We start from the raw sequence: 132569 nt of genomic DNA on the forward strand, positions 1-132569 counted from the left end.
TATCTTAGAGATCACTTCATATTAGCACCTTTTTTAAAAAATGGTTGCCTGACATTCCATGGTATGGGGAGACCATAATTCATATACGTAGCCTGTTAGCAGTGGACAGTATTTTGTCACGGTAACTGTGCTGCAATATACCTCCTGACACACGTGTCCTGCCTGCCCGGTGAAAGCAAGACATGATAGATCTTTGCCCCCGAAGTTCCTAACACAGAACTCACAGAACCAGCTGGAGGGAAATGCTCAATGATTACTGCACCTACCAGTGAGCGATGTTCCAGACTCGGCCGCTTCCTGAGGGGAGTTCCTCGCTCCAGAGCTCTTCCCGGGACAGGCTGCCAGGTTGCTGAGTGCCTCGTCCTTGGAATATGCAAATACCAGAAAACCAATAATGTGACCTTTTCTTTGACTCCAGATGTGATGGGACATAGATTTGGATCTCCTGCCAGATCTGAGATACCTTTCCATTCTGTGCCTGAAAAATATCAACTGACTCCGGCTATTTTCTTTACTTATGGGATGGCTGGAGGGAGCTTCACTTGGCTTGCCTTCAATGGCTATCATTAGGGGACTGAAGAAAAGGCCCTGGGATGCCTGCAGGGCACTGAGCCAGGAGATAGAACACAAATGCTCATCTCAGGAGACCAGGCTGAAAATCGGAAATAGTGTGAAAGGTACAGAGACCTGAGGGTTTCCTGGGGCCAGTTCCCTGGGACCTAGGAGGGAGCTGGAGGGGACATGCAGGTATTAGGTTAGCACAAGCTCCATTTCCAGACCCTGTAAGGAGGAAGAATTCCCTACAGGAGGGGAGAAGGTGGTCAGGGTTTATCTGTCTGGTGAGAATTCTTAGTTCGGAGCATGGCTTGCTCTCCTCAGGAGACTAGGAGCTCCCTGTTGGAAGGGGCCGTGCCCTACCTAACTCTTCCTTTATCCCAGTCATAAAGCAGGTGCTCGTCAAATGTTTGTGGGATGAATTTGGCCTTGTCCTGACTATACTCTGCTCAGGCCTCATTTGTGAGGTGCACAGTACAGAAGTCTTGTGGGCAATTTGATTTCTCAAAGTTTCAAATGGACTTAACATAGTAAGCTACCTATCAGGTGCTGTGTATGATCTGAGGGAAGAGATGAAATCAGCACAGTCTCCGGCCTCGATAAAACAGGAAGGGTGATGAGTGCGATGGAAGAGGATTGCTCGGGCAGATACAGGACACAGGAGGGGTCTAGAGCTTTGGAACAGAGTAGGACCTGTGGAGAGGAAACATATGTGGAGCCACGTTGAAGCAGAGGTGAAGCAGCCATTCCGGAGGGACTTCTCGCATGTCTCGCTCCTTGAACCTGTGGAGTGTTTGAACTGGGCAGAGTGACCTTTGGACTGGGCCAAAGCAACATTGTCTTACAAACAACTGTTTGTAAAACTAACAGGAAAGCAGACATTCTGACCACATAGACTATTGATTACGGACACTCTTTCTGAAGATAGATCAGTAATCAGCCATGGGTATCTAAAAAAAAAAAACAACAACTCAGCTTGTTAGCACCAATAGAAATCTCTCTCTTCTGTTGATGTAATAATCTCCCTTTCTTTTCCCATGAAAACCCCTTGCCTCACCCTGTAATTGGGACACAGTTTGGGTTTCTGCCTCAATCTGTGCCCCTGAATTACAATTCTGTGACCTCAGATAAACTCTGGTTGCCTCTCACGTGGGCTTTCTATTTTTAGGTTAATAGATCTGAGACACTTCCTTTAGGCAGTGACATCTAAGCTGAGCCTTGAAGCCTAAGTGGTAGTTGGTTGAGGAATGGGTTTGGGTCAGGTGGCCGCAAGCATCCCAGGCTGCGGTAACAGCGCTCCATGCCACACGTGGGGCACTGGGAGCCGCAGGAGATGGCTTCAGTGAGCGGAACAGAAGGCTGCGGAGAGAAGAGGGGGGGACTGGGCAGGCCACAAAGGGCCTGTGTATGGCCAGAGGAACACTGACCTCAATCTGAGAGCCATGGAGACCTGACGGGGTTGACGCAGAGAGGGACAGCGCTTTGCTGGGCTCCGGGAATGCAGCAATGCAACACAGTCCTTACCTTCACGGGACTCATGTTCTACTGGAGAGTGAGCGAGAAGAGGCTGGCGGAAGTGACTCCAGGTTTTCCAGCTGGGTGACAGGGCAGCTAGTGGTGGCCTTTGTTGTTGGTGGAGTCTGAAAGAGAAAGAGCAGGTTTTGAAATGTATTTTGTAAGTATGGCATTTTACCACAGGGAATGCATCCTAAACTACTCTGCAGGGACCTGCTGAGACTGACTGCTACATTTCTCTCAGTATTCCTTTTCTCTTTCTCTCAAAATAATAGAACCTTTCTTTTCACCAGGGCACATGGCTACCCAGAAAAAAATACCACTCTACATTTCTTAGCTTTCCCCAAAGCTAGATGTGGCTACATGACTAGGTTCCAGCCAAACATGAATAAGTGAAAGCAACGTGAACTTGTGGATTTGGTCCCCACAGCTGGAACGAGGCCATGGAACTGCAGCGGCCACCTGCAACCCGAGAGCACGGCACATATTGGGGGTGCCAGAGCGAGACGGAAGCTGAGTCCCTGCATCTTCACAAAGGACAATTGCCCTCCTAGCCTGGGTTTTTACATAAAAGAGAAATAAACTTCCATTCTGCTTAAGCCATTTTGTTGAATTTGGGTTTCTTTTATATCGGCTCCACCCAGAATCTTAATATCAGATCTGACTTAAGCAAAGTTGTGAAATAGGCGAGTTGTGAGTTGCTTTTCCTCTCTCTCTGCCCTCTTCAGTGTGACCTGCTCCACAGGTGTGCGCAGTCTTCACACTCGCCCCCAGCTCCCCATGGCTTAGCCAGCACCTTCCTGCTTGCCCCTCTTGCGCCTCTTGCCCCTCTTGCCCCGTCTCCCTCACCCACCGCCTGTCCAAACTTACCTGTCATGTGTCTTTCATTTAGTTACAAGGAACTTTCTTCCTCCCAACTTCTTGGGACAGGAATAGCTCTTTAATCTGAAAATACAAAGTGCCAATAGCTGATTATAGCTTCATATATTACCTAAATTGGCGTGGCAGATCACACGGACATGGGTTTGAATTTGAGCTCTGCTACTTCCCAGGTGGATGAGCAAGAGGCCTTGGCGACCTCAGCTTCCTCAATTGTAAAACAGTGGTAATATCAACACCAACTTCATAGAATTGTTGTAAGGATAAAATACAGCATTTGGCATAGTTTCTGGAAGAGAAGGAGGGTCAAATTAGTTGCGATTCTTCCACAATGTGTATTCTCTTTCCAGATTCAAGCCACACAAGTGAGGCGGTCACTGGTCCTGCTTTTAGAGACTTCTGGGGGTAGGACCCCACAGCCCTGCTTAGTGGGCTTGCTTAATCGTCTGGCCTGGCCGCTTGGCAATCTCCCCTCACGCCTGCCAAGCCCTCTCTCAGTGCCTCTTAAGCTTTGTTAACCATGTACGGCGGACATGCTGTCAGCTTCCTCCTGCAGATCTTTGACCTCTTCCTCTCCAGGTTAAAAATGTTTGAGTTCCCACCATTGATTTCCAGGATAATTTAATAATTTTATTATTCTTTTTATTAGAGTGAGATTCTGATGGTATTCATCTAAGGAATACCCAGTTTGTAAATTTAAAAAAAAAGCAAAATACAACTTTCCCCTAAGCTGGGCCTGTATCTGAAACTCCAGGCCAGTGATCCTCACAATGTACCCCCTGGACCAGCCACATAGGCAGCACCTGGGAATGTGGTAGGAATGCAGATTCTTAGGTCTCACCCCAGATCTGCTGAATCAGACCCTCTGGTTAGGGCCCTGAAGCCTGCATTTTAACAAGCCCTTGCAGGGATTCTGATGCTCATTGACATTGGAGAACCACTGCTCTGTGCAAAATGACCGTGAAAAGATTGAGACCTTAGGCAGGAAGGGGAGTCCTCAGTTTGTTTCCTCCTGAGTCCAGATCCAAATCTTGGGGTTTCATCACCCTCTAGTTGGCAGCAGAGGAGAGAAACCCCCCAACATAGCCCCTATAGGAGAGAAAGGGAGAGAGATTGCTAGGCTGCCTCCTCGGCTGGCTAAGACCTCAGCTCTCCGCTGAGAAAGGCAAATGGGCAGGTCTGCCCTCCATCAGTTTAATGCTTCAGTAACACAGAGAAACTCCTACCACCCTCATTCCAGGAGAGCACAGCCCAGGCAGTGTCCCAGAATCGGAATGACCAGGTTAGCAACTCCCAGGGAGTGAAGAAAGACCAGAGGGAGCGGAAAGGAAAGACGAGGAAAAACTTTCGTTCCACCCCAGGGAACCACAGCTCTGCTGGGTTCTCCCCCTCTCTGTTACTGTGGGAAATAAATTCCTTCTGTTGTTTGCAATTAATTTATTTATTTTTGGTACGGTGAACTAAAGTACCCTAAATTGTAGGGGTTTATGATACACATTGGGAATTATTAAGCAATAGATATAAAATTTTCCCATATCAAAAGCTTGGGCATATTTCCAGGAGCAGAACTTTCCATAACAAAACTCCATCTGTTTTCCAATTACTCCAGAGGTCAAAGGAAGGCGGTGTGAAAGGCAGTTCGCAGGCGCCAGCAAAGGCTCCAAATGGATCCCACAGGTCAGGGCTGGGCACTCACCCAGGCTTCCGCCAGATGGTGTTGGCCAGTGTGGGTCTGCGAGCGGTCGGGCAAGCAGCTTTCTAATAAAAGGCACTAGTAATAACACTGTATTATGGGCTTTTTGTTTTATTCTTTATTGCAGTATGAAGCTAGAAATTCGACTTTTTGCCCAGCTCCCTGCTTGCTTGCTTTTTTGCTTGCTTTCTTTCCAAATCAATAAATTTTCAACTATTAATTCTGAATAGTTGGTATCTTAAGTCTCTGTGCCTTGGATTTCAGCAAAGAAAAGTATTTTAAGTATATCAGGAGAAAAGTCACAAATGTTATATTAAAAGGCTTATGAATGTTATTATTGTTCTGCTTTTCTTTGCAAAATTATGCCTTTTGAAATTCAGTTCCCATTAGTCACAGACCATACGTGGCAGGTCACTGGTTCCCACAGGGCTGTCGGCTGGGCGCTCAGTGTATTCATTTCCCCTACTTTGTTGCAGGACATGCTCATTCCGACACACAGCCTCTCAAACTCTGCAGCAGCCTCGGAGTTGCAGAACAGATACATTATGAGGGACCTTTGTGTAAATCTCCCTTCTAAGTGGTACCCCATCCCTGCTTGATTTTATATCTGCTCATTTGTGACGAGTCTGTGAAGGGGACACAGAGAGTGTGAGGGAGGTTAAAACTGATAGGCACTCTGTTTCCGAAAATGATTCAAAAGCACGAATTTCCAAACCCACCTGCTACTGAAGTGAAGCAATCCTTTCCCAGCGACTGAGCCGCCTGGCGGGCTAGACCAGCCCTGGGACAAAGACCAGTGAGCAGGAGGTCACAGCAAACAGAAGCCCTGTGTGTGAAGTCAGGCAGTTTGTGTGCAGAACTTCATGTCAGGCTCTGCAGAACAGGCCCACATAAAGCTGCACCGTCCCTGCCATCGGAAATTGAAACTAGGTCTGCAAGCTGAGCTCATAAAATGCCCTGCCTAGGACGGGCCACAGACTGACGGATGGCTGCACGTCTGACGGGGTCTCACACATTCCGGGAGGGGAGTATTTCCCCCAACATGGAGAGGAGGCCTGACCAGGGTGGGTACATACTCCTAATGCCCTCTTTCTTGATTTTTTCGGAGTTCTGTTGGTGTTTGGGCTGACGGTCTCCTCTCAGGACCCACAACTCAGGTAAGGGTCGCTGCCTCCGCCTCACATTGAACTGAGAGGTCATCAAGTCCACACTCAGCATCTTACAAACGATGAAACAAGCCCAGAGAGGAAGGGGATCTGCCCGCAGAGTGAAGGCCGCTTTATTTTAGACTCCTCCCCTGCCGCCATTCCTCCCGCAGTAGACATCCAGGCGACGTGTGTCCTTCCCAAATGGTTTTCTCTGAAAGTTGCCCCTACTGAGGCACGTGATCAGAGGCAGGACAGAAATTCTGAGCTCGCCGCTCGGTGGCCTGGTGGGAATCCACACATTTTTCAGGCATTTCTGTCAGTAAAGCTATGAGACCCCAACAAGCCAAGAAGGTATTCTGAGGTCATTTTTAATAGTTTCCAGAAACAAGGAATGATCTTTTAAGCAACAGAGTAGGCATTCAAAGTCCTGGTGGTTCAGCCCCACCCTCGTCTAGGATCTAGGGATACTGGATTCAGCAGGCCTTAGCCTCAAGGGCTAAGAGTCCTGTGGGAGGCAGGAGAGAAGAACCGGACAACCTCAGGCTGCAAGAGAGCCTCTGACCACCAGAGATGGGAGGAGCACTGGATGGGAGGGGCGCCTTTCCCATTCCCATGGGGTATCTGATAGGCAGCTTATGAACTTCTCTCAAAGGTGAAAAGCTAGAGGAACCACAGACTTTTCCTAAAGCTTCTGCAGATTGGTGTTTTGATTTCAGAAGTGTTGTTAATACTGAGGGTTCAGTATGGCATTACATACAGGAAAGAACCACTGTGGAGTATTTGTTGAGTAAACAAATCACTTCTCTGGAATTTCATTTTTTGCTAAAATGTTAATTGGGAATGAGCATTTTTAAACTAAAAACTAAATATATATAGGTATATATATGTGTGTGTATATATATGTATATATATATATAAAGTAAAAATTACAATCCTAATATTCAGGCATAACAAATATTAACTATTGGTGTGTTATACTTGAAGTCATACAATTTGACTTTATTTATTCAGCAATACAATGCAAACATTTTCAAGGTAATTAAAAATGCATCATGAACAACATTTTCGTGTCTATGTAACACCCTATAACTTATAGAGCCTTCCTTGGCCCCGTGCGCTTGGTTCCTTCTGAAACTTTGCTCTCATAAACAGCAGGAGCATAAGGCATTGAGGATGACGTGGCAGAATGCGGCAGCTCACTTTCAAATACGGCGAAATGTCATCAGCAGTTGAGTCCAGGTGGTCAGAATATGGGAACACACTATTTTCCTTTCACATTTGCTGTTTGAAATTTTTCATAATAAAACATTGGAAATAATACTGAAGTGAAGAACACTTTCATATATAATATTTTATCCATTTCTCTGACTTAATCATCTAATTTTGTGTTTATGATGAATTCCTAAAGTAGAGCCATTTGATTAAAAGATGTGAATATCTCCTAAGACCTTAATACACAATCTTGAATTGCTCTCTTGGATGGATGCACCAACAATGTATGAAATGCTTTATTCATTCCATCCAAGCCCTTATTGAATGACATGAATTTTTGTTAATATTTGTTATTTTGATAGGAAAAATAGTTTATCACTGAATTTCTTTGGTTATTAATAAGTTTGAACACTTTTTAAAATTTTCATTATCTCTTTGTTTCTTTATTGAATCATAACTTTGAACCATTTTTTCCATTGAAAACTTTGTGTTTATATGCTAAACATAATTTAACATTTAATTATAATGTGAACTAGCAGTCTTTGCCTCACCATCACCAGAGATGACCTTTTAAAAAAGAAGTGTTTAAAGGGACTTATTTAAGAAACAGAAGATGATCAAAACTATGAGCAGTAAAATGACAACAAACTTACAACTATCAACAACTGAACCTGAAAAAAACAAAAACAAACTAAGCAAACAACTAGAAAAGGAACAGAATCACAGATATAGAGATCACATGGAGGGTTATCAGTGGGGGGGGGGAAGAGGAGAAAATGGGGGAAAAGGTACAGGGAATAAGAAGCATGATTAGTAGGTACAAGATAGATAGGGGAAGATTAAGAATAGTATAGGAAATGGAGAAGCCAAAGAACTTATATTTATGACCCATGGACATGAACTAAGGTGGGGAAATGATGGTGGGGGGGTACAGGGTGGAGGGGAATAAAGGGGAGAAAAAAATGGAACAACTCTAATAGCATAATCAATAAAATATATTAAGAATAAAAACATAAAAACTAAAAAGATGTGTTTATTATTTTAGATAATTTTTTATTTTTTAGTTACAGTTGACATACAATATTATATTAGTTTCATGTACACAATCCAGTGATTAGACATTTATATCACCATAACTGATAAAGTGATCACTCTGATAAACCTAGCACCCATCTGATGCCATACAGTTACTGCAATATTATTGACTGTATTCCTTATGCTGTACTTCTCATCTCCATGACTATTCTGTAAATATCCATTTGTACTTCGTAATCCCTTTACCTTTTTCACCCAGCCCCCAACCCCTTCCCATCTAGCAACTGTCAAAATGCTTTTTGTATCTATGAGTCTGTTTCTGTTCTGCTTGTTGATTTATTTTGGTTTTTAAACTCCACGTGTAAATGAAATCACCTGGCATTTGTTTTTCTCAATCTGATTTATTTCACTCAGTATAATACCCTCTAGGTCCATTGATGTTGTTGCAGATGGCAAGACTTCATCCTTTTTTATGACTGAGTCATATTGTATTGTATGTATGTAATCTTTATCTATTCCTCTATTGATGAACACCTAGGTTGCTTCCATATCTTGGCTGTTGTAAGTAATGCTGCCATAAACATATGGATGTATATGTCTTTTCAATTTAGTATTTTGAGTCTCCTCAGATAAATACCCAGAAGTGGAGTTGCTGGGTCCCTCCTTATTTCTTATTATAGTCTTTGTTTTAAAATATTTTCTGTCTGGGGTAGCCAGCAGGTGCCTCTTGCCATGGAGACAGTCACTTCTTCAGACAGGTCCCCAGCTCTGGAAAACGAGCATCCTCAAGAGACCCCAGAATCCAACAGTAATGTGTATACTTCCCTCATGAGGTCCCATCGCTGCTGTGACCTGATCCCACAAGCTCCACATTGGTTGTATTTCATACTTCCCTGCAGGTGAAAAGGGCTTTCTTTGCTTTGGTGACTAATGGTGTATGAGCTATGTGGAATAGTGAGAAGCGAAGTTTTGTAGGCGTGCCTACCATCAACGAGTTCATCAATATTCTGCACCTTTATTATAAATTAGGCTCGGTACAGATCTGTGAGCTGGAAGCACGCAAGACAGAAATTTGGAGCTAGGTGTACCTACACGACTCCCTTAAACCACTTGCCTGCATTTCTCCTCCTGCCTGCTTATTTGATGCTGTCTCTTCATTAATTCGGAAAAAAAAAATCACAGGCTGCCAGTTATTGACCCAGACACACAACACCTTGTACATCTTCACTGTCAAGTTCATCGTCAACTTCCTCAAACTGTTTATCACTGAGTTCCCCAAAGCCAGAGTTCATGTCTAAGTCTCTAGAAGAGCTACAGATTGGCACCTATGCCAACACCGGTCTGCACTACTACCCCTGTCTATGTGACTTTGGGCATCTTTGTGCAGTACCAAGTCTCAGCTGTGCCTGTGGTGTATGAAAAAGGGACATCTGTGGCAGACATCTACTCTGAGCTTGATGTTAACCAATCTGGCAGAAGAAAAAACCTACAACCTAGATGTGTCTGTGACCAAAGCTCTGCAACGCTGATCACATCGCTCTGAGGGTGTCCCCAAGTGCTGCCCACATGAAACTCTGGAGACCATATTCAACAGGCTGGTGGAAGCAGAGGTTCACCGACTTGTCGTGGTGGATGAGAATGAAGTGGTCAAGAGAACTGTATCACTGTCGGACATCCTGCAGGCCCCGGTGCTCCGAGGCAGAGAAAAGCCCTGAGCTAGGGGAAGGGGTCAGGTGGCACCAGGGGTTATGCCTGCTCACTGCCTGCACAAAGCTCTGGGAATCAAAGAAACCTGGAGAGAGCTTGACTCTGTTCCCTGCTCAAGAGCCCCTAACCTTCTACCTAGAAGCTGGGGAAGGTGTGGAGGAAGGAAGAATGGTCCTATTTTAGCTGTCCTATTCTCATACATACACTTGAGGAAAATTTTCAGCCTAGCCCATCCTAGCCTTGGTCCTCTTAGACATACCCCCATTCTGGGTGAACTATGGGCTCTATGCCCTCTGGGCAAATTCTGACCACTAAGCAACCCCAGACCTGACCCAACCTTTGACTCTATTTCTGTCCCTGACTCCCTCCACCCTAAGATAATAAGCACAACTCTTTATAAAAATATTTTTATTCATCCTGTTTCCTGCTTATGGAGGAGGCTGAGTCCATTTACTGACATTTCTTCCTATAAGGGGAGTGGGGAGGACCATGTGGAGGAAGGGCTTTGGGCTCCTGTGCTGTATTCACGTGAAGGGAGGTGGGGTTAGGCGGAGAAGGACCCTGGGGTGGTTAGCTGGGATTATTGCTTTTCGTGGCAAACCTAACTAAAATGGCAGAAACCTCGTCATGGTAAAAAAATAAAATGAAATGAAGCATTTTTTGTCTGATATAAATATTGCTACCCTAGCATTTTTTCATTTCCATTTTCATGAAATATATTTTCCCATCCCTTTATTTTCAGTCTGTGTGTGTGTCTTTAAATCTGAAGTGAGTCTCTTGTAGCAGCAGATGTGGGCAGCAGAGGACAAGATATGTCTGGTTTTGTTATCCAGTCACCTTGTCTTTTGATTGGAGCATTTACTCCATTTGCATTTGAAGTAATTGTTGATAAGGAAATGTATTTATTACCACTTTATTATTCATGTTTTTATCATTTTTTCTTTTTCTTCCTAAATAAGACCCTGTAGTATTTCTTGTAACACTGATTTTGTGGGGATGAACTCCTTTAGCTTTCTCTTATCTAGGAAGATCTTTATCAGTTCTATTCTAAGTGATAGCTTTGCTGGATAGAATAATCTTGGTTGTAGGTTCATGTTTTTCATCACTTTGAATATTTCACGCCAGTCCTTTCTGGCCTGCATATCCCTTTACTGTTGAGAAATCAGCTGGCAGTTTTATGGAAGCTCCCTTCGAGATAACTAACTGCCTTTCTCTTGCTGCTTTTAAGATTCTCTCTTTGTCTTCAACCTTTGGCATTTTGATTATGACTGTTTTGGTGTGGGCCACTTTGGGTTCATTTTGTTTGAGATTCTCTGTGCTTCCTGAATTTGTATGTCCATTTTTTCACCCAGTTAGGGAAGTTTTATGTCATTTTTTAAAAATAGGTTTTCATTTTCTTGCCCTCTCTTCTCCTTCTAGCACCCCCATGATGCAAATGTTGGTACACTTGAAGTTGTCCCAGAGACTCATTATACTATCCTCATTTTTGGATTCTTTTCTCTTTTTGCTGTTCTGATTGGGTATTTCCTGTTTTCTTATCTGCCAGATTGTTGACTTGGTCCTCTGCTTCATCTGCTCTGCTGTTGACTCCCTGTGATATATTCTTCATTTCAGTTACATATTCTTCACTTTTGACTGGTTCTTTAAAAGGCTTTTTTAAATTGTTGTTTCTTCTAATATGTTCTCTAAGTAGTATGCTTTCTTTACCCTTTATAATTATGCATCTAGGTGTACAGTTCAAGAATTTTTAAAATTTGGTTAAAAGACCCCATAAAATGCACCCTTTCAAGCATTTTTAAATGTGCAGTTTGGTGGTGTGAACTGTATTTACATCATTGTGCAACAGATCTCTAGAACTTTTTTATTTTGCAAAACAAAACTGTACACCCCTTGAACCACTCTCCATTTCTCCCCTGCCCCACTGTTCCTGGAAACCACAACTCTACTTTCTGTTTCTTTCTCTCTTTCTAAAAATACCTTTGTCATTGTAAGCCACTGATGTGGTTTTAGTTGTTTGTGACTGCAGCATAACCCAGCTTGCATGAACTCGCTAATACAGGCCTTGACTTAGCTTTTTGTGGGGGTAAGCCAAGAGGTTGTCTATAAACATGTTCAAAAAATGAACCAAATTGTGATCCATGTCATATGGGAAAAATCTCAAGAAGGTATATGTTGTTGTAATTTAATAGAAACAAGCTTAATCAGTTTTGTCAACCAATTATTCTGTATCCTGTCTGGAGAGAGATTCTATGACCTAAAGGGCTTAATTAACCATGATAGCCTAAAACAAGGCAGTCACAGAGGCAAGACCAGCATTGTGCCTTCAAACCCTATCTCAGTCAAACTGACCTGAGCATTAGGGTTTCCATGTCCATGTCATTCCTGTAGTGAGTAAGAATACAATATGTCAGCCTGCCTCAGCTAGGAAGTGCTTTAACGTGCTTTCCTGGTGTGATTCTATGCTCACTCGACAAATATCTTGCCTATAGGGACAGAATATAATGACATTTCACCTAGAGGATCCAGGATTTTTTCCCAAAATGTTTTTTAAAAGCACCTGAGTAAAGAAAACAAAACACAGTAAGTGCTATAACATTCGTTTTCCTGACTAGAACATTAGATCCCAAAAGCCTTACATAGAAAAATAATTCTTTGGTTCAATGCAATTCCAATCAAAATACCAATGGCATTTTTCACAGAACTAGAATAAATAACCCTAAAATTTATATAGAACTGCCAAAGTTAGAAGTATCACTCTACCTGATATCAAACTATACAAGGCTATAGTAATCAAAACAGCATGGCACTGGCATAAAAACAGACACATAGATCAATAGAGCAGAATAGAGAATACAGAAATAAATATAGTCGATTAATATATGACAAAGGAAGCAAGAACATACGAAGGGGTAATGACAGCCTATTCAATAAATGGTGTTAGGATAATTGGACAGATACATGCAAAAAAATGAAGCTAGCCTATCATATATAAGAATAAAATCCAAATAGATTAAAGACTTAAATGTAGAACTTGAAACCATAAAACTCAAATAGGAAACATAGGTGGAAAATCTCTGACATTTCTATTAGCAATATTTTTCTCTGATATATGTCCTCTGGCATGGGAAGCAACAACAACAACCACAAACAAATGGGACTACATTAAACTACAAAGTTTTTGCTCAGGAAAGGAAACCATCAACACAATGAAAAGAAAACCTACTGAATGGGAGAAGATATTCATAGGGTTTGCATTTGAATTTACTTCCTTTTCACAATGCTTCTCAGGTCTTAGACTGAAACATTTCCGTTACTGCATTTTTCAGCTCCACCTGGTTCTTTAGTATACTTCCTTTTTTTGAAGTTCTCCATCAAGTACCTCTATTTCACTCTCACGTTTGGTGAGCATCCTTATGACCATTTCTTTGCATTCTTTATCAGGAAAATTACTTATTTCCATTTCATTAGCTTTTTTTATCCTCTGGGGATTTTTATTGTTCCTTCATTTGAGAGATATTCTTCTCTTTTCATTTTGTTTGAATTTCTATATTTGTTTACCTGCAAAATAGCCATCTTGCTCTGACTGGTGTGGCTCAGTAGGTTGGGCATTGTACTGCAAAACAAAAGGTAGCCAGTTCGATTCCCTGTCAGGGCACATGCCTGGGTTGCAGTTTTGGTCCCCAATTGGGGCATTTGTGGGAGGCAACCAAGAGATGTTTCTCTCTCTCTCTTTCCCCTTCCCTTTCTCTCTCTTTAAATATAAATAAACATAATCCTTAAAAAAATAGCCATCTCTCCCAGTCTTGAAAAACTGGCCTTGTACAGAAGCACTCTCTGTGTAGGCCATGTGTGCCGGGCAGTTTGGCAAGCTAGTTGGAACTGAGCAGGTGCTTACAGTGTCCAGGGTAACAGCCTATCGAGCTGTAGAGACTCCAGGTTGGGAGGCCAGATGAACATAACAATGCCCTGTTGATCCTCCTTGCTCCCTTTGTCCAAATGGGCCCTGCGCTTTCAGGAACATGCGGAGGTGACCTTGCAGGCCGGCTGAAAGCACCTAGATAAAGCTCCCTCCCATCCTATCAAAGTGGAGGGGGACATATACAATGGTGTTCACTGGCACCTCTGTCCCCAGAAAATTTTCACAGTTCTGGGAGAGCTCTAGCCGCCGCCTTCTTCTCCTCCTCCTTCTCCTCCTCCTCCTTCCCTCCCGCCTCCTCCTCCTCCTCCTTCTTCTTATCCCCACCTGAAGACATTTTTTTCATTGCTTTTAGAGAGAGAGAGAAAGAGAGAAAGGAAGGGAGAGAGAGAAACATTGATATGAAAGAGAAGCATTGATTGGTTTTCTTCCTGTATGTGCCTGGACCAGGGATTGAACCCACAGCCTAGGCATATGTCCTGACTGGGAATCAAATCCATGACATTTCAGTTATAGAATTATGCTCCCAGCAACCAAGCCACACCTGGCTCCCCAGCCTTCTTTTATGTGGTCTTTCTCTCATTTGTTGCACAGAAAGTGGTCTTGTGTAGAGGCAACCTGTGTGTGAGCTCTGTGTGCTAGGTAGTTTTGGAGGCTGGTTGGAGCCTGGCGGTGCTTACAGCACCTGGGGCACTGGCTCACCAGGCTGGAGCAACCCTGGGCAGGGAGACCAAGTGCCTGTGGTAACACCTTCTTGATCTGCTTGTTCTCTTTGTTCAAAGCCAAAATGGGCTCCAGGCCATGTTGCTGGGATTGTGCTGTGTCAATCTTACAGGTAGGCCAGAAAATCTGAATAGAGCTCCTGCAAACCCAGCTGAGGTGGAGGAGAACATAAACAATGGCATGCACTGGCACCTACAACCCCGAGTAGTTCCCACAGATCCGGAGAACTTCTGCCGTTTCCCAGCCATCTCTCTTCAGTCTTTATTGTTTGTTGTTCAGAAGTAGTGCAGCCCTCAGTTGTCTCTCAGGAGTAATTGCTTTGTATACAGGTGTCTATTGCACTGTGTTTGTGGGAGAGGCAAGTTCAGTGTCCTTTTACACCATCATAATCTTGGACGCAGCCCTACTTTCTGTTTCTATGAGTTTGACTAGATATTTCATATACACGGAATCATATGGTACTTGTCCATTTACGTTGATGCAAATGGCAGAATTTCCTTTTTAAAGGCTACGTAATATTCCAGTGTGTGTGTGTGTGTGTGTGTGTGTGTGACATTTTCTTTATCCATTCATTTGTTGATGAACATGTGGATTGCTTCCACCTCTTGGCTATTGTGAATCATGTTGCAATAAACTTGGGTATGCAAATATCTCTTAGAGATCTTGCCTGCAATTCTTTGCATTTGAACCCAGAAGTAGGTTCCTGGGTCATATGGTAATTTTATTTTTAATTTTTTCCTTACTGTCTAAGTAATATGCTTTTACAGATCCTTGTGTTTTTTCTTTCAGTTTTATAGACATTATTTATTGGTTTTATGCTCTGGAAGATAAACTTTATTATGCTTCCCTCCCATCTTAATTTTTCCTTAGTACAAATATATTTATTTCCCAAGTTTTGCTTAAATTACTATTGTTATTTATATTTTATGACTATGCAGGCATTGTTTGTTTAATTTGCTTTCTGGTAGAACTTCTTGTTTTTCCTGGATTTAAGGATTGTGCTTTTTTTATTCCTTTATTTTTTATGTACTTATCACTAATTTATATCCAGATTCACATACAATGCTGTAAAGTTCCCTCCACATGGTCAAATGCATCAGGAGGCCTATGGACTACACTTGTTTCTTGGAGACAACCTTTATTCTTTTGCTCCATCTCCTCTGGTTCCTTTCCATGCCTGTGGGAAAGTCTTGGAACTTACTTCCCACCATCATCCTGGTTATTCTCTTTGTGTTTTGGGGTTCCCTATTTCTTGGAATCTATGACAGCTTTTTGCAAGTCTGGTGAGTCTTGGCTGCCTGTTTATATTTAAGTGTGGAAGCTATGTGTCTTTAAAAAACATTGACAATAAAGAGACTGATCGCGTATTCTATTCCAGGCACAACTGAATCCTCGGGGCCTGAAAGAGAACACTCAGGAGGAAATACATATAAACACACATGACTACTATTCATGTAGTCCCATGAATATGGAACTACAAATGTGGCGGCTGCAGATACACCGGGGCTGGTAACGGCACAGAGGAGTAATCAGCTCCCCTAGGCAGACTTCCCTTCTGTGCTAGTAGTGACAACGGTGTCAACGATAATATCTAACATTTGGTAAATGCCTCTTCTGCACGAGAACTATTAAATATGTATTTAAGACCAAAGTTTTCCTTTGATTTTAAAATGGTGAACTCTCTGAATTTTCTGAGCAGAATTTTATTACCCTGGGAGGAATGAGTCACACATCAGGAATGTTTGAAGAATCAGCACAGGTTGGCAAGTGGTACGTTGAATGTCCTTGTTTATCCTTCAGTTACTGTTCATCTTAAAAAAATAAAGTCACAACTTCATTAAAAGAAGTGCCTTTATGAGAACAATATGTGTAACACATCATTTGTGTAGAGAGGAATGTATGATACATATTTTTATACACATTTCACATCTGACACTTTTTTTTGAAGGACACGCAATAGTGTGGGCGCCCTCCAGAAGGGGCTGGGATATGCTGGTACATGTAAGAGGAGAGCTTTGTAACAACTTTTCTATGCTTCTGATCAGCTTGAACTTTTAAACCATGTATTTGTATTGCTTTTATAATTGAAAACTAATTTAAAATAAAGTTAAAATCAAATCACGTAAAGATGTAATCATGATGTGATATGAGAAGAATGATTAGAATGGCAAACGCTCCACCGCCGCAGTTCTCCTCAGTGCTGTCTCAGCGGAGCAGCAACGCTGCTCCGCTGCCCCGCTGCTCGCTGCTCGGGGCAGGGAGTGTGTGGGAGAGCAGGATGAAAGGCCCCAGGGCAGACTTCTGAAGTCTCAGTGTTGATCTGCCTGTCAGCTCCCTGCCCCTCACTGACTTCCAGCCTGTAGGTGGTGCTGTCTTCAGATCGGAGCTGGGCCTGTCCGATTCCCAACCGCCCCGGGCCCCACCCACCACGCTCGCTGTCCCCTATCCCTCCTTTTCCTCTGGAGCAGTGGGCACAATCGGGACTAGAGTGCAGGCTAGTGAAGTTCACATCGGTTTTAAGGTCAGGGAACAAAGAGAAAAATTGTAAACATACCAGGTAAAAATCAAACAGCCTGACAGCAAAGCCAGTTGGTCAAAACAAGAAGGCATCAGTAGTTAGAGCTGAGGTCCTGGCTACACCTGTGAAAGCAGAAATCCAAACAAGCATCAGCTCCATAGGGAAGCAGCAGCATGAGCCCCCCAGAGAGGATTCACTCACTGAATTGTCCCACCAACCCTGTGATACTGACGCCATTGGAAGCCTCACGTTATAGATGCAGAAAATGAGACTTAGAGAGATGTAGTATTGTCTGTGTCACACAGCTGGTGTGGTTGGAGATGGGATTTGTATTCTAGAAGTTCAGCTTCAGAGCCAGGAACTGTGCTAATGATAAAGATAAAATAGTACATTGAGTTAACTGCTAATAAGCAGGTGATTACAAACTGAGGTAAGAGGTTTGGAGAGAAGAAATCCAACTTGTAACTCAGACACTGGACATACATGGCAAGGTTAGGTAAGGCTTTGCTGATGAGGGGAAACGAGCTGACACCAAAATACTGAGTTAACTAGATGGAAGGCTAGAAGGAGGGGAGTCAGAAGAAGAGAGTTCCAATAAACAGAACAGCATGTGCAAAGGTACTGTGGGGGAAAAACGGAGAGAATGCCAAGTTTGAGAAAAGTCAACAGCAAATGCTGCCTGGTCTTGGGGACAGCATAAGGCAGTGTCAGAACCTCTGGGAGGTTTCTGGAGGCTGATTCAAAGATTTGGGGCCTGACTGGTTGGGCATTGTTTTGCAAAGCGAAAGGCTGCCGGTTCAATTCCCTGTCAGGGCATGTGCCTGGGTTGCACTTTCAGTCTCTGGTTGGGGCATGTGTAAGGGGCAATTGATCGATGTTTCTCTCTCACACTGATGTTTCTCTCCCTCTCTTTCTCCCTCCCTTCCCCTCTCACTAAAAATAAATAAATAAAATCTTTAAAAAAAAAGATTTGGTAATTGCCTTCACACTTAGGTTTCCAGAAGGAGTGCTCTGGAATGAAGGCCTCTCGGGCTTTTCATGGGAATTTAACGTGACCATGTGCATCAGCATCTCGTACCATGCTTGCCCACCCACTGATATCTGTTAGTTTTGTTCTTCATCTCCCAGCCCCCATTCTTTCCTTCTGCTACATTCCTGCTTCTGTGGCTCAGACAGGAGTGAGCAACAATGCCCAGTTTGCACAAGGAACCAGGATGGGGCACGTGGTGCTGGTTTCTCGGCACTCTCTGTAAAGAGGCCTCCTTGCCTCATGCCCTCCTCCCCCACGTAGAATGACTCACCACCATGGAGAGGCGCGCAGCTGAAGCACATTTGGGCAAGGCCAATAGCACATTGTGTTGCAGAGTCTGTTGGCTTTCCCCACCCTGGGCTTTCAAAAGCAATTCCAATAAGAGATGGACCAGATGCCAGGGCCCATTGATCTGCATCTGTTAGAATTGAGGTGGACGTCAGCCATGTCCCCATTTGGCACTTCCCTTCCTGACTGTGCCAGGAAGGCACTAGAGAAAGCCTGCTGACGGCCGGATGGAAACCGGCCGCCAGCCTGCACTCGCTTTGTTTATCTGGGTCTCTGCACGGTGGCACGGCCTCCGTCCACCCTGGAATTGCCGTGCTCAGATTGTCCTACTTCGACATTTTAACTTGTTTTTATACTGTTATATAAGTAAGATTATTCACTTAACAGCCAAGGGGCTATTGGTCATTTAAGAACAACCTGTAATTCTTACACTTCAGTCCTTGACCCTCGGACAGAGAGGACACACACGTTCAGAGAGCGGTGAAGATCCAGCTTAGGAACCACAGTGAAAGGAGGCAAACGTTAGCGCATTTTTAGAGGGTTCTTCCAAAACGTCCTCAGAACTGGTCTGGCTTTGTAGAGCTCAGGGCTCTTCCAGAAGAGCTATTTCTTTACCTTTATAGAATTCTAAACACTGAACAACATATAAAACAACACTTACTAATCACCTAACACGAGCCTAGCTGGTTTGGGGCCTTGGGATCCCAGAAGGAGGGCCTCCCAGTGGAAGGAGGACAAACACTGATCATCAGTTCCTCAGGGGGACCCCCAAATGCCCTAACAGAGGTTTAAACAAGACATGCGATCAGAGCAAAGGCCAGCCACGTTTGCATGAGGAGGTCAGAGAAAACCTCAGGAGGCTCTCTGATCCTTACTCCCTTTCCCAAGAGGGCCTTGTATAAGTCCCTTGCTTCAAAAAGAATTTGTTTAAAATACATTATGGTTTAGGGTCCCCCTTCTCTACTTCTATAGCTGTCATCACTGCTATGTGTCCTCACCAGAGAAAGGCTTCTGATTGAGCTCCTGGCCTAATGGTAATAATGCACATTTATTGAGTTCTTACCAGGAGCCAGCTACTGCCCTAAAACCTCTCTCATTCAATCTTAGAACCATCCCATGAGGCAGCTTTTATCCCCAGCCTGACACATAGATAAGAAATCTCAGCATTGGAGGGGTTCAGCTAATTGGCCCAAGTCCCACAGTTCAAGGCTATAAAATGGACAGTCTGATGGCAGGGACTTTGCTCTAAACCAGGAGTTAGCCAGCTATGGCTAGTGGGCTGTGTCTGGCCCACTGCTTGGTTTTGTAAATAAAGTTTTATTGGAACATAGCCATGCCCATTTGTTTACTACTGTCTATGGCTGTCGTCAGGCTGCAAAGGCAAAGCTGAGTAGTTGTGACAGAGACTCTATGGCTCATGAAGCCTAAAATATCTGAATCTTTCCAGAAAAACTTTGCCAACCCCTGCTCTCAAGCACGACACTAAACAACCTCCCTTTCCAATTAAATCAAAGTCTCCCAGAGTGCAGGGACTGCCTCATTCATCCCTGCCAGTCCCTCGGCCTCCATCCTGGGAGATTGCATTATCGATCGTTACACTTCAGTTGACCTCAAAATGCTTGCTCAACTAAATAGATTTAATCTGTTTTTAAGCAATCCTAAACTTCCTTCTAAAACTGTAAAAAAATCTAGACAAAAATTCTCTTTGCTGCGACCTTCATTAGGTGAGACAAATCCCGGAGGTCAAGGCTAATGGCTCTAAGAGCAAACAAGGACCTTAAAAAGCAGGCTCCAGCTGTAGCAATTTCTTTTTAAAATACGTTATTCTGTGAGTAGCTCTGCAGTAAGCTGACCAGAAAAAAACAAGACGATATATCACTCAGCACTTTGGAAACTAGAACAGAGAAGCAAAACCTCAAGGAGACACGAAGAAATAAAAGCCTACACTAAGTCCCTGCCATCTTGCAGCAGCCGGGGAAGGAGAAGCAAAGAATGAGGGATGAAGTCGGGGCCCTTTGCCAGCAGTGGGGAGCGGATGTGGGCAGGGGGCCCTCAGTCAGGCCTGGAAAGGGTGGCCCGTTTTGGGGTGGTGCCTCTGAACCAGGTGAGAGCACACACCCCAACCCCAGTCAGTCTTTCCCACAGGGTTTGCCTAAGTTGGGGTGACCAGAGCTGCAGGGGTGTGGGAGGAAGAACATTGGATTGGTGTGGGACATCTGGGGTCACATCCCAGCTGTTTCACCCCCCCCCCCCCCCGTGAATTCCTCTCTGTGTCACCTGGTAAGGTGTGCTGGGCACAGTGAGATGAGATGAACACAAGTGCTGGAGCCAGAGAGTTCTGTATTTAAAGGCCAGCTCTGCCTGGACTTCCAATGTGTTATGCAAGTGGCTTATCTCTGAAGGCAGGGACTGCGTCTTATTCATCCTTGCATTCCCAGGACCCAGGAAACAATAGGAACTCCATGTTGCATGAATGAATCTCTGTAGACCTCAGAGTTGCTGTGAACATTAAGTGAGTAAATAAATGTCAAGCCTAAGCATTTAGAAAGTGCTCAGGAAGAATTACAAAGATGACAATGGGAATAATGACAATGATGTTAAATCAGCTTTTTTTAATGCCTCAATTTTCTTAACTATAAAATGTAGTAATAATAATAATGGCTTGACAGGATCATGTTTGTGAAAAATTAAGACAAGATGAATGAAACCATTTTTTCCTCCCATGGAAATTTTTACCTCTCTTTCTTACATTACATGACAATTACTTTCTCATCCAGCACAGTAGCTGAAAAATACTAGGTGCTTCATAAATGTATGCTAACTTAATAGCCTTTGTAATACATGAAAGTAGCATAATCATAGAAGATGACACTAGACAAATACAACTGTCAGTTTTGAAGGTACTAAGCATCCCAGCAATGCAATAAAGAATCTTTACAAACAGAAAGCAAGTGGTTTACAAATTAAACATTTTATGCCAATGCATAGGCTTATTAATAGTCTCCTGTAGTTGCCAATTTCTGGGGGTTTTCTCATCCACAGAGTCAGCATTTCAGATCAGTGTGCCTTCCAGATATTGGTCCATATCTTTTTCTGAAGTGGAAAATAATTTTTTATTTTTATACAGACTTCTTCCATCTTCAATATCATTTGGATCATTTTACCCATGTCACTTACACTTTTCAAATTTGGTTAATTTCATAAATTATGTCAGAAAACTGATATTCCAGGTCATAAGTAAAGGTGTTTCCCTCACAGAAGCCCACTAAGCACCTCAAGGCAGGTAAGCCATTGCTATCCATCACCATCACCTTCTCTCCTCGCCAGCTAGGCAAGTCCCAGGATGTATTTTTAGCTGAACCAATTTTTGAGCAAACACATCAAGACTCTACATAGAACTCAAGATACAATTAACTTACTTTACTGCATTTTATATTCTGCTAAAAAGCAACATAGTTAAAGTCTTCCACCTACAGTAGAAGTGGACATTTTGAAAAAATAAGACTGGCACCCAGCCTGGCAGAAAGTAACACACGTGCTCCCGAGCATCGAGGCAAAGCTCCTCTCCTCATTGTTGGCGGGCCAGTCAGTTGACTGGGAGATGGCAGTCAGACCCGACCAAAGTTCTTAACCTTTTTTTTCCACGTGACATGAAACAAACGGTTCCTGTGCAGCAGCATGCAATTTCTGTCGCATTCTCTGCAGCTCTTGACTTCTCACAAACTCCTGAAAGCGCTCCCAGATACAAGTGAGTTAGAATAGCCACTCTGTTGGGAGAACTGGAGACAGCTTTCATTTTTAAGGTAGTCTTTGGCAGTAAAAGCGTATCCTTAGTGATAAACTTATAGTAATCAATTACTATTTGTCCTGCACCTGATGGCAACACACCAAGGTATCCTGACTCTGTAAAGGTCTTCAAAACATGTTGAGATAATTGAATAGTCTAGCTAGGCACCTGGGATGCTCATCTTGCCACCAGTCCATTTCACCTAAAGGGCGGATATTTAGTTCCCCTAGAGAACTTGTTTTTCTCTTGTAACACAGAGCATAGTTTAAAGGAATGATTTCAAGAAACCATTCACCTTGTATTTTATTATGCAATCCAACCACACAAGTGGGTTTCGTCTGCACACTTTCAATTGGATGTGTAAACAGTAATATAAACGGAGTCCCTTTAAAATGGAGCTGGAGCTGTTCTGCCAGAGGAACTGCTTGCACATCTTATGTCTCAAACACTGAATGCTAAAACAGGGCGAGATGACCTAACACCATCGTGTCCCAAAGAACCGTTTGCCAGAATGACAAAAATCAGTTGTTATGACTACTGGACAGATGGCTACTAGACTGAAAATTTAAAACATTGTGTAGAACTAACATTACTATGTTATGTGCACCGATACAGATGCCTCCCTTCTGCTGATGTAACTGCTCCCCTTCCTTTTCTCACAACTACCCTTGTCTTTGTCTCCTCACTGGAGCACCATTTGGGGTTCTGCCTGAATCAGTGCATTCTGAAAAGTCATTCTTACTGATCTCAAACACTTGTTTGCCTCTCACTTTGAAAGATCTTTTTTATTTTAAGTTAACAGATTCTTAGGATCATCATACAGAATATTATAACCAGTGGAATGGAGCCATGAATTTAACTTGCTCTATAACTTGAGTTTGCACACATACAAAAACCCCATAATTTTAAAATAGTATTTATTAGCTCTTGTTATGTAACAGACCACCCCAAGATTTAGTGCATTTGTACAACAAATATTTGTTATTTCCCAAGTACTCATTACTGCTTGAGCAGCTCTTCTCGTCTGAGCTAGCTGCACTGCAGTTAGATGGTCTCAGTGGCTTTACTCACGGGTCTGGGATCTCAGCTGGGAAGGCCAGGATCACTGGGACAGCTTGGGGCCTGTCAAGAAGAACAAAGCCATACATTAGTTAAAAGCAGTAAAAACAGATTTTATTCAATAATTAGTACAGGAGAGGAAAGAGCTGAGCTTTCAAATGTGGTTTGCACAGAGGTTGCTGGCATTTTAAAGGCAGAAAGAGGGAGTCCGGACAGGGAGAAGGTGAACAGAGAGTCAGGGAAGTAAAAAATTACCAAAGTGGGTAAGAAGGTTGGTTCATGTAGATGCAGTGAGACCATCTATGTCTGCTTCCAGGCAGTTATCAAAGTTAGGATTCTACCTTCCTGAAGTCAAGGCAGAGGTCCTGTCCTTCCTGATATTTTTTAAAAGATTTTATTTATTTATTTTTAGAGGGAAGGGAAGGGAGGGAGAAAGAGAGGGAGAGAAACATCAATGTGTGGTTGCATCTTGTGTGCCCCCTACTGGGAACATGGCCTGTAACCCAGACATGTGCCCTGACTGGGAATTGAACCCACAATCCTTTGGTTTGCAGGTCAGCACTCAATCCATTGAGCCACACCAGCCAGGGCCTTTTTTTTTAAAGATTGTATTTATTTATTTCCTGATGATATTTTAAAGCAATGACTCCCAGGGCCTTGAGAAAGATCCTTCAAAATGGAGCGGGTGCTGTCATGCCAGAAGAACTGTCTTGCGTGTCTTATACCTTAACCTTTGAAATGTTAAAAACAAACCTTTGGACGGGACCTATGCAACCTGTGTCCCAAAGAACTGTTTCCAACGACCTTCCATGCAGATGAAATGGACAGAGGAAGGATTCACAATTGTCAGTTATTTAAAACAAATGCTCTGAGAAAGGAAGGTCAGAGACCTATCTTTGGATATTTACCGGAACAAGGAATATATATATATTTGGCAGCCTTTTGTTTTTCTAGACGGGGACTCAGCAGAGACCTGGGGGCTGCTAGAAGCTCTGCCAGAGCTTGGTCCAGAATCCTAGCACCAGGGTTTGGAAGGGGTGGGCCATGCCAAGAGTTTTTGCAGTTCTCAGGCCTCTCTGCACATAGTATCTCACCCTCCAACAGGCTCACCTGGGTTTGTTCTCATGGTTTCCAGATGAACAAAGAGGAAAGGCCCAGTATACAAGCACATTGTAAGCCACTACTTGCTGCGTGTTTGTTATTATCTTATTGGTCAAAGAAAGTCAGATGGCCAATCCCAGAGTCAGTGGGTGCAGAAACAGACTCCATCTTTGTCTGGGAGGAACAGCGAAATCACATTGCAGAGTAGCATGCATAAAGTGGTATGAGAAATCCTTGCAGCCATCTTTGCAAACAATCTACCAAAACTTAATTTATCATCAACTTGGTCTTTCTCCCAAGTCCTTATTCCTTAAACAGAATAAAAATTTTAATCATATGGCTATCTCAACTTAAACTTTAGTGCATTCTGGTCATTTAAATAGTTCATTTACATACACTGAGTCTCTCTGGAATCAAAATGATTGTAGTTAGCTTCTACTCGTACTAATACTAACAAGGTATCGGGGGAGGGACATGACAGAGAAAAGGCTGGGTCCAGCTGCTGCGGTTAGTCTGTCTGTGTCTTGAACAGGGCACCGTAGTGTGGTTGGAGCGTGGCTTTAATCCTAGCCCACGCCTTGCTTGCCAAACTCCAACTTGGCTGGAACTGCATTAGCCTGGGAAGTGGCACCTCTTTTCAACTGATTGCCCTAGAGGGCTGCTTTTTGCCTTCCATCTGCCCATAAATGCACCTTGTCCTCACATTCATGAAGGCACCACATATGCTAACAGAGGCCCAGGGCTAACTTTCTCTACTTCCTCTGGTCCCCTGATTGGTGTTCCTTAACTCGTTAGTTACAACCAGCCCTTCTGGCCCCTGAGGTGGAAACCTGTGGCAGAAGAACTCACCTGGTCATTCCTGGCTTCTCACAACTTGCCAAGATCCAGTAGCACGTGCTGGCAAGGTTGGTCCCCCATCACATCTTGTAGCAATTAAAGACCTCTCCAAAGCCTGGCTATGATCCCCAATTAGAACTTCCGTGGACATTTGCTCAAGGGAGTAATCCTGAGCATTCTTGACCCTGCTATGGTACCAGTTTCTCAGATTCTCCTGGGTCCTGGCTATGCCATGGCAGAACTACAAAATAGTTGACGTGGCTGCTCCCCAAACTATTCTGTGCTCACCCCTGCAGGTAGGCTCGTCCTAGAGTCCCATAAAAGCAAGTATTCCCTGCCTTGAGCACTCTCCTCGCTTTATTCTACACTCCTGGCTAGAGCTCAGAGACGGGAAATGGGGGCATGCATTTCTCTAAATATAAATTGTGAGCTGCATTTTAAAGGAAAGGTGAAAATGGTAGTCAAAGAGAAAGCAAGGACAGACAGGGAAAGTAGTAAAGCAAAAGCAATGAGAGCAGAGAAAAGGGTGAAGGAATCTAGTGTGGGTGAAGAAGAGGACTCTCATCAGGGAGTTATTATGTGATGCTGTTTTCCTTTACCCCCAACTGGGAAAATGAGGAATGTGTCTCCTTAAGAGCAGACATTTGAGCCAGATGGCCTTGTAAAAAAATAACCCAATCTATGCTTTGGAATGTTCTAATGTGGAAACCCACATCCAAGCATGGGCTATGAAAAATGATATCATCGCTATTTTTAGAAGCAACCACCCTGTTTCTCTGAGTAACAAGCCTAATTTTCAGACTTATGACTCAACCACTATAAGCGAATGAAAACTGTATCAGATTAATATTTTCAAAATATTATCCCTATTGTACTTGCAGTCTTGCTCAGGATAACTCTGCCAAAAGGGATTTATTTGCTGGAGAAAGTTACAAATAAAGAGAAGAGAGGGCCTTGGGGGCAGAGATGAAGGCAGAGAGCGCACAGGTTGCTGGGCGGAGCCACTACAGCGATAGAACAGGCCTGGCGGACCTGTGCCAGGCTCTCTGCGCCCCGAACACAGCAGCCACAGCAAGAGGCCCACAGGGCTGTTTCAAGAACACCTGCGGCCAATGTTGTTCCTAAGAAGTATTCTGTTGTGATTTAAAGGATATTTTTTTGTCCCCTGTGCTGAAAAGTCTTATCCTGGTTCTGTTTGATACAAGAAACTAACACCTTCTGGAATGTCTCTATGATCACGCATCTGGGTCTTGAGGCAGCTAGATCCGGGATAAAGAGTTTGATGTGAGCAGGAAAAGAGAGAACAGTAATGCTAATGGACATCATTTACCATGTACTCACTACCTGTGGTACTGTGACATATATAATAGGAAATACATATTTAGACTTTGTCCCATTCTTGGCATATACAGTAGTCCCTCCTTGTCCATAGAAAATATGTTCCAAGGCCCCATCGGATGCCTGAAATCATGGGTAGTACCAAACCCTAAACATACTACACGTACGTACATACCTTTCCACCTCAGGGAAGCTCTTTAGGGCTTCTCTTTGGTGCATCCAAATTGCCAGCATCACAACTTGTGTACTTTGGGGCCATTGTTAAGTACAATAAGGGTCACTGGAACACAACTGGTACCAGTCCAAAGTGTGTGTGCCTAATGCTCTGAAAGACCAAAACTCAAAATGCCAGAGTCTGGAGTAAGGGAATATTTACTGATTGAGACGGTGACAGCTGAAGCCCTAGTGGTGCCTCACACCTGTCTTAGGAAAGTACAGAGTTCAGGCTTCTTTCCCGTCAAGGGAATGGGAAGTGGGAGGAGCAAGAGGTGATTGACGTTGCAGACGTCTGGGAGCCAGCAGGGGTCTAAAGAAGATCACACACACACTAGCTGCTGTGAGTCCAGTCATGGGGTTCCTGCAAATCTTTGATAAACAATGTGTCATATTTCCCTTATCTCTTCAAGCCACAAGCAAAAATTTCTCTAATGATTAGCATGTCTCTATGCAAGACTATGCGAAAGCTGTTAGCCTGAAGGCCGTGGGAACAAAGCGGGCTGGAACGAGATGGAGTCAGAGAGGTAGAGCATTTCACTCTGTTAGACAAGCTCTGTGATGCCACAGAAATCAGTCTGATAATGGAGACAGCTACTAAGTGAGTAACGGGCAGAAGCGTCTGTAGCACGGACACGCTGGACAAAAGGATGATTCAAGTCCCAGGCGGGACAGAGCTGGTTAGCCTGGCATTTCATCACGCTACTCAGAATGGCACACAATTTAAAACTTGTGAATTGTTTATTTCTGGAAATTCCCATTTAATGGTTTTGGAATGAAGTTGACCATGGTTAACTGAAACTGTGGAAAGTGAAAGTGCAGATGTGGGTGAAGAGTGCGACTATTGTAGCTCCCCAACCCTGGTAATTTCCTGAGTAATAAGAATAAAAGCTAAAGGGGCATCTTTTGTTATTCATAGCAAGCTTCTTTCAACTATACCTGAGCTTACTACTGTGAGGTAACTTCTGGAAAGCCCTTAAGAATGGGAGATTGGTTGGTACGCCAATAAACCAGGTGATTGGAGGATGGAAATTTCAGCCCCACCCCCTACTTTCTGATAGGGGAGGGGGCTGGGGATTGAGTGTAATCACTACTGGCCAATGAATTCATCAACCAAGCCTATGCAAATGACCTGCATAAAAATCCCTAAAGTACAAGGTTGCAAGAGTTTCCAGGTTACCTAACACATGGAGGTGCTGGGAGGGTGGTGAGTCCTTAAAGGAAACTGAGGCTCCATGCTCCTTCCCCCATATCTTATCCTTTGCATTTCTTCCACCAGGCTGTTCCTGAGTGGTATCCTTTTACAATAAGCCAGTAATCTAGTTAACCTTTTCTTCTAATTGAATCAGTTTTGTGCTTCCCCAATGCAACCCTAAGAAAACCAAGTGTGTTTCCACTCCAGGGATGGGTCTGGTTCATTGTGGGGTAGTTCCCATCTGTGTAGGATCCAAGCAAGGCGTTCCCCATTTACTCCTGTGAGCTCCCAGAAAGTGCCTCACAAGTGGCCTACAACCAGTTAATGTGCACACTTGCTCTGTCCCTCTTTCTGCTCCCTGTCATCTATCCATGCTGCCTTCAGTGCGGCCAGCCCATCATGAGAAGGCCACCACCCCAGCCAAGACCACGATTTTTCCCACATCCAAGCCCTTCAAGCTTCTGGGTAAAGACAGGTGCAGATGTTCTTCCACTGGTGTCAGCTTTGGGCTCTCCCTCTTCATCACAGGGCACACTCATGTCATAGGGCCAGACTTAGGGGAACAAATACCAAATCATCCTTTCCAACTTCCTCTTCCTCCCATTCTCCCTGTCCCTGCCAAGGCTTCCCTCCTCCACCACCTACCAACCAAAAGCTCACTGGCATATGAATGAAGGGGAATAGACCCTATGGTGCAATGAGTATGTATGTGGGGGAAAACATTGACAGTAGGCAGCCGAAGTTAAACCATGCATATGTACATAGCCAGAGTTGACTGGTGTGTGTGTGTGCATTGCGTTTGGGGTGCTGCGTTAGCAGAAGCACTCATAGAAGGCTTCATGGAGGAAACATCATCCCTAGGTCCAGGCCAGTTACAGGAAGTTCAGAGAGACATTTTCCATTCCCTTCAAGTTCTTAGCAGGTAGCCAGATTACAAAGCTTACAGGAATGCTGTTGGATAAACTGAAGAGTCCATTTTCCCTTAATCCAATTGTTTTGGTTCATTTATCAAGAGTTCACAAAACAAAGGTGCCTGGAGGGACCCCGAAGGAAATGTCAGTGAGTGAAGTGGAAAACTAGGACACGTGTCCTACTCAAGGGGACAGTGGATGTTTTGATTCTGCTGTTGCCATGCAAGAATAGGGACCTAGATTAGATTTGTCAAAGAAAATGATCAACACATCTGAATTTTTTATGTGAAATATCCCACTTTTTAAATGCTGGTTTTTAACTCAAATCTTTTTAAATCACTAAATAGGCCAAATGTAATTCATTTTTTGGCCACACTCAGCCTGCATCCTGACATTTTGAGACCGTGTTTCTATCTGTACTAAAGTGTTTGCAAATACCTGCTCTGAGAAAAGCACTATATTAGCTCCAGGTTGTATATGTGTGAGGAGAGTTATAAAAATAATGTCATTGCCATCAAGGAATTTAAAATCTATGAGGACAGATATAACAAAGGCACATGCCATTGAAAAGAAGAGGGAGTCATATCTTATTTGGGGAAATCAGAGATAGCTGCCTAGAGGAAGCCCCTCTTTCAAGAATTGGAACAAGAATTTCAGGAAGAATGAAGTGGGTCAGCAGCACCATATGCTACCCAGAGATTAAGGAGGACAAAACTGGGGAAAGGTTATTGACTTTGACAACTCAGAGGTCATAGGTGGCCAAGATAAGGGATTTTTAGAGGGTAATAGGACCAAGACAGTGGCAAAGCTGACACTACCAGAGATACCACTTGCTGGAAATAATTGAGCACTGCAGGAAGGATATAGGAAGACAGCCAAAGGTATTAGCAAGAAGAAGAGAGACAGGAAGTCAGTGAGGTTGTGGGAAAGGGGACACAGGAAAGGGAGAGATGGATGATGATGGAAAAAGAGAGGAAGAGCAGACTCAGGGAAAGTAAGGAGAGGATGGAGCCGTGGGTGTGGGTAGGGGGTTAGGTCGGTCAGAGGAGGAAAGCCTCTGTGAAAGGAAGGAATCATTTCTCTGAGGACCTCACAGACCACAAGGCAGTTCCCAAAGGTCCCACTTCTTAAAAACATCAGAGCAGAAAGCCGTGCTGGAGAGTTGCAAAAAGGAAAGAAAAAAAATTGCTTCCATGAGATTTCAGTTAAAGAATAAATCTTTTTGATTTCAAGTAACATATTTGAGGAAATAGAAACCCGGTGAAAAGTTTTAAATATGGTTGGAGGCAATACACGTAAAGATGAATAAAATTCATCTTGGCGAAAGATGAAGTCAGAAGTGGGATTAGCATTAAGTATAACTTGGGGAATGTAAAAAATGTTCTAAGAGTTCATATTAATAGAGTGGGGTTATCTACAGGGCAAAAAGATAGCCAATGACTCTTTGGTTATGCAAGGGAAAAACAGAAGTATTGGACCACTGTAGATTATTTTTAAAAGGAGTGGGAAAGTTCCTATTGCAGGATTCCCCCTTTACATTTTCTTGTAACTTCAAATGCTGTTGTGAGAATTCAGCATTTGTTCCTCTCCTGAGCTTGAGATTAGTTCCCCATTAACACAACCTATGTACCTGGCTGGTGCTGGCTGCCTCTCCTCAATGGCTTCCTCTGGACAACACCTGTAACTGTCTTACTCTTGTAAGTTGCTATCCCAGTAATTTGGTTTTCAACAGAAGGATTTAATGCTCATATGTGTACTGCTTTCCCCACTGCTGATCTCAAATAGATTTCTACAGTAGTTTCTAAAGTGACATCATGGGCAGAAAGTGGAGTAGAAATAGCAAGTAGTATTTAGTATGGCACATACCTACTCTGTGCTAGGCAGGGTTTTACATACATGTATTGTCACATTTAATCTTTATGGTAACCCTCAATGTAATCTCTGATACCAACTGTGTAACCTCAGAAAAGGTTCTTAAACTTTACTCAATTTCTTCATCTTTTTCTTTATCTTAAAATGCAATCATTATTATAATAAAGTCTATGTCACAGAGTTGTGAAGATTGAATAACACATTTAATGTGCTTAAACCAGTGTTTTGTATTCAGTAAACTCTCAATAGTTTTTTTAATTATTATTATTATTATTATTATTATTATTATTAGGCTATTACTATCATTACTTTATAAATGAGGAAATTGAAGTATGGAGAGCTTGTGCAAGTTATTTTCCCAATCTCAACACAGTCGGCTGGTAAGTGGTGGAACTGAGTGATGTCAGAACCATCATTTTGTGCAAGAAAACCCAAAGCAAAACAAAACAAAAAACGAGTTAAAATAATGAGATAACAGAGCTCTAGGTTTGAAGAAAGAAAGGCACCACAGTCGTGGAGACTTCAACCGCACCGCCTTTCCTCTCCAGCTGGAAGTGGTGCGTGACTGTGTCTTGCTCCATTTGCTTACGAGCCTGGATGGCTTGCCTGGTTTTAGCTGGGAATTAGCTCTCTTGTGAAATTCTGTGAGCCCTCCACACAGTCCTGGGATTTGCAAAGTGAATCACAGAGCCAAAAATTCCTTCATGTGAAGTATTGTCACAGGCTTTGGTTGGAGAAACATTAAATGAGTCTAATTTACTTTCCCTGGTCCTCTTAGGAGTTCACCCCTCAGTGTATGTGACTATAAAATATTTCACGACTCTTCATATTGTCAATGGAAGAAACATTCAAATCTGTAGAGAATTTTTGTGAGTTTATTTGAGCCAAACTGACAATTGCCATGGAGTAAAATCTCACTGGATTGAGAAATACTCTGGAAAATGCCAATTTTGCACTTTGTTTTATACATTACAATGAAAAGAGAAGGTCTAAAGGGGTAACATGAAACCCATTGGTGGTAGATTAGGGAGGAAGGAGAAAGCAAAGGGTAGGGGTGAGGGTGGGGGGTAGGAGGAATCTCTGGGATTGGATAAAAAGTAAAATGATAGACACATACTTTTATGCATGTGTGTACAGGATAGTTAACAGTCAGCAATTAACATGATAATAATAACAATGAGGGGATTTGTGGTCTCTGTTCTGGAGTGATGACACTGTGCTTTTGTTATTGCAAAATGTTATCCTAGATGCAAAAGGACAACAGGTTTAGTTAAGGTGAAGATTGACCTTTGTTAGGGAAAAATGCTGTCTTATGACATGACTACCTGAATGGACAACTTTTAGTTTAAAAGTTTTAATTTCAGATCAGCCTGTGTGGTTGCTTTAGGCCTCTGAGTTTGTAAGGCCGCCATGCTGGCCTCCCCTGCCCTTGTCAGGTTAATATGCGGCTTCTTTTCTTCAGCAATATTCATGCTAACCTGATGCTTGATAAAGTTTTATTATGTCACATGCAGAATCATAGCCTAGATTTAACCATCCTGATGTGTAAAAATGCCTGTATTGGAATATTGTCTTCTTTTCAGGAGCCAAAAGGGATTCTGAATTTTATTAGTTCTCTCTCAGTACTATTTTCACTAGATAGATACTGCTGTTAGTGTTATTAACTATTGATGTCAAACAGGTTCATTGGTGCTAAGAAATGGTTCTAAGGTTTTATAGACAGTCGAGGGAAGAGCTGAATCGATGCCTCCCCTTTTGCCTTAGTTGCTTCCTTGGTTATGGGGGTATATAAAGGTGTTTTAGTCTTCTGTTAAGATTATATTTGGTGGCAAGTAAATAAAAACTCAATTTTAAGTGTGTAAATAATTAGGGATGTTTTCACATAACAACAAGAAAGACAGAAGGAGGCCATCACTGCTGTTATTGATTCAATAGCTCAATGATGTTAGAACTGCTCTCCCTGAAATTTTCTTATTTGCAAGATGGCTGTCCTTTTATTAAGGTGCCCCTCACCTCCTATTGCCTTAGAAGACATCTGTTTATAACATTTGTCAGAATGGTGACACACAGACAGACCTACCTGCAAGGAAGGCTTAGAAAATAAGCAAGAAAGAAGATGGTTGGAAATGGATGTTGGGTAAGCCAACCCACAGTGACTTTACATTTGAATCTTGAAGAATATGTTTATGAAACTCCTAAACAATTGACTCAATTTGTTTAGTCAAGTCAATAAAAAAACTGTTTGGAAATTTGTTTGGTGATATAGCCATCAACTGTAATTATATATTTTATTGTCCAATAGGTTGTTTGGCTTTATTTGGACAGTCTAATCCTGCTCATATCTTTTCTGATTTTGATCCACTGATATATTTAGACAAAATCTGGTCCAAATCAATAATTTCCAACAGCATTCAATGGATCAGTACTAGGTTGACTTGGTATGAATCACTTATTTATTCCCAAGTCAGTTTTGATAGTTTGAGTATTTTAAATGTATTAACCCCCCTAATTGTCATAACCACTTAAAGATTAAACTCCTCTGAATCAATGTTTTATTCACATTCTTGGCTGTGAGGGCAGGCACACTGGAGATTTCTTTCGACTCCACCTTCCTGGGATCACATCTGAGTGACCTGCAAGAGCAGGTGGGATAGGAACTGACCATTCACTTTATTGTTTTTCATTTTGCTTTTGGAACATATGATGTAGTTTAAAAAGATGGTACTGCCTGTCCTAAATCTGCACATCTGCAAGTAATTTCAGTGGAGTAATTTAATGATTGGAACATTTCAGAGCTTTTTCCAGGGCGTCAAAACTCTTAACATGGTTTATAAATTCTTCGTCTCTCTCTGGCTGACTCTTCCCAAGTCTCCCTGTAGCTCCGACGATCTGGCCTTACAAAGCTGTTTGCACACCTTTCATTTCCTTAAAATGTTTTCCAGGTATCTTATAATCAGGCTCTGATTGCAGTAAAATATCAGAGACAGGAACAATCCAATGAGGGTAAATATTAATGTAAACAATTACTTAATCATTTGGTGGAAGAGTTTTTGAACCCGGAGTCTGGGAACATCCAAAATTCCTTCTGAAGACTCCACAGGATTCAGTTGAGCAAGGTGAGCAGAAAGAAAACTGCATGAATGAAGGCTGCCGTGGTTGTTACCAGTACTTCCTGCTTGCTTACTAGGAATAAAAAATGGGATTATTAGTAATTTGTGGATTAAGTGCTTAATGCATTTATCCAGAAAAGCTGATCCTTAGCTAAGTTGAGAGCATCCTAACTTGGGGAACAAATACCCTGTCAAACACCGAGGTGACTGTGTGGCTGAGGTTCTCATTCGCGAGCAGGCTTCACTGTGCACCATCAGGGTGAAACGGCTTGCTCGCCCTCAACAGATACTTTCTTCCTCATGTCCTCTCCTTTCCCTTACTCTCAGGATTTTTCCACGCTTCCTTTATATTCTAAACATGATTTCATAAAAGGGCTATGCACATTACAAATGTTCAGCTGTACTAAAGAGCTGGGCATAATGTCAGGAAGAAAACGATTCGGGGCAGAACTCCAGAAAACACAGGCCCAGATGACTTCATCCCTAGCTTCACTGCATGGTGTTGTCCTTGGCCAAAAGATGGCGATTAATGTTCCTTTCAAATTCTGAAATAGCTAGAAGCTTCCTAAAGGGTTGAGATTTGTGGCAAAGAATTTTGCTTAGATTTTTAAAATAATTGTTGTTCCATTACAACAGAAAGTTATTTTTAGTTCACTCTTCAGTCTTTTAGTTAAATCATGTCTAATCTTGGGTAAAGAGCCGCTTTCCGAATTAAGTCACAGATCAATTAAGGCTAAATTGGGATATCTGCTCTTTAATAGTCTGACAAGGAGGATGCTGATTTTGGTTTATATGGTTAACAGGCAAAATAATGTTGTGCTCAATTGAATTGAGGCAACCTGCTGTGCTAAAAAGAGCAAAGAACTGAACTTCTAGAAGGTCTTGGAACACTTAAATTTAATTCAACATTTACCAAGAAGCTATGGTTTTTGAACATTCTTTGGCGGCAGAGTTACAATGATAATGAGACTTGGCCCCTTGCCCTCAAGAAGCTCAGACTTCAGGCTTGATGGGGTCAAATGCGAGGAAGCAAATACATGAATAAATAATGAAAACAAAACTTGACACTCTGTAGAGAAGCAAGGATAATAAACCTCCTTCCAGACAAGTAAGATAAACAAATGACTATTGAACAGGAGCAGGCAGAACATGTATAAAATGGTGACAAGACTCGACCTTCAAAGTATATGGTATGGAAATCCATGAAATCCAAAGTTGTGCAAGTACATAAAACAGTAAGTGAATCAGGCCCTGGGTGGCGTGCACAGCCATTTGGAGTGTTGTCCAGTAACTGAAAGACTGTGGGTTGGATTCCTGGTCAGGGCACATGACTGGGTTGTGGGTTTAATCCACAGTCCAGGTGTGTACAATCCCCAGTCTGGGCTCAGATAGGAGGCAACCAATCGATGTTTCTCTGTCAGGAGCTGACCAACAGCCGACCCTTGACACAGTCAGGTCGGATGAGACTCATCTGCACAGCAGAGGTGACTGTGGCCGGATCTCCTGTCTATCTCCTCCTGTATGCCTGTCCCTGCTAGCAATAGGTGGTGGGATTTTGGGATACCTGTGCATTGTAACAAAACATCTGCATGATGCCTCTGATTCTGTGCAAAATGACTTGCTGACCACAGAATAGAAACCCCTAACAACCCTAATTTTGCCTACTTCCCCCACCTGGGAAGTTAAGGACAAAATTAAACTATCAGCAGACCAACTGCCAGAATGCTGAAGGAAGCTGTTGCTAGGAATGTTTCTTAGGGAGTCACCACTTAAAAGCTTAAGGTTTATTAGAATCACTACCTCTCCCATACCCTGGACAGGAGTGTAAAGAAGCAAGGAGTTCTAGTTGAAAATAATAATCTCAATACATGGAAACAAACACAAAACATGCCCCCCAAGATGCGTAAATCAAAAAGCCTAGGCAAAAAAACAGTTACCTAACCAAGACAAATCTAACCTCAATGGACAATAGTTAATTTCTATATAACCTATAAATCACCCCTTGCACCCTTTTAATTTAGACCAATCCCTAGAATCTTAATAGACACCTAGTTACTAATTGGCACCTGAAAGTTTGTGCCCGTATAGCTTCGTTGGCTATCTGATTAATGACCCTCTTGGTCAAAATAACCTTTGTTTAACATGGTCGATTTGTGGGACCTCCTGTACGTTTTGGTTATTTTTTTGTTTAACAAGATTGATCTGTAAAACCTTCTGTGTTTCTAGAAATTATTTCTATGGTAACCATTTCTGTTTTAATAATCACACTACGCATTGAATGTTGTACAACCTCCCCTATAAAAATAAAGATTTATTTTTCTCAGAGAGTCAGTCTGGCCCAAAAAGCCTGGCTGTCCTCCGGCACCCCACCGGGTGTCTCTCGCTTCATTCACTTCGCCTGAGCCGTGCATCCTTCGGGGACCCTGAGACCCCGCCGAGGTTGGACCCCAGCATTTCTCTCTCTCCCTTCCTCTCTCTCGAAAGCAATGAAAAAAATGTCCTCAAGTGAGGATTTAAAAAAAAAAAAGTAAGTGCATCGAATGTTGTATGCTATTAATATCTCTGTGTGGGTGGGGGGAAACAGGAACAGCTGACTAAAGAGATTAAATACTGGTGAGACTATGTTTGGTCCCCCAAAGAAGCCCACCTAAGTACTCTGGGGAGAGAAGGCTGGACAACTGGTCATCACGGCCAGCGCCGATGTTCCAATAAGCAGAAGTCCAGCCCAGGAGGCAAAGAAAGTTATGGTGACTCCAGACACTGAAAACAAAGGTGCTTCAGACCTGCAAGGAAGAGAAAATTGTGTTTTGTCCTCCCACTGACTGGGTTTTTATTTCTCAGCTGCCTTTGCCTCCTCGATCACCCCTAAGTCCCTGAATTCTGCCCATCCTGTTCAACCCTTATGTCTCCTTGACAGTTTTCACACACATCAGTCTCTTCATTCTTTGAGTAGTTCGGCAGCTAACTATTTTCGGTGTCATAGATGAACATCTTGGCTCCATAGTTAGATTCTAAGCTAAGCCATTTGTCCATTTGAATATGGAGTGTCTGCTACATTCGGGGCACCACACACAGTGCGGCGACCCAACAGTGAACAAGGGCTCTGCCTCTGGAGACACAAACTAACAAAGAGTATAATTATGCACAATGAAAAGTGCTAGGAAGGAAATTCACAGGTGCCATGAGGGAAAATAACAGGCAGAACATCCCGGAGGAGGCAGCCTTTCCACTGAGAGGGAAGAGGAAGAGCCAGTCACACAGAAGGGGTGGGGCAGGAGGATGCACCAGGTAAATGCGTGTGTAAAGGAACGGAAGTAGAAGGAGTTTGGCCTCCTCAAGGAAGTGGCAGATGGTCCGAGTGGCTGAAGCGTGGTGAGCAAGGAAGAGGAGGCAGGAGAGGAGGTCAGAAAAAATAGGGGCCGGATCAGGCAGGCCTGCGAAGGGACCCGATGTTATACTTCATTCAGTCAACGTCTGGGGCTCAGCCCAGGGCGTCCTTGACTAGTCTCTTGGAGGCCCAGCACACACCTTTGTTCAGAGCAAACTTCCAGCAAATACCAGGGTTGAAACGGCTGAGAGGTTCCCGTCTTGCACCAATACTTCCAGGACCTCTCACCCAGGAGTCATCCAGGTTCAGAGTTAAGATTCCCAAAGGTCTCCCCTCAATTTTTGTGTTTGACAGTGTCCAGCCCTCATTCACACTCTCCCCAGGAAATGGAGAGCTCAGTGGAGGAGAATGGAGTTTTTCAGCTTTATTTAGGTGTGACTGACAAATACAGTGGCAAAATATTTAACGTGTACAACGGGATGATTTGATACACATATTCATTGTGAAAGGATTCCCCCATTAAGTTAATGAACACATCCATCATTTCACACATTTACCTTTTTTGTGTGAGAGACATGTAAGTTCTACTCCCTTAGTAAATTTTAATTATATAACACAGTGCTATCAAAGTAGTTAACTTCTGAGAGGTCGTCTAGCAATGTGGGTCAAATCTGGACGTTGGGAGCCAGGCTGCGGAGATTCTTTTCCTGGCTTGTTATCCACTCGCTGTTCACTGTGGGGTGAATCAGTTCACCTCCTGAGCTTCAGGTTCCTTTCCCATAAAATGGGCCTAAACAGAAGGGTTTTTCATAGGGTTTCTGTGAGTAGTAAATGGAATGACTCATGAAAAGACCATAACACAGTTCCCGGCGCATGGTGAGCACTTAATAAATGATGATCTATTGGTCTATTGCTATTAGCATTACCAACCATGGCCCTGAAAATACTCAGAGTGTCCCAATTCCACCCTCCCCTTCTCTATTTGGAGAATCCCCACGGTGCAGCTGGACGCCACCCCCTCAGCAGCAGTGCGCATGTTCCCCTCGTTGATACGTGATGCTGCGTGTGTGACAACGGTTCGGATCTGTCTCCCCTCCATGACTGTGAAGCCCATGAGGACATTTTAACATCTCTGAAACCGAGGGTGCATCCTACTAATAATGTCACACACTCACCCTTTCTCTGTGGCAGTTTCTGATCTGAGCAATAGGCATATGAATAATTGTATCTCCTTCATACAGTTGTTGCAAGGATTCAATGACAATCCATTGTAAGGCATTTAGAAGACTGCCTGCCACATTGGAAACCTTGTAGAATCATTAGATACTGTTATCTGTGTTCCAGGTGGCCAACTCAAAATCTGGCCAAGGTGGGGCCCGATAAACATCTGACAGGGACATCAAAGAGCAAACTGTGACAGCCACGGCTCAGATCTGACTTCCCGAGACTCTGTCAATGGAGCTAGCCGATCCCCCTCTCCTCCTGGGTCACGCCCCAGCTGGAGACCGAGCGCAGCTGGGGTTCTACACCCAGGGGGATTCCTGCCCAACACGGGCTCCTCCAGCAGACAATCTTTGCTCTGGGGCCTGGCATCTGCCGGGCCCAGACTTTCTCAGACCTGGGCGATGGCCTGAGACTCTTACATCCATCCTCCTTCCTTCCTTCTCTGCTTAGCAGCTATCACACTTCCATGGTGGCCCAGGGCTCGCCTGGATCCCTCACAGGCCTTTCCTCCCATAAATCACTTCCTTGTCTGATTCTGTCTTCTCCTCCACTGCTTGGGAGACCCTAGAAAACACACCAGTGCTCACATTGACCCAGACAACACTTCCCGGTTTCCTGCCTGGACGAGCATCAGCTGCGAGGGGAGAAGCGGCTGAGCTGAGAGGATGTGGGGCAGCCTGGGAAGAATTTCACCCTGGTGGGAGCCTTACCGCAGTGCCCAGTTTGCCACACACTGTGCCAGAATTCCATGGAGCCAGGCACCAGGCTGCACTCATTAATTCAAGGAAATCCCTCCTCCATAACAGGCCGCAGGGAGACTGTCTGAGATCCCACAGCAGAAAGCCAAACTCAGTGGGGAACCTCAGGCAGGGCCTCTCCCTTCCTGCCCCACAGTGGACCTGGCCACTTTGGGGAAGCTTTCCCTGGCTCTTCGTGCCCACTACCAACCAAGGCCAGGCCTGACTTCAGTTGTGCCTGAGCACAGCCACAGAACATTCTGCCTTTGGATCTCTCCTTGGTCAGAAGCCAAAGGGGCCCTGTTGTATTTTCTGTTACCAAAAATACATTGTTTCCTCCCAGTCTTGTGCTTAATTCAAGAGAGTTAATGAAAAAAAAATGCTGGGTAAACAGTGCTATTTTTATTTCCACCTTTCATGTGTACACTCTCTTCTTCTTCCAAATGTAGCCTTCCAAGTCTGGGACTTACACATCAGCTCAGCTCTTGCAAAGGAAACAATGAGAACGCTGTCTCTCAGTCACGTGAGCGCTTGTCTCTATAACCTGCCCCGTCTTCTCCTGCCCCGCCTGCCTCACTGCCCACCCAGCGGGCTCTCCCAGGACAAGGATCACACGAAGAAAGCACCAGCTTTAGCTTCTGTCCAAAGAAACCAATGACAGTTGAGACAAATAGCTCGGGGGGGGGCCTCAAGTAGGTCTGGCACTTGATCATCAGCATTATTAGACCTGGACTTCAGGCCAGCCCCTTAGCCTTTAGAATTACCTACCATCTCGGGAGGCCACCTTCCGTGTCTTAAGGGCCCAGGGGGCTTACAAATGACTAACATATAGCACATACTAAGAACATCATTTTGAAATGTCACATGGAACGTGTATCATGCTAGTATATAAAAGAAAAAAACAATAAAATGTGAAGTAATCATTTGTATTATAAAAATATTTTTGGTTTTTACATTATCAATAATATTTTTAAATAGCCAACTCTCCAAGTACAAGCACAAGTCAGCAATTGTGCTGTACGCAAGCATGTATTTTTAAAGTAATTTTGAGAGATGCATTTGTGGTGAAAAGTGAAGGATTGCTGCTCATCACTCAGCTCAGGCTTACAAGGGGGGCTGCTGCCCAGCCGGAGAAACCAGCTGCTTTCTTCTCTGTTTCACAGTTGGAGTCCACAGGTTCCGGCGTGGTGGCAGAGTGAACCAGGTCTGGACACACCAGGCTGTGCTTTGTTGAAGGACACGTGAGAGCAGCAGAGTGGCTGCTGAGCTCTGGGCCACGGTCCGTGTGTGCGTCTGGACAGGGGTGTGGGCAGGGGTCTGGGCAGGACCGGTTAGGGGGAAGGATGCTCAGGTAGCTGGGAGGATTGGGGAGCTGATGTTGCTCTGAAGGACACGCTGATTCACATCCTGAAACGAATCAAATTCCACTGCAGCCTGGTACTCACTTGGCTCTGCAGGATTGTCCAGAACAAGAGTTCTTAGTTGTGTTGTACAGTAGGATGGCTTGCAGGGGTTTCTTAAAATTCTAAAGCTAGGGAACTTGACCTAGAGACACTAATTCTGTTGTGGATGGGACCCGAGAATGAGTATTTTTATTCACCCCCCACCCCCGCAGGTGATTCTAACACACATCTGCTGAGGACAGCCAGTTGTTCCACATCTGGGGGGAAATGTGGGAGCGGCACCAGTGTGTGTTGTTTGGGGAACATACATGCATTGTGTATATGTCATGTAGATGTCTTCACGTGTGTGTAAAATGTATGTTTAACTGCGTACAGTGTATGTGACACACATGAGTGCAGACAGCATTGGCCTTGAAATAGGCTCCTCTTGGGTTGACTTCCAGGCTGGATTGCTACTTTTTTTCTCTCTCGGACACTATTTTAAAACCAATTTTGGTTTTAAATTTTGGACAAATATTGTAAGATTCCACTTACATGAGGTGTTTAGAACAGCTGAATTCATACAGACAGTTAAAACCGTGGTTACCAGGGGCTGGGGAGGAAGGGAATAGGAAATTACTGTTTACTGGGTAGGGTCTCATTTGGGAAGCTGAGAAAGTTCTGGAAATGGATGGTGGTGATGGCTACATGACAATGTGAATGTACTTAGTGCCACTGAACTATGCACTTAAAAATAATTTAAATGATTTTTCCAAGTTGAATTGTAAGATTTTTTATCTTTGGGGGTAACTCTTCAGGTTCCAAGTTTCACAAGTTTCTATGATGCATATAGCATTGAAACAAATTGTTTCCCCCTTGCATTAGGTATCTCAGAGGTAGCATCAGCTTCTGGCCCGTGGGTTACCTATGCCATGCCAGGACTGACACCCTGAGCTCTCTACTCCTGATTTACTGAGACTTTTCACATGGCTTCTCAAAGGAGTTCCTACCTAATCCTGCCAAGCCCACCCCTGGCACCCTCTCAGTCTCACAGCTATTTTCCAGCCATCCAGAAATTCTGGGGGCTTTGTTGTTCATGGGCTCCCACGCCACTTCAGACATCTGGGAGGAGGTTTGCGTGAGGCACCAGGGTTTGAATGTAGGGAAAGTAGGGAAAGGAAGGTGGTAAAATGGGAGTTTGAGAAATATTGGAGTATACTGTAAATGAACATAAAGAATGAGTTAACACCAATTTCATCAAGTGGGTGGCACTTAAATGACAATATAACTGGCCAAAATAAATGAGCTTTTTCTTTTATTCATTCTTCCAAAAATTATGGGGAAGCCATTATGAGCCAAAAGTTGCCATGGTGGCATTGAGAGGACACATTTTTGTCTCCAAGCCTAACCCTAACCCTAACCTTAAACTAACTCCAACCCTAACTCTAAAAATAATCTGAACTCAAAATGTAAAACCAATCCTAATGCTGTCCTTTAACCTATCCCTTACAGTAACCCTAATTTAAACCCAAACCTCAAAGATACTTCTAATTCTGCCATTAATGGTAACTCTGATCGTAACCTCAACCCTAACCCTAACACTAGACCTAACTCTAATTCAAACCCTAAGCCTAAACATAACTCAAAACTTAACACTAATCCTAACATTACCCGCATTCAAATCTAAAGCCTACTCTCGAAATTAGCTCTAACCCTAAACCTTGTCATAAACTCAACCTTTATCCTAACTCTAACGCTAATCATAACATTGAGAAGATACTGAGAAGTCCCACACCAGTTGGGGAGATCAGATGGGCACTAATTGTAGAATGTGAGAAGGGCTGTAAGCAAGTACACATATCTACTCTTTTGGTTGCAGGGGGCAGAAATCCATTGAGCTTTAAATAAAAAAAGAATGTGATGACTCACAGGATGGAAAAGGACTCGCAGTTGAATCCAGGTACTCACATCTTATAAATCTCTCCTCTGGTATCTTGACTCTTTGTGGTCCTCATTCTGGGACAGGCTCACCTCTTGAGGTGAATAGATTGATCTAAGCTGACCTCTTACTAGTTTAGCAAATGCAGTGTAAAGAGAGCTCTTTTCCAAAAGTTGTAACTAGAGTTCTAGAAGTGAGTCTCATTGAGTTAGTTCCCATCTTGAGAGCTGAGGGCTGGAGAAAAAGGCGGGTTGGCTCCACCCATACTATATAGACAAGTCAGAGGGTGAGAGAGAAGTCGCCCACTGGCAAATAGAAGTGCTCCTACCAGAAGAGAGAATGAATCCCAGCCTGACAAACTATTTTCCTCACCACAGTGTGGAAGTTTAGATGAGGCAGTGGGCTGGTCTCCTGCAGGAAATTGGAGAAGGCTTCCTAGAGGGACCAGTATTTAAACTGGTCTTTACAACCTGAAGAATGGGTAGGATGTAGTCATGGGAGGGAAAGAAGGTTGAGAGGGAGGGCCCACACCACCCAAGGGAGAAATAGCACAAGAAGTATGAATATTAATCAGTGACTTTAGATGAAAAAGTTCTATGTGATCAGCCTATTATTAGGTGATACAAGTTGGTCCAGAGAAGGCAACATTAAGTTGAGGCAGGAGAGACCTCTGGAGCCCACCTCAGCAGACTTGCCTGGAGATTGCCTTGGTCTTTAAGTAATGATAATACGACTTCTTGAAAATAAGCAGGGCAAGCAATAATACAATTTTAAGGGACCTAAATGTCAGGTCACAGTCACTCTTGGTCAATAACACACAAGCAAAAATACCTATAGAAGCTGCTGAGGATGTTAGGCTATTCCTTAGGTTGGGGTATAATTTGTGATGGAAGTTTTCTTTTGGTGCTTGGATTTTGTTTCCTTTTGTTTTGGCTTTTCATGTGTGGTGATACAGGAGAGAATCTTACCCATTATGAGATTTCCAATGGCCTCATGTGGAAAAAAAATAAAGGTAAAAGAGTGTTTGAACCATAGGATCAAAGAAACAATTTGAATATTTTTCTTTTGTTTCACTTTTTTGACTTAAAAAATATAATTAAAGCCCACAAAGAGCTTTATTTATGAAAAATATACTTCTGTGGCCTGATTTCAGCCATCATTATAAGAACAGCTTTTTAGATATGAGTGCTGCTCAAAAACTTCTTGAAAATTCTGACAGGTTGTGTAATGTTGAATACTTTCAAGGCTCAAATTGGAAGTCATACAACAGCTCTGGGCCTAGACATGCTTCCAAATCTCAAAGGTTCTCATTTAAATTTAAAAAAAAAATATCCTAGTATATGTGCTCTAAGCCCTTCAATCCATGGTCATGTGATCAGTGGATTTTTATTTCATTGTAGACCCCCTCTTCTTGGGCTAATTCTACATGGAAGATAATTTTGATAAATAATAGGTAACCATTGTCATCCAGCCCTCTACTCAATCAATGTGAAGAACAAGGAAGTAGAACAAAAGTGATTCAGGAAAACAAAAACAACCACAGCCAACATTTTTATTCTTGATTTTTGTCACTATTTCTCTCGCACTTCCTCATTTTCCACAACACATTAAATATACAATAACTAAAACTTCATTAATATACACATAAAGAAAACATGCGCAGCATGTACGTATGTCAGTGTAATAGGTATTATGTAAACCCCGTCAGCGATTGCTCTCTGTGGAGGGCTCCCTGTGGCCTGCGGTGCGCTTGTGATGCTCCCAAGTGGAGAATCCTCAAAGGAAGAGCCACACAAGTCACACTGCACTAAGAAAGGCTAATGACACCAGGGAGTTTCTGTTCAACCTAAGGGACAAGGCTCCTCTTTTAATCTTTAATAATACTTTTACTTTGTCTTTTCTCCAGCAAATATTTTTAAATTTGTGAAATACTAAAGGAGACAGGAGTGAGACACAGGTGGATAAAAAGTATAAATGGAATCCAGGAAGTTCTGTGATGGGTGACTGATAAATCTCCTTGACGAAGGAAAAATACACAGATTATTTTATCATCGCATCTTTCCCTAATGGGGAAAAACATATATTTTGTTTTGGCATAAATAGCTAAGGCTTTTGCAGAGGAGAAAAGTATCATGGGAAAATGGAAACTATCTCTAATGTCTATCACACACAAAAGAACTAAAAGTAATAAAATATTAAAGGGCAAGAAAGTATATCTCTAAAAAATTACGGTGCACATGTCGGATGAAAAGCAAAATTATGGGATTAAATGGTTGTGTTACTGAAATAGCACTTGGTACATAAACACGAACATTCCTTTTCAAATTCATGTTCTCAGAGGTCTGGCTTCAGATGTCTGAGCACTTTCAACATTGTCTGTGCCTTTATTCTTCTTTATTTGGATAAACGCAGCTGCTAAAATTATACCTGAAACAGAAAACTCAGGGTCAAAGAGATGGAATCTTAAAGTGTACTGTCACATTCATTTAGAAAGTAGTACCATGGTAGGAAAAAATGACTCATACAATTTCATTTTTGTTTGTGGTCAACAACGTTTCGTTGTCCTGGTGAATAAGGGATTCTAGGCCTTGGTCTTCTTGGATAAGTAAGCTTATCACTTATCTTATTGCTAGTAAGTACGCACCAAGTCTCAAATCATTTCTAAGCTTGTGGATATTTCTTGGTCTCTATCAAGGAAAATAGAACTTAATGCCTGCATTCCTCTGAAAACTAGGTGTGGAATTATAGACAGAATTCCCAAATTTTGCATGTAGTCGATAAATATTGATTCCAGACCTTTGTCCCTTTCCATAAAAGAAATAGTCTAATCAGAACAACCAGAAAGCTGTTCTCAGACCTGTTCACACACCTAAGCCTATTTTCACTGTGTCCACATCAAATACCACATTTTCTTGGCATCTTCCTCACAGATCCAGTTTGAGTAGACTACCTAACCTTTCAGATTTCTCCCATCTCTGAACTCCTACAAAATTACACTGTGCATTTTGACACCAAATGTGTACTATAAATCAGAGACCAATAGGGAAAAGGGAGTTATTTTTTAAAAAATTAACTGGGCAGTAAGTTCATAGGAGGATTGTGACAGAAAAGACTGGATGCTCAGAGACCCATTAAGAAACTTAAAGCAAAGACCCTGGCAGGTCACCTCTGGTGGCTCTGGATTCTCTCCAATCTGGTGGGCTAGTCCCCCCACACCAATACACCCAAAAAAGTGGATAGAGGCTGGGCCTCACAGCCCCACAGTGCACCAGTGCATCGGCAGCAGTTGTGGCTGAACACCACAGCCAGCAAAGCCAGGGGTCTCTCCAACATACCAGTGCACTCAGGACAATTGTGGGTAGGCCTTGCAGCTAGCAAAGCCAGTGGCTAGCCCTGAGCAATGGCATGCCTACATAGTAATGGCACAACCACAGCAGGAGGGTGCACACAGTCCACATGTGATGCCCCTGGAGTCCCTGGCCTTGGTGCCAGGAGGGATTGTGCCACTGGGCCTCACAGGACAACTTCTATACAAGGGCAAGACATAGCTGATCTACCTAATGTGTAGAACAAACACAGAGACTTAGGCAAAATAAGGAAACAGAGGAATATATTCCAAACAACAACAACAACAACAAAAACAACAACAGAAAAAGAACTCAGTGAAATGGAAATAAGCAATCTCTCAGATAAAGAGTTCAAAGTAAAGATCGTAAAGGTGCTCACTGAACTCAGGAGAAGTATGGATGAACACAGAGAGAACTTCAACAAAAAGATGGAAACTATAAAAGAGAACCAATCAGAACTGAAGAATACTATAACTGAAATGAAAAACACACTAGAGGGAATCAACAACAGATTAGCTGATGCAAAAGAACAGATAAGTGATATGGTAGATAGAGTAGTGAAAATCACCTAATCAAAACAACAAAAAGAAACAAGAATAAAAAAATATCAGGAGAGTATAAGAGATCTCTGAGACAATATCAGGTTTATTAACTCTTGCATTATAGAGGTCCCAGAAGGAGAGGAAAAAGAGAAAGGACAAAAAACTTATATATAGAAATAATGGCTGAAAACTTCCTTAACCTGGCAATGGAAACAGATATCCAAGTACAGGAAGCACAGAGAGTCCCAAACATGATGAACCTGAAGAAACCCACACCAAGATACATCATAATTAAAATTTCAAAAGTTAGAAACAAAAAAAAACATCTTAAAGCAGCAAGAGAAAAAAAAGTTACACACAGGGGAACTCCCATAAAACCAGCATTACAGGAAATATTAAAGAAACTTCTTTGAGCAGAAAAAGAAAAGGCCAACACTAGATATGAGAAGCTATATGAAAGGAAAAATCTCACTGGCAAAGGCAAACATGTAGTAAAAGTAGTTGATCAAACACTTAAAAAGCTAATATGAGGGTTAAAAACCAAAAATAGTAAAATCATTCATATCAATAATAATTAGTTAAGAGATAAAAACATACAAACACACAAAGACACATAATGTAAAAACATAAAATGGGGGGTAGAAATGTAATGCTTTTGGAATGCATTTGAACTTAAGAAATCATCTACTTAAAATAGACTGTTACATAGGCTGTTATATATGAGTCTTGTGGTAACCAAAAACCAAACCCCTATAATAGATTCACAAAAAAATAGAGAAAGAAATCTAAAAATAACACCAAAGAAGCTCATCACATCACAAGGGGTGGAAGCATGAGAAAAAGAAAGGAACAGAAAAGAACTTCAAATACAACTAGAGAACAACTAACAAAATGGCAATAAACACATACTATATGACTTCACTTATATGTGGAACCTAACAACAAAACAAATGAACAAACAAAACAGAAACAGACTCACAGACACAGAGAACAAACTGTTGGTTGCCAGAGGATAGGAGCATGGGTAGATGGGCAAAAAAAGGTAAAGAAGAATAAGAGGTCCAACTTTCCCGTTATAAAATAAGTAAGTCACAGGGATGTAATGTGTAGCATAGGGAATACAGTCACTAGTGTTATAATAACTTTGCACAATGACAGATGGTTGCTAAACTTATTACAGTGATCACTTTGTAAGGTGTATAACTATTGAACAACCAAATTGTACACCTTAAATTCACATAATATTGTATGACAACTATACTTTAATAAACCTTTATTCTGTGGTTATTTTAAAAAAAGAATCTTGCAATAATCCCAACCCTATTTTGACAAAACGACATGAAATAATAAGATTCTATTACTTCTATCTCTGTATATCACCAAACTCACCCAATCCTTAACTTGTAGCAAGATTATGAGATTAAATGGTCATATTAGTAAACAGCTGTTTGGTGTATAACCTCAAAAACCCTTTCAAGAAGGAAAGTGAATTAGAATAGGAAGAGGCATAGAGGGAGATGGGATCTTGGTAACTGAGTGGGACCTGAAAAAGCTAGTTCAGTTAATGTGAAAGGTGTGCACCAGATGTCCTCGGGGAGAAATGATGGTCACCATGTACATGTTAAGGTGGGTAATGGCCATGTCAGGAAGGCACTTCCATGTCATAATAATGAGGAGTTTGAATGGAAGGGTATAAGGAAATGAGATCCTCTTTAGGTGTGTGAATCAGAGTCCAGTGTGACAGATTGGATCATGGCAGAAAAGATCAGATGATGAGAGAAAGATTAAGAATACTTGAAATAATCTCAGCCCTTCTTTTAAAAAAGAAAGGATGTGAAACTGTATAAACCCCTACACTCAGGTACTCATGAATTGATGAAGTATTTATTTATAAAACTTGTGGTGAGCACAACAATTATAAGAGAGTAATCACTATGGTATGCACTGAGATGTTCACAGAAAAGCAGACAGCTAGCACAGGGACTGTGCAGCTTAGCCGGACCAGGGGCCAAGGCCGAATAAAGCCTATAATGCACTGGGATGATTGTGGTTTAATAAAGATTTATGGTCCACAGTCATGGACCAATACAAAGGGAAGTTCTGCCGCATTTCAGGTATGTCAGCATCTCCCTTGGAAAGCTAACTGCTCCCCATTCCAGCGTGGCAGACTACGTCATAAGCCCTGTGAGTTAGGTTCTGTTACATCTCGCCCACCACTGCACTCTGCAGACCAAACAGTGCCTGGCACATAGCAGGGGCACAGCGACTGCATCTCTCTTGTATCATGAACGCTTAGCGGCTAGGCATAGAATATAATCATTTATGTTTTCAAGCCTCTCATGTTATAATATTTCCCAAAGTAACCCACAAGGCAATGATAGGTGGATGGTGGTACTAAAACAGTATCTCCCAACCAGGAAAGTTTGATATGGTTTACCGGTGATCTATGTTCTTGGCTATTGTCTAGGTTGCCATTGGAGAAGCCACCACAGCAGCCCTTTAAGGCAGACCCTTAGGTGAGCTAATGTGTCTGAGGACCAGGACAGAAATCCTGGAATCTGAGCTATTCCACTCACCAATGACCAGAAACGTGGTCAGGAGTATGCCAACTGCCATGCCCACAGTAGGCATTCCGGGATGGTGACCCGCGGGCCTGAAACAACTTCCTTCCGTACATGTGCAGAAAGTAACTGGAAAGCAGAACGGAATTTGGTAGTTTAAATTTTTAAGTGAACTGAAGAATCAAAGACAAGAATTCTTTCAAACTGCCCGTGATAATACCCCAAAGTGCCTGCAGCAAAATACCTACCTGGTAAAGAGACAGTCCTTTCCAAGGGTGGCCGGCCCCCGTCGTTGATGCGGATTGGGATGTCATACACTCTCTCTTCGAAGTTCGTGTGCTTGGTGGAGAGTCTGGCATAAGTTCCTGTCACAATAGGAATAAAGTAAATGACAAGGAACACAACTTCAGACACTGGATCAGCAGGAATAAAGCTCATCTTTGTATCACACAGTAAGGGTGACTGGAAAATAGTTAGATATGAGTTAAACCACCTGAAGTATCACCACCCACCTATACCTGCCATAATGTCAAAAAGGGCTAAAGCATTTTTCAAGCCCTCAATTCATGATTTCTCTGTAGAAACAAGTACTAAATACAGTCAGTTATCATTATTCCAAGTAGTGATGTTCTATAAAGTTGCCATTAAACACTGATTTAGGAAAAAATATTTGAAGAAATAGTTGCTAATTTTTTCCAAACTTAATAAAAACTAAATCCTCAATCAAAGAAGACCAGCAAATCTCAGAGAAAAGAAAATCAGAACGATGACAAAGCATATAATAATCAAATTGCTTAAAGCTAGTAATTTAGAGAAATATCTTAAAAGCATCCAGGAAAAAAAAAAGACACATTACATTCAAAGAAACAAAAAGGAAAAAATACAATCCAGAACACAGTGGAGAAATATCTTTAAAGTACTGAAAGAAAAAAGTCTCAATAAATTGAAAAGTATTCTAGTCAAATGTTCTCTGGTCACTATGGAATTAAGTTAAAAATATACAGATATTTGGAAACTAAATAACATGCTTCTAAATAACTCATAGGTCACAGAAGAAATCTAAAGAAAAATTATGAAGTATTTTGAACTGAATGCAAATGAAAACAATACATCTAACTTTGTGGAATGCAGTTAAAGAGATAATAAGAGATAAATTTATAGCACCAAATGCCTATGTTAACAGAAAAAAAAAATTCTCAAATTAATTACCTCAGCTTCCACCAAAATGAAAATAGAACAAGAACAAATTAAATATAGCATAAGAAAACTAAAGGAAGTAATATGTATCTGAGCAGTGAAATACAAAATAAAACAAAATAAAAAATAAAAGCAATGACATTTAAAGCTGGTTTTTTGAGAGTATCAATAAAATTAATAATCTCACCAGAGTGATCAACAAAAAAAGAAGAGACATTATTTTCTAACATCAAATGAGGTGATATCACTACATGGTCTGCAGATATTAAGAGAATAATAAAATAATATTATAAATAGCATGTGTGAATAAATTAGACAAATCAAATCAAATAGACAAATTATATAAAAGATATAGACTACCAGCTCAACCAAGAAGAAATCTATAATTTGAATAGCCCTATATCTATTAAGAAGTTGTATTTGTTGATGAAACTTCCTACAAAGAAATCTCCAGGCCCACATGGCTTCAAACTTTAAGAAAGAAATAAAAAACAATTTTATTCAAAACAAATTCTTCCAGATAACTGAAGAGGTAGAACACATTTTCACTCATTCTATGAGATTAGTAGTACTCTGACATCAAAACCACACAAAGACACTACAAAAAAGAGAAAAATGTAGACTAATATGCCTCATGAATATAAATGTAAAAATTCTTAAAATTTTATCAAATCCAATCCAACAATATTAAAAAATGCTAATATTTCACAACCAAGTAGACTTTGTTTCAGGAACAGCAGACTAGTTTAAGATCCGAAGTGGACTGATGTAATTGAAAATGTATGGAATCTAAAAAAGAGAGAGAACTGGTGATGAGGTCCGCAGTGTTACAGGATACAAGAGCAGCCTGTGCAAGCTCCCAGAGCATGAAGTCCCTTCCTGGGGCATGCGAGAAAGACTCTGCACTGAGTGCTGCAAGCATATCAAGGCAAATAAAAACTAATCTCATCATTCAACAGTGTTTTACTCAATGTACTTTGGACAACTCACCATTGATTTTGGAAACCTCCCAGTCTTTTTGTAAGCTTTCACTGCCAAGGGAAAATGTAAACTGTGGACACCGAAATGACAGCTGATCATCATCTGTAGCCTCAAAGATGAGACTGCCGGGTTGTTTGAGGGGATGGCAGAGGGACAAGCCTGTGTAGTCCTTCGCCAGCCGGGGGGGATTGTCGTTCACATCCATCAGCATTAGGTGGAACTCCGCTGTGCTGCTCAAGGAGGATCCACCTGAGGGATTGAGCGATTGAAACAGAGTGTCAGCTCTCTCATTTCCTCTTCGTAAGAAAGAATATTTTCTTTTTTTTATTACAATTCAAGTAGTTGGGTATATTGAGGCAGTAGAAAGGTAACAAACTTTTAGAACCAGACCTGTTTTCATTTGCTGGTGAAACAGTCTTAATGATGATAATAATACCTAAGATTTATGTGCTAATATTTTAGGTACATCTTGAAAACAACTCTAATTTACATTTACAGATGAGAAGACTGAAGCTTAGAGAAGTTCTGTGACTTGCCCAAGGTCATACACAAGAGAAGCTTCTACCCCAGAAGGTCTGACATTAGAGCCCATACCTCACACTGCTCCTCAACACTGACTTAGGCATGTTAGGTTCTCTAAGCCTCTTGTCTTCAGCTGTAATACACGTGATTTTGTGAGGGTCCCATACATAGTGCTCTTAGAGGGCTACACAAGAGTAGTGAAAAATTTGGACTCAGTAGCCTGAATAGTTGGTAACTATGTGAACATGAGCAAGCTACTTAACTGCTCAGTGCCTTGGTTTCCTCATCCGTAAAAATATGCTCAATAACAATACCTACCCCACAGTGTTGTATGAGGAGTAAGTCATTACACGGGGTGTTTAAACGGGGCTGTCAGTGCAACGCAAAAACACTGCTCACATTCTCCCTGACTTCAATCACAGATACCGTTTCTACAGTTTCTGGCTCCAACCTGCTTCAATTCCAGCGAACTCTGTGTTCTGGCTTTTCTTTTCAACTGTCTTCTATGCCCCTGACCACACTTAACCAAAGGAGGAAAAGCCACTGGGCTCTTGAGGTCATTTCACCTATTTGCATCATTTCAGGGTGGACAACTGCAAAGTGGAGCAGGGTTTTGAACCCTGGTTTCCATTCATAAATCTGCTAAATGTGAGAGGTCTTTAGGAAGCATGCAAAGTGAAGTTGGACCCCGCACAGTATGTTGTAGTGGAATGCACAGCAGGAAGGGCCAGCCAGAAGCTTCCTCCTGATTAACTGGGAGCTGTTAAATCCAGAATGTACCTAAAGGTGTACAATGTGATAGTGGAATGTGCTAACTAGAAACAAGCAATAGAGACCCAGTGACTGGCCTGCCTTGGTGTGGCCGGTGGCCGGCCCACTCACACACATCCCTTCAAAACTCAGCACACACTTCTGCGTTTCTACCCTCGTTGGTTCCATCTGACCGCGGTCCTTTGTTTTCATTCATCTTTCACACGTGGGCAACACTTTCATGATTCCTACCTCCTGAAATGCGCCCCATTCCAGCTCCCAACCCTGGGCCACACATTTCCAGAGTTTATGTTTTGGCCTAACACTATGTATTTAGTCATAATTTGTTCAATTCTCATTTTTTGGTATTAACAGAATTCCAACTCAAAGTTGAAAAATCCCATTTAAATGCAAAGAAACTCCATATTTTAATTACCAGTCTTATCACTGGTAAGCATAAGACTTCTGTGAGTTTATTTTCATTTTAATTCTTTTAGTTCTCTGGAACTCCACATTTAGATCCAGTGGGTGATGTATATCACCACAATCGAATTAAATGGGATGCAAAGGTTACATAAAAATAAACATCCCTGTCTTATTTAAATAGTAAGTGTTTCCAAAGTTCACCCTACTCCATCAAAACACAGATAGCCCGGGCCACCCAAAGTGGCTGAATCAAAATCAGTAAGTGAACTCCCAGAGTATGCACTGAGCAAGCTCCTCAGGTGATTCTGGTGTACATCAAAGTGAGAATGTCACATAAAGCCTTTTGTTTCAAAAAGGACCAGGCCTGAGCTGTTGCAATTTAAGGCTAAAGGAGGAAGTAATGGTATAGGTCAGCCAGGCAGTGGTCTGACTCCACTTCCAGGAGAAACCCCCAACCACTTTGGAGAAGCCAGGTAGTGCAGCAGGCACAGAGGGACCTCCCTAGAGCTGTAGTCCCTTCAGGAAACCAGAGTGAGCAGCACCCACAAACCCTAGCCAGAGTGTAGGGACAACCCTGAAGGTGCTCAGGGCACAGGTAATTCTCGAACAAAATCAGGAAGTAGTTCCCTCCGCTTTGGTACCCTTCTTATCCTTTCACTATAAGATATTCTGACAATCCGACCCAGTGAACTTCCCCTCCCTCCTACTTCTATTGATGTAACCCCTAATAATGTGTTACTTTTTTTTTTTTTTGCTCACCTACTTCAGTTGCCACCACTTGTACCCGATACAGACTTTCAGTTTCTCTGTCCAGTGGAGCCGCACTGAAGATCCTGCCAGTAACAGGGTCAATTTTAAGCCAACTTCTCCTGTCGCCTCTCAGTGAATAACTTCATAAGGTGAGAAGAGCAAAGGAAAGCCCACGTTACTTTATGCAAAAAACATGAAGGTAGTTTATGCATAACTATGCTATTATGTCAACACTATCCCTATGAACACTATCATATTCACGGCATATTTGAAATGTCATTATTTAACATTATTAATGCTTTTATTTGCACACCATCTATCTTCAAAACCAGGATTTGCTCATCTTTACAAAGTGGTAGCTGTACTTGTTTTATTAGAAAAGGTATAGTCACAAACTGTTGGTGGGTGGGAATGTTTAACCTTTCTGGCAATCGAAGAATTCCAATGAAAACAATCTGGAAGTACCTTTTAAAACTGATTAGCAAACCACCCTTCTAAGAAAACTTGAACTCTTAGTGGGGGAGGCATTGTGTGAACGGGTGGATACTCAGAGGCTGCTGGTGGCCAGGTGAATGCTCATTCAATAAACATCTGTTGGCTGCTTAGCAAATACCAGGCGGTGGACCAAGACAGGAGATTACAAAAAGGGGTTCCTAGGCCCATAGAAGAGACAGACCCAGAGATAGATAATTCCAATAAAATGTGGTAAAGACAATAGGAGGGGCCCAATGGAATCCCAGAGAAGTTCATGAGACTCAGAGCAGTCTTTCTGAAGAAGTAGATGTTAACTAAGGTAAGAAAAAGGAAGCGGCTTTAAGCAGAAGAGAATGCACAAGCTCATGCAGAAAGGCCAAGGAATAGCTCATATCTTTCCCTTGATCTATCTGAGAAATTTTCTTAAGTGACTTTGTTTTCCCACTCATAAACTCAAATTTTTATTCATTTGTTTTTGACTACTGATTTTTATTTTTTTTCCTTTTTATTGAATTTATTGGGGTGACACTGGTCAACAAAATCATACAGATTTCAAGTACACACTTCTGCAACACATCATCTGTACACTGTATTGTGTGCTCACCACCCCAAGTCAAGTCTCCGTCCATCACCATTTAATGCCCCCTTACATTCCTCTACCTCCCTTCACTCCTCCCCCTGGTAATCACCACACTGTTGTCCATGCCCATGAGTACTGGTTTTTCTAAACAAAAAATTTTAAATAGATTTTTAGAGAGAAAGAGGAAAGGAGAGAAAGAGAGAAAAACATTGATTGTTGCTCCACTCACTTACACTTATTTATGCACTCATTGGTTGATTCTTGTATGTGCCTGACCTGAGATCAAACCCACAACCTTGGAGTATCGGGCTGATGCTCTAACTATCTAAGCTTCCTAGCCTGGGCAAAACAAGTAATTTTTATAGCACCCTCATGAAGGAGGCAGCAGCATATGTTAAACAATAAATGGCTGTAAAATCATAAACACATGCCCCCGATCAGAATTTGTGAATCTTATGTATGGAGTATATCTTTACTAAACCAAACAGTACAGTCTTGCACTGGCCTTTCCCTCTTCATAAAATGAGAGAAGAAGTAAACTAGAAGAGTAAAACCATAGGGGATAACTTTACCTTTTGACAGTCAGAAAAGGTCTTAGAATTGATTCCAAGTGCCTAAATGGCAGCTCTTTGGGAGGCAAGACTTTCCACAAATGTTTAAAGAAACTTAAGGAATTGTCATCATAGCCACATGCATTGGTTTATGTCATGCTGAGATATTTGTCATATCTTAGATAGTAGGGCTATTATACAATGGAAGCAAAAGATCTGGGCTCAAGTCCTGTCTATGTGCTCATTAACTATGCAACCTTACAGAGGTCAAAGGGGTTATAGATACAGATGTAGATATACACACACACATACTTCTTGGGCAAATCAATTATCACTGTACATTTTTAAGGCAAATCTGTGTGAATCCTATTACACTGAAAAAATAATTAAGAATTGCTAAGAAGGAAAGATATACACATTTGTTTAACCCCCTCAGCCTGAGCACTAGCCCCCCAGGGGTATGCTATAGAATGAGTCTTGTTGCCCCATATTTGCTCTCCAGAGAGCAAATACACTCTACACCCAGAAGATTCCCTTAAACATGTCAGGTGGCTGAGTCTTTCCAGTTGGGCTTTTGCTTCATTCTCTCGCTCTAGACCTCCAGTCTGGTTTAGGGGCTGGGCTGGAACCCTTCCCTGAACCCGAGCCCCTGGGATTGGTTCAGACACAGGATCTGGGTTTGGGCCGCCCTGTCTGTAGACCTCCATCTCCTGAACTTACCAGCTCTCAGTGGGACTACAGTGAGTGGCCAGATGGAACCTGACATGCTTCCCGCTTGCCTGAGACTGTTTCCCTCCCTCTTCACCCGGGGAACTGACCCCTTCAGGAACCAAGATCGAGTTCACCATGTGTACTGGATATGGCTTCAGATCACTGGCTGCTCCTTTAGGAGAGAGCCTTGGAATTAGGCCAGCTCCTCTGTCCCTCCCAGCCCTTCTTCTCTCCCAATGACCTTGGTCACAGCACAGATGGGATAGCCCAGCCCTGCTCTCTACCTTACGTCCAGACCTTCCGGATCCTTGGCAGTCACGTTGCCCACTTGAGTGCCTTTAGCCACATCTTCACTGACTTTTGCTTGGAATATGTGTTGGGAAAATTGAGGTGCTTCATTCACATTGATCACAAAAAGAGTGAATGTGGCAAAAGAGCTGGCGTTGTACTGTACACCACGCACCAGGGGCTCAGGATTCTCCGCTTGGAACACAATGTTGTGAATGGGGGTTGTTTCAAAATCAAGAGGCTGTGTAGGGAAAAAAAACAGAGAAAATTAATTTGAAGATGACTAGCTCCCTTCAAATATCCATGCCCTATTCTCCTGTAAAAACTCTTGCTGAGCAAGCAAGTCTCAAGTCAGTGCCAGCAAACACCTACTGCTCAAATGACAACAGAGCTACCAGAAAGTCTGTGCTGCAGGATTCACCAGCGCTTTTAATGTGCTGATATGCATTAAGGCTCTCCTAGGAGAGCAAATCAATTCAATGTGCACTCCTCAAATTTATTTTACCCTGGGGCAGTTCATTCATTCATTCAGCAGAAACTTACTGATTCACTCAAGCAAATTCCCAGAAGACAGCGTGGGAAATGCTTAGATAGAGATTTCCATATTATATGGAGAATGATTTTCCAGGAACCTCAGGATCCAAACCCCAAAATGAAAGTCCTTAAATTCGGGGAGGGTGAGAGAGGTCAGAAGAGAGGATTGAATACATAGTTGACCTGCTCTTGTTCCAGGTCATTCCAGACAGGGCCGGAAAGGAAAAACCAAGAAACCAATTTCAGTTTAGTATGAGGAAGAATATAAGAGTTAGGACTACCCAAGAGAGAAAAAGTTGCTTCCAAAGCAATAGGTTCTCAACTCTGGAAATTCTTCAAGAATGGGCTTAAATAACATGTGACAGGCTAGCATGGAAAGGACTTAAATATCATTTAAGCAATTGGCTCTGTGTGGCTTTTAAGGATTCCCTCAAGGCACAGAGTCCATGATTCTGTGAGGAAAACCCCTAGAAACCAAAATCTAAATATTATGTGCATATGTGAACTTTTTTTCTAGGGAGAGGATACGTAGATTTGTCAGTCTCAGTGATATCCAGGACCTAAAAAAGATGAAGGAACCAAAGCAAAACCTGAAATGTACATTATAGATTATAGAACCTGCACTATTTTATTCACTCTTCCATGCCTGGAGCACACAGGACCCCTTGGAGAGCTGTCAATCCTTTAACTTTAGTTTGTATCTATTTATAGCACTGGCTAAACAGAAGTGGTAATACCCATTTGTGAAGAGAGAAACTCATGGAGGGTTCAACACATGATGGCATTAGCTCAGCCTGCTCTTCCTTAACATCTGAAAAAAATTTTCCTCGAGTCAGAAATTGGCTCAGTGTTATCTCTTAAGATCAGCTTCCCTGATCCCCACCCTCCATCCCCAAATGGACGAGCTCCACATCCTCAGCTATCTCATAGTACCTGTCTCAGGATTCTAGCTGTTTCATGATCTGCTTTAGATTCTTACTGACGTTAAACTCCCTAAGGGGAGGAATTGCATTATATGCATCACTACTTTTCATCTCATCCTTGACATGCAGTACCCATATCAGTCAGGAAACATAAAGATGAGACAGTGTTGGTCCTTCCTGAGCCCTTGAGGGCTCCAGAGGAAGAGTCCAGATGAGATCTCTGCCTTCCAGAGACCCCTCTCCCCTGTGCACGCGCACACACACACACACACACACACAACATCACAACCCAATTTTTAGTTCAATAGAAAGATTGCTCATATGGAAGAGAAAGAATTATACATGAAGATACAAAGTCATTTGAGATAGAAAGTAAGAAGCAATTGACAGAATATAAATATAGAGCATGTATAATGTTGTAAGCCAGCTGAGATATGAAAAGAGAGAGCTTGTTCACAGAGATAAGCGCCCAGTGTCTGCAGGGTATGGCCTCACAATGACCTCTTGATTACTACCACATGGTCTGATAGGGCTCCTCACCTCAGGGCAGGGGTGGGGGGGTGAAGAACTAGAGCTCCCACTCCCAGAGGCCCACTTCTCCTCTCAGGGATGAAGGCAGAGGCATCAAACTGAGAAATCTGGCAGATGGGACTGGAAGGCAGCAGCCCCCAGAAGGGGCTGGTCCAGCCACGCCCAGGCTGAGGCAGGCAGCATAGCTACCTGAGTGCTCAGGCAGAGGGGGCACATCTCCTCCTCGCCACCAAGCAGGTCCCAAGTCTCTTCCCTGTGGCTTTCCCATCCTGTCACTGTGGCCCCCAGAGGTGAGGGATAAAGAGATGAGACAGTATGTGTACCACTGAGAAGTAGCCTGTGTTACCAGAACAGAACAGTGAGGCTGAGAATAGAAAGAGATGGTAGAAAAGACCACGTACATCAAGCTGAGGAGCTAAGACTTTATACTTGAGGAGCAGAGAGAGGTGTTAAGCACCAGACTGACAAGATCAGATTAGTGTTTTAGAAAGATAACTCTGGGAGCAGCCACGTGATAGATGGCTTTGAGGTGACCCAGACCCAGACAGGGAGATCAGTTAGGGAAGGGGTCAGCTCCCCTTAAACACTTATTAAAGGGGAGAAGGAATGAAAAAAGGAGCAGCCAGCCATTGATCAGTCTGCTTAGCTTTCACACCAGGAAAAAACCCTGAGCCAGATCTTCCAGGGAAAAAACTAGAACTGAAAGATACTAAATTAGCTCGTGATAAGCAACAGAGTTAATCCAGTAAAAGGCTTGTCAAACCATGTGTATCGTCTTTCATAACACAGGGATGTGCCTTCAGAGCCAAGTCAAGAGACCCATCATGCCTCTTGGGGAGGCCTCAGGTCCTGTCTGGGAGACACAGTCATCAAATAAGCTCAAAAAATATGCTCATGCCACAGTTCCTCTTCTGCACACAATTGCTTGAAAGGTCAAACCTAGTGATTTAGATTCAGCCTGAAGGCAGAGGTAGAAGTTACAGCGAGGGATATTTAACATTTTTACCAATGATCATGATGAGAAAAAAGTGTATGCATTAGTTTTTCCAGATGACACTGGGCTGGTTAAAAAATAGGCCATGTACTGAGAATTCAAAACAACCATTTATAATGGAGAACTGGCAAAATTTGCATTAAAAAAACCCTAAAGCTAAAACAAACCCCAAATTTTAAGAAAGGGAGTCCCAGCAGAGCCGTTGATGAGCTGGTAAGCCTCAAAGAAACAGTCTTCCTGCTCCTGACACTCACTTGGCCTCCAGAGTATCATGGTCTACCACGCGCCAGGCCAGAGCTTTGGGTGGCAGTCAGTATTGAGTAGGACAGCATGTCTAAACCTTGTTTAATCCTAAACAAGGAGCATCTCTTGAGGCATGTGAAATGATAGAAAACACATATATTGGTCTCTGCCCCTAGTGCCTGGCACAGAAGCTCCTAAAACCCTTGCAATTCCTCAGTGATAAGAACACTAAGAACATCTTTTGTTCTAATATTTGGTCTCTGACCTCAGTTCCTAAGACTGAGGTCCTAAATCATTTGGGATTTCCTGAGTAGTAGGAATGTCTTTTGTTCTAATGAGGCAACTGTTGATGGGCTCCTAGATGGGGCTGGTCACCAGAAACACCAAGCCAGGATTAGAAGCTTGGAACTTTCAGCCCCATCCCATCATCCCCTCCAGGGAAGGGAAGAGAAGCTATAGACTGAGTTAATAATCAATCCTGACTACATGATGAAGCCTCCATAAAAATCCCCCAAGTATGGGGTTCGGAGAGCCTGGGTTGGTACATCCTTGTGTTGGGAGAGCGATACACCCCAACTCCGTAGGGAGAGAAGCTCCTGCTCTCAGGGCCACTGCAGACCTTGTCCTTTGTATCTCTTTACCTGGCTGTTCACCTGTATCTTTTATCATAACCTTTAACATAGAAGAAACTGGTCCATGTTAGTGTTTCTGAGTTCTAAGAGCTGTTCTACCAAATGATGGAACCTGAGGAGGGAGTCATAGGAACCTCCGATTTATAACCAGCCAGTCAGAAGTAAAGATGACAACCTGGGATTTGCAATTGGCTTCTAAAGTAGGGGCAGTCTTGTGGAACTGAGCCCTTACCCTCTGGGGTCTGTGCTACGTGCACACAGAGAATGTCAGAACTGAGCTGAATTGCAGTGCATCAGGCTGGTGTTAGAGAATTGCTTGATGTGTGGAAAGCCAACCCAGTACATGTCAGAAGTGTAGTGTAGTGTGGGAGTCATGTGAGAGTGAAGGAGAAAAACAAAAGTGTTTTCTCTTCCCTTTTGCAGGAGTCTTGTTAAAATCGCTGATTTCCAGGCCCTTCCTGGGAGAGGGTGAGTCAGCAGTCCCCAGTGGGTACCATTTGACTTCTGGATTAGGCAAGTTTGGTCCCCTTGGCAAGAAGGGAAAGCACACCTCTCCACAAGTAGAATCCTGGCTTCTGCCCTAGTTCTAATTAATTAGAATTAAGATAATGATGAACATTTAAGTTTACTATCTGCTGGGTGCTATGTTAAGAGCAACACATGTATTTCCACATTTAATCCTCCAACATCTTTATGAAGAAGGTGTTACTATTTTACCCATTTTTACAGATCAGAAAGCTGAGACCTGAGAGATTCTGTCAGGTGGTCATGGTCACAGAGCAAGTAAGGACAACACCCGGCCTCAACAGAAATCATTTCCTAAGACAAGCCAGAAGTGTGGGGTCCAGATCTCAGCTGTGCCATCACTGGGGCACCTGACTATATCTTGCTGTGGGCCTGAACTTCCTCTGCCCCTGAGATTTCTGCTTCTCTCATAATCAGCATGAAAAGTAAAGGGCAGCATAGGCAGAAGTGCTTCATAAGGCAAAATGAGTTACAGTTGAGGTATGGGTGTTTCAGTAAATTTCACCTCCGATTAGCACAGTTGTAATTTAGATGAGCAGTTGCTGATAGGCTTATGATGAAGACACATAGTTTCTGGATATGGTACCAAAAGCAAAGGCAACAAAAGCAAAAAACACAACAGCGAGACCATATCAAACTAAAAAGCACAATGAAGGAAAGAATCAGCAGTGTGAAAAGACAACCTACAGAATGGGAAAAATATTTGTACCCATATATCTGATAAGGGGTTAATATGTAAAATCCATAAGAAACTCCTACAGTTTAACAGCAAAAACAAATAACCTGATTTAAAAATGGACAAAGGACTTCAATAGACATTTTTCTAAAGAAGACATACAACTACACAACAGGTATATTAAAAAATGTTCGACAGCACTAATCATCATGGAAATGTAACTTAAAACCACCTGTTAGGATGGCTATTATAACATTTTTTTGAAGGAAAAAAACCCAAGTGCTGGTGAGAATATGAGAAACTGGAACCCCTATACGCTTTTGGTGGGAATGTGAAATATTATGACAGCTATGGAAAACAACATGAGGTTCCCTCCAGAATTAAAACTAGAACTACTCTGTGATCCAGCGATCCCACTTCTGGATATGCATACTAAAAAAATGAAAATAGAATATCTGTCTATCATGTTCATTGCAGCATTAGCATTATTCACAACAGCCAAAATGTCCACTGACAGATGAAAGGATAAATAAAATGTGATATACACATACAATGGAAAATTATGCAGCCTTAAAAAAAGAAAAATCTTGTCATATGTGGAAAAATCTTGAAGACATTATATTAAGCAAAATAAGCCAGTCAGTCATGGACAACAGAGTAGTGATTGATGGGTGGAGGGAGTATAAGGGGACTAAATAGTAATGGAAAAAAAATACATAAAGATTAAATAAATTAAAACTTAAAGAAAAAAGCCAGTCAGAGAAGGACAAATATTGTATGGTTCCTTTATATGAGGTGCCAGGAACAGCCAAATGTATAGAAAGGAAAGCAGAACAGTAGCTGCCAGGAGCTGTAGACAGAGGGAAGTGGGGAGGTGCTTGTTCAAAGGCACAGAGTTTTATTTATGCAAGATAGAAGAGTTCTAAAGATCCAGTACACAACAAGGTACAGAGACTTAACAATATTGTACTGTACACACTAAAACTTAGGTGGGTAGATTTCACATTATATTTTTTACACAATTTTAAAAAGTGTAGTTTAAAAACTTAAGATGATTAACATGCTGGTTCAGACTCAATGGTAGTCCCCTGATAGCTAAATGAATAGGGAATTTATTTAAAATACCAAAAAATACCCCAATATAAATATGTATGTCTGTCATAGTAAGTACATATATCCTAGGAACAGTTTGTGTACCCTAATTCAAACTTCAGGGGCAGTTGTTGCTTTGCATGTAAAAGACACTTATCAGAGATCCACACCACAGGCCTTGAGTTAGCTCTATCTCAAGCCACACTAGAGAGTGTGTCAATCAGTAAAGTGGTCTTCCAAAGAGATTTTGTGATATTAGTGGTATTCAAGACGTGCGGTTTGGTACACAGAGCATATCTCTCAGTCATCATGTGAACATGAGTGTAAGCATCTGACTAGTCCAGCAGCTCACACCCTCCAGAGTCCCAGGAGGCCTGTCCTGTCTGGCACCACCTTTTGCTGTTATCACAGTGCCTGAGGGACAGAGAGCAGGACTTCACTAGCCTAAAGTACAAGCTGCATGATTGTGTTTTTGTGACTGCCTGTTAACAACTGTAATAACTGAAAGAGTTCAGTTATTTAGCTATCAATATTTATTAACCCTCCGCCACATGCCAGACACTTGGAATACAACCACAAACAAAATAAGGGCGTGACAAAGATTTTGGTCCGAGGCCTGCTCTATTGTAATGTACCCCCTCCAGGTTGTGGAGGTGGATACTTGCAGCTCCTATCTACCAGAAATCACTGGAGTTACCCTCATGCCTCTAAAGGTGCCCATTAGCCACAAACGGTCAAGTTAAGTTGATTCACAACAAGCCGCCATGAGAAAATTGGGAATCATTCATGCTGAGTTGGCCAGGTCTCCATTTTCTCGTGGATCCCTAGAGAGCTCTGGTCCGGGAGAGGATGGGAGATATGCTGCCTGGAGCATCTGCTGCAAACTCTAAACAATGTCCTTTCCTTTATCCTTTCCTCTTTGGTTCTTTTCCTCTATGTAGAGAGCGAGAATCAAAGGGGAAATGGTAATGGCACCTTTTCCAGCTACCAGACTGACAGAGAAAGCTAACAGTTTGAGTTGGTCCACACACAAACCTCCTGCTAAAACCCAGTGAGGCCTGTGGTCAGAGGTAATAATGGGATCAGAATTCTGACACGGCCACGTGGATTGCTTCTATCCATTTCTGTGAAGTTATTCTGTTTTCTCTTTACTTCAGCTTTCTTTGATTCTGGTTCAAAACTTTTCTCAATCCCTGGCCAGCTTGGCTCAGCTGGTTGGACTGTCATCCTGCAAATCAGAAGGTATGGGTTTGATCCCTGGTCAGGGTGCATATGAGAAGGCAACCAATAGATGTTTCTCTCTCACATCAATGTTTCTTTCTGTCTCTGCCTCTGTCTCTCTCTCTCTTCCTCCCTCCCTCTCTTCCCCTCTCTCTAAAAGCAAAAAAAAAAAGTCCCCGGGTAAGGATAAAACAAAACAAAACCTTTTCTCAAGAGCCTGTTTTTTTTTGCAGCCTCCAGTCCACTATGCTGCAAACCTTCAGCATTCAGCTCTGCTTGCAGAGTCCTTTTTGCTGTAACTCTGAACCCTTTTAATTCTAAATATGTTGGATGACACTGAATGCTACTTCCTATTGAGTCATCTGGTAAACCATTTAATGCTCTATAGCAGGGTGCCCAACCTGTGGCCCATGAGCCACATGCAGCTCAGGATAGCAATGAATGCAGCCCAACACAAAATCATAAAGTTACTTAAAACATGAGACTTTTTTGTGATTATGTGTCACAATGTATTTAATGCATGGCCCGACAACTCTTCTTCCAGTGGGGCCCAGAGGTGCCAAAAGGTTGGATACCCTGTGTAAAGCATAAATGAGGCAGCCACAGAGAAAAGGGTCAAGATTTAGATGTACACAGTGGGGGGTGGAAGTAGGTTAGGGAGGAATGGGAAGGCCCTGTACAAGGCAGGAGATACTATGGTATGCAAGGAAGACTTGGGCTCCAGTTTGCCTACTCCTTACAGAGGGAGAGACAAAGTAAGAGCCAGTGGGCTTAGCAATCCCATAAAAGAGGAAAGTAAGGGGTGGGCAGAGAAGAAAGAATGAAATGATAAAGTTGTCTTTTAAAACTTGAAAGGATATCTACCAATTTCTAGTTATTTTGAAAGAGGAATCTATGGCTGGCACTCTAGAATAAAAGGTCTACAGCCTAAATGGCTCATAGGGTTCATACAGTCTAACACCCTACATTTGCAAAGGAAGAAGGAATGCCCTCAGCACACCCACCCACGCAGATTCAGCAAATAAAAACATGGAACACCTCGTTAAATTTGAATTTTGGATAAATAACAAATAATTTTTTAGTATAAATGTAACGGTGGGGAGTTATAACCCACCATTCTTTTGACACTGTTACCACAAATGGTGGCTCTGACTAATGTGTGGCTTGTAGATAAGCAGCATGCTTGTCTAAGGATCCTAGGAACTAACTTCAAAAGATACAGGCTCTGACCTACTCTGGCAGATTTGCTGATTTTTGAGCGTGGACTCAGGATGACGTGAAGCCAGGATGATGCGCACTGGGCCATCACTTGCCTTATTGGAATGGACTGTGCTCATCTGCATGAAGAGAACTTTTCAAGCCCCTCCCCTTGATGTCTTTGTTCTTCTTTCCCTCTCCCCTTTTATAAAACCTCTGCCTGCACTGAGATGTGAAAGGGTGTTGAGACAAGAGTCCTCCATCTTCTCAGGAAGACGGGCTTTGAGACATGAGGCCCCCATCTTCCAGGTGGTTGGCATCGGAATAAACCTCTTTCCTTTACATCAGCACCTGCCTCTCATGTATTAGCTTTTGAAGCTTCGGGTGGCTGGACCCGCATTTGGTTACATAAGTATGTCCCAAATAGTACATGAGACATAAATACACATACTAAAAATTATTTATCCTGTGTTTTATGTATTTTATACGGTAAAGGGCAGGCCCAGAATGCCTGGCCTGCTGTCCTTCAGGAGGACAGGAATGACTGAGTACTCCAGGAGTCCATTGCCATGCCAGAGAGGTCACTGCTAATATATCACCTCTGCTTATGGATGCTTGAAATCCATGAAAAAGACATTGAAATCCACAAAAATTCCATTAAAGGGCCACTTACCTTTTTAATTATGACATATCCAGCGTTGGTCTGGGGATCTGTGTCAACCCTCAGGCACCCCTCATCATCTCCTTGTGTAATTCGATACAGGATTTTAGAACTCCCAGTAAAAGGCTCATCAGCATCCGTGGCCTGGATGGTTAGGATGGTGGACCCAATGGCTGTGTTTTCAGGAAGAGTTAGGTTTCCATACTAAGAAGGAAACCAGGGAAGGAAACAGTGAGAACGTGCATTGTCACAAAGAATTGCCAAAGGGCTAACTTGTCTGTTTAGCTTCAGGATGGACCAAGTCATAGTTTGCACCAATACTCGCAGAGCACACTTTTCCCATGGATAAATATGTTGCCGTTGATTTTGACGTCAGTCATACTCATAGACTGATAGCCACTATACCAAGAAACACAACATCTCAAAGAGCTGCTGGTAGGATTCTAAAACAGATTCTCCCTCCAACATTCAATATATTTAATAACTGTAATTACTATATTAGTGATAATATCAACACCATATATTGAGTAATTCTAAGGTGACAGGTACTTTACATACATTCTTTTAATTAGTGCATGATCAACCAAGGAGTAGTGGTTAAGAACCTGAACTTGGGAGTCTAACAGCCTTGGTATGAACCCTATGCTTGCCACTCATCAGCAGGGTGACTTGAAGTAAGTTACCAAAAGTCTTTAAGTCTCAGTTTCATCTTCTGTCTGATGGAGATAATAATAATAGAACTACTTCATGTTTGCTATGAGGGTTGTGAGATAATGCATGTGAAGCCCCTGTTGCCTTGGCACATAGTAAGTACTCAATAAAATAAGCAACAAGCCCTCCTAAGTAGCTATATCATCATCTTCTTTTGACAGAGGAGCAAAGGAATGGAGAGGTAAAACTCACCCAAGACCCCACAGAATTGGGATTCATACCCATATTTGTCTAACCCCAAGGCCCGTGCTCTCAGTCACTGGCTTAGACTGCCTCCCCACCTCCACAGAAAATCCCTCGGATCATCTCTCTGGGCATCACCATTTTAAAGACAGAAACAGCCAGGGTCCAGGAGGAGATCGCAACAGTGATGCAGCCAACTCATTCTCCTGAGCCCAGTTTGCATTTCCAAGCTCTGAAACTCCCAAAGCTGGATTCTCACCTTCAATTTAAAACCACCGTCTACAGGTAATACAGGAAACTCCCAACACAAGGAAGGGAACACAGAGGCTGAAGCGCAAATGGTTCTATCTCCTGCTTGCTTTGCCTCAACACACACGCAAGTCATGTCCAGTCTCACCTCTCACTGCCCTGAACTCTATCATAAACTAATTCCCCTTCTTCGTCACAGCCTTGCCCCTATTTTGATTTATGAACTTCATCACAGGGCTCTGGGCTGCCTCATAACTGACTTCAAACAAACTGGTCAAATGGGCTTCTCTCTGCTCCAGAATAAATAAACGGACACATCCTTTTAAGGGGAGCACTGATAAAACCACCCCTGAGTTTGAAGTCCACTTTGACAATAAGTAAATAGTTTCCCTGATGTCCCCAACTGATCCTGTTTCTCCTGCTTTTTCTCCCAATGTTCCTAATTCTTGCAAATGTCTTGAGCACATATTTCTTTGGCTTGAGCCAGAGATTAGGTTTTTTTCTTTTCCTTTTCTCTTACTCAAATACTGCAAATATTAAACTTTTTACTAGAAACACTTGTTTGAAACCTAGCTCTAATCCATTTATTGTGCTACTACACACAAAATATATAATGACGAACTGCAAGTAGCAATTCAACTCCTTTCAAATCAGTGAGATTGTGGTGGCAGCCTTGAAGCAGCCCTTGGGATAAATGAGCCGTTGGCAGAAGTTCATAGACAGACGTTCCCAGAAACCATGACAGTGAATGTTGTTATCCCCTCAAGAGTTTCACTTAAAAAGGTGTCTGAGTGTGTCACCAATGCATTAACTAAGGCTACCTGTGAAGTCTTGCATTTCACCTAACTACTATCTGCCTGTGTCTTTATTCCAGAAGCTGGGATCAAGGAATATGAACAAAGAAAAGAAAAAGACAACAGGTGACAACTACTTACATCTGATTTTTTAAAGATGGGGATCTCATCATTGATATCGATGACGTTGATTTGCACATGACAGAGGGTCTTGAAGTCTGAAAATCAAAGTCATATCACAAACATTTTTCACTGAAAGATCATGCCTTAAAATTAGAAACCTGTGAGGAAAACATTAGCAAGTAAAGTGACAGCCACGGCCACAGTTTTGCTGTTGACATGCAGTTCATGTGGAAACAGGACTCTGCTCCCCACCTGTGCCCACAAGCTGGTCACCACGCAGAGGCTGAAGGAAGTCCTGAAAGGAAATTTCCTTGGGCTTTCCACTTCCCTTCACCGGCCCCCACCAGGATCAAGTTTGTTCCAGAGCAAGACTGTTCATTTTATGTGAAGCAGCTTCTTTTCACTAACTAGTGAAAGTTATGCAGCCTTCAAAGCCCAGAGCCAAACTATCCTTCCAGAAAGCCTTCCCTGAGCACCTCAGCCGGCTCTTTCCTTCTCTGAAAATTCCAGCACTTACTGTCCTACATCTCCTCTGCTCCCCGTGGTGGGGAGGGTTACGGTGCCTGCTCCCTTTCCTCCAAGTATGGGAGGAAGTGGTACAATCAGTCCCCTTCAAAAGGCCTGACTGCCCCCCTTGCTGGAGGAGGCAAGAGCAGGGCAGAGGTGGCTCATGGAACCCTGGGGGAAATGACTCTGGCTTTGAAGGATGGGTTTGCTAATTCAAAGACCTCGTCAGACACAGCAGTTTCAGCCTGAGTCCAAGATGAGCATGGAGTGTGGGTAGGAATGGGGTGCCCAGGGAAATACCAAGAAGAACAATTTGACAGGTTCTTTGTTGGGATTGCCATCATTCTACTGTGACAACCATAACTCACTGTATCACATAAACATTAAGAATCTGGGCTCTGGAATCCCACTGTTCAAATTCTGCCTCTGCCACTTATCAGATGTGTGAGAGCTTGATTGTGTCACTCAAGGTTTTTGTGTCAGTTTAGGTATAAGATTTGTATAACGAAAAAACTGAGGTTCTTGACGTAGTGCAAATTGTTAGCACTCCCTAGGCACCAGGCACTGTTTTAGTGCTTTACCTTCACTGCTCACTTTATCTCCATACTAACTTCGCGATGTAGGTACTGTTATCACTCTCATTTAATTCACAAATGAGGAAGCCAAGGGATAGAGAAGTTAGGTAACCTGACTAACATCACACAGCTAATGAGCCAGAATTTAAATCCATGTGCTCCCTTTGCCCTCTACATGTGCTTCCCAGCCATCTCCCCCTACTCTGTGTCTGGGAGACATCTCCCTGCTCTGTGTCTGGGAGGCCCACCTTGTGGACTGCATCGTGGGTGTTCTGGTCCTTTGGGAAACAGGTTCTGCCAACAGGAGCACTAGCAGGCAGTGGGAGGAAGGGCAGGGGGTGAAAGGTCTGGTGGGGTGCCCCGTCGCCAGCAACCTTGTGTATAGTCACAGGCACAGGGCTTGCCTCCTCCAGGAGTGCTCCCTTCCTCAACCCTTCACGCCTTAAGGTGCTTTACACTGCCTGTTGGTTGCCCACAACCCTTACAAATAATTCCTCCTTTAAACTCCTGTCGTTACTCCTTTTGAGGGGGTGTCTCAATTTCCTGCTGGGATCTTAAGGAATATACTCAGGCAGTCTTACTCCAGAGTTCCTGCTCGGTGCCCTGGGCATGTAAGCTAATTATAACTGAGGTGTAAATAAATGAATGTTGATTAAAGCTGGGGCTAGTCCCTAGAATGTGTGTGGACAACGAGAATGGCCAAAGATTGGGAGGTCCAAGGTCCTGCACACCTGCCTGCTTTGCACAAACCACATTGGGACCAGCAGGGGGCCTCCAGGGTAACAAGCCCTCCCTGATTTTATGTAAAACGATTACAGCCTAGTCTCTAATTTTCTGTAGTGTACACTTGAATGTTTATTTCTATCAACACACACATATATGTTTATGTATAAATATATTTTATTACCTGGCCCAAATTTCCTGTAGATGTACTCATGTACATAGACAATATGTTATCTGATTTCCACTGTATGCCCTTACAGCCTTAAATTGCTTCAAGTCCCCTTGCATTTGTACATGAGATTTCTTTCACCTCTTCCAGAAAGCCTACCCTTTCTCTCCCTCCACTGAGTGACTCATTTCCTTCACACACACAACCTTGTACATGTTCCTTGCAATTTATTTATTTGTGGAGGTATCCAATACCTTAAAGGTGCCTCAAATGAGGTAAATGCTCATTAACTATTTGCTGTAAGAATGGGTGGCTCTTGGTGTGAGATTGTTAATTTATCCAGATTTATTATATTCATTATCATTTTTGCTGTATCTCTTAACATAAAGCTATTTGTATAATATTAGACCCCCCAATATTTTCCAAATTACTTCCAAACATTCTATACTGGGAGCCTGTTAAACCCCAGTTTTCTTCAGTACTTCAACATCTGTATAAAGGAAAAAAATGTGAAGCACAGTGTGAAATGGTGCCATTTCTTCCGCACACCTATATAATCCGTGCCTGCTAGCACTCCTAGCATAACACTTACTGAACTATTTGTTAATTTAAGGTTCAATTCTAACTCAGAGAACAATTCTTAACCTGGGAGTGCGTATGCCTCTAAAATAAGCCTGTCTCTGAATACATGTATATTTTGTGTCTGTGTGCATTTTTTTGAGAATGCATAGATTTCATAAGATTCTCAAAGGTTCTTGTGACTCAACAAAAATAACCCCTGGCTTTGACATTGTACAAGGAATAGGGAAGAATGTCTTCTGATATTGTCAAATGACTAACTAGGTGCTAATAGGAGAAGACAGAACTTCCCAAAAGATGCATTTTTCCTCCACTTTCATATGGCAGAATCCTTTGAGTCTGAAAGGAAGAATTGGGAAATGCCATTATTTTTTTTGTTTATGATTATGGTGGCCATGACAACGTAACTTGCCAACCTCCAACAACAGGGACTTTCAGTGATGATGGCCACACTGCTACACTCTGAAATCCATTGCCACATTTGCACTGAGGCCTGGCTTCCCATGGCTGCCCCCAGCCAGTGACTGCAGGAGGCAGGTCTGCTAAGGTAGACCCATTCCTGAGTATCACGGACTCCTTCAGCACCCAATGTTGGACTCCTCAATGACCAGGTCAAACTTTTCTTGGACTGTTCAGTAGTCTGTGAGACTCCCATCAGCCCTCCTTCCCTGTCTACTTCTCTCGGGGTCAGGCTTATATTATACTCTGACTGTTCTCCCAGCTTTCCCTGTATCTCTCTCCATTTTTTTCTCATAGGCATTTCCCCTAATAAAAGCCTTGTACTTTTAATCCCCTTTACCAATGCAATAATGCTGCCTGAGCTGTCACTTTGGACCACAGTTCCAAGTGGTTCACAGCTGCCTCTGTGGTGCATGTGTGGTTCACATAGGAAGCATCCCTCTGCAGTATACCCAGGCATTAGGACAGCCTCACACATCACACCTACAAGGAAAACATGTATCTTCACTCTTGACAGCGAATGTGATACTGACCATTGTCGGACACCTCTACTGTCAGGTTGTACTGAGGGGAGTCTTGCTTCTTCAAGGACTGCTTGGCCAACTGGAACACCCCCGTGTATGTCTGGACCAGAAAGAGTCCTTCTTTGGGATATGGAGGGATTTGATCCACAATCTTGTACTGTAAAACGCTGTTGACAGTGTTTGCTTCATCCATGTCATGGGCGATAAGAGTCCCAATATCGCTAACTGTGAAGGAGGAAAGAAAGAAATGTATCCATTGCAGGCTCTATTTAATTTAAGTAAAAATGGTTCCACTGGATAAGCAGGTTCCTAGAAAGCTCTGTAAATAACTTTGAACAGTGGACTAAAGTTCTTAGATTTATTTTGGTTCTTCTAACCCTCTCCATGGTATAGTGTTTTCAGTAGTGTATTAGCTTGATATTGTTGCCATTGCAAAGTGCCACAGACTGGGCAGCTTTAACAACAGAAATTTATTTTCTCACAGTTTCTGGAAGCTAGATGTCTGAGACAAGGTGTCAGCAAGGTCGGTTTCTTCTGAGACCTCTCCTTGGCTTGTACATAGCTGTCAGATCCATGTGTCTTCACAGGGCCATTCCTCTACATGTCTGTGTCCAGATTTTCTCTTCTTGGGAGAACACCACATTAGTGATGAAGTCAGAGTATTGTATTCTATGGGATGTCTATTCTATATATGCAGGGTAAAAGAGGTACAAAACAATACCCCTGCCCTGTGGGAGGCTTAGGGTCTAGCTCAGTAAAATACTAAATTTCATATATATAAATATATATAAATAATACTAAGATACATTTCTATTTTTTCTCTTCTTTGATGTCTTATATTAGCCAGAATCTGTGGGACTTATGTCCCAGGACTTAGGAATACCAACATTAATTCATATTAGATTAAGACCCACACTAATGACATCATTTTAACTTTATTTCTTTAAAGACCCTCTCTCTAAATAATAGTCAGCTTTTGAGTTACTGGGCATTAGGATTTTACCATTTGAATCTGGGGGAGGGGGTCACAGTTCAGCCCATAACAAATAGTGTCCCACAAAAATTCCAGCTCACTCAAAACACGGATGTGACCATATTTGGAAATAGGATCTTTGCAGACATAAATAGTTAAGGATCTTGAGATAAAATTGTCATGGACTTAGAGTGGGTCTTAAATCTACAGATTAGTGTGTTTATACGAAGACCCAAAGATGCACACACACAGAGGAGGTGGCCTTGTGAAGGGGGCAGAGACTAGGGTTATGCTGCCACAAGCAGCCCATGAATAGCAAGAGCCACCGGAAGCCAGAAGAGGCACGGAAGAATGCTCCCCTAGCAGGCACTCTGATCTCAGACTTTGGCCTCCAGAACTGTGAGGGAACAAATTCCTGTTGTTTTAAGCTACTGACTTCGTGGTACTTTCTTTGTGACAACCATCCTTGGATACTACTGTACACGACAAATGGTGTAACTAAAGAAAGGCCCACTGTGGGTCACTTCTCAGCGACTTTACAGAACAGTTGCAGAGACTGGCTCCACCCCAGAGATAACACAGGGCAAAGGGCAGGCACGCATCCTCCCTGCCTTGCTGCCATTTATGGCCCTCCGTATTTATTCTTGCAAGTGTTTCAGCCCAGGGAGTTCCCAAAGTTGGAGGCTATGACTCAGTACCTCACCCAGCTCTGCACGAGGTCTGATAGGTTCTGGATCATCTTGCTTTGTGAAATGGGAATTGTGGCCTTCTCTACATGCAGCCACAATCCCACCATGGGACTCAAACTTGAATATATCCCATTCATGGAGCTAGGCTTTACCCCCTCTCCTGTATCAATTAGCATCTACTGACTTATATGGAAACTTGGAGGATTTTCATTGTGGGGGGAGGGAACTCCCTGTGGCCGTCTATAATGGACCTGGGCCATGTAGACATGGTTGATGGGCCTAGGAAGGGGGCACCATGAGCCACAGAGCAGAGGAAATATGTATTTGGTCCAGTAGCAGCTGCTATTTCTGACTCAATCACAACCGAGTCACTTTTGTGACAGACATCTGCCTTGTCAAAAAAGAAAAGTATGTGTGTGCTGGAATGAAAGAATGTCTCACTAAATTCTGTGACCCTTCGGTGTTGGAGCTGCCCTGCTTTGGACTTTTTGCCAAAACAAGTGAGCACAACACAGAGGGCACCGTGCTTCTCTCACTGCACAGTAGATCCTTCCTGTCAGAGGAACTATGGGGCTGTTGACATAAGTGACCAGGGAAACTCCAGCAGAAGGCACCACTCAGTGTGAGTATAGATTTTGTGGATAAGTCAGAAGTGAACGGAGTGCCATGTCTCCAAGTGACAAAGGCCAGGAACAAGCAGGGGCAGGGAGAGTGGTGGTAGTGGTGATGGTGGTCATATAAGCTGCAATTTAAGGACACTACCCAAGTAGTAACTGAGCCAGAATACTTGTACCTGTGCAACTCTCAAGGTGTGCTCAACCTCTACACTATGCTAGACATGGATGACTGATCCCTGATCAGATTTACTCCACTTTTTACAAGCCAGAGAGGAGAAATGGATTACAGAGTTATAAGAAAGATGGTTACACAGCTTCAAATAGCTCTCACGTCTTACCTATTCCTTCATTCTCCTGGACCTCAAATACAGTTGCTGTGGGTGGACACGTAGGCGGATTATCATTAATGTCTTTAACTTTCACAAAAATTTCCAGTGGTATTGCAAGTGGTTTTCCAAACTCATCCTTTGCAACTGCATAGAATACATACTACAACAGGAAGATCAGAGTTAAGACATGGCTCCATCGTTGCCTTAAAAAAGGCAGAGAAAATTATTGTTTTAATTTTTTTATGTACCCCCTTACTTTCAACTTACTTAGAACTGGGAAATGAGAAAAAAATAAAATGGGTCAGATTTGTGGGGATATTATCATATCTTTGAGAGCAGTGGCGTACTGGGGTCAGAACCCAGTTTAGGAATTTTTGTTACTGTTTTTAAGTAAAATCTTTCCTGCTCTCAGCTCTCCAGGTCGTGAGCACAGGACTTGGTCTTGTCACCTGTGAAACTCCCCCCAGTTTTACTCACTGCATCCTTTTCTTCTCTGTCCAAGGGCTGAGTCACATAAATATCTCCTTCCTGGTCAATTGAAAATGGGAATCTTGGCAGCTTCTCCTTTTCAACTAAGGAGTACTGTGCACCTGGCTCATTCCACCGCACCTGCAGGGCCAACGTGAGTCGTGAGGAGAGAGACATCTGCACCCAGAGAACTGGAGAGGGAATAAACAGTTTTCTGGTTCTCAGTCTGAAGCTTCTGACGACCTTGTTTATATGTCTGTGGTTTCTTACAACTACTGAATTATATTTTTTCACTTTCAACCAAAAATAAGCCTTTTTTCCTATTTTACTAAGTTATGTTGCTCCCAAAAAAGCACGTATGAGATATTTTTCTTCTCTAAAGCAATTTTTTTGCGTGTGAACCCCTTTAAGAATTTGCATGGTCACTATTTTGGAAGTCTGACCATGGAAGCTTCATGTCCATAAAATATCAATCTAAGAAACAAAATCTACTTTGTAGTTGCCATTGTCTGAGGACTAAGCCATGGTATATGAGAACTCCTCAATGAAGAGCAAAGAAGACACTTGAAACTCTTCTCCAGGCTAGTATTTCAGTAAGATAAATGATATATAAATAAAACACATTCCTTCCCTAAATATTTAGTCTTAAAGACTTTGGGGATTAAGAATAATTGCCATCTCCTTGTGTTGTTCTGTAAACAATGTGGCAAAATAAATAAAATCAATACTAAGTCCACTCTACTTTCTACAGACAGAGTTTGGTATCTCTAATATTCTAATAATAACACTCATTGAGGGTTTACTGCATGCCACACCCAATTCTAAACACTTGTATCTATTATCTCATTAAATGCTCAAAAGCCCTAGGATGTAGATACTATCATTATCCCCATTCAACAAATGAGGAAACCAGGACACAAAAAGTTTAACTGATTTGCCCAAATCGCGAAAGGTCCTACAGCGTTTGAAATTGCCACAGTAAACTGTCCTCTAAGACCAGCCTGGGAAGGGTATCAAGGGAGCATCATTGTCTTATACCAGTTATCGAAGCACCACTCTCTATCCAAGCCAAAAACCATGTTCCTGGGTCTAAGTGAGTGCGCCCTCTGCCCTAAAAACTCGGTCTGAGTTCTCCTCTCCTGAGCCGTCCTCCCCCACTCTTCTTCCTGTGTTTCCAGACACCCAAAACATTTTCCCCAGGCCTGGGTATTGGAGGTGGCACCCCAGAATTTCTTTTCTTTGACAGGCCCGAGAGCAAGCAAGCATATTCTTTCTTTTTAGCATTTACAAATCCTTTCAGAGATGACCTAAATAACAAACAGGAAGACTGTAGTAAAGGCTCCGAATCTCCACTTGTCACGGTGGTGAGTCCTGACACAGCTTCTCAGCTGGCAAAGCAGAATAACTGTTGCTTTTATTCTTTTTTTTTTTCTCAATGGTGAAATTCATTAATTCGACATTCAAAAGATAAAAATTCTTTTAGGTTATACAATAGATGTGGGATGGACCATTCCAGGTCCCTTAATACCAATGGTGTTATTTACAAACAATCTTAGAGAAACCACAGACTGGGACGTACTCATAACATTAATACCTGTTATCCACTTTCATAGACACGGCCTCTTAGTTAATCTCCACAACAGTCCTTAGAGGTGTTATAATCTCCATTTTACTGTTGAGAGGTTGGGGTACAGAATAGTTAAATGACTTATTCTACAGTCAATCATTAAAGTAATGGAGCAAAGACATGGTTTTGGTCATCTGCTTCCAAATCCAGTGCTCTCTCACTAGCCCACAGCTTTCACGTCAAGGAACCTTCTGATCTTCCAGAAAAGATCAGATCTAGGTGGAGCTCAGAGTGTATTTAAAGAGCTAAGGGAGGAGGTGAGAGCACCAGCCTCAGAGGTGGGAAGGTGGAGCTTGTGAATGGAGAGCAGAGGCACACAGAGGAGATGGAGTTGGGGGATGGTGGTCTCCAAAGGTAAAGGTTATCTACTCAACTCTTACTCTTGGCCAGTGCTGTCTATGTCCCTCAGACTATGATGAGATGAGTAGATAAGATGAGTAGAATCCCTTCTGGAAAGGGATTCTTCCCATAAGAATAAGAATACATGTACATGATGTGTACACCATATGCAACCCACTCTAGTGCAGCCATATTCCATACTAATGACAGGGAACAGCAAACATCAATTGTATCTAGGGAATCTTGAATCATGGACAAAGTTCTCTTTTTTAAACACACACACACACACACACACACACACACACAATTTGGTGAAGCCCAGAGTTTACCCATGATGATAAACTCCAGAGACTTGGAGCCACAGATTTTGTCAATTTAGTTTGCTTTATAATTATGCTGTGTAAAAATGTATACAATAAATATATCTGTGAAGACCATGAGAGTGAGCTCCTACAAAGTGAGGCCATTTATTTAGTGGGCTGTAGGCATTCCTTAGGCACTACCTGAGTGATTTTGACGGGGTGAGGATCCGTCGAGTTTTCTACAATCTGGACAGGTTCTGGTGTTTTCCAAATATTCTCCTTCACTGTAATAACCACAGGTACACTGTCACTGAAGGAATTTCCAGCCTGGTCTCCCATGTCCTTCACTGAGACCACCAGATTATATGAAGGATTCTTAATGGGATCCAATTCCTTAGATCCTATGGAAAGTAGAAAGAACAGAAAAGGGAATGTCTCTGACACAGATCTAGGTCCCTTTTTTTACTCAATCAGTCCTATGAGGGCATCACCTGACTTACCTTCACGGGTAAGTGATATTGCCCCTGTTTTGTTGTTTATCTGAAAGTACATGACCTCGTTGACCTTGGGAAGCTGCATGACAATCTGATAAGTAAGTTGACCGTTAGGAGTGGCTGGATCATCCAGGTCTGTAGCATTGACATACATAAAAGGCTTTCCTGTTTAACAAAACATACCCAGAAAAAAAAAGATATTAATTGAAATCCAAACCAACCATAGCCATTTTGGCCTTCTAAGAGCCAGAGGCAGAATGGGGAAGATGCCATAATTCATATCAGTGGGGAAATAAATCTTTATTCTGCTTCTTTCCCCTAAGATGGGGTTTCTCAAAGTATGGACTGAGGACTTCTAGGGATCTCTGAGACTGTTTTTAGGTCAATTGAGTCTAACCTCATATACATGTAAAATAAAAATCCACTCAAAGCGTTAGTTCAATGGATGTCAGTGTGAAGGAGTACCAAAAAAGGCGGGGTGGCGGTGGGGTGGGCATTGATGTGGCTCCAGATTCCATATTGTAACCAGCCTTTAAGAAACTACCACTTGCTGTAGTTTAGGTATAGTACCAAAGAACAGCCATAGTTATCTGAAAACGCGATAACAATATTCCTCCCTTTTCCAACTACATATCTGTGTGCGGCAAGAGTTTCTTCATATGCTTCAACTAAAACAGCATACGGCAGCACGAGTGCAGAAACAGACATGAGAATCCAACAGTTTTCAATTAATTCAGACCGTAAAGAGATTTGCAAAGATTCAAACACTGCCATCATCATTCTTAATAATTCTTTTTGTCCTTAAAAATATAGATTGTATTAAAATGTTGATTATTCTAAATTAATAAATATTTGAAGTCTCTCAGCTTTATTTTCTAATATGATAAGTATTGGTAGATATAACCAATGCTGTACTGGAGCCAGTCTGGGAGAGCCAATTGCTGAATTTCCAGAAGTTTGGTAAGCCAATTATTAACACCATTGGTGACTTGAAATAGGCCATGGTAGGAATATTTTTACCACAGAAATTAGTAAATGCTACAAGCAGGGCTTTTGCCCCCAGAGAGATGGCTGTTATACATTTATCAGCATCCCTGTGGATGTAACCCACATAACACCACTGGATATATTCACAAGTTCTTTGGAGTCCTTAATACTTTTTTTCAATTTAGCCCCTGGCTGTATTTTATTTTTTACTTAATTTTTATTGTGTTTTTCCCCCATTACATTTATCCCCCTTACACCTCCCTCCCCATCCCACAATTACCACACCACTGTCCATGTCTGTGAGTCCTTTTTCCTTTTTGCTCAATCCCTCCACCTGCTAACACCTACCTCCACCCATAGCTGTCAACCTGCTCTCTATCTATGAGTCTGTCTCTATTTTGTTTGTTAGAGAAAGACAAGAGCCCTGAGATAAAAGAGTTTGAGAACTACTCTAGAAGATTCCACTGATGAATAGAGAAAGGAAAAGACATGGAAGATTCTTGGTTAGCAGAGCTTGTTAGGGAGTCTTTGGTATGAAATTTCAGGGACAGCAACAATGAAATTGCTCTACATAATGAAGTGAAAGGAATACTTTTCCTGAGTTATTGGAAGCAGGCATTAAAGACTGAGAGATAAGATTCAGTAGTAAAGGGAAACTGACAGTGAGTTGATGGAAATGGGCAAGAGTCTTAAGTCTAATATTCATGTTTATGTTGTGCACTGTTATAATGTAATGCCTCTTCAACTGCGCAAATCTTTAGCAAAGCCTGTGGCATACACCTATGCTTTTGTGAGAGGCTTTTGTGGAAGTAAAGGGTAGGAACATAGCAAATGGATAAGTCATAGCTAGGATTGGAAATAAGAGAAGAAAAAGAAATGGGAGCCAATAGTGACCATGTGAATGTGAGATTCCTGGGAGGATGTGGGCAAGTGAGCTCACCTTTCCAGAGTATTGTAAAATATATAGAGCTCTAAAGCATTCTAAAGCTCACCTAGAACAGTGGTTCTCAACCAGGGGTGATCTCCCCCTACCCTGCCCTAGGAACATTTGGCAATGTCTGAAGACATCTTTGTTGTTGCAACTTAGGAGTAGGTGTTGCTACTGGCATCTGGTGAGTAGATGTCAGGGATGCTGCTAGACATCCTACAATGCATATAACAGCACCTGACCAATAAATAAATAAATAAACAAACAAATAAATAAATAAAAGATTATCAAGCCCAACATCTCAATGAAGCCAAGGTTGAGAAGCCATGCTTTAGAGCAACAGGGATAATACAACTCCCAGAGTATTTAAATACTCTGCAAAACTTAAATAAGTTAGGGTGCTTAATGAATGATAGCTGCAGCTATTAGCCACACAAATCTTCCCCTTCTGCCTCATACCCTTCTGTCTTTCCATAAATGCTTCCAGGCTCCTGCCTGTTACCTGGGCGAGAATTCTGTCTTACTGAGCCTTCATATTTTGACTCGAGAAACGTGGGTTGATTGTCGTTGATATCCTTCACTTCTATTGTGATGGGAACTGGGCCTTCCACTGTAGCTCCTTTAGCATCCAGGGCTGAGACCTGATGCAGAAAGGGAAAGAAAACTACCTTGGTGAATTTGGACTCCATATCACACAACAAAAGTCACCGAGGGAAATCAGAGTTCAAAGAACCACTACCTGGTAAGTGTAGGGGAGAAACATACCCATAAAAGCCCAAATTGGGAGCTGCTAAAATAGGGGCCCTCTTCATTAAACCTGAATTACCATGACTGTTTTTCTGGTGGTGGGGTATGATGGACACTGGACACGATTCTTTTCTAAATAGCTAGAGTCAGTGAAATAAGAACACTTTGAACCTGAGGCTGTAAAAGTTCCATGTCCTCTTACGGAAGCATTTTAATGGCTGACCTGCAGATTCAACAGAAGTTACCAGACAGAAAGCTTTTGGCTTACTCTTTTTTCCCCACAATTAGCTGTCCCTCATGCCTGCATATTCAAATAAAAAACATGAAAACTGACTATTGGTTATTTCTGCTTCTTGCAAGGGCCAAAGAATCTCCATCCCAGCACTGCTGCTGCCTTCTGTGTGGACCCAGAGCCCACACAACAGACACAGGCAGATAGTAGAGAAGTATTGGCTTGGTTTTGATCCAGGTGCCTGAGTGTGCCATACTTGAATGAGTAATGCTGTCTGAGGGCCTTGACAATGTAATTTGGGTTGTTATGATCAAAAAGCCTAAGGAAGAGGAGACCTTTGCCATACCCCTGTGTACTTGATTAAAAAAATGGACAAATTAGGTTTGCAAAGCATGCCTTTAATGTTCAGAGGGACCTGACAGGCTTCTGTGCATGGGGTGAAGGTGCCAGTGATACTTCCAGGACAAAGGATTATCAGAAAGGTTGGTAGGTGACTTTCTCTGGTCTTAACTCACCTCAAGCTTGTGAAAAGCCCTTGTTTCCCTGTCCAGAGCTTTGGTGTGATACAGAAGTCCATCTGGTTCTATCTGAAATATTCCATCTGTCTCCCCAGTTAGTTTGAAAGTTACAGCAGGAGGTTGGGCCTTAAACTGGGGAAAAGCAAAAGTTAGACGAGGTCGTAAGAAAAAACAATGTTGTACAATCTGTAGAAAGTCGCCAATTTCAGGTAACATTTTCATTTGTACAATTACTAATTAAGAAGTTATGAGCTCTTAAAGTGACACATTTTAAAAGTTTGCTTGAACATTAACTAACATTCAAAATACTTTTCCTTCAAGAAATAATGTATGACATACTTTAATATATTGACAAAAGTTAATAGTTTAAATTGTAACTGGAGCTAGATGAGATTTTTCTGGGAATACCTGAAAGCTATAACATTACTAACTTCTAAGAAATATTTAAAGGTTAGCTTTATGGCTATGATTAAAAAAGATGTCATTTATTACTTCTAAACATTGTGACAGCGATTAAGATATATTTTAATATTAAAGGAAACAATTTAAAAGTGATTGTAACTTCACAAGATTCTATATGACAATCTCTTAATTACTTTTCAGAAGTGAAGAAAAGAGTAACTATAGATAAAGCTATAGTACTGTTTTAAATTTTAGAGCTTTTTAAATTTTTATTCTCCAATTACTTTCAATATTATCTTGTACTGGTTTCAGGTGTATAGCCTAGTGGTTAGACAGTCATATACTTTACAAAGTGTCCCCCCTAATATTTCCAGTACCCACCCGGCACCATATATAGTCATCACAATATTATCAAAAAGCTATAGCACTTTGAAGACCACAAGAATAGAATGTTTCCAGAAAATAATGCAGGTATAAAAGTTGTTCAACCTCAATAATAATTGTTAGTACATTTCATATATTTTATTAACAACGTTAAAAATCAATAATAGCCTATGCTTCAGGATGTTATAAAAGATGTAAAGAAACATATATTATTGATGGAAATGTAAATTAGCACAATCCTTTCGGAAATAACTTGAGGCATAAAATAAAGTGTTTGTAGCCCTTGATAGTAAAAACAACTAAACACATTATACTAATGAAATAGTTTTAAACAGTAAACCACACAGTTGTAGTGTTACAGAGTGCAGCCAAGAGAGGGGCCCCAAACAGGGATTTGGAATGGGGCCCAGAACTCAGGGTGTCCAGGAAATATTAAGATGTCCTCCACCCCGCCCCCCCCCCCCCCCCCCCCCCGTCCTCTCACAGGTGTGAGTTGGGGGAAGGGACAAATGGAGTAGGGCCATTGAAAGCTGTTTTACATAGCAACAGTTTTGCAGTTAACCTCTAGCATGGTCATTTAACATATCTATAACCTTTAACTGGTTGCATAGCTATGTTAAATAGCTGTGGCCATGCTCTGAGCCAGGGGATAGAAGTAATCAGGTGGCCTCACATTCATGGGTGGATAAGCCAGGAGGAACAACTGGGGAGCAAGACAGACTGCAAAACACAGGGTTTCAGCACAAGGAACTAATGATGCAAAACCTCTGACTGGAAAAATCTGTGGGAGGTATGGTGATGGGAAAAACTCCAGTCTCACAGGAGAGACCATTGGAGAGGCCCACATCATCCTAAAATGTATACACCCATCCACCTGTGAATAAGCACCTGAAAGGGCTCAATCCACTTGTGGGAAGCAGGAGAAGTGACAGAAAGTGGAGTGAGAACCAGGCAAGTGGCATTTTCCCCTCTTTGAACCATCCCCAACAGACAACACCACAACACAGTGAAGAGGGTTGCCCCACCCTGGTGAATACCTCAGTCTCTGCCCCTTACAACATAACACTTGTGAGACTGAGAAATGTGGCCCAAATGAAAGAATAGATCAAAACCCCAAGGAAAAGAACTAAATGATGAAGAGATAAATAACCTATCAGATGCAGAGTTCAAAACACTGGAAATCATGATGCTCACAGAAATTATTGCATTCAGCCCTGTCTGGTGTAGCTCAGTGGATTGAGAATGGGCCTCTGAACCAAAGGCTTGTCAGTTCTATTCTCAGTCAGGGCACATGCCTGGGTTGTAGGCCAGGTCCCCAGTAGAGGGTGCATGAGAGGCAACCACACAGTCATGTTTTTCTCCCTCTCTTCTTGAGTAGTACATTTGAAAAGGATGGATTTTATAGTATGTGAGCTACATCTCAATACAAAGAGAAAAGAAAAAAATGACCTATCTCAGATTTGTATCATAGTGTCTTGTGATCTGGAAGCCCTTGAGAGTACTAAGCTGGGGCTAGTTGAAAATCTTTAGTGAAAAAAGTTTGTAGCTACTTGATTCTTTTTTTTTTTGGAGGATATGTTAATAACCCAAGGATCAGCCTCATGGAGCACTGAGCTCACTTTGTGCCACCCTAACTCCAGGCAAAAATATTGGGGTGACCAAAAAGTCTATTATGTTTTTTTCTGTACAATGGCTCTAGTAGTGGTTAGTTGTCTTTAACTTCATTCAAAACAATTTTGTTAGGTTGTATTGTGACAGCTGTCATATCAGCATGCATTTAAAAAAATTCAAAATTGGGCCCTGGCTAGTGTAGCTCAGTGGATTGAGCATGGGCCTGTGAACCAAGGGGTCACTGGTTTGATTCCTAGTCAGGACAAATGCCTGGGTTGTGAGCCAGGTCCCCAGTAAGGGGTGTGTGAGAGGCAAGTACACATTGATGTTTCTCTCCCTCTATCTCCTTCCCTTCCCCTCTCTCTAAAAATAAATTTTTAAAAATCTTTAAAAATATTCAAAATTGGTAAAATTTTATGCAGCCATTCTAATACTGAAGATAGAAGAAAATGCAATATTTTTAGTATATTATGTTTTATTATTTCAAGAAAAGTAAAAATGCAACTGAAATGCAAAAAAAAGATTTATGCAGTATATGGAGAAGGTTGAATGTGTCAAAAGTGGTGTATGAAGTGTCTTGGTACTACTGACATTTCAGCCAAATAATTCTTCACTATGGAGCTGTTTTTGCATTGGAAGATGTTTAGCAGCACCCCTGGCCTCTACCCATTAGAAGCCAATAGTGGGAAATAGCTCACATACTCAAAATATCCAAATCAATAAAGTTATTGATGAAAACAAAAAAATGCATCTTTTAGTTCACAGAAGAAACCTAACAGACTTTTTGGCCAACCCAATATTTCAAGTGATGCTGAATGAAGGAAACTACAATTCTTCCCCAACACTGGAATAAAGAGTTCAAAGGAACATCTTACCAAAGCAGGGTTTGCTGCATTATCTCCACAGTACAAAGACAGGAGAGAGTATATATGATTGACTAGATGTTAACTGTTTTCTAGTCTCAGCTCTGCCAAACTTATGTAAGCCTCAGTTCCCCTATATGTAAAACAACCATTTGGTATCAAAAGTCTCTGAGGTCTTTTCTAGCACAAAGATTCTGTGATCTGAGGAAGGAAATCCCCTTCATCTCCTGCTCCTCCTACCCCAACGCGCCCATGTGCACACACGCGCACACACGAAACTTTCAGCCATGACCATTAAGCCTGATAGATGGCTATCCCACTCACAAAACTGGTTCTCTTCCCATCCTTGAAGGGGAGGCAGAGCCTCCAGACACCAAGATCCCTTCTCCCAGGATGGGAGAACTCGCCCCAGACAGAGTTGAGGAAATCCAAATGAGGATGTCAGGTACAACACTTTACAATACTGAGGCTACCCATCTCTCTGATTAACTTAGCTTCTGAGATCATTCTTGATAATGAGGTATATCAAGCCTCTATTTTACTTCCTGCTGCAGAGTGATAAGAGTAAAAGTCTACTAAGAGAGCATGAGAAATCAAGATGACAATGATCAAAAGTAGTCATTACCTGGAATATGATTTGATTGTGTTCTTGGCCTTCAAAAATAGAAAATGTCATGGGTTTCAGGGGTCCACTAAACCTCGACTCTTGGCCATATCCAGTTGTCTGTTAAAAAAAGAAAAAGAAAATTAGCATCACCATCTATTATGAATGCAGCACTTGATAATTTTATTATGGCTTCCAGGACTGATAAATGAAACATAAAACTTTAATCTGGAAGAAAACAATGTAAAATCTAGTTAAAACAGGCAGAAAGAGGTCCAATATTTGTTGAGGCTTTACTATGTCAAAATGGCTTGCGATGAGCCTTCCAGTCCTTTTCTCATTGAACCATACCATTCAAGCAGTGGTCCTATAGGGAGAATATTAAGTCCATGTTACGTGTGAGAGTCAGAGAGGTTAAGCTACTTGCTCAAAGTAAAATGTGTAAGTGGTTGACACAGCAGCTATACATGGATCTAACTGAACAAAGGTTCATGATCTTCCCATAGTGCCACTCTGCCTTTTAAATCCTAGAGGTTTGGTGTTTTTTTAAATTTTTTTTAACTTTATTTATTTATTTTTAGAGAGGGAAGGGTGGGAGATAGAGAGAGAGAAACATCAATGTGCGGTTGCTGGGGGTCATGGCCTGCAACCCAGGCATGTACCCTGACTGGGAATCGAACCCGCGACACTTTGGTTCACAGCCCACGCTCAATCCACTGAGCTATGCCAGCCAGGGCTTAAATTCTAGAGGCTTTTATACCAACTTCTTAAAACATCTCCCTTTCCTTCTATTCATTCATAAGGGAATTCATGGAAGATTCACAACACTCTAGAGTTCATAGTCTCCCCAGGTACAACAGAATTTGTCAGGGAAACAAAAGAATACACAGATGTGTTTAGTTCAATGCTTGTTTGGCACATAGTAACACAGTAAATTTTAATCAAATTTGATGTGAATTTGAACTGTAACTTTGAGAAAAGCTTACTGTTTTAACATTTGATTCACAATCTATACTCATTTAGAAAACAGTAAAAGTGCAGATGTTTACTTCAAGCCCCACAACAGTTCTAAAATCCAAAGACCCTGACCTTGAAAGACAAGCATCTCCAAGTAGATGCCCAAATCCAGGCTGGGAGAACAGTAAGTGGTGGCTGGAATGGTGGGCAAGTTAGTATGTGTTGAGCTCTGTCCTAAACACAGTTCATCCTGACAACAACCATAGGGAGGTAAATTGTTATTGTTAGCTCCATTTTATAGGTGATGAGACTCAGACACAGAGAGGTTAAGTCATTTCCCAGGTAGTGGCAGGAAGCAGAATTAAACTGTGACTTAAACTGGCCTTCTCAGCCACAATAAGCCCACTATACACCACAAGGAGCAAAAGCAGCAGAGACAGGCTGGCAGGAAGCCAGCTGCATCCACAGTATGTGGAAGAATATGACTCTCAGCATTTCCAACCAGGGAGAATGGGGAGCATTCAGCACATGCCCCTGCCATCCCTTTGTTCCTAGGATGACTGCACCTTTGAAAGGAAACACGAGCAGAATGGAGCAGGTGGCATGCAGGAAGTGTCAGCCAGCCCAAAACCCACCCATGGAGGGGCATCCTCTGGGAGGAGGGATTTAGCCTCCATACCTGACGCTGGTTTCCCTTCCTTCCTAAGTGGTTCTTCAGACCTACTTGTGCTGGAAACCAGGGGTGGAATAGGTTAGGATCAGAAGCATGTGGTAAGTCAATGGTTTTTAAGCTAGACAAGTAAAACCAAAAAATGTAAGAAGTGGGTGAAAATGGGAGAGAATTTATCTTCCAGTCTTTTGGGAAAGTAAGTATATTCTTGCCATGGAAATTCTGAGAATAACTCCCCCAAAATTAGCAATAGAGTGATGGGAAAAATGGTCTCACACAAAATTTCTTGGTCCACTGAATCTTAAGTTGATACTGCTTGTCTGGTAAAGGAAAAATAACGTAGAAGAATGCAGAGGGATTTGAAATTTGGAGTCCTCTCCTTCAGCATTGTAGCAGACTCTTGGATTAGCTGTCTCCAGACATCATCAATCTCTCTCCCTTAGGAAGTCGAGTGCTCTCTTTTCCAGACTCCCTTGCAGCTATGAAAGTGGTCAAGTGAACTATTTCTGGTTCATGAAACAAAAGTGAAAGTCTGCTGGGAGAATTCTGGTCAAGCTATTATTTTCCTGATGAGAAAAAGGATAGACATAGCTGGCATTGCCCTATACACCTCCCTGTTGTTGCTCAGACAGTGGACCACCTATGTCTGCAGCTGTGATAGCCATCATGAAAGTATGAGGGGATGAACCAGCTCAGAGAATGGTGGAAGAGAGATAAAGAAGCCCCAATATCTAATAATATCACAGAAGTGCTATACCTGCCCTTGATTGCCACTTAAGGTTTCTTGTTATCTGAGGAAAACAAACCCCCATTTACTGAAGAGTTCTAAAACCAAACTTCCTATTACTTATAGCTAAAAGTATTCTGTACCAACACAATAATTGTATAGACTTCCAGCTCATCTCTTCCTTTTTAAGTGTATCATCCTCGGGGGTCTCTTCCTCATTTTCCACTCCTTTCCTACATCTTCTTTAGCTCCAATAGTTCCTCTGGAAGGTGGGACACAGAAACTGGGTTCAAGTAGCCAGGTGCCACCATTGTTGCTTCAAGACCAAGGCAGCGATTTCTGTGGGGCTTCTGCTTAACAGAAAACTGCCGTCATCAACTTTCCAGTCACATCAGCAAGTGGTCAGCTTTTTAGTTGATCACACCAGTGACGGTATCCAGAGGAAAACTGCATTAGTCAGACAAACCTCACAAACCAGCCTGCATTTTTTTCTATGTGGATAAGCTGGCTCACCTATCAGTAAAGGAGGATACATCTCAGTGCAAGGTTCAAAGTAGGGTTCTTATAGCAGGGCAACCAATCCTTTTTCCTGCCCATTAACATAGCTATTTGGGCTATAAAAGATTTCAAAATCCCTGTACATGCCATGAGTCATCAGGCCAGAACTGAGAAGAACAGTGTGGTGGAAATATGTGAAAGGACCAAAGGACTTGGAGAGGATAGCATCCACTATCTTATACAAAAAGGTAAAACAAAAGGATGAGAATGAAACTGACATTTTTAAGTATTTCTGTGTGTTGGCTATGGGTCTAGACTCTCCACACACATCATTTCTTCTAGTCCTCAACAGTATCAGGAAATTATCTCCAGAGAAGTCCCACAGCAGGGACACTGATATAGCTACAGTGGGACAGAGCCAGCCCTGTTGGACCACCAAGCCCCATCTCTGAACAATGTAGCTACACTGCCTTCCAGGCCATCAAAGGACATCTGCCTGCCTGGTAGCCACCCTCATTGCACTTTTCAGCAAGAGTTCTCTGCATTGATTCTGCAGTATTAATGCCAAATTATTATTCCTCTGGAAGAAGCATAGTCCCAGGCAAAACTCTAAAATAAGTGGCTTCTCCCTGATTTCCCTGTCTCCCTTCCTATGCAGTGCCCTTCCCAAACCCTGACTTACTTACTTGTTCTCTCTTATTGCAAGTGCCTTTGCAATATATTCATGAAGTATTTCTGACCTCCTTATGAAAAACCAGCTCTCAGAAAATAATAAGAGAGCCCTTTGCAGTATAGAGTATGTGCTTGGGAACCATTACTGTCTCCACTGAAGAAAGCCTCATACTAAAGGCAAGAAGCTTCAACTAAACTTCCATTCCTCGTAGGAAAGGTTCTAGGAGTAAAGGTGAGTGGAGGCTGGGATTTCAATGCCCCTAAAAGCTCACCACACAGGTAGCAATTTCTTCTTCAACCACAGACAGCTGTGCTTGTGGCTGTCTCCTGGGCAATGCCCTTGCTGTCATTGGTATTTAGGCAGTATTTCTTACTGTAGGCAGAAATCCTACTGGACTGAGAGTAGAGAGAAGAAAAACTTACTTTCAACTTTTATCCAGGAAGAAAAATATATATCCCCTTCTTATATAAAAAGGGGATGAGCCCACTAAAAGCAAATTATTGTGATAGAATCATCTCTCTCTCTCTTAGATTTCATTGTCATTTTCTAATATAATACCATGATTATATATTTAAGTTACCTTATTCCTGGCACTGTGCTATGTGCTGAGGCTACAAAGATGACTAAAACACAGTCCCTTCCTTATGGAGGTCAGGGGCCATGTGATTGTAGACACTGAATATTTAAAATGCTGTAGGACTTCAGGTCAAGATGGAGGCATAGACATGCTCCACCTCCTTGCACAACCATGAGAAAGATCACAACTAACCTAAAACAAAAAAACACCCAGAATTGCCAGAAAATTGAACTATATGGAAGTCTGACAACCAAGGATTTAAAGAAGCCATATTCAACCAGGGCGAAGGAGGTGCAGAAATGGGGAGTGGGCCAGAGAGGACACAGTGTGGCAGTGGTGGCAAGGCAGTGGTGGCAATGGCCAGCAGAATGGCTGGTCTCACATTCATGTGTGGTAGATAAAAAATGGGGGGGTTACCTCAGGAGCAAGCAATCCCAGCCCCAGGCCAGATTGCGCAGCCCAGGGCTCAAGTGCTAGGAAAATAAAATCTCATAATTTCTGGCTGTAAAAACCAGTGAGGGTTGGAGCAGTGGAAGAAACTGTGGGTCTCTCAAGAGAACCCACTTAAAGGGTCCACACAATCTTAGAACATATGCAAACCTACTTATTCTGGGTACCATGATAGGGACAGCAGCGAGAGGGATGCCAGTTGCATATGGGAAGGGGGTGAAGTGACTGGAAACAGGATTAGTGCCAAGCATGCCTCTAGCAGTCAGGCAGCAGCATTGTCCCCTCTCTGACCCCTTCCCCACATACAGTAGTAAGAGGGTTGCCCCAGCCTAGTGAATATCTAAAGCTCTACCCCATAAAACTTAAGAGATGCACTGAGGCAGGGAATCAAAGCAACTCTACCTAATACACAGAAACAAACACAAGGAGGCTGCCAAATCCAGGATACAAGGAAATATGGCACAAATGAAAGAACAGAACAAAACCCCAGAAAAATAACTAAGTGAAATGGAGATAGCCAACCTATCAGAGGCAGAGTGCAAACCACTGGTGATAAAGATGCTCAGAGAACTCACTGTGTATGGCAAAAGCATAAAGAAAGAAATGAAGGCTACACTAAGTAAAATAAAGAAAAACCTACAGGGAACCAATAGTAAAGGGAGGGAAGCCAGGGTTCATATCTACAATTTGGAATACAAGGAAGAAATAAACAATCAACCAGAATAGAATGAAGAAACAAGAATTTGAAAAAACAAGGAGAGTATAAGAAGACTCTAGGATATCTCCAAATGTGTCAACATCTTAATTGTAGGGATGCCAGAAGGAGAAGGTGAAGAGCAAAAAATGGAAAACTTATTTCAAAAAATAATGAAAGAAAATTTCACTAATTTTGTGAAGGAAATAGATATACAAGTCCAGGAAGTAGAGACTCCTAAACAAAATGGACCCAAAGGGGACCACACCAAGACACATCATAATTAAAATGCCAAAGTTTACAGATAAAGAGAAAATCTTAAAATCAGAGAGTTACCTACAAAGGAGTTCCCATACAACTATTAGCAGATTTCTCAAAAGAAACTTTGCAGGCAAGAAAGAACTGGCAAAAAGTATTCAGAGTGATGAAAAGCAAGGACATACAACCAAGATTGCTCTATCTAGCAAAGCTATTATTTAGAATTGGAGGGCAGATAAAGTGCTTCCCAGACCAGGTAAAGCTAAAGGAGTTCATCATCATCAAGACCTTATTATATGAAATGTTAAAGGGACTTAATTTAAGAAGAAGATCAAAACTGTGAACAATAAAGTGACAACAAACTCACAACTATCAACAACTGAATCTAAAAAACAAAACAAACAAATATAAACAATCTAGGCAAACAACCAGAACAGGAGCAGAATCACAGAAATGGAGATCATTTGGAGGGTTATCATTGGGCAGGGGGAAGGGGGAGAATGGAGGAAAAGGTACAGGGATTAAGAAGCATAATTGGTAGCTACAAAATAGACAGGGGGATATTAATAATAGTATGAGAAATGGAGAAGCCAAAGAACTTATATGCATGACCCATGGACATGATCTAAGCGGGGGATTGCTGGAGGGAAGCAGGGTACTGGACAGAGAGGGGCAAAGGGGGAAAATTGGGACAACTATAATAGAATAATCAATAAAATATACTTGTAAGACACTATAATAATGATAATAGCTTATGTTTATTAAATACTTAGACTGTAAAAGTCACTAATATGAGGACTTTAAAAATGCATTATCTCATTGAATTGCCACAACATTCTATAAGTCAAGTACTCTTATCAGACTCATTTCACAGGGCAAAAAACTAAGGTTCAATACTTAAGTAACTCACCCAAGTTCCTATCACTTGCAAGTTACAGTGCCAAGTTTAAACCTAGATATGACTTCACCACAACCCTATGATACTAGAGAGAGCAAAGGACATTTAAGAGAGTAGGAAGAAGATGGAAGTCAAGTGGGGATGTCTGACCCAGACTTTGGGCAGTCCTTGAAACAAGCACTGAGCCCCTGGTCTTTGAGGATGCAGATTGCTCACAAAGTTTGAACAGCAGGTTATCCACTCCTCCACCTCCGACCCTGGGAGGATGGCTCTGATAGTTTCACAAGTTTAGTTCTATTCCACTCTGTAAAAGTTTTGAACTGTGTGGGCTCTAGGAAGCTCTCTAGAACTTGAAATTTGACATGTTTTTCATGTGTGTGTGTCACAGAAGAAAAGCATACATGATTTGAGGTATGAGTATCTGGAAGTGTTTTTCTAAAGAGAGAGCAAAGTCTTCCCCATAATCTTGCTCCATAATACAACAAATCAGCAAGTATATGACATGCTTGCATCTCATCAGTAAAATCACGATGGCACCTCACTATCTATCCAAGGTCAAAGGTTATATTTCTCCAGGGTTCATCCAGCTCCAACTTCTAGAAGCTTGTCAGTCATTAGGGTTAGCTCAACAAATGGCTAAAGACAAATTTAACTAGAAAAATCCAAAATAAATAAATATAATATATATATAAATATATATGTATATACATATAAATATATATATACACACACACACACAGAGCAGAGCAAGATTGAAAATAGAAAAAATGCTTTTGTGTGTGTGTTTCAGTGGTAATTTTTCATGGCCATAGTAAAAAAAAGTCACAATTAAAGGACTTAGACTAACACATGTATCGGTATGTCTTTATTTTCAGATTCCCTAAGCTATACGCAGAGGTCTAAACCTGAGTAGAGAAATTTGTTTTAAACTTTGACCAAGTGCTATTGGCTTTTAAGAGCTGAGGAGAAAGTACAGGCACATGACTTGTAGTAATTTCATCAAAAACATCACATTGGGTCAAACTATGTGTCCTTTGTATATGATTTAATGTTGATAGACTTTTTAAAAAAGTGATAACCATTAATCTCTCGGTATGCAGTAACAGGATGGCAGAAAATATTTCTGTAAATAAAAACAACCTCTTCTCTTACCAAATACAGTGCGAGGAGACACAAACTGCGCAGATGGGCTGGTGCCATCACAGTCTTCTTTTATTCAGCCTTCTGTGAATAAACCAGAGATAGAAGTGATTAGTTACCAGTCTGTTAAAATCATGTCCTTCCAACCAGAAAAGATCCTTGGATGATACCCAGCTGTGGGATGAGATCCCTAACAGTCCTGCCTTTATAATGAATAACCCAGTCTCCCAGAAGCGTCACAACACTTCATTCAGAGTGATGCACAAGTCAACATCCCTGATCAAGCTCATGCTTTTTCCATTTCTTTAACCACTCCACTTTCTTATAATGTTCATTTAAGGGTCTTAAATGATAGGCAATCATTTAATTTTCACTCATCATATGGTTGGGAAAGCTATGTTTTTGCAAATGCCAGTATAACTAGATACTAAAATGTCAGTGGTTCTGATTAAAAGCTAAAAGTATATGACATTCCTCAGGCAGAAGGAGCCCCAAAATGTTCACAACTCTTCGTTCAAAGACCCCTTTTGTCTTCTAAATATTGTTGTTAACTACGCAATATACTTAAGGAAAACATGTACTTCTTATTACTCCAAAACCAACTCGATAAGAATCCAAAATTCAGCCTGTATTCTCTCTTGTTCATTATTATTTTTCCCTTGCTCCCATATCTTCACATTTCACAGAAATTATCCTTTTCACCCTGAAACTTGTGGTGACTAACAGATTTGAAGACCTGAGAACAATTTTCCACATTGCCTGTAAAGCAGTGTTGTTGCCTCTCACACTGTACTAAAACATAAAAATAAAAATAAATTCAAAGGCAGTTCAAGATGGCAGCATAGGAAGAAGATCCTGAACTTACCTCTTCCCATGAACAAAAGTCTGCAGCTACATGTGAATAGATTCCCTCTGGGAAGAACCTCAGACTAGCTGAAAAGCTCCCACACAACAAAGGATAGAAGGGCCACATTGAGATGATAGGAGAGAGGTGGTCTTACCAAAACCCCATTGCTGGCATGGCAACCCATGAACAAGAGAGATGACATAAATACACAGCTCCTCCCCGAGAAGTGAGGGGCTTTTTCCCCACATGAGGCATCCTAACCCTTCAGACTTGTACTAGAGACACAGCCCCAAAACCATGTGGCTTTGAAAACCTCTGGGGCTTATGTCCAGGAGAATCACAGGGCTGGAGGTAATGGAGATTTCACTTTTAAAGGGCTTGAAGCAGACTCACTCACCCAGGGACCTAGTGCAAAAACAGTCAGTTAAAAAGCACCTAGACCATATGTGAAGGAATTAATTTACTAATCTTAAAGCATTTACCAGAGAGGCAGGAACCTGCTGGAACCCTCTCTAGGAACAGGGGTGCTGGTGAGGATCACTTTTGCATCCTCTCTCTACCTTGCTACCACTGGCACTGGTGAGCACAAGTTTTACATTTTCCCTCTAACCTGCTAGCACCAGGGACACACGCTGACCTTGTGTCACACCCATGGCCTCATCAATCATTCCCGTGGCCCTGCCAAGGCCAGTAGGTGCATGCAATCACACAGGGGATGCCTCGTGAGTGCCTGGCCCTGGTGACCAGACAGGATTGTGTTTCTGAGCCCCATGTGTCTGAAACGATTAGGAAAACAGTTACTGGCAGGTTACCACCCCCAAGCCCCCAAAACAGCAGACTGAAACACATTCTCTGTATTCCTGTGGGAAAAAAAAAGACCTATTTACTTGTCCTGGAGCTTCAGCCTAAGGGGTAGGCTTCAAGTACACCACACATGTAGAGGTCACAGAAGTGCTCTCAGGGTGCGTAGGCTGGAGGACATCATCTTTGTTCTCTCCCTTACTTCTCTATAGCTCACCGGTACCTCCCAGAAAGGGATTTGTCTGGAGTCCCAATTTGTATAGCAACCACCAAGGGGAAACCTCTAGATCACCTGGTCTGGAAGCCAGCAGGGTTCAAAATTGTGATCCCACAGTGTTGTGTAAACTTGCTGAATGCCTTAAAAGCTGTTGCCTCCAGGGCAGCTTCCACTCAGCCCGAAACTAAATACTGACTGAGATCTCTCCCTCTGGAACACTCCTAGGTCTTGGCACATCCTCAAAAGCTGGGGCCTATTAAAACTAACTCAGGCTTCTTACACAATCACCCAGGTTGGAGAGACAACTAAGAGAATGAGTAAGGTTAGACAATAACTTTCATCTCCTACACAGGGCTACTCTTTCAAGACTGGGAGAGAAAGCTCTTCCTCCTGGTACATAGAAACAAACAAGAGAGGCAGGTGGAGTTAGGAAACAGAGAACATGTTCCAAATGAAAGAATAAGACAAAAACCTTAATGAAATACATATCAGTATTTACCTACTGGAGTTCAAAGTAATGGTCATAAAGATGCTCACTGAACTCAGGAAAAGAATGGATGAGAATTTCAGCAAAGGGATAGTAATATAAGAAAGTACAAAACAAAAGTCACAGAGCTGAAGAATAGAATAACTGAACTGAAAAATATGCTAGAAAAGTTCAATGGCATACTGGATGAAGTAGAACACAAAAAAAAACCTAAGTAGATATACAAAAGATAACAAAAGATAAATATTAACATAGCACTACAGAAATTCATCAGACCACAGGAGGAGAGCAAGAGAAGAAAAAGGGAGCTACAAAAAAAAAAGCCAGAAAAACAACAAAATGGCAATAGCACATAACTGTCAATAAATAAATATAAGTGAACTAAACTCTGCAATCAAAAGATGTAGTGCAGATAAATAAATAAAAACAACGAGACTCATCCATATGCTGCCTATAAGAGACTCATTTCAGACCTAAGGACACACATAGACTGTAAGTGAAGGGATGGAAAAAGATATTCCACACAAATGGTAATAAAAGGAAGCTGGGGTAGGTATAGTTACCTCAGAAAAAAATAGACTCTAAAACAAAGACTGTAATAAAATACAAAGAAGGACATTACATAATGATGAGTCAATTCAACAAGGATATAACATTTGTAAATGTTTATGTACCCAACATAAAAAGTACCTTAATATGTAGAGCAAATATTAACAGACTTGAAGGGAGAAGCTGACATTAGTGCAATAGTAAGAGACTGACATCAATGGAGAAATCATTCAGACTGAAAATCAAGGAAACAGTAACCTAAAATGACACATTAAACCATATGAACTTAATAGAAATATACAAAACGTCCCATTTAAAAGCAGCAGAATACACACTCTCCTGAACTGCATATGGAACAGTCTCCAAAATAAATCACACATTAGGCCACAGAACAAGTTTCAATAAATTTAAGAAGATTAAAATAATATCAAGCAGCTTTTCTGACCACAATGATATAAAACTAGAAATTACAGGAAGAAAACTGAAAAAATCACAAATGTGTGGAGGTTAAACAACATGATACTAAACAACCAAAGGGTCATTAAATAAATCAAAGGAGAAATCAAAATATACCTTGAAAAAAATGAAAACAGAAATACAACATTCAAAAATTAATGGGATGCAGCAAAAGCAGTTCTAAAAAGGGAAGTGTATAGTGATACCTCAAGAAACAAAAAAAAAATCTCAAATAAATGATAGGACTTTACACCTAAATCAATTAGACAAAGAAGAACCAATGAAGCTCAAGGTTGGTAGAAGGAAGGAGAAATCAGAGAAAAAGTAAAATAGAAACTAAAAACAATAGAAAAGATCAATGCAACTACAAGCTCATTCTTCACAAAGATAAATGAAATTGACAAAACTTTGAGCTAGACTCACCAAGAAAACAAGAAAGAAGGCTCAATATATAAATAAAATCAGAAATGAAAGAGTTTTTTGTTGAGGACACTGGCCTGTAAGGCTCATAAGAGAAAATATGAATTATTATATGCCAATACTTTGAACAACTGAGAAAAATGGAAAATTCCAGGAAATATATCATTTTCCAAGACTGAATCAGGAAGAAGTAGAAAATCTCAGTAGACCAATTACTAATAAGGATGCTGAATCAATAATCAAAAGCCTCTCAACATACAAAAGTCCAGGGTCAGAAGTCTTTGCTGGTGAATTCTACCAAATATTCACAGAAAATTTAATACTTATCCTTTCCAAACTCTTCCAAAAAAACTGAAGAGGAAGCAATGCTTACAAATCATCATATAAGGTCAGCAATACTCTGATACAAAATCCAGGCAAATACATCGCAAAAAAATGAACATAGATGCAAAAATCTTCAACAAAATATTAGCAAACCAAATTCAACAATATATTAAAAGAATTATACACCATGCCTGAGTAGGATTATATTGCAGGGATTCAAGAATGGTTTGACATTTTCAAATCACTCAACATGACATACCACATTAATGAAATGAAAGATAAAAATTATCATTTTCTCAATAGATGCAGAAAAAGCATTTGACAAAATTCAATATCCATTCATAATAAAAGTCTCAACAATGCTGTTATAAAGGGAACATGCTTCAATATAATAAAGGCCATATGTGACAAACCCACAGCTAACATCATACTCAATGGTGAAAAGCTTAAATCTTTTCCTCTAGGGTCAGGAACAAGACAAGGTTGTACATTCTAACCACTTTGATTCAACAGACTATTGGAAGTCCTAGCCACAGAAATTAGGCAAGAAGAAAAAATAAAAGGCATCCTAATGGAAAGGAAGGAGTAAAACCATCACCATTGGCAGATGACAAGATACTATGTATAGAAAATCCTGACTCCACCAAAAAAATCCCCCCACAAACCTGTTAGAACTAACAAATAAATTCAGTAAATTTGCAGGATACAAAATTGATATACAGAAATCTGTTCTGTTTCTACACACTAATAACAATCAAAAATAAATTTAAAAAGCAATCCCCTTTATAATTGCATCAAAAAATACCTATAAATAAATTTAACCAAGGTTGTGAAAGACCTGTACACTGAAAAGTATAAAACATTGATAAAAGAAGCTGAAGAAGACAAATAAATAGAAAGATATTCTGTAGTCCTTGTCAGAAAGAATTAAAATTGTTAAGTTTCCATGCTACCCAAAGCAATCTAAAAATTTGAAGCAATCCCTATTAAAATTCCAATGGCATTATTCACAGAACCAGAACAAATAATTCTAAAATTTATATAGAACTACAAAAGACCCTGACTAGCCAAAGCGTTCTTGAGAAAGGAGAATGTAGCTGGCAGTATCACATTCCCAGACTTCAAATTATACTACAAAGCTATAGTAACAAAAAAATGTGGCATTGACATGAATACAGACACGTAGATGAACAGAACAGAATAGAGAGTCCAGAAGTAAACCTACAAATATATGGTCAATTAATTTATGACAATGGAGACAAGAATATACAAAGGACAAGGGACAGTTTCTTCAGTAAATGCTGTTGGGAAAACTTTGCAAAAGAATGAAACTACACCATTATCTGGCACCAAGCACAAAAATTAACTCAAAATGAATTAACGGCTTGAATGTAAGACCTGAAATGATAAAACTAGAAGAAAACATAGACAGTAAGCTCCTTGACATCAATGTTGGTATTGAACATATGGATCTGACTCCTAAAGCAAGGGCAACAAAAGCAAAAATAAACTAGGGGGACTACATCAACTTAACTTCTGCTTCATCAAAATGAAAAGGAAACTTACAGAGAGGGAAAAATATTTGCAATCTTATGTCTGATAATTGGTTAATATTCAAACTATCAAAGAACTCAATAGCAAAGAAAAAAAGAAAGAAACAAAAGAAACAAATACCCCAAACAATCAAATTAAAAATAGACAGAGGACCTGAAGAAACATTTTTTGAAAGAAGACATACAGATGGCAACAGACACATGAAAAGATATTCAACACCACTAATTGTCAAAAAAAATAGAAATCAAAACCATAATGAGATAGTCATTCAACACCTGCTAGCTTGGCTATTGTCAAAAAACAAGTCAAAATAACAAGTGTTGTTGAGGCTGTGGAGAAAGGGAACACAAATAATATCGGTGGGAATGTAAACTGGTGCAGCCACTATGGAAAACAGCATGGATGTTCCTCAAAAAATAAAGATAAAACCATCACATTATCCAGTTTTTCCACTTCTGGGTATTTATTTTTTAAAAACTAATTTGAAAACATATATACATGGCTATGTTTACTGAAGCATTGTTCAAAATAGCCAAGATACGGATACAATCAAAGTGTGCATTGGTAGATGATTAGGTAGAAAAACTGTAACACACACAGATACACACATATACACAGAGAATGGAATACTACTCAGCCATAAAAAAGAAATCTTGCCATTTGTGAAAATATGAATGTATTTTGAGGGTATTATGAAAAGTAAAATAAGTCAGAGAAAGACAAATACTATGATTTCATTTATATGTGGAAACTAGTAAACAAAAGAAACAAACAAAATAAAATAAAATCAAACAGAACTTACAGACACAAAGACCAGACTGGTGATTTTGGGATGGGAAGCGAGTGTGGAAATAGGCAAAATGAGTGAAGGGGTATAATTGTACGGTGACAGATGCTAGCTAGACTCACTGTGGTGATCACTATGTAATGTATAAAATATAGAATTATTACATTGTATTCCTGAAACTAATATAATGTTTCATGCCAATTTATCTCAATTTTTAAAAAACCATTTTACTAATATTTTAATCACTTTATTATCTTTAGGGATTTTGGATGATCTTGGCTCACTTTATCTTGTCTTTATTTTTTTTAACTTTTTCTACATTGAACATATCACTAATCAGCATAGACAAATGGTTACTAAAATTCTAACCATTCTAAAAAATTAGGCCCTGAAATTTGTAATGCCTTACATTTGGATAGCTTATATTCAAACTTTTAAAAACTAAGAGTACTATCCCTTTTTGCCTCCCAAATGCTCTGGGAGTTAAAGAGAGAAATGACCATTTACTGAGCACCACCTGTGTGGTAGGTTTATGGAAGATTCTTTACAAACGTAGTAACAGTGGTGCAGAAAGTGGACTCGGACTCAGAGAGCTCTGCCCTTTATCAGCTGTGTGGCAATGGGCGTACTACTTAATATCTCTGTGCCTGAGTTTCCTCCCATGGAAGATACACAGCAATTACTCAATAATAAATGCATGCTCTCATGAGTTTCTCACAGGCAACGTGAGTTAGGAATTGTTATTCTTATTTTACATATGAGGAAGTTGAGTTTCCAAGTTAAGCAATTCACGTAATGACACATAGCTAGGAAGTGACACTGCATGCCTCCAATCAGATCCGTCCAATTCCAAAGTTCAAAGCTCTTTTGACTCCCTCTGCTACCCACGCCCATGTAGTGTGATAGCTGCAGAGAAGTGTATGTAGGCATAGAGAGGCAGAGATATATACAATGTACCTATTGTTTATGCATGCTATATAAATTAAGTAGTTTGCCCATGATTCTACAATTATTTTAAGGAAGAGCCTAGACTAAAACCCTTCTGGACAAATCCCTTGAATGTTTAAAAATTAGCTTTTGTCTCAGAACTAATTTGGTTGATGTGTCCAAACATCATTGTAGAATTGGCTTGTTATGTTAAACACAAAAGAGACACATTTCTACTGCTTCAGACTGCTTATGTGGTTTAAAAACACAGGAGCAGATAACAGTCCCTGGTTCTAGCAAATTGCAATCGAAAACATAAGTGACAGAATAAGCTGCTCTTCTTAAGTCTATTTTTTTATATTAGCAAAAGAACATGATCAGCAACCACCAATATTTGCTTAAGAAAGTAAAAATATAGACAAAAACAACACACTTAGAGATCTTTCTCTTCAAACTCCCCAGTATAAGATTTTTCCAATGCTGGCCCCAATTGATTCTTCCAGGCTTATCTCCCACTCCCTTCCCACGCCCAAGAGGCCATATACCCAGGTGGACTTTGCACCCTGAGCTTCCCTGCCTCCATGCTGTTCCCCCTGCCTGGCACAAGGCCCCGCCTAGAGTCAGTGCACAATTGATATTTGCTTCACGGAGTTGGGTTGAGAGTATCTGTCTTCACCTCTACTTCTGCTTCTCATATCTCAGCATCTAGGTCCAAAGTATTCATTTATTTTAAAAGCACTGAATTGTTATAAAAAGCTTCTATAATATTCCAGATCCTGCGCTAAGAACTCGCAAAATAAGAACTCGCAAAATAAGGAGGACAGTGTCTGCCTCCATAGAGCTGGGGCTGAAATCTTCCTTCCCGAACTAATCCCTGATATCCAGCCAGAAGTATCTTCTTCTCAAAGTCCCTCCTGCCTGGCATCTTATTTTGCATTGTTTGCTCACATGTCTGTATTAGTGTCTCTACTGGAAAATAAAATCCTTCAAGGCCAAGGCTTGATTTTTAAAATTGTTATTTCTTAACCTCTTACAGCTCTTCACAGTATGCCTTATTTTTAAGTATGCATATTTTTAAGTATGCACAGTATGCATATTTTAAGCCCTCACCAGATGTTGGTTAAATTCTAAAACATTTGTGATTGCCTAGTGTTGATACCCTATTCATTTGTCCAGCTTATATGAGAATAGATTTTGGAATAAACATAAAGTGTTGAAGAAAACTAATTTGAGATTTAAAGTCTTGTTTTGATGCAAAGAAATGAATGTTTAATTGTTGACAGAGGGGCTGTTTTATTTTTAAATACACTAACAAATATCTTCTTGGTAAATAGGTTAAGAACTGGTTAACATATATCACTTCTCCTTGAACTGATTTTATTTTAGCACTTTTAATCTTCAAAATACATATAAACTGAACAATAGAAAAGCAAATAAAAATAAAATAAATTTCTTATTTTAGTCAGGTGTATAGACTTGCCACTGGTTGGGGCATTTTCATGGAATCTATGAAGTAACAGTAGCAATGTCCATATCCTTTGTCACTCACATTATCTTATCCCACACAGAAGGCTTTCCGGTGAAAAGGAGAAGTCGTTCCTCTCCACCCTGGTGCCTAGGGTGCAACAACTCATTTGCAGACAAATGTCCTGCACAATGATGTGGTTGTTAGGGACGCAAACCCCTGGCTTTAGACTGGCTGGTTGGGATCCTGGCTCCTCCACGGACTCATGTCTATTCATCTGTAAAGCAGGGACAATAACAGTATCTAGCCCTGGTCGGTGTGGCTCAGTTAGTTGGAATGTTGTCCCATAAACCCAAGCGTCATGAGTTCGATCCCACTCAGGGCACATGCCTGGGTTGCAGTTTGGGTCCCTGGTCCAGGCATGTATAAGAGGCAACCAATCAATGTCCCTCTCACACATCAATGTTTCTCTCCCTCTCTCTCTCCCTCCCTTCCCCTCCCCCTAAAATCGATGAGCATATTCTCAGGGAAAGATTAAAAATAATAGTAATAGTATCTACCTTTGAGTGTTATGAGATTCAGTGAATTAATATTTCTAACAATGTTTGTCAAGTAAAATTCATTCTGCCACCCAAGTTTGCTTAGTCACAGCCTTAAACATTGCCTACAGGCATCTCCTTGTTTAATCCCCAGCCTTCCAAGACCCCAATAATGAGAATACTCAAACACAACCTTCACAGCAACACCCCCATGGCTAACTACATTAATGCTAGGATTATTCCAGAAGAGGAATTTGGCCTCTCAAACAGGTCTTGCCTATATTTCCTCTTGCACAGACATAATTCCACTAATCAGTTTCACATCCTGGGTCATAAGGATGCTGGACACACACATACCACATCATACATACTTGATAGATTTCCTCAAGAACACTAGTTGGAAAAGGACTGGAGGAGCTTTTAAGATAATTCAGGGACATTTTATCTCAACTATCTGAAATAGTTGATCCAATCACTTGCTTGGAGTTTTTACTATTTGTCAGGGTTTCCCTTAGACTGAAAGACTAAATTCAGACAGTTTCTATGGCAACTATCTGAGAGGCCAAACACAGCCTTAGCAAGAGAGGTCAACAGTTTTGAAAAAAAAAAAAGACAAAAAGGAGTTTTGAAGAGCCACCACCACTTATTTTAACCATGGGATCACTAACAAACATGGGATCAAGGCTGTTGGTCTTGCTGCTTAAGGCTGATGCTTTTGCTTAATGCACCACCGTCCACAAAACACTGAAAGTCCTCCACATCCTACCTAACTCTGTGTTCAGGCAGGATAACAACACAAAGGTAGCCAACTTTTACTGAAGGTAACTTGCCACATACCTGCGACTTCCATATGAATTATCTCATTGATTTCTCATAAGAACACTATGAAGCAAGCACTATTAAATTTACCTCTTCAACTTGGAAAATCAAAAGGTGAAGGTCAAAAGAATTTAGACTTGCCCAAGGTCACCTTGCCTGACTAACTCCACACCTATGCTTTTATTTATACATTCTTCTCCTTCCGAAGGCACAAACATCCTTACGTTATCATCTGGTATGACTTCATTTGTTACATATCATTCCAAAAATTCAAAAAACTTATCGTGTTTCATTCAATGGCTGCTCTTCCTACGCAGATGTGAATGTGACTCTCCCCGCTCAGAGGTACAGCACCCAGGAGGTTTAGTTCCTTTAGAGCATGTATTTCTGTGTTGTACCATCTCTCCTCACTTCCCTTCTGACCTTCACCTCAGCAGCCTCCCATTTTTTTAAAAATCAAGCCAAGTGTTTGGGTTGAATAGTGTCCCTTCTCCTCACCCCTGAAAAAAACTCGTATGTCAAACTTCTAACTCCCAAGTACCTCAGAATATGATCGTATTTGGAGGTAGGGTCTTTGCAGAGGTGATGAAGTTAAAATTAGGTCATTAGGGTGGGCCCTAATCCAAAATGACTGGTGTCCTCGTAAGAAAGGAAAATTTGGATACAGAAACAGGCATAGAGTGAAGACGATGTCACACCTTGAGTTTTGACTTCCAGCCCCCAGATGGGTGAGACAATAAATTTCTGTTGTTTAAGCCACTTCATCTGTGGTATATTGTTACAGTAACCCTAGCAAACTAACACATCAAGAAACTCTAGTTTTCACTGAGAAAGGAGCTGCCGTTCCAGGATGGAGGTAGTCTCAGTGGGCCTTTATTCAGCTGTTCTACATGCAGCATCCCAGGGGGTCCACTCGGTTGATCCTTCTGCTGGGCTCCAGAGCTCCCAAGAGGCATTTTTAGACAGTCCTGCCATTCCCCCGTTTGTCTGAGAAAGGGCAGGGAATGCCTCTGTCCCAGATCTCGAAACTTACAAGTAACTCAAGGCACAAACATCATTTTTTTCTTCCCCACTTACAAAAAGCTAAGTTATAGGCAAACTTTAAATAGAGTCAGTTATCTCTCATCTTTTTTGCTTAAAAAAATCCATTAAGGACTTGGAATTAAACTAATTCATCCCGTCCTAAGGTTGAACCATGCATTTCCAAAGAACACACAAGGTGAAGAAGGAGAGGACTGCCAAATTTGTTTCCAAATACCATGGCTGATGAGGGCAGGAAAGGACGTGACTGGAATTCATCACACCACCAGGACCAATCACCACCAGATATCCTGTGTGCCATTGTACATTTCACCTTTGCATTGTATGTTGCAAAAAGCAGCATAAATTATAAAGCAAGACTAGATATGAGTAAAGGTCAGATTAAAAGCTCACTCATACCACTGCTCATCAAGTAATGTACAGACCACCATGCTTCTTTTGATCTCACTCACAAATCTCTGACATCAATGGTATCATTGAAGGTTTAGAAAAATCAAAAAGGATCAGACCAATTGACACTCTTAACAAATTAGGGACCAAATTAAGGTGGCCATTAATAAGCTGGAAACAGGCAGGCATACGATCAGGGTTGCTGCCTTGCACTTCAGGCTGAGTAGGAGAGAGGAAGGAACGAAGAAGAGGAGGGGTAGATACTCCCCCACCCTGCATGCGTGCACACACACACACACATAAATGTGGGCACTTTTCTCTCTCACTAAACTTTACAATATAGATATGCCAATTTTCCAGTATATGAAAATCTGGATTTACAAATATGTAAAAGTGGGGGTGATTATTTGATGAAATAATTTTATCAATATATTCATGGTTAGGTAAATGGGCTCATGGGAGGATATAGATGGCTCTCCTACAGGACTTAAAATGTTTTAAATTTATATGATCAATTTAAATACAAATCACTAGCCCTGGTCAGGTGACTCAGTTGGTTAGAGCATCGTCCTATACATCAAAAGGTTACAGGTTTGAACTCCAGTCAGGCATGTACCTGGGTTGTGGTTTTGACCCCCAGGTGGGGCACCTATGGGAGGCAACTAATTGATTTCTCTCTCTTACATCAATGTCTCTCAACCTCTCTCTCTCTATCTATCTATCTCTCCTCTCCCTTTCTCTCTTTCTTTTTTTTCCCAAAATGTTGAGGTAACATAGGTTTTCTTTTAAGATTTTATTTATTTATTTTTAGAGAGGGAAGGGAAGGAGATAGAGAGAGAGAGAAAGAAAGAGAGAAACATCAATGTGCGGTTGCTGGGGGTCATGGCCTGCAACCCAGGCATGTACCCTGACTGGGAATCGAACCTGCGACACTTTGGTTCGCAGCCTGCACTCAATCCACTGAGCTATGTCAGCCAGGGGTCCTTTCTGTCTTTCAAATCAGTAATCATATCCTTGGGTGAGGCTTAAAAAATAAATAAATACAATTCACTGGCATAATTATTATTATCACATAAAAGAATAATGAGTTCTAAGGAGTATTTATTCCTGGGTAGTTTTTTGTTCCACCCAGCACTCCCCCAGAGGGGTAAGGGAAACACGGTTGGAGTGAGAGTCCCTCTCCTCAAACTCACGCAGGATACCCAAGCCCTGAATGGAAGGGTCGTCCTGACAAGGTCAAAAGGAAGGAAAGCACCCACATAGCTACAACAGATGTCCTGGTGCTTCCCTAACAGCCTAAGCAGGTTGGCAGTAAGGATGTCAGCATTGAATTCCCTATGGTTGCAGGCTTATACCTCAGAAACCCTAGAAGGGAGGCTGGCAAAGGACTTTCTTTTCTGTCTATCAAAACATACAAGTGCTTCCCTGGACTAAAGAGGAAGGTAGGAATTGCTGTTTCTCATAAAAGGTGGCTTAATTACTTTTGACAAAGTATTTCTTCATGTATTAGACAAGATGTCTTCATGTATTATAAAGTGTACAGATGAACATTTTGTCAAGATAATAAAGTCACATATTTTGGCTTCAGAAATTCAGTATGAGGTAAGTCCAAATTAGATCCCATTCCACTGAGTTTAGACACTAAAATATAAAGAAAAAACATGCTACATATAGTATACATGGAATACTACTCAGCCATAAGAAAAGATGAAATACTGCCATTTGTGACAATGTAGGTGGATCTTGAGAATCTCATGCTAAGCAAAATCAGTCAGTCAGTAAAAGCTAGAACCATATGATTTCACTCATATGTAGGATATAAAACTGAAACTCAAAGACACAGACAACAGCATGGAGGTTACCAGAGGGAAGGGAGTGGAAGTGGAAGTGGGAGTGGGAGTGGGAGTTAGTAAAGGGTAAAGGGAGCCAACAAAACAAATGTTGATGGAAGATGATTTGACTTTGGGTAGTGGGCACACAAAGCAATATATAGATGATATGTCATGGATATACACCTGAAACATGTATGACCCTATAAACCAATGTCACTCAATAAATTTAATTAAAATAAATAAACAAAAGACTTCTAGTCAAAATGGCCTCATAGGTATACAAAGCTCACCTCCATGCACAACCACATCAAAATTACAGCTAAACTACAGAACAACCATCACTCAGAACTATCAGAAATTGAGTTGAAGGGAAGTCTGACAACTATGGAATTAAAGAAACCACATCCAGCCCTGGCTGGTGTGGCTCAGTGGATTGAGTGCTGGCCTGTAAATCTAAGGGTCACTGGTCCAATTCCCAGTCAAGGCACATGCCTGGGTTGCTGGCCAGGTCCCCAGTGGGGTGCACGCAAAAGGCAACCACACATTGACGTTTCTCTCCCTCTCTCCCTCCCTTCCCCTCTCTCTAAAAATAAATAAAAGAAAAAGAAAGAAGGAAGGAAGGAAGGAAGGCATTCAGCCAGACTGGTAGGACAGGTAGAGATGTGAAACAGGCTGATCTCACATCCACATGTGGTGGATAAAAATTTGGAAGCGATATCTCAGGAGCAAGGAGTCCCAGTCCAACACCAGGCTCTCCAGTCCAAGTTTCCAGTACCAGGAAGATAAGTCCCCATAACTTCTGGCTGCAAAACCAGCAAGGATTGAGTTGGTAGAAGAAACTGCTGGAACCCCAAGCAGTTTCTCTTAAAGAACTACACATGGATGTACTCAGACTCACTCCCTCTGAGCTCCAGCACTGAGGTAGCAGCTTGAAGAGCACCAGTGGCATACAGGGAGGAACTGAAGTGTCCCCCAGCTCTCATCAAGGTGAAAGCTGGGGGACAGCTTTCTCCCAGACAGAAAGGTGGACAGAGGCTATTGCCCCTTTTCTGACCCCTCCCTCCAAAAAGCCACAGAACTGAAAGATAGGTGCCATATCTGAGACTCCATCAACCTGGCTAACACTGTTGCCCTACCCTGGAGATCTTCTGAGTTCATCCCACCTAACTTATGGGCCCACCCAAGCTGTTAACAGTGACTTTTCCATATGAATAGCTGGTCTTGGCTCATGCTTCACAACTTCCTAAATCCTCGAAAACAAACAACAACCAGCCTCAGTGAGCTCCCAGTCCCAGTACCTCTTGCTAAATGGCCCCAGGCTCAGCACTAGCAGCAGCCAGCCTAGATGCACAGCTTGGCTTTGCCTGGGAATCTCTAAGCCCAGCACAAGTAGTAGCCATCTCAGATTGCTTCATAGCTCAGGCAGAGTGGCCCTGCACAGAACACAGGTGGGGACTGATCTTGGCCTGTATCACCCAGGAAATCCCAGAGCCTGCACATGCAGTGGACAGCTACAGGCCATATCAAAGCACCATCACCCTTCCCCTGCACAGTTGATCCTCCACAGATGGCGAAGGTTGGTGTTCAGTGGTCACAGTCCATCCTTGAAGCTAACTGGTCTGGGTAAATCCCTCCCATTGACCTGCCAACAGCAATCAAGTCTCAACTACAAGAGGAGGGTATACTCAGCCCACACAAAAGGCACATCTCATGTACCCAGCTTGGGTGATAGAAAGGCTGTGCCACTGGACCCTATAGGGCACCTACTACATTAGACCATGCTACCAAGACAGGGAGTGATAGCAGTTCTACCTTAAAACAAATACATAGAGGCTGCCAAAGCGAGGAGCCAAAGAAACATGGTCCAAATGAAAGAACAGATCAAAACTCCAGAAAAATAATTAAAATGGAGAAAAATGATCTATCAGATGCATAATTCAAAACACTGGTTATAAGAATGTCCAAGGAATTTAGTGAGGACCTCAACAGCATAAAAAAGATCCACTCAGAAACAAAGAATACACTAAGTAAAATAAAGAACAATTCACAGGAAAACAACAGTAGAGTGGATGAAGATGAGAATCAAATCAATGATTTGGAACATAAGGAGGCAAAACACAACCAATCAGAACAACAAGAAGAAAAAAAAAAGGAGGATATTGTAAGAAGCCTCGGGAATAACCTCAAGCGTTCCAATATAGGGGTGCCAGAAGGAAAAGAGAAAGTGCAAGAAATTGGAAATCTATTTGAAAAAATAATGAAAGAAAACTTCCCTGATTGGGTGAAGGAAATAGACATGCAAGTTCAGGAAGCACAGAGAATCTATCATTTTGATTTCTCTTTGTTTTCTTATAGGGAACCAATCAGCATGGCAATGGCGAATATAGCCCAGCACTGAATCAGAAAACCGATCGGGTGTGAGGCGGCACACAGGACCCAGGGGTGCAGATTGGCTTTCCCATGGGGAACCAGGCTGATATTGTACCTAGGCTGCTTTAAGGCTCGCTTTTGCTAAAACTCCCTCACCCTGGGTTGAAACTGCAGATGTTAAATGTATATCTCTGAAGCAACTCCCTGAAGTCTGTGCTAAGCCGTCCCAAGGATGGAATGTAACCAGATCAATCCCTTTTATCATTCCCTTTTATTTCCAACATTTTTTCCTTGTTAGCTGTAAGAAGTAATCACTTGAAGTAAACCTAAGTATAATGAATGAGAACCTTCTTTGATGTAATGCTACAGGAAAGCAATAAAAGCTTGTCCAGGAAAGGGTCAAGGTGCTCTCTCTCAGAGAGAGAGGCCGTGCCGTCCCTTTTTCTCTACAGGATTTCTGCAGTCTGTGTGAACTTGTTCGTCTCATCCACACACATGGACCCCACAGGCTGCAGTCCGCATCATTTTCTAATCAATAAGTACAGGCCCTAATATTTTAAAATAATTAAAATACAGAAAGAAATTATTGACTCCGAATATTATGAGTAAGAGAATTCACTGTCAGTTTTACAGAATATTTTAAGAGAAATTAAGCTTTCTCTGTGCCATAGACATAATAATTAAATATAACTTGGTCTGGTACATATGCTTAAGTGAAAAATCAACTTTAGTGTAACTAATACCTTAACCACTGAGTGATTAACCTCTTTAATTAATATTTCTTGCATCTAAGTAAACATTCCTGTTTGTTCTCACAACTAACAGAGGTAGATAGTCCCCTAACAAACTTCAATACCTCTTTCTTTGTTTGTTCAATGAACAGGCTACCGAACAACTAATCCCACTCTAAATTTGACACCAGGGATTTCTGAACAAATGAAATTTTATGCCAATGAATAAATCCATATGTTTGTACCCATGTAGACTACCACCCACAACAGCACTTATTTGTGGGCCTTTGCTCAGCCTTCCTTCTCAGAGTCACCTCTCAACACAAGAGAAAAGTCTGGGCACACCCTTTTGAAATTCCCTGGGAATTTCTCTGACAGTGGAACAGGAAGTTGAGTTGCTGCCAGAATATATTTTGCCCTTTGGAAAAAAAGAAAAAGAAAGGAGGAGGTACTGGAAATGTAACCTTTACCTTGAACAACAATGACTTTTCCCAGGGGTCATGTCGGCAAGATTCAAAGGATGCCACATCCCACCTCACCAAAAGACTTAATGTAAAATGCCAGAGGGGCTTTTAAATGCTTCATAAAAAAGTAAATCCCAATTGTTTTATCATTCTCATATATTGTCGGACCCCACTTCCTTAGCATAGAATTAGTTGCTGTCTTGCACAATGAAGGATATAATTATTGCAGCACTATAGGGTTTTTCTCCCTAGAGAATAAAATAGCAACTTCTCACTTTGACTGAGTCACCTACTTGAACTTTCTCATGGAAAGAAGAGCTAACAACACTGAGTTCTTTACATGCTTATCTAATTTACTCTCACAACTACGTGGTTTGGCAAGTATCTCCACTTTGTAGATGAGAAAATTAAGGTTCAGAGAGTTCTAGCAATCTGCTCAGTGTCTGCTGGCTGGCAAATGATAAAACTGACCTAACCCTCTGCCCAACCCTGACGACTCATAAACTATAACTTGTAAACCACAATAAACCCTTGCTCAGTAAAAGACTCATTTTGTTTCCTGATGGGAGCTGGATTCATCCATTTTCCTTGTCATCTAAACATGTACTTTCTTCTTTCAAACTATTCCTCACTTGCATCCAAGTTTTTGAAGAAAAGTAAAGACAAGCAGATATCAGAGAATGCATTGTCCTTCCAATCTCTCACTTCATATCCCCCATCACAGAGGGCATTTGTCCCTAGAAAGTCAACCCATTGTAATAAAGAAAAAACTGAAACAGCGTAAGGGCTGGACCTTTGAAGGCACCGATATGCTGTATGTGACTTGAAACCTCAAAACAATCACTCATTAGCAGACAGTACATCCACCTGCGGGGCTGAAAGAAGTACCATAAGCTGACATACACACATCAATTCTTGCTTTCCTTGTGACAGCGGACTTCTCTCTCTGGTTTTAAATTCTCATTCTACTGGTTTTAAGAAAGGCTTCTTTTCTCTCATGCATTTCTCCTCCCCCACTGTATCCCACAGTCATAAGAATTCTAAATTGAGTCTCATTCTCTGAGGAATACTTAGAATGCTCAGTTTTTGAAGACCACATCTGAAGAAGGCACTGTCAGAATGACAATTCCATCCCCAAATTTATAGGATACAAGAGCCAGAACATCTTAAGGCTAGATATTTTCATATTTTAATCACAAAGTATGGAAATAATACTCATTTAAACACCCAAAAGCTCAACCCTTCCTTAATTCCACGATCAAGTTTGATGCAACCGAAGCCACTTCATCAAATGAATTTATGACAGATAGGTGACTGAAAAGAAGGTCAGTGGCGGGGAGGGGAGAGTGGTGGGGGAGAAATGGAGACAACTGTATTTGAACAACAGTTAAAAATATATTTAAATATATATATATAAATAAATTATGCTCCGCAAGCAAAACTTATAACACCAGGAATAAAATTTCCTTCCCAGCAATACTACATAGCACCCCTCAAGAAAGAAATTTGCCCAGAGATTTTTTTAAATCCTCAACCAAGGATATATTTATTGATTCTAGAGAGAAAGGAAGGAAGAGAGTGAAAGAAAGAAACATCGATGTGAAAGGAAAACATCGGTTGTCTTCCATACCTGCCCAGGCAGGAAGGCAGATCTCGCAACCTAGGTCCATGCCTTTACCAGGGATCAAACATGCAAACTTTTGGTATACGGGACAACACTCCAGCCATCTGAGCCATATCAGACAGGGCTGTCCAGAGACTTCTTAAGTACCCCCTTCCACAATCTATTTTTTTTCATTCTTAAAGAAATATGTTAGCGACATCATAAAGACATGTCAACGCTTACCTTTCTGTATGTAAATAACAAACTGTCTGTTAAAAATTATTTTCTTCCATTCAGCTGTTGAGACTCTTGCTGGGACTTGAGTATCTCCCCGGAGGGCACTCTGTCCACACTGCTCTGCTCCAGAAGCCTCTCCCTTCACCTTCAGTCAAACATTAATCATTGACTGGTTTTATTGATTTTCAGGAACCATCAGATGTCATAAAAGGTATTATTACATTCACTCCAGGAAAGAAATGGATTTGTACCAAAAGAAGTTAATACACAACTAATACATCTCAAAACAGGTTTCTGATTTTTTTAGTGCAGATAAGAAAATTAGAAGACAAGGAGAAGTTAAAGTGTAAAAACTTTGTTTATTCAACTATCTTTGGAGTATGAGTTCCATGATCTCAGAGAGAGTTTCATCCGTACTCTGCAGCACCACCCCAGCACTTAGTGGCGTTGGCACAGAAAACTCAATTGACTAATATTTGAGTAGATTCTCTTTCAAATACAGAGCACAGGATGCTGTGTCTGAGCAATGACACACTTCACTGATAATCAGCCACAGGAGACATAGGAAATGACTCAGAAGGCACCACCAAAGACACACTCTGCAGCTGGGCTGCCAAGATCCTAGGGTTCCCTTATAAGTCTGCAAGAAGCAGTCAGAAGTAGCCTTTACCTAAGACTCAAACCAAGTCCTTTCTGGAGGAGAAACTGGTCCATGACATGACCACAGTCTGTTCTGCAAGCCAGGCTCAGGCCAGAACAGAAGTTGCTCTCAGCAAACCGCCGCCCGCCCCCACCCCTTAGAGACCTTTGGATGACAACTGATGCTCATTCTGACACAAATCAGCTCTCATCTCTTGCCTCCTGCTATGTGCTGGCTTGCAGCACAGGTTGTTGTCTGACCTGGTCAGTCATGTAAAGTGATTTCCCAATCCCGGTAACATTGATGTACTAGCACCCAGGACCATCCCCTACTTTACATCACATCACTCTTTGGCACCTGCCAAGCTGTGCAGGGGTCCATTCCATCTTCAACCACCCAAGACATGCCCTATGTAAGTTTCCCTTTATAAACTCTATGAATTACCAGACTGGACAGCCTCTTTCTTCAGTCTTTCCCAGCCTTCTGCTCACAGGGACAGACTTTCAGTCTCAGGACGTTTCCCTGGCTCCGTGTGTACTAACAGCCTTCTCACAATTCTAAGAATGAATGTACCTAAAAGCAAGTTATTTTTTCCCCACTCAAAATGAGATTTCCAATTAAGCAATAAAAGCCAATAGCTCCAGATTTCTCAAGTCAAGGCCTCTTGTAAACTGGTTTCTAATTTGCACCCCTCAATCACTTTGGGAATCCACACTGAAGATGAGAATCAATGTTATTTTTGTATCAAATGCATCACTCTTTATCAGTGTTTCTGTTGACCTTCTGATATTTATTTCTGGGTTTCTCCTCAGCTGTTGTATGTTTTCCATTTGTCTACAGGTATGCATCAAGCAGAATGAAAGCACAAGAGCACAGCCCCCTGTCTAGACAGCCTTCCTCCTTCCCCAGCCCCTGAGAAGACTTCGTGATTGCTCTGAGCCTCATTTCTCTTGGGGATCCTGAGAGTGAAACCATTTATCACATGCCAGCGGTTAACATACTTGGTGGACCAGCAGATCCAGGAACGATCTTTATTCCTGTGTCTTACTGCCAACATAACTATGTTTAGGGAAATGAAGTCAGTAAGGCTAAGCAGTTCTCAAATTCTTAACACCTCTGTCTTCCCATTTGCTGAATAAAATGATCTTGTTCTATAAAATCAAATAGCTTCCACCTATGTGTTTCACATTCTGGAATCATTGACAAGCATCTCACAGCATTGCTCAAAAACACAGGTGGCAAACACAAGGCCCGCGGGCAGAATCCAGCCCTCCACCTTGTTTAATCCAGCCTGGCACCTTGTTTTTAACCGGCAGCATTGCCAAGCTCTTGCTTAACAGTTAAGGAGTAGTTACATTTACACAGTCCTAAAATTACATTCGGCCCTCGGAAGGCAACTGTGAGGCTGATGTGGCCCCCGGTGAAAATGAGTTTGACACCCCTGCTCTAAAATGAGTTTGCTTCTTGTTTGGAAACTTTTTAATGTGTATGTTAAAAGTGCTTTTAAATCAGTAAAGTTTATAAGTGTGTATATGTATCACTTTTAGGCATTGTTTATCGGCAATATTATACAACTATGTTTATGGCATATTGGAAAACTGGTTTAAAAATATGTTTTTTCATTTAACCTTTACAACATGTTCATGAAGTAGAGTCCATATTACAGATAGAAAACAGAGGCACAAAGATGTATGTCTTGTTCTGCCTGAGTCATACAGCCTATGATTACAGAATCAGGACTCAACCCTTGGTCTGTCTGATTGAAAGCCCCATTTACCAATCACAGCTATAGAATCTGCCCAATTATTTCCCTTCCAGCTCCATGTAAGTAATAAAATATCCATAGGAAGAAATCCATCTGAGTGAGCCCATTCCAGATGGGAGATGGCCAAGTTCCTAAAATGAACTTTCAAGTTACAGAATCAGATTGATTAACTCTAAAAAGGCCAAAGCCAACCATCAAAGAAATTGACAGATAATCATATCTTTAAATAATAAAGGCTTTTCCTATGCTCTCCAGGATAACGAGTTAGCAAGCTTCTGAGAGCTGTGTTTCATCATTTATATATTCTTCCAGATTAAATCCAAAGATTAAGAGCATGCACTGCATTTGAAGAATCCATTTTAATGGTAGTTCTATAGTTTAATACTGACTCAGTAATAATAGGAATAATAAGGAAATTTAATTGATAAAAATTACTGGTTCCTTTTATCTGAGCAAAATAGAGAAATAATTTATATCATGGTAACAAGTGAACAATTGAAAGAATTTGGGCAAATATTTCTGACAGCTTCATGGTGTTAAAGACATGTTAGCACTTTTGTCTAAGTAATGTTTTAATCATTCTTCCAACATTAGCCCCAGAAAAATCTTTAAGTAATGTTTAATTTATGGGCAATATTAGTTAGCAAAAAATAAAGTTTGGATAGTCTTCCAGGAAAAAAAAAAGCTTTATGAAAACGTGGAATTATTCTTAAAATTAAAAGTATGTTAAATTTCTCATATTTTTATTCTTTAAAACTCTAAGTAAATAGAATCCACAAATGCTAAAGTTTTCATTTCTATGTATTTGCATATTTGTGTGCTACATATCATGTATTTTAGAACATTTATCATGAGTCTATCAACACTCAAACTTCACCTAACAGAAGTGTGTAATATTTTTAATAACATTTAATATCTGTCTTGATCATGTTAAGTTAATACTGGCAGAAACTATGTCTTCTATTGGCACTCAGTAAATACTTTTTAGAACTGAATTATTTTCAGTTACAGGTATTTGATTCATTAATTACAAATACTCAGAATTACATTCAGGCTCAACAAAGGCTGATAGGAACCCAAACAGGTGAATGATCTTGCACCTCCTGAAACCAATATTTTACATCTTTTGTTTCATATCTATTTAGTGGAATGCGGTGAAACTAATTTTACGTTAGTGAACATTTTAGGCTGAAGCAGAATTTTCCCTAATTACTTTCAGTGTCCAGAATACCGTCCATTTTCTGATAAATTTAAGCAAAACACTTCCTACTTTTATGTAGCTCTTATACTTGTCTCTGGTTTTGTGTGAGATTTGTGTTTTCATGTTGCTGTTATTTTGGGGGAGTTGGGTGTAACTTTCCAAACCAGAATTCTTTAAAGGATTGTTAAATTATTTCAGACTTTGGAAATAAAATAAATCGCTAGAACCATACAAAATGCTGTTGCAAAATCTTAGCTGACAGCCACCTAAAAATATTAAAAAAAATATTTAGAGCTTAATAAAGGTGTTCTCCCTCTACCATCTATTTAAACAAAAGTGGACCCAGTTTACACTCACTTATTTCAGGAATATTTTAACTCTATTTATAGATGGTTGTTCCAAGCACCTGCCCAGTAGGCAAGATCCTTAATCTGGCTCTAGTTATTCATGTAATGAAACTGCCAGAGAATCCTATGAATGGAATGGTTAGTAAATATCCACGTCATCAGCCATATATTACACAAATGACTTCCAGAGCTTTCTAAACTGGAGAGTTTATTAAACCTGGGCCTTACACTATGAGACCCTGGTTCAGTAGGTCTGGGATGCATCCCAGGAATCAACATTTTTAAAGCAGTTTGGGTTCCTGAACCAGATAATCACATGGACCCTTCTGTAAGAAACACTAACTTAGGGGTTCTGTGCTTTATCTACCAGTAAATATTCTTTAGAAAGGCATGTACTTGAGTTTAATTTTGCCCCAGCACTGGGGGCTCGGCTCTGTGGGAATGTCTCAGACAATGGTGCAGCTGGTGTGGTGTTTGTTGCACACTCTCACTGTGTTTGGATGCGCACTGGAAATGGCAGGCACACACAGGCTGATTTCCCTCACACATTTTTCTCACAGCCTGCTGAACTTTTGATTTGACCTCAGATTTCCCTTAAATTCCAAGAAATTACAATAATCTTGTTGGTTTTCTGAGACATAGCTCTATCCCTTTTAACAGATTTCATCAACGTGAGTCTTTGCTCATATTCAGTTTACTGCTCAGACCATTGCATCATCATCCCCTTCCACCTCCACTATTCCACTAAAGCTGCACCCGCCAGGGTGAGGAACAACCTGCTCATGATAATCAGAGACATTCTCCAGTCTGCACTTTACCAGACCTCTCTTGACCTTTGACACTATCAGTAGCTCTCCCTGGATCTCCCTTTACCCTTGATTTCCTTGCCAATAACCTCTCATGGTTTTACTTCTATGTCTCTGCCAGTCCCCTCCTATATGTGTGGGCTCACCAGATGCCTTGTCATCCACTCTAGGAAGGCTGGATCTGCTCCAATCTATAGGCCAAAGTCTCAAGTTTCTCTCTCCAGTCCAGATCTCTCCCTCAGTTTGGGGTCCAGTCTATTATATCCAACCACCTATTACCATAGGTCTATCTACATGTCCCACATGCACAACAAAATTAACACATCCAGAATTAACCTTAATGTCTTAATTCCTCCCAAATGGATCATCCTGGGACACCACTACTCCATGTAAGCCCTGGCAGTCATCAAAACTTAGCCAGAGAGTGTGCTGTGATTGAGTAGTAATTCCTATCATGGGTACAAATAGAAGACTAGCAATGTTTATGCTGGGATTCCCGCTCCTTGCCTAGGACATCTGAGACTTAGACACTAGGACCTCAAAAAACATCAATTTCCCTTCTGCTTTCAAGTCTGTCACTAGACACCAAAACATTGGGATTGGCTTGAAAATGTTGTCATTAAGAAGTATTTCCTGACAAAAGAAAAATAGTTTTTTTAAAAAATAGTGATCAAACAACTGGCTATTCATGTGCAAAAGAATGAAATTAGACTCCTATTGCATAGCACTCATAAAAATTAATTCAAGATGGATCAAAGATCTCAATGTAAGAGCTAAAACTATAAAACTCTCAGAAAAAAAAGAGTAAAACTACATGATGGTGGACTTGGGAATGGTTGCTTAGCTATAACCTCAAAATGACAAATAGCAATAGACAAAAAACAAATTGGACTTCACCAAAATGAAGAACTTTTGTGCAATACATTAAAAAGATCATACACCATGATCAAGTAGCATTTATTCCCGGAATGCAAGTTTGTTACAATATTTACAAATCAATTAATGTGATACACCTTATAAGCAAAATAAAGAATAAAAATCATATCAAGAGGTGCAGGGAAAAAATTTCACAAAATCCAGCATCTATTTATGATAAAAACCCTCAGCAAAGTGGGAATAGAGAAAACAAACCTCAGAAATATAAAGGAGATATACAACAAATGCAGCTAACATATTCAATGGGAAAAAGCTAAAAGCACTTTTCTTTAGTTCAGAAATAAGACAAGGTTGGCCACTTTTGCCACTTTTATTCTACATAGTATTGGAAGTCTTAGCCACAGCAATCAGACAAGAGAAAGAAATAAAAGTCGTCCAAATTGGAAAGGAAGAAGTAAAATGGTCATTATTTTCAGATGACATGGTACTATAGAGAGAAAACCCTAAGGAATCCATCAAAATCTGCTAGCACTAATAAATGAATTCAGGATACAAAATTAATATTAAGAAATTGGTTGCATTTTGCCCTGGCTGGCATAGCTCAGTGGATTGAGCACAGGCTGCGAACCAAAGTATCGCAGGTTCGATTCCCAGTCAGGGCATATGCCTAGGTTGCAGGCCATGACCCCCAGCAACTGCACATTAATGTTTCTCTCTCTCTCTATCTCCCTCCCCTCCCTCTCTAAAAATAAATAAAAATAAAATCTTTTTTTTTAAAGAAAGAAACTGGTTGCATTTTTATACACCAATACTGAACTATCAGAAAGAGAAAGTAAGAAAACAATCCCATTTCCAATGGCATCAAAAAAAAAAAACAAAAACCCACCTAGGAATAAGTTTAACCAAGAATGTAAAAGACTCATAAAATTATAAGACACTGAAGAAAGAAATTGAAGGAGATACAAATAAATGGAAGCATATACTGTGCTCACAGATAGAAAGAATTAACATAACTAAAATGTCCATATTACCTAAAGCAACCTATAGATTCAGTGAAATATCTATCAAAATGCCAATGAAATTTTCCACAGAACTAGAACAAAAAAATCCTAAAATTTATATTGAACCACAAAAGACCCCAAATAGCCACAGCAATCTTAAAAAAAAAAGAAGAACAAGGTTGGAAGTATCACGGTACCTGATGTCAAACTATACTACAACACTATAGTAATCAAACCAGGATGGTACTGTCATAAAAATAGACGCATAAATCAATGGAACAGAATAGAGAGCCCAGAAATAAACCCATGCTGATATGGCCCATTAATATATGAGAAAAGAAGCAAGAATACACAATAGGATAAAAACTGTCTATTCAATAAATGATGTTGGGAAAACTGAACAGATACATGCAAAAAAAAAACAAAACCCTAGACTATCTTTTTTCACCATATACAAGAATAAACTCAAAATGGATTAACGACTTAAATGTAAGAATCAAAACCATAAAACTCCTAGAACAAAAACAGGCAGTAAACTCTCTGACATTTCCCTTAGTAATATTTTTTCCAATATGTCTCCTTGGGCAAGGGAAACAAAAGAAAAAACAAACAAATTGGACTATAGCAACTTAAAAAGTTTTTGCACAACAAAGGATACCATCAATAAAATGAAAAGACAAACTACTGAATGGGAGAATATATTCACCAATGATACATCCAATAAGGAGTTAGTAACCAAAATTTGTAAAGAACTCATACAACTCAATACAAAAAAACACAAACAATCCAATTTAAAAATGTGCAGAGAACCTGAATAGACACTTCTTCAAAGAGGACATACAGATGGCTGAAAGACATATGAAAAAAATGCTTGACATCGCTAATTATCAGGAAAATGCAAATTAAAACCACACTGAGACATCACTTCACACCTGTGAGAATGGCTATCATCAATAAATCAATAAACAACAAGTGTTGGTGAGGATGTGGAGAATAAGGAACTCTCATACATTATTGGTGGAATTACAAATTGGTGCAGCCAGTATAGTAAACAGTATGGAGGTTCTCAAAAAATTAAAAATGAAACTACATTATGACTCAGAAATTTCACTTCTGGGTATACATTTGAAAAATTCCATAAACCCATAATTCAAAAAGATATATGCACTTACATGTTATTTATGATAGGCAAGATATGGAAGCAAGCTAAGTAATCATCAATAGATAAGTGGATAAAGAAGATGTACTTATATCCAATGGAATATGACTTAGCCATTAAAAGAGTGAAATCTTATCATTTGCAACATGGATGAACCTAAAGGGTATTATACTAAATTAAATAAGTTAGAGAAAGACAAATACCATATGATTTCACTTATATGTAGAATATAAAGGACAAAATAAACAAACAAAACAGAAACAGGATCATCAGTACTGAAAACAAACTGATAGTTGCCAGATGGGAGGGAAGTTGGGGGGCTGGGTGAAAAACAGGAAAGGATTAAGAAGTACTAATTGGTAGTTAAAAGGATCATGGAGATGTAAAGTGTAGCATAGGGAATATATTTTTATTTTTTTAATATATTTTATTGATTATGCTATTACAGTTGTCCCATTTTCCCCTTTCACTCCCCTCCACCCTGCACACCCTGTCCTAGCCACATTCCCCTTCTTTAGTTCATGTCCATGTGTCATACTTGTAAGTTCTTTAGCTTCTATATTTCCCATACTATTCTTACCCTCCCCCTGTCTATTTTCTACCTATCAATTACTCTTCTTATTCTCTGTACATTTTCCCCCTTTCTCCTCCTCACACTCCCCTGTTGCTAGCCCTCCATGTGTCCTCCATTTCTGTGGTTCTGTTCCTGTTCTAGTTGTTTGCTTAGTTTGTTTTTGTTTTTGTTTTAGGTGTGGTTGTTAATGATTGTGAGTTTGCTGTCATTTTACTGTTCATATTTTTATCTTCTTTTTCTTAGATAAGTCCCTTTAACATTTCATATAATAAGGGCTTGATGATGATGAACCCCTTTAACTTGACCTTATCTGAGAAGCACTTTATCTGCCCTTCCATTCTAAATGAAAGCTTTGCTGGATAGAGCCATCTTGAATCTAAGTCCTTGCCTTTCATGACTTGGAATACTTCTTTCCAGACCCTTCTTGTCTGTAAGGTCTCTTTTGAGAAATCAGCTGACAGTCTGATGGGAACTCCTTTGTAGGTGACTGTCTCCTTTTCTCTTGCTGCTTCTAGGATTCTCTCCTTCATTTTTACCTTGGCTAATGTAATTATGATGTGCCTTGGTGTGTTCCTTCTTGGCTCCAACTTCTTTGGGACTTTCTGAACTTCCTGGACTTCCTGGAAGTCCATTTTCTTTGCCAGATTGGGGAAGTCCTCCTTTATTATTTGTTCAAATAAGTTTTCTACTTGTTGCTCTTCCTCTTCTCCTTCTGGTACCCCTGTAATTTGGATGTTGGAATGTTTAAAGATGTCCTGGAGGTTCCTAAGCCTCTCCTCATTTTTTTGAATTCTCTTTTCTTCATTCTGTTCTGGTTGGTTGTTTATTTCTTCCTTCTGCTCCAAATTGTTGATTTGAGTTCGTTTCCTTCCCATCACCACTGGTTCCCCATACATTTTCCTTTATTTCACTTACTGTAGCCTTCATTTTTTCATCTAATTTGCAACCACATTCAACCAGTTCTGTGAGCATCCTGATTAACAGTATTTTGAACTGTGCATCTGATAAGTCGGCTATCTCTTCATTGCTTAGTTGTATTTTTTCTGGAGCATTGATCTGTTCTTTTATTTGGGCCATTTTTTTTCTCAGTGCACCTGTTACATAGTAAGGGGTGGGGCCTTAGGTATTCACCAGGACAGGGTAACCCATGTTGCTGGGTTGTGACGCTGTGTGTGAGGAAGGGGTCTGAGAAGGAACAATGGCGCTTGCTCTGCTCTCTGCAGCTTTCTGTCACTTCCCCTACTTCCCACAAGTAAATTGGGCCTTTCTGGTGCTGATTCCCAGGTGGATTGGTTTTTATACATTCTAGGACCCTGTGGGTCTCTCCAACAAACTTTCCTGTGAAGCTGGGAGTTTCTCCCGCTGCTGCCTCAACCCCCACCGGTGTTTTCATTCGGTGGTTTGAGGCTTTATTTCCCTGTGCTGAAGCCCTGGGTTGTGCAGTCCATTCTGCTTCCCAGTTGTTTCTCCCAGTTTATCTGCACACGAATGTGGGACCACCCGCTCTGCCAGCCACCTTGCACACCCCACTCTACAATCTGCAGCCTCGCTGGGTCCACCAGCCACTGCTTTGCCACAAGTTCTCTCTGCCCAGCTGCATGTCTCCACCCCTCCTACCGGTCTGGATGAATGTGTCTTCTTTAACTCCTTGATTGTCGGACTTCCATACAGTTCGATTTTCTGTCCGTTATGGTTGTTTTTTATTTTTAAATTTGTTGTTGTCCTTCTTTTGGTTGTGCAAGGAGGCACAGTGTGTCTACCTATGCCTCCATCTTGGCCAGAAGTCCAGCATAGGGAATATTATAATAACTATGTATGTCATAGGTGCAAGATGGGTGCTAGAATTACCAGGGGGTGGGTCACTTTAAAAATTATATAAGTGTCTAACTACTGTACTGTGTACCTGAAACTAATGTAAAATAATATTAAATATGAATTATAATTAAAAAATAAAATAAAATGAGTTTTGTGCTATCAAAATAAAAAAGATGAAAAGACAGCACACAGATATTGTGAATCACCTATCAGAGAAGAGACTTGTGTCTAGAATATATAAAGAAATCCTACAGTTCCATAATAAATAGACAAATCCCAATGAAAAATGGATAAATGATCTGAACAGACATTTTTAAAATAAGGCATGCAAATAACAAACATATAAAAAGATACTTAACATCATTAGGCATAAGCAAAATGCAAATCAAAATCATATTAAGGTATGACTTCGCACTTATTAAGATATATCCACTAGGGTAACCATAATAAAAAAAGATAATAACAAGTATTGGAAAAGATACAGAGGAATCAGAATCCTTATACACTTCTGATAAGAATGTAAAGTGGTTCAGCCACTTTGGGAAACAGTCTGAAAGTTTCCTCAAAAACTAAAACATAGTTACTATTTGACCCAGCAATTTCACTTCTAAGTATACACCCAAGAGACATTTTTGCATAGAAACATATTTCTAGTACATGAATGTTCATGGCAGCATTATTTGTGGTAGACAAAAATGAAAAGAATCTAAATGTTCATCAAATGATGAATGAATAAAATGTGACATATTCGTACAATATAACACTAGTCAGCCATAAAAAGGATTGAAGTGCTGGAACATGCTATAACACGAATGAACACTGAAAACATGAAGCAAGGTAAAAGCCACACGGAAAAGACCAAATACTACATGATTCTATTCATATGAAACATCTAGAATAGGCAAGTTCATAGAGACAGGAAGTAGATTAATGGCTGCCTGGGGACCAGGAATGTGGTTTGTGGGTGGTTGCTGAAGAATATAGGGTTTCTTTTGGGGGTGATGAAAAAAATGTTCTAAAATTGTTTGCAGTGATTGTTGCACAGCTCTGTGATTGTACTAAAAAACTAATTTACTTTAAATGCATAAATGTTATGGTATGTGGATTTCATCTCAACAAAGCGGTTACCAACAAAAAAGGAATATGTATTTCCTACAACCGATCTCACCCTGATATGAATACACAAGACAGAAGCTAAGCTTTTACAGTCACTTCAATCCAGTCATTTCAGAACACACCATTTTTGTTCTATTAACATGGATGTTCCAAGGATTTTTAATCATTTGATTTCATTTAAATACGTTCATTTTTACTTATTATTTGATCTCCCTTTTATGTTTTACTTTTTAAAGTGTGAATTAGAACATTTCAGTACGTGAAGATTATCTCTGCCCTGAGCAGAGAAGGAAGGAAGGAATGTGACTGTAGCGCCCTTCAGTCCCCCACCTGTGTTTCAGCTCAGGAAGTTCAACACTAGACAAACTCTTTCACCTCACCGCCTGCTCCAAAAGGAAAACTACTTTTCTACACGACGAAGCCTAGTAACCTGAGAGACGGGGGCCAAACTGTATTTCCTTAGGTCTTTCCACTCAGGATAACATTAAGCCTAGTGCCAATAACAATCTAGGAGAATTTCTAGAAAAGCCCTGTTATCTTAAGCCTGAATTTCCCCCTGGCTATATGAGAAAACATAGAAACTGAAATTTCACATCTGCGACCCACTCAGTTCCACTGCCTGCACCTGTCCTCAGGGGAGCCCAAGGTGCTGAGGAGGGCGAAGGAGGGCCCAGCTTCCTAGTGAATGCTTACACACCACCAGCCAACCTGTAACAAGGCCTGGAGCAGGCCCAGCAGAACAACCTCAGTTAAATTAATGGGGTCCCATTCACCACCTGCCCTTGGTTTGAACCTGATTTGACCGACCAATGTCTCAGAAAGGCAGATCCCAGAAGGACTCTTTTGGGGTTTTTTGTTTGGGGGAAGGGGATTACTTCCTGATCTTCCCAATTTCGCTCCCTAAGCATGAGTTAAACAAGGAGAATTTCTAGAACCAGGATTATATGCAAACGAATTTACATGACAGGTGGGTTTACCTTCTCTGAATTACCACTATATAAAAGAAAACCAATAAATTAACAACACAGGACTTGACTAAAAGTTAACTGAAATCCACTACTCTTTTCAATCCCCTGAAAGAGTTTTCTGAATACAAATAATAAATTTGTAGCATCAGAGCTCTCAACCTGGTTGCACAAATCAAAGGGATTATGATTTGATTTGTCTTTGGTGAAACCTGACAACATTTTTAAAGTTCTCCTTGCAGCCAACAGCTGAGGTTGAGAACCTCCAAGTTAGCGTCAACCCTTTGCCAGGCACTCCCCATAGTATCTCATTTAATCTTCACAACAACTCTGTGATGTAGGTATTATTAATATTATCTTACAGATAAGGAAATTGAGGAACAAAGAAGATAAAAATAGATTCTTCAAGGTTTGAATCTAGGCCTGAATATTTTTTAAAAAGCAAAGCACTTCACAGCCCCCCTCAGCTGAGCTCCAGCAGGAGCATTCCGATCATGTCTCCTGCACCACTCTACTTACCCACAAGGAGCAGCGATCAGACGGGGCTGGGTCAAGTCCCGCTCACAGATTGATCAGCTCACAGATCCACAGCCACAACATGAGTACTTCCACCCCAGTAACATTCCCACCAGCCACCCCTCCCATTCCACTTTTTCTGGCAGTTCCATCACTGGGAATCCTGTCCCAGCTGATAAACCTGTCCAGGGATCATTTCTATGAATAGAAAACACAAACCACTTGGTCACAGGGACAAATCTCCTCTCCAGCTGATACCCTCTTAGATTTCCTCTGACCGCCTTTGTTATCAAGCAATAGTATCACTTGGCTGACGGAGATCCAGTCACTCTTTCAGCTGGCCTGGGGCAGCTAGCGAGGAAGTGGTTAGCTGTACTGTAGTTCAACTCAGAGCTCATGAGGAAGTGGTTAGCTTTACTGTAGCTCCGCTCAGACAAGCAGGAACTATCGACCAATCTTATTCACAGTGTTGCAAATGACACCAAGGGCACCTTGCCCCCAGCAGTAACTGAATTATCCTTGACTCGGTGTGCTTTCTGAAATGACCGTCCCCATGATGGAACATTCTGTCTATTGCTGGGGTATTATGTGGTTCCCAGTACATCGATGATGAATTGTTGATGTTTACTCTGGGATTTAACATTCATTGGTCTATTGGGACCGTGAACCTTGAATATCAATTTTTCTCCTGTCTTTGAAATACAGAGCTCTTCAGTTCTTTTCTCTTTTGGTCACAAAGCAAAGGAATGTAGGGACATTTACCAGGGAGCCCAGTCACTTCTCCCATCCTCATTTCAGATCCCTAGTAAATCACCTACTGTTCTTTAAGGCAGAGTGTTCAAAACCACAGACGTTGGAGACTGGAAAATTGGGACAGTGCTTTTCTTTGACTTCCATATGTCTCACCAATATAGATTTGGAAACCTTTGACCAGACCTTCAGCATTGCACCCCCTACCCTGTGTTCATATTTGCAATAGCCTAACCGAAGTGTGAAAAACAGGTAGGCTAGGAATCTTTGTTAGAGAGCTCTGAACTCTGTCAAAAAAGTGGTATCGAGATATTAAATTGAAGGTGGAAACTGGAGATCACAACATTTCCCATTAATTACTTTTTCTAAAGAGCCTTTCAACTCTACTCCACCTGCCCGAAGAGCACTTCCCCATGTGCCTCCCGGCCACATTCAGACCAAAAACAAACAGCAATTAGCCTTCTGTGTCATAAGCCTATGCAACAAGGAAGCTGGTCACCCTATCTCATGTTATTAACAAGGTTACTAGAAAACTAAAATTAAAACCTGGTATCATTTACACACCAAGCCAAATACAAAGGAAACCACAGAAACTTAAGCTCGAATGTTTGTATAAATTTCTATTTAAAAAGCTAAAATACAGGAAACATCAGTGAGAAAGCTTGAGATAAGTCATCAGACATCATAGTGAACACGATTTGAACACATCATTTCTCACCAAATAACTTCCGGCAGCATGATTTCTATTGGTAGCTGACTAGATAGTTGCCCTGACTTTGTGGCCCTGTAGCTATGTCTTCAGATTTTGTGGAGCCTACAACTCTCCCGAGCAGAAACCTTGCACAATTTTCAAATGTAGCCTATCTAATTGCTCCAGAAGTTATTTTGCCACCTGCAGTGTTCATCTGCTAGGTTCAGGGATGGGCCCCAATCCTTGCCTAACTATTTTCTCTGATAATTCAACAGTCACCCTGATGATCTCTATTTAGTGAATATGTATTTCGTGCCAGGACCTGGGGAAAGTACTTGGCTTATGTTACCTCTAATGTGCACAAGTCTGAAAGGTAGGTGACAATCTCCAACTCCCATTTAAAATTGAAGAACTGAGGCCCAGAGGAGTCAAAGCTCTAGCTCAAGGTCACAAAGTTGGTCAGTTACAGAGCCAGCATTTGAACTCAGGTATGCTGACTTGAGATCTGAGCCACTGTGTACACTGCTCCTAGCTTATAGGGATGTCCTAGTCTCAGCTCCTTCCCTGGACGCCATGGCCACACCCTTTCTCTGATCATTTGGCCTTGAGTAGCTTTTCTGCTACCAACCAAAAGAGGCCATAATATACAACCAACTCTGTTTTATAGCAGTTTTTAAAAACCTCTGGAGAATTTATGCCAAAACTAAAATTGTTGCTTTGGGCAAACTCTCTAATGGTCAGGTAGGCCATGTTAAACCAGCTCTCCTTTTCATGTGCTCCTACGTGCCCTCCAAGAGACAGTTATATAAATCCACTTGGACGTCTCTGTCCACATGCAGGGCTCTCCATTTCAGAAGCGCCCTGGGCTCAGGGGGCTCCTCTGAGCTTGAGGAAAACACCTGGGGGTTGCTTCTCTTAGCATTTTCTAATTTTAAATTATGTCTGCAGTGCTGTGTGGAGGAGTTCTAGGGTCACAAGGAAGTTTCTCTGAAAGAAGTTTTTCAGTAAGTAAATGAAGTGAGAATGATAGAATTCAAATATTACCAGCTGGGAAGAGGTGATGGGGTGGAGGAATTGAGCAAAAAGGATAAAGGATTCATGGATGTGGACAATAGTGTGGGGATTGCTGGGGGGAGGGGGACATAAAGGGACTAAATGGTAGTGGGAAAAAATACAATGAAGATTAAATTAAAAGAAAACAAATATTACCATTTTGCAAACCCTCACTGAAATGAGTCTAGGCAAAGATCGTCAATGGATGCCACATCACAAATGGACACTGGTCACAATGTGCCCCCAATAAAAGCATGCAGTACTACCTCTACAGGGTTTTTGTTGAAAAGAATTGTACCCGAATCAGGTCCAACCTCTGATTCTAAGAGGGTGGATCTTACAATGTAAGAGAGTCTCTCTGCAACGATTTTATAGAAGATGCTGGGACATTCCTTATAGGACATTTTTTTACATCCATCATTGATAAATCTCATTCAGTCAAGACTTTTCTGCAGGGGTTTAGGTTAATGTGGTCGGTCCATAGCTTTCTGCTGGTAGTTAAGGATAGATGTAGAAGGTGCAGAAGACTATCTAGAGTCAGGTACCGAATGCGTCAGGTTGTGTGTGAGACTTAAATGTTCTCATTTCAACACTTTGTAATAGAACATGTTTCAAGCACAAACAGAAGTAGAAAGGATCATGTAATGACCCTCATGTACCATCGCCCAGCTTCTGCAATTATCAGCTGACGCCGGTCTTGTTTCATCCACGTTCCCCCTGCACACACGACCCCCTTCCCTCGGAGCATCTGCGCTGGCTTCCTAGGGAGGAAGTGTGGTGGTCTTGTCTACAAGCAGCTCTCTGGGCCGCTTCACTGGGGGCAGAGTAAAAACAATCGATAGACTAGAAAAAATAAAGGCAACGTGCAACAGGGACAAGGTTGATATATTTAATGTATATAAGCTTCTTAAAATAGAAACAAAAAAGCAAATAATTCTTGAAAGGACACAAATGGACAAGAAGTACAAACAGTTCACAGGAAAGAAATGCAAATGGCCCTAAAACATATGAAAATAAAACACTTTATCTCACTATAAACAAGAAACACATAAATTAAAAATTATTTCTTACCTACCAGATTAACAAAACCCAAACTACACGTCCTGTTGAAGAGGCTGTGAGGAAACAGTTATTCTCGCACATTCCTGCTGGGAATGAAAAGTGATACAATCCCAGGGAGGGAAATGTGGCAATATTAGCAAAATTATGTTTACCCTTTGTCTTAGGAATCTGACTTCTAAGAATATACACCACAGGTACTCTGGAAAAATTATCCAAACGTGAATATATAAGGTTATGTATTGTAGCACTAGCTGTTGTTTTAAAAAAAGGAAGCAAACAGAAGATTGATGATTAGAATGATAGAACATTTCAACAACCAAGAGATAATAAACAAGAAGTAATTGTCTGGGATCAAGGAGATATACAAATTCAAAATCAAAGAAGTTAGATTTTAAAAACCTGCAATATTAAGTTCAAATTCAAAATATTAGCAGAAACTCATGACATATTTTCCTTTAAATGTTTATCAGTCTGACCATCGTTGGTCAAACGATGACCAACTCTTAAGCAGCAGGCAGCCAGCCCTAAAGCCAGCTCGTGATCTTCAAATGTCATTTTTCACAAAAGGAACTAAGCCTCGTTGGAGAAATTGCTGATTCTAGGTCTGGCACGGGAAATGGATAACATGTGCCTAGAACATTCATCACGCCAGGCAGCAAGGAAGTTACACCACCGGGGTTCCATCAGAGGCTTCAGAAGCCAAGAGGGAGACGCTCTCACTAGCAAGAGACAGAAAACTTTGAGAACCCATAAGAATAATGACGGCAATGAATTAAAACATATCAAATATGTTTAAAAATCCATGAGGTCATAATTATACTTAACAACAATGTATTGATCACCTTTGGAGGGTACTAGGGGATAGAGTCATTATTCTGAAGACATGTCAAGACAAGGCAAGAATCAAGGATTTAACCTGCCCTTGCTACACAAACTCTATCTCAGGGTAACCAAATAGTTTGGTTTTTTTTAAGATTTTATTTATTTATTTTTAGAGAGGGGAAGGGAGGGAAAAAGAGAGAAATATCAATGTGTGGTTGCCTCTCACTGGGGACCTGGCCCACAACACAGGCATATGCCCTGACTGTGAATCAAACCAGCAACACTTTGGTTTGCAGCCCACACTCAGTCCACTGAGCTACACCAGCCATGGCCCACATAGTTTCCAAGGAAAACTTTCTCTTGTGGGAATCTTCCAGCTAATAAATGAAGGGATGATAGAATTAGAATGTTACCATTTTGAAACCCCTACTGAAATAATGGATCTAGACCAAGGTGATGAACTACAACAGACAGCTATTCATTCTGTGCAATACCACTTACAAAGAATTCTTGATTTTAAAAAAATGTACCTGAACCAATCAAACCTCCAACTCTATGGTGTAGGTCTAACCACTACTTTACAGAAAACACTGTCAGAATAACAGGATGCAGATACAATGATGGCTCAGAGTTGCAAAAAACAAAATGTGAGAAACTGCAACACAAAAGACTCTCTCATGTGTTCATTAAAAAAAAGAGACAGAAGAAGCCTATTGATTAAAGGATATTTAAGAGAATGTTTAGAACTTATTTTAACCTGATTAAAACAAACCAAGTCTTTAAAAAAAAAAACAAGGAAAAAATGATACAATTAGGGAAATTCCAATGTTTCTTTTTTTAAGGTGCGATCATGGTTATGTGGTTTCTGTTTTCAAAGAGGACTTCCCATTTAGAGATACAAATGGAAATAATCATAAATGAAGTGGTTTGCTGTGTTGGATTTGCTTCCAAAGAATCCTTTTGGACTGGGGGCGGAGTATGGCACAGTGAAGCACAGCTGAAACCAGATTGGGCATGGGCTACTCATGGCAACAAATAGCCAGCTATTCATTCTGTACAATACCACTTACAAAGAATTCTTGATTAAAAGAAAATGTACTAGAATCAATCAAACCTCATGGCCAAAGCTCGGTGAGAGTACGTGGGGGTCATTACCTGGTTCTCTTCACTTTTATTTGTGTTTGAAATTTTCTACTACCAAATGTTACAATGAGAAATTTCAAGTCACACACACACACACACACACACACACACGCACACACGCACACTGGCTTTCCCTACCTTCCTGCTCCTGTTTTTGAGCAGAGGATCTGGGTCAGTGATGGCTGAGTGGTGAATCTTTGTTTAAACCAGTGATGGTTTCTCCCTTTTTCATCTCATGGCACACATATACCAACTACTAAAATTCTGCAGCACACCAAAAACTGTATTTCATTGTTTGCCAATCTGAAAAAATAAAAAGTGTCATTCAGATTCATTCACACCAGATGGCTGTTGTTGTTTTGGCTGTTGTCATTTTTTATTCGACAGTCTCAGGGAAAAGAGGTCAGTGCCTCTAACTAACTAGTCAGGCACTGCATGTATTAAAAATTCTAGCAGCACATCAGTGTGCTGAGGTACATCAGTTGAAAATCATTGGTTTAAACAATCAAAGCGTTCACTTCTTGAGAACATTGATGAGCATATTTGATTTAGAAAGCTGCCTGAGAAGAGACTATTCAACCAGAACATTATGTGCTGAATCCTCTTACTTCACCTTCTGGATCTGACCTTTCAGAAAATTTAAATGAAGACTCCTGAATAGAAGATAAATTTGGAGGTCAAGGTACTCAAATTTTAGTAGTGAAATATAAGAACTCTTCTTTGCCAGCATCTATAATGTAATGCCTGAGCTGGGATCTGTGGCCACGTGGGCATAAAGTGAAACAAAAACACACGTGCAGACACAAGAGCCCGTGACCTGGAAGAAAGGGGGGCTGTGGAGAGAGAGGATCCTATTGTCTGCTTGAGCAGAAGCCTCAGGAATTTGCGGGCACTGTGGGGATGTCTCTGGCCTTTCACAGCTTGATTTGAGGTTCTATATTTCCAATGACCAGGGAAATCTGAGCTGATCATGGGAGTATAAGCAATTATACTAATTGCCATTTGTGAATTCTCATTCCAGACCATGTAGTAAGCATTTTATATTAATTACCTCACTGAATCTTCACAACCCTTCCCTTCCCCCATAAGAGAGGCATTAACACTGCGATTTTACAGAAAAGAAGAAAGAGGTTCAGAGAGGTCGAGCAATTTTCTCAGGGCCACATAGCTGGTAACTGACTTAGTTTGCCCTCTAACTAGGGAAGTCCACCTGCAAAACCCTTTCTCCGCTGTCTGGGCTTGGCGGGCCCCTGGGCAGCACTTGGTGGACACCAATAGCTGGGGTTATTGCAGGGGTCATACACAGAGCATTTCCTGGGTGAAAATCCTAACCCTTGAAATAAAGAGGACAGCACTATCCGGGAAAGGATGAAAACCTTGTTACAGAAGGCAAGTGAGTTCAGAAGGCAATTCATGCTTCAGTCAGTTATGTGGCAGCAAATCCCAGGCAAAAGCATTCAGAAAGCCTGGCAGGTGCTGGTGGGTAATGCATAAGGAGGGAGTGTATTACAAGATCCTTTTTTCCCATCACTTTACATCACTTTTATTTTTTTAATAGTTCATTTTTATTGTATTTTTCCCATCACCATTTAGCCCCCATTATACCCTCTTCCACCTCCCCCAGCACCCTGCCCCCAACAATCACCACACTGTTGTCTGTGTCCGTGAGTTCTTTTTCTTTATTGCTCAGTTCCTCCCCCACAACCTACCCCCCATGCTCAGAGCTATCAGCCCTACATCACTTTGAAATACATTGTGAATATTTTTATAGACAAATGCAGCCCCTCTTCCCCTGTGGCAAGTAACGTAATAAAAGCTCATTTATTTAGCATCCTATTGATTAGAAAGTAGTGATCCAATCCAATGAGAATTGATGACTGTAAAGATGACCCGAAGGCACTGAGATATCCTAAAGAGGCTTATGACTCATCAAAAAGCAATTATATTCCAGAGAGGCAGAGTGTTAAATACGTCTTATTGAGTTAAATTTATCTGGCAACTGCTCAGCTGCGTACAGTTATAAGAAATCTATATAAACAGAATATTTGATTAACCAGAATAACACATTCTCTGACCACGCTGGCTTTTCTGCCATTGAATCTTGATAAATATGACCTCTGCCATACATACATATTTATTCCATCACATGAAGATTTTGGAGAAGAGCTTAAAACTGAACCAAAAAGAATGTGGTTGAAAATGATCTGGAGACAGCCCTTTCAAAGTAGGTCATTTCTAGGGAGAAATGTAACACTTCAGCTTGGGAGCCTGCAGTGGTTACCCAATACATTGGGAAGGCCTCCTAGATCTAAAGGAAATAATATAGGTAAAGCCCTGTATATGCCCAATAATTGTTTAAAACTCCTAGGTGGCAGCTATTGTTACTATTATCCTATTATAATTCCTAACAGCAGGATCCTTGCCTTGTAGGTCATTATAATAGAACCACATTAGTGGAAACTGGCTTGTGTTGTCTTCTGTTTTGTCTCTGTGGGTGGGTGTGCACCTCTGGTCTTAATTTAAGATTCACGTGAACATAGTGCGATCTAATAATCACCATGCTATCCCCTGTTTTATCCTTTTAATTCATCCTAAGTAAGTGAATAAAGGAAAAGCCAACACAAGAAAAAAGACCATTTCTAAAATAGAACATGTGGGTGATCACTGTTGTCAAGTGAAATCTCCCAGCTGACATAAGGAAGCGGAAAACACAGATGTTCTCATTGTCTCTCCATCCCTGGGTCAGTTGGGGTTCCCCAGAGAAGCAGAACCAATTGAATGTGTGTCTATATGAAAAGAGATCTCTTTTAAGGCATTGGCTTATGAAATCATGGAGCTATGCAAGTCCAAAATCTGCAGGGCGGGCCAGCAGACCGAAGAACCAGGAAGAGAAGGAAGAGACAATGTTGCAGTTCAAGTCCAAAGGCCATCTGCTGACAGAATTTATTTTCCCTCAGGGAAGATCAATCTTTCGTTCCATGCAGGCCTTCAGGTGATTGGATGAGGCCCACCCACATTAGGGAGGGCAATCTGTTTTACGAGATTTAAATGTTAAGTGTGTCTAAAAGCAGCCTTACAGAGATATCCGGAACAATGTCTGAGCACACGTCTGGGCTCCATGGCCCAGCCAAGTTGACAGATAAAATTAACCATCACAGTCTCTCTCTCTCTGACACACACACACACAGGAGCAAGATTCATTACAAAATGAGGAGAAAAAGCCTCTAGGTAATGCCAAACATGAGGGTTATTGTGCAACGCCCCCCAAAGGGGCCACATGCCTAATGAGAGTATCACTGAATCAATTCCAAGGTATGACCATATTTCTTCTTCTTCAATGAGGAAAAGAATCCATTGATTCAGGAAACAGGCATTATTTATCTAAGATGCCGTATTAAAAACCTCTGAGGTAAACATTGCCATATCCCTATTTCACAGATGAAGAAACTCTTTTCGGTTAAGTGACTTGCCCCATCACCCATCAGCTAGTAGGTAGAAGAATCTAAATTTGACCCCAGCTCCTCAAAGTCCATATCACTTGTGATTTCTCTTCCGGAGGTAAGGGGAGAAAAGATCAGAAAAATGCCTATACCAGAAGAAAGCTGTGACAGTAAGTGTGTAGTATTACATGCTGTTGCACGATATAATCTCTAGTTAGGGGAATCATGAGGAAGAGTACTCATGCAAATATATATCCAAGCCTGCTGACTGCAAACCATACCTCCTCTTCCAAAGAGATTCAGTGGTGCTCTTGGTAGCGAGACATATTTCCCAATCCGTCACACCCTCTTAACAATCATCACTTGTCAGGGATTTTTACTGAGGCCCTGGAAGGGCTCTGGCCCAGGCAGACGACCTGGTCTCTTATCTCTGCCAGCCCCCAACTGTGACTGACCGTTGCTTGTAGCTCGTGGCAGAGCTGTTCCAAAGAGCCACTGAGAGGCAAGGAGCCAACAGCCAGGCTGCTTTTTGATCTGTGACTGGCCCCTTCTCG

The 132569-nt window shown here is 41.3% G+C and overlaps 1 protein-coding gene, 1 long non-coding RNA gene and 1 pseudogene across 2 annotated transcripts; 1 reads left to right on the forward strand and 2 right to left on the reverse strand.

The window, feature by feature from the left end:
• The first annotated feature begins 8641 nt into the window (after window positions 1–8641).
• On the forward strand, window positions 8642–10173 carry LOC114514843 (annotated as a pseudogene).
• Window positions 10174–11580: 1407 nt separating this feature from the next.
• Window positions 11581–23130, reverse strand: LOC118501729. Its single transcript, XR_004904381.1, has 5 exons — window positions 23078–23130; window positions 18203–18349; window positions 17134–17267; window positions 16938–17023; window positions 11581–12301 (listed from the first exon to the last, which is right to left on the reverse strand). It is a non-coding gene; the product is annotated as an uncharacterized LOC118501729 (long non-coding RNA).
• A 20995-nt stretch (window positions 23131–44125) lies between these two features.
• Window positions 44126–92448, reverse strand: CDH17 (cadherin 17). Its single transcript, XM_028533922.2, has 17 exons — window positions 91426–92448; window positions 83893–83991; window positions 80005–80139; window positions 79013–79151; window positions 76602–76760; window positions 76303–76502; window positions 73843–73974; window positions 73375–73525; window positions 70767–70982; window positions 67240–67316; window positions 65174–65365; window positions 55929–56173; window positions 53338–53468; window positions 50890–51129; window positions 48951–49067; window positions 48718–48831; window positions 44126–44679 (listed from the first exon to the last, which is right to left on the reverse strand). The coding sequence occupies exons 1-17, from the start codon at window positions 91471–91473 to the stop codon at window positions 44579–44581; spliced, it is 2496 nt and encodes an 831-aa protein (XP_028389723.1). The 5' UTR covers window positions 91474–92448; the 3' UTR covers window positions 44126–44578.
• Window positions 92449–132569: the final 40121 nt, after the last annotated feature.

This window comes from Phyllostomus discolor, chromosome 7, assembly GCF_004126475.2.
Source record: "Phyllostomus discolor isolate MPI-MPIP mPhyDis1 chromosome 7, mPhyDis1.pri.v3, whole genome shotgun sequence".
In the NCBI taxonomy this organism is placed as follows: Eukaryota; Metazoa; Chordata; class Mammalia; order Chiroptera; family Phyllostomidae; genus Phyllostomus; species Phyllostomus discolor.

Coding starts and splice junctions, on each gene's coding strand:
- CDH17 (XM_028533922.2), bottom strand. CDS start 91,473: ATGGCACCAGCCCATCTGCGCAGTTTGTGTCTCCTCGCACTGTATTTG. Junction 83,992..91,425: donor GTCTCCTCGCACTGTATTTG/GTAAGAGAAGAG, acceptor TTTTTTTAACAG/ACAACTGGATATGGCCAAGA. Junction 80,140..83,892: donor ACAATCAAATCATATTCCAG/GTAATGACTACT, acceptor GCTTTTCCCCAG/TTTAAGGCCCAACCTCCTGC.